Here is a 144,179-nt window from a genome sequence, read left to right as displayed (position 1 = left end):
GCATCCGCATGATAGGACCCCAGCCATCCACCCCTTCCACCCCATAAAAAAAGATGCCCTGGCCCGAAACAATCCTTTCTCTTCTCTTGCAAATAACTTCCTTGTCCCACCATACTTCTGCTTATAAAATACTTCCATTTTGTAATTTTCTAGATGGGATGATGCTTAATTCACAAATCACTCAATAAAGCCAATTAGATCTTCAAATATACTTAATTGAATTTTTTTTAGCATCAAATTTTTGTTTTCGAACATTGCTGAAAAACCAGAAGTTGAAGGAGAGGAGAGCTGGAGGGAGAGAGGCCAGATGAGAAGTAGTTGGAGAGGCACGAGGAGGACAGGATTCACACACCCATGAAATCACCAGAGAGAAAATGTTAACTTTAACATTATGCTCAGAAAATAAACCGACAGTCAGCTAAGCTTTCTGGAAATAATATTTTCTTTTCTCCCCCTGCACTCAAGTTACAGAGAATTCAGAAGGTGTAATGGGTGAGGAAGTGCAGAGAAAAAGAGAAGTGGCTGTTTATCCCCCCTTCTCAAAGGAAGGTACCTGCCTAAATCCGGATCTCGCTGATGGAAAAGAGATTTAACTGCAAGTCATAGTCAAAGTTTTTATTATTGCACTGGACATCTTAATTAATAAACTGAAATAGTTCTTAGTGAAATGAGCCTAAGAATAAGCAGAAAAGTCATAACTGAGGATGTTTAAAGCGAGGCTAGGAAATAAAAATAAAGTTGTGTCATAAAAATATTTCATCATTCATGATTACATTAGATCTTAGACAAACAATGTGAGGCAGACCCTGTCCTCAAGGATTTAAATCTGTAATACTGCATATTTTTTAAAGATTGATATTAAATAGGGTGCCATAGGAATAATTGAAAGGGACATTTAATTAAGATAAAGAGGCATAAGAGAAAATTTTTCAGAAAGATGCAATATAAGTTGAATCTTGTGAGAGGAGCTGGTGTGAGCTGGGAGTAGTGATGGGTGTTCTGAGTGGAAGGAGCAGCACATGCATCATCATGATCTATTTTTCTAGAGAGAGTTTGTGCCTAAATGTATTACTAGCAGTCTAAGGTTGGACAGCAGAGAGAGGGTGCTGGTGCGGCCCTTGAAGTAAGTACCTTTTGTTTTAGCTAGTGAACTGAGTTGGGCCGAAGAATCTGAAAGGAACTGCAAAGGTTGGTTGTGCCTGTGAGTCTCCAAAGGGTCCAGCTCTCTGCTCTTTGCTTCCTTTCCTCTGCACTCTATACTCACCTCTCTAGATTTATGGAATGAACATTTCCTTAAGGCAGAGGACTTCTTAGCCCAAACTAGAGAGTGAAGAGACTCAAAGAATTTGAAATCCAAGAGGATCTTTCAAACCTCTCCAGTTAAAGCCCCATCCCTCTCCCCACGTTAGTTCTAGGTCTTGATTGGGGGTTGGGGGAGTGCAGGAGAGGTTGTTGGCCATTTCTGACACAAAGGAACTATTGTTCTTTCTTTTTTTTTGTATTTTCTTATTTTGATTGGGTGCATTGTTTCCACTAATCTGGAAGACTAGATTGGCTGCCTACTTATTTCTAGGCATTTATTGTATACCTACAAAACTCCTATAAGAGGGAAATAATGTGGGGCAAATGAAAGCAGATGTTAACCAATAATTCTTATATATCTATCTGAGTCTTGAGATTTTGCAAAAGGATATGTTGAACTGAACAAAAACAGCTGGTAGGAGCCATACATGCCACGTGAACTCACAGTGGATAAAGTTGGGATTAGTTTATACAGATAAAAACAAGTGGCCAGTTTATCCCATAGGTCATTGTTCTGGTCCTTAACTCCTATAAGACTCAAACTCTCTGGTTAGCAACAAAAAGACAATAAAGTTCGGATTTTCAATTCTAAATCTTTGAACTTGAGGAGCCACATGGAATAACAGAAGAGGGCCAAAGATCTGCTTCTTTGTCCCTGGTCTACCACTCTCTAGTTGGATGGCTTAAGGAAAACCATTCATCCCCTTTGTGTCTCTATTTTGTTATCTAGAAAAGTCCTTTTCTATTTTAAAATGTTTTAAGAATCGGCAAAGTTAGTGCATTTTACATGGTCAAGTGCCACACAAATGTTAGTTGTTACTATTTTCAGAATAGATCTGGTTTTAGGTCCTGGACCATCATGTGAGCTCTGCAGAGTTGGAATTCTTTTACTTCTTATGAGCTGTACATCCTTGGGCAGGTTATTTAATCTCACTGTGCATCCAATTCCACATGTGTAAATTGAAAACAATGTGTGTTTTGCAAGGTTGTTATACGTTTTAGCAAGATTATACATGTTAAATATCCAGCTGAGTGCCTGATACTTACATATATTCATAACTTAAGGCTAATTATTTATTAATATTAAAGTAATTATAATGGCCCTTATTATTACCTGTCTTCTAGCTTTGCTCCAATTACCTAGGGCTGGAATTGCAAGTTGTGTCCTGAGAGTTGTGTCTAGTTTTCTAGATAGTACCCTTTCTCTGCCCAGCTAAACGGGCAGACAGACACAGCTAGCTGGATAAAGCAGCCAGAGCTTTACCTCATCATTCTATTAGAGAGTGGTTTGTTATTTTTCTACTTTCTGGCCTCTGTGTACATGTGCATTATTGCAGTGATCTCATGCTTGATTCACTCTCTAACTTTTGATGAAGCATCTAAGATCTGTGTTAGGCACAGAGACCTAAGATCACTCAAAAGTCCAATTGATATGAAAGTCTGATTCCTTCACTCCCAGAACATGGTTAGAACTTTTTCTTCTGAGTTTACAGTGGCAGTTGTCACTTCTTTGCAAGCAGAACAAGAGGTCTAAGTTGCTATGTTCCTCTCACTCTGGGCTCTGGCCATCCTATCAGTGGGGACATATGGATTACACGGCTATACTTAAGCTACATTTTCTAGGGGTGTGCTTCTTCCTATTAACAAACCAGAACCAGAACCAAATGAATATTTGGGAAAGGATCAACAATTAAACCTTCTCTTCTCTTCTTACTTGGCTAGTATTTTGTATTTCTTTAATCTACAAACGAACAAACAAAACAGAAATAAATAAACCAACCTTTGGAATTTGTCTAAATCCCATGTTCTATGTTGCAATGAGGGCAGATGACATCTATTTGTTAGGATAGCCTGCTCCCAAATCTATTTCCAAAATCTATCTTAAAAATAGAAACAATTATCTTGTCATTTGCCAATCTACTGACTGGTTGAAAAATATTGAATGATTAAAAAAAAAAGTATATATTGTTAGAGGCCCACATTCCCTTATCTGAAATTCTTGGCCAGATCTTGGCCAGATGTACACCGGGACTGAGAGTTTTTAAGCTATTACAAAGGCAATAAAGTGCATTTATTATATGTTACATAACATTGCCAGCAGGGTCTGGTGCAACACCTTATAATCAAATATGTTTATATTTCTGTGAAACATGAAAATAGCCAAGCTATGTGAGATGAAGTAAAGACTATGAAGCTTCCCATCAGTTTAGGGTGGGTTTCACTACCAAATTTGGTTAGGTTATGCCAACTTTTGCTCATGAGCTATAAAAACACACTTAGATTTTATAATTTTTAGATTTTGGAATTTCACATAAGAGTTTGTGAACCTTAAAGTCATAATCAAGGTGTACTGAAGTGAAACATGCTGATAGAAAGTTTTCACGTGTCCAAATTGTACAAACATATTTGGAGCAATCTAACACAAAAAGGGATATTTAGTGACATCATGCACTATCGAATTATTTCAGAATTTTGACCTCAGTTTCTTCTGCATACCTTTGTACATTAAGGTAACATAAATTTTTAATCTTAGCAATTTGCCAAATTAACTCTTGGTGCCTGACCCTCCTTCAAGTCTGCTGCTATGTGTCTAGCATTTCCATTGCAGTACATAGCAACTCCATCCAGCTATTCATCCATCAGGGAATAAAACATTATTTCTGTTCACATTTTCTTCTCCCTCATTCTGTGTCAATTTTGAATTCACCATCCATTCTCTTCTTTTCTTTTTAAATCACAAGTATATCTCAAATATACTCTACATAGACACTCAAGTGTTTCTTCGTAATTATTGTTCATATCAATCTGCTCAATACACTTTAATGATTTTCCATTACACTTAGAATAAAAACCAAAATTCTTCACAAGAAGTATAATTTCCTGGGAGATCTGGCCCCTGCCCATCTCTCCAACATTATCTTATACCATTTTGTTCTACCTGCTGTTATTCTTGGAAAATCAAAATTATTACCCTGTTAAGGGATTTGTAGACATGTGTCTTATACTTGGAGTGCTCTTTACCTCTAAACTCCTTGTTTGGTTATCTCTTGTTCAACGTTGTTTAAATGCTCTTAACTTAGAGGCTTTCCTGAATTTAGAGTAGGTTTCCACTCTTACTTTTTTTTCACAGTACCCTGGTTTTTCTTCAACTTATCATAATTTGATTATGTACTTATTTCTGTGGGGTTTTTTGGTTAATGTTTGTATCCTTCATTAAACCGTAAGACCACAGGGGCAGGATCCATATCTTTTGGGTCATTACTATGTCTCCACTGCTTTGCAGAGAGAGCCTGACATAGGGCAGGAGCTTTTAAATGTTGGATAAACGAATACATGAATAAATGGATAACTTAATTGATAGTGACTAAGAGCTAACAAAGCAGTCTCACACTTATTATCACATTTAATCTCAAGTAAACCATGCAAGGTAAGTAGGACAGGTAATTTTAGCACTAGGTTATTGAAAACATGCCAAATTTAAAAAGTTTAAATGATTTGATTAGAATCACTAAAGACTAAGAATAAAGTCTTAGAGTTCTGATTCTTAGCCCATCATTAAAAAAAATATATTTTCCTCCAAATACTCTATACTATTTCTCTGTATTTGAAAATAAAAGTAGAATTTGAAATCATGCATATAGATTTAGATAGGAAATAATTATATAACAAAGTTGTATATTAAATTCCTAGAATTCCTAGGTAGTTGAATTAAATTCCTAGCATGAATCTTGTTAATTGCTTCCTTTACCAACTGGACTTTGCAAAATTTCATAGGAGATAACACAAAAGTAATCTACATGGGGACACAGAATCATATTTATAAAATGGTAAGAGAGCACACTAAGATAAAGTGAGCCTTGCATTAAAGGGTGTGCTCGAGGAATGAAAATCACGGAATGGAATGAAAATCTGCCTATTATAAAAAAAAAAAAAAAATCTGATAAAGAGAAATAAATGCATTTAAAAAAAATTTGCATGAGAAATCTTATTGAAGCCTTTTTTAAAGTCTCTTGCATGCTAAACCACTTACATACACATAAAGAATATTTAATTGCTCAAAAATAATTCTGAATGAGGACCTAAAAAAAATGAAGTTGTATTCTGAATGCGAAAGGTTATCCCCGGAGGCCCATCTCTTGATCTTGTTTCTCTTATGTATAAAATGAAAGTCTTGACTAGATGTTTCATAAAGTAATTTTAATTTCTAATATTCTTTGATACAAATTCAAGAATTGGGAGGGAGATGCTCTATGTGAAGGTCTTAATATAAAGTGGACTGACCTAGTTTTCAATCTCTTATCATTCTGTTTTAAAAATAGTCACTAACAGATATGTTAAATGAAGGCAAAATTCTGTTATAGATTTTGACAATTCCACAAACCAGGTCAGGCCACCTTCACACTGCTACATCATCAAACAGCGTCTTTCAAAGTTTTAGGTCAAATCCACCAAGTACCAGAAATGGGCTGACAGTAAGAAATGCAGTATGGGTCAAAGGCTAGACAGCTATTGCCAAGAAAAGATATTATAGTAGACTTCCAAATACATGCTATGCTTTTCAGAAAATATAGAAATTAGTTTTCCAGAAATATGTGAACTAACACAGAGAGACAAACCTGACTGTAGAATGGCCGTAGGCATATATAGCAGATTGTAAGTCCATTTGCTCATGATTCATGCAGGAGGGGACAATAACATGATGCTTTAGTCAGTTAAAAGTTTGGGCCTTGAAATTGATCTGGGTGTGAATCTGGCTCTGGAGTTTTTTTTGTTTGTTTTGGGGTGTTTTATGTGTGTGTGTGTGTGTGTGTGTGTGTGTGTGTGTGGTTTTGGAAAAATACTATGCTGTCTATGCTTTAGTTTATAAAATTATAGAAATCTCTCTTTCTATAAGTGAGACAATGCATATAAATACTTACACACTAAAATGTTACTTTTTGGCTGCCTCCCACATGAGCCCCTACCAGGGCTGGGAACTGAACCTGCAATCAAGGCATGTGCCCTCGGCAGGAATCAAACCTGGGACCCTTCAGTCCGAGGGCTGACACTCCAACTACTGAGCCAAACTGGCTATGGCAAAAAAATATATTTTTTATAACATAATAGATAAAACCTTTATTATTAAAATAGTTTCTAAGCAATGTTTATTTTAAGCTTTAATTGTTTTAATTAAACTAACAATGAATGATAATGCATTTCTTTGAGATAATAATGAGTGGCCTTAATTATTATTATTATTATTTTTTTAAAAAAATATCTTTATTGATTTCAGAGAGAGGAAAGGAGAGGAAGAGATAGAAACCTCAGTGATGAGAGAGTCATTGATCGGCTGCAGCCCACAACCTGGGCATGTGCCCTGACCGGGAATTGAACCCCGATCGCCTGGATCCTAGGTCGACGTTCAACAGCTGAGCCACGCCTGGCTGGGCATGGCCTTAATTAGATAATAATCTCCGCCCTATTTTCTTTTCTGTTTTGCTTTGTTTTGTTTGCCTCAGTCCCATTCCTGTGGCTCCATATGAAATATTCTTCCCACCTGAGCCCAGGCTTTCTGGAGGCTGCTGTTTATTGTAACCTGATTATCTTTGGCTGCAGTGCTCCCAGATGGCAAAGCAACAAATGCAGTGTGGTGATTGTCCATAATTGTAAATCCACCCACTCTCCTTCCATTTTTGTTCGTTGTAAGTAATCACACTTTTGTAGTCAGCTAGAGAGCATCATGTACATTAAATGACACTGAGGTTGCTGCTGGCTACCACTATTATATTGGAAAAGTATTTATGACAAAAACACATAGATTCGAAGCCAAGTGTTTCCGTTATTTGAATTATGTACATGCAGTTGTTGAAGAAAGCATACACAGGCATTGGTTTTGATTATCTAGACATAATTACAAGTTTACTGCAGAAGAAATAATAAGAAAATTAACATTTTACAGCAGGCACAGAGTGAGAATTCTTGTGAAAAGATAAAGACAGGTCCGATCAGGCATGGCTCAGCGGTTGAGCATCAACCTAGGATCCAGGCGATCAGGGTTCGATTCCCGGTCAGGGCACATGCCCGGGTTGTGGGCTTGATCAGTAACTCTCTCATCATTGATGTTTCTGTCTGTCTCTCTCCCTCTCCATTCCTCTCTCTGAAATCAATAAAGATATTAAAAAAAAAAAAAAAAAGATAAAGACAGGAAGAGGTACACTTCCTAAGCAAGTCCTAAACTTCAAGTACTTTGCAGTGAAAAACAAAGAAAGGTGAGATGGTTCAATACTCTTTGGGAAATGCTAGAAATGCTAATTTTATGACCAAGAATTTGACTAGGTAGTTGAGGAAATCTTGATGAGGATATTTGTGGCTTACAGGCTATAAATTGCATAACTAATGTGGGCAGTGACCTAGAAGTGGGAGAGCACATCTATTAGAAGGACTAGCCCCTGCTGTTGGCTGCGTCCTACTCTCTCCGCTATGGCCCCTCTGGGTATCAGGGTTTCCCTAGTATGTACCATGGAACTCAAGCTGCTGCTCAAAATGGCCCAGTTGCTTTCTGAAGATTCTTATTCAATGCTCATGATGTATATAAGCATGTTAAAGAATTAGGTACTATAAGGAATCCTTTTTCAAATTTAACCCAGCATTTCCCAGATTTGGACATGGAAACTTTTTGGAGGTAACAATATCTATTAACATCCAGGATACAAATATAAAGAACAACGGGGTAAGTATTAGCTGCTAAAGGGAGCTCCTCATTTGCAAATATCCACCTGGTAGTTACCACTATAGACTAATCAAGTTTACAGTTTTAACACGTAAGAATATAACATTATTAATTAATTTTCACATTATAGGGTCTCTCATTTTCCAGAGGACAGTATCCTAATGGAATAAGGATAGTAATAATTATACTAATAACTATTATTTTTGGAAAAGTTACTAGGTGTCTGGCATTACGCACGCTATTAAACATGTGCAAATTTATTTAAACTTCCTAACAAGCCAGATATTATCACTAACTTCAAATAAGAAAAGACATTTTAAAGCAACTTAAGAAAATAATACAATTAATTAAGGGATCTCTGAGGTTCAAACCCATGTCTTCTACCTCTTAATTATTAAGGAAAAAGTGTAGAGGGCAGGAGGTGTGAATCTGTAAGAGGAAGACCAGCCCCGCTGAGGTTTCTATGCAGTTAGGGAGTGTGGCCAAAGTGAAAGAACACTGGATTCCTAGTAAGACTGATCAACTGAGGCATGAGTGGGAGAGGAATGCACATATATTTGGCCTGATTCAGTTTGTCCATGCTGATATTGATTAACAGACTATAGAATTATGGGGATCAAAGCTTATCTCATGTATCACTATCTTTTGATGAATTAATCACATGGGTTGATTATCCTGAGGGATCCCTTTCAATTTTGCAATAAGCCTACAGATAATAATACTGTGTGTTAACCTCAGGACTAAATAATGAATTTTGTCTAACTGATGACACATTTATGGTAAAGAAAACACTTTTCCCAGTGGAAAATCTGCAGTTGTTATTCTTAATTAGGTGCATCTAAATCTCATTTTAAAAATTACTGAGCTAATTCTTGTAATAATAATTGCTAATGAGTTAATGAAATCAATAAAGTGAGAGTTGATTTTTTGCCTATTTATGAGCAGGCATAAGATGGTAGAGCTTAATTATATTGGAAGGTTAGTAAGAAAAATACACACCAAGAAACCTCACCTTCAGGATATTGAATGATAGTGGAGAAAACTATGATTTATGGTAAATCTTTGACCACATTTGGTCACTTTTCATGGCTAATTAGTATGACTCCTATGTGGCAGCAAAATCCCTTCAACCCCTTTCTGATCCAAACCTAATATTACTACAGTCTGTGGATCTGCCCTTTTGACTATCATGATGTTAATTTACATTATTTAAGCAAGATAAGTCACTTAGCTTTTTATTTTTTATTGCTAAGCACTGTCTTTACTATAAGGGACATACAGGTTTGAAAGACTGTCTACCTTATGGGGCCATGTGGCCATCAGTATTTACATGTCTTTGTTGATGGTAATGAAAACACTGCAGTGGAGACAAACTTTCCTTATGATTCAGGAAAAACATGTTCCCTTAATAACCTTTTCCATAAATAAAATTATACAAATTATTGGTTGCTTTGTCCAAATTATATAAAAATGCATCTATTGAGTGGTGAAAGGGAATCAGGACGGGCTTAAGTATCAGTCCATTTCTCCAGGGCAGTGTTCTGTGTCTTGTCACATTTTAGTGATTTTTACTCTCTAATTATAATTACTCACATCTATTCTTGGGCTTATAAAATAATTGAATCATTGTGATAGACAAAAAAGACTAGAAATACCACCAGAGTTGAAAAATTAATGATAAGGAAGAAAAAAGAAAAATCAGTGATAGAAAAATAAAAGAATAATGAGAAAATATACACGTAGATAAAATAGCTAAAAAGGTATTCTGTAGGGAATTGGTTAAAGAGCCTTTACCGTCTGACAGTGAGAGCAAATTAAAATAAATCATGAGCTTTTAGCCTCCCCCACTACTGTTTCCACAATACAGTAAAGTACCTCTTTCTTGCATTAGTTCTGGTTTATGTTTTATCTTATTACATGCTATTAAAATCATTAAATGACACATCTGCACAGTGGGTCCACACCAGAAGTAGATAAATCTGCCTTTCCGGCTATCAGAAGGAAGTTCCAAAATAGGGATAATATACTTACAACAATTAAAAAATAGGCATTCTGTAAAGATGGGAATGATTTAATGAGAAAAAATACTTCTAATTTTGAATATCTGTATTTTGTATGCCAAAGAGACTTTCTCAATCTTTGTCACTGTAACTCTTCCGATAATTGGATGGCATATTTCAAGGCATCACTCTTATAGAGAAATGTAACATTTGGTCATTCATTTGTAAAATAAAAATATATCAAGACCCAGTATAGGTCAGTTCCTGGACTGGTTATCTGAGACACCAAGATTCTCACACTTTATTGAAACAGGCCATCAGGGTGCCCACAGAATTATGTAAAAGGTGCCATGCAGCAGAGGTCAGGCAACAGTCTGGGGAATTAGGGCAAGTTTACCAAAGGAAATGCTATCTGAGATAAGCCTTTAATGAGAAAATAGAGAAAGAGAACTTTAGGTAGAAGCACATAAAAAGGCATGAGTTCACAAACTAAAGACATTTCAAAAAGTGCATATGGAGGCGGAGATGTAATAAGCTTAGAACATCCAGAGCTTAAAAAATCTTGTATGACATGTTAAAGTTTTATTTTTTCTGTAAGTTATATGGAAGTAAAATTTAAAAATTCTGCTGTTCATCTAACTTGTCCAAACTATATTTTAAAGAATATAGTTTGGTAAGTAATATGTCAGATCTCCAAAGTAGAACTACTTTGCCTTTCGGTGGTTCGTTTTTTATTTGGTAGATAATTATTATGGTCAACAGAGACCATGTTTTAAGTGATGTATAATCATAAAATCCATTCTTCCCTCTCTATTATGAGGTCAAGATACAAAAAGAATTACTGTTTTATTTCTGAAAAAATAAATAATAATATTAATTTTGTCTCTGCAGGCATTAATCAGATCTTCCCTAAATAATGAAACTTTTAGGTTTAGTCACTCCATGGACCTAGACCTCCCAGCTAGATCCTATATACTCATGTCTTTACTGCTGCCTCTCTAACCCAGGAAAGACTTCATGTCTGGATTTAAATCAATTAACCTAAGTCTCCAAAGAAATACAGAGGTGTTTCTTTCAGACAAATGAAACTAAACAGCTTAAAAATTAAGATAAATATAACCACACAAATAATCTTTGCTTTCCCACTCCATTTCCTGATAAGCCAAGCAGATAATCAAAACAGAGTGTAAGATGTCTTGGATCAATTAACATGGTACAGTTGAATACACTTACATACTGAATACACAGATGTTCTTCTGTGGCTTAACCTTCATTTTTTCTTAACTAATTTTAGATAAAAAGAGTCTCATTTTTAAATGTTAAAAAATAGGCAATATGAAATTTGATTTTTAAAATGAAAACATATTTGAAAATCATTACTTTTAAAACTTTTACAGAGGGATAATTTCTTCAGTTTGATCTTTACATATGCAGTTTAAATTAACTTTCTCAATGTTTTCTCACAGTACTTGATTAGTGAATTTAATAATTTCACTAAAGCTTCTGCATAGCTTTTAATTTGCTCTTCATTTAACGCAAATTAAAATAAATCATTAATGAAAAAATAAATCGTTAATGAGGAAATGTATTTCTTTTTTAAAGTGTGATGTTGGTCAGATTTAGAAAATGTACAATTATGAAATATATGTTTGAACTATAGGTCAGATTGACAAAAATATCTAACTTTAGAATTATAACAAATGAAATTTCATGTGGACTAGATCTACATAAATTATAAAAGTCATGAATTTATAACTTAAAAACATATATATTAGATTTCTTTCGAAAACAATAAAATAAGCACCTTAAAGATAATATATTGGAAAGTTTTATTGGAAAGATCATGGCCTGGCAATGAAAAGTATCAGGGAGCTTTAAATGGTTTCACAGAAGAATGGACAGGCGTTCCATGGACTACTGCTCAATCATGGTTAGGTAACCAATCTCAAATTCCCTGTTTCCCTGAGGGACTGCTGGCTGCTACAAAGTCATGACTTATTTCCATTAATTTACCTCCCTTTGCAAAAACAGTATTTATTAAAAAAGTATTAGGGATTCATGGAGTTGGTTGGAGGCTGAAAATAAGGAGGATCTGTGGAAGCTTGGGAAGGACACAGTGCAGGATCCACAGTCATGGTCACTCGTGGAAACATTTTGATCTAAATGCTGACACTGATGAAAGTGACCTTCAGCCTCACTATATCACTGTGATGACTCAAGGTTTAAAGTCTTGGAAGAGAATATCTTGTGAGCCTATTCTGTGATTGTGCCAGAGCAGGGAGAGTAGAAGAGAAAACTCTTGCTTTGGCTTCCATAGCGAGAGGTGAGTGCCATCTTACAAGATGATACACAAGAATTCCCCAAAGACAGAGAATGGCACTAAAAGTGGGGAGGGACTGAGGCTGGAAAATTAGTAAACAACAAACATTTACTACACAGATCTATCTTCTTGTTTTCTTGTCCTTGGGATACATGCAACTGACATATGTATTAATTTTTTGTGTGTAATGAAGATGAGGACTATGATATCCGTAAATCTCATTATCATGATTACTTGAAGAGTATGATGGCTCTACCCCAAAATATTCAAGAGGAAAAAATATACATCAATTATCAGTCCTCTGAAATATTGGTATTTTTCTCTGACATATATTTTCTTAATTCTTTAAATCTTCCCTTTAGTTAATTTCCATTTATAAATCCATCTTCTGCTTATTTCTCCTCCTGTTCTTCCCTTCTATCACCACCTAAAATTTGTCTCCCTGGGCGCATTTATACTGATATATCTATCTTAGGTTGGGCTGTACAAGAAGCAGAACCTTATACAAGGACTTGCCTCTGAGTACTTTATTTGGGAGCTGATCCCAGTAAACTTCATCAGGGAATATGAATGTGAGACATGGAAGGGAAGTCCTCCACTAAAGAGTCTGTAATCCAGCAAGTCACTAGGGAGCTTGATCCCACCAGGGACTCTGACAATCAGGGTAGAACACACTATCAGCTGACGAGTATGGGAACTGAGGTGTTTTATATTCCAATTTTCATCAGTCATTGGTTTAGATTCCCCCAAGCTTCTCTGGTTTGCATACAGGTGGGCAAAATGAACTCTTGGAAAACAGATGAAGCCATAAGGCAAGGAAATACAGTGCTGGCTGTTGGAATTCAGCCAATGTGAAGTGAAATGATGAGAATGAAGGATTTCAGGTGGGACGTCAATGGCATCTGCTACATGGTGTCCTCTTTCCCCAACTCTAGGTGTGCACCAGTTACCTTATTGGCTATACTCAGCTAGGTTGAATTGAGATTCCCAAGCTAACATTGGAAGAGTTAGTGAGTATTTAGGGACTTGAATAGGCAGTAAGCCATCAGGACCAAGACTTTTAAAAGGGAGAGAAGATTTAGGAGAAAAGTGCAGTTGAATGAGATATGGTAGTGGCATAAGTAAGCACAAAGAGAAATACACAAAAGCTGGGAACAAATGGGAAGCTATGGTAGATGCACAGGTGCTCTGTCCAGTTCCCTCTTCAAGGCTATGACCCTCATCCCCAGCTGCTGGAAGTGTTGCTGGCTGATATCCCACAGATGAGTCCCTCTCTGGTAATTGCCTTTGAAAGGGACCCATCTTTCCTAGTGTTAATCCAAGTACTCACAAGCAGCCCACTGACAATACAGGGTTACAAAGACCCTGACCTCTTACTTCATTTTGGAGCATCTTGGAAGGGCCAGACCTACTACTTCAGGGCTCTCTGTGAAGTTGACTGAGGACCCATTGAGACTGCATCACAGCCCAATGTCTTCCTCTGCCTAATTCTGCTTGCCTCACTTCCTTCAGGCATGTTTTTATTTTTCCTCCAAGAGCATACTGGTAAACCTCCAGCAAGCAATTTTTTTCCCCTAAACATCTGGTTTTTGGGAACCCCAACTAAAAAAGAAATAACTTGGGAGTTAACTAGTATATTCACAAAGGTGGAATAATGACTCTTACCTGATTCTACACAAGTGTAGTAGATGGTAATTGCTGTTACTTGTATTTACTTATTCTGAACATACACAGAAATGAGTCCTGATGTTTAGTCTTAGCGCATGTATAATTGTTAATGTTTACTGGTGCATATCTTACCTGCATTCCATTATTGAACACTTACAGCTTACTTTGAATTTCACTGTATACAAATACCAAATTAATGTTGACCCATGGAGCATATAAAAAAGAAATTGTTCTATGGATTGTTATGAATATAAGAAATTCAGAAAAAACCTGGATAGCAAAAATAAGGCTGTCATCTAGGGAGTTTGGAGTCGTTGAGTGTATCATTCATCAAGCCTTATTTTGTTAGTGCCAATCTACTTTATTTTCCCAACAATATTAGGAGTAAAGTACTAAGCAGGTTATTGCCATTAGTTTTCTGTAAAAATAATGACTCACATTACTGGGAAATTTAATGTCACCTTGTTATTTACCATCCCTAGTTTCTAGTTCATAGGCAATTAAACCCTTCTCTGGTCTTTGCAAACATTCATTTTAGTATAAAGTTCTCCATCCCCTCCTCATCTTGAATAAAAAGAAGAATTTTCTTTCCAGTGATCCTGCCTCAACAAAGCTGTGAAATCACTTTTCTACTGTATGAACTCAAATAACTTGCTGAAAAGACTGTCTTTTTCTCGCAGTTAAAAACTCATTTCTTTCCTATTTATCTTAATATATCTTATAGTTCCTTAGGCTAGGGAATGGGAATGAGTGTGAGGAATAGTATTGCTATTCTCAAGGCCTTCTTTTCTGAGGACTGGAAAATTAGGCTTGACCTTTTTCCAGCAGAGTATCACAGAATAGCCAGAGCATGTTATGGACTTGAGAAATAAAAGATCACATCAGGAAGACTGGGATCAAAGAAAGACCTTTATATATTCCACGAAAAGTAATAAGTTTCCCCCTCCCAGCTGTATTAATGTTAGATAAAAGATTTAATTAGAGGAGAATCTTTAATATGCTGGTCTGGTGTGTAATTTTTACTTTTTGTCAAGAAAGTAAATGAGAGAAGCTTCAGATTTCCACCGATGTGATTTCGTGGACATAATGAGGTTAATAAGCTAAAATTAGGCTCTTGGGCTTTGAAAGAAAATAATTCACTTATGAAAAGAATTTTTAATTAAATGGAAGTGTCTTCATCCGAATGGCACAATTTGCTAGTCAGAGATAAGAGGTAGAGATAGGCCTGAAAAGAGAAGATAATGTTAATGTAAAGTTGTAGGAGATTAAGAATCAAAGTGTTCATTTTAACACTCTCGTATCCCTCAGTAACCTGGCAGTGCTCGGGAAAAAAGAAATACAGCACAAGAATTAGTTCTGAGAAAGATATGAGCATCATTTTCACCCTGCCATATCTGTATGCATTAGTTTCCCAGGGCTTCCATAACAAATACCACAAACTAGGTTGCAGCAAAACAACAGAAATTTGTCCTCTCACAGTTCTGGAGGCTAGAAGTCTGAAATCAAAAAGTGTTGAGGGCCATGCTAATCTCTAAAGTCTCTGGGGGAGGACACTTCCTTCTGCTGGTAACAGCAGCATCATAGTCTCTGCCTCCACTGTCTGTCTGTCTCTCTCATTATCTCTGCATATCTGTAAAAATTCCAGTCATTAGACCAAGGCCCACCTTATTCCAGTATGACCTTAATTTATTCAACAAATTACATTTTCAAAGACTCTATTTCCACATTCTGAGGTACCCAGTAGACATAAATTTTGGGGCAATAATATTTAATCCAGGGCACTATGTAAAAATTACCTCTGAGAGAACTCTTCAAATCAGGACATTTCTTCACAATAAATAAGATTTTGATTTCCTGCCCTTTCTTTTTGGACACGCCTGTTAGAGTAATTGTAAAAAGAATATACAATCTATAACACTGTATGCATAGTTGAGTTTCCTGATTAAAACTATAGAGACTTCTAGGGTAAAAGTGTTTAAATATCTGCTCAAAGTTATTGTTATAATAATTCACTTTGAAATGAGAAAGGGAATAATTGGTTCCTAGAAAATTGAAGATATATTCTGTTGAATTTGAATTTGTGCTTAACTTTTAATAATACAAACAGGGCAATTACTTTTTATAACCTTTTCTATTTTAGAAGATTTTTTAGATTTATTAAAAATTTACAAAGGCAGTTTATATATATCCTCCAGCCTGCTTTCCTTATTGTTAACATCTTACATTAGTATGAAACATCTGTCATATTGGTGAACCAATATTGATTCATTATGGTTAACCTAAGAGCATACTTTTTGAATTTCTCTAGTCTTTTCTTTTATTGTCCCAGGATCTAATCCAGTATATCACATTAACATTCAGTAGTTCTGTTTCCATGGGATACTTTTGGCTGTGACAGTTTCTCAGACTTTCCTTGTTTTCAATGACCTTGATAATTTTGAAGAGTACTGGTCACAGAGATAAAGTGACATTTCATCAAATCATACCAAGGATATAGTCTCAATATTACTTAGCACTGTTAAGGTTAACCTTGATCACCTGGCTGAGGCAGTATTTGTTAGGTTTTTTTCACCATAGTTATCTTTTTTTTTTGCCCCCTTTCCCCACCCTGTATTCTTTGAAAGGAATTCACTATGTGCAATCCACACTTAAAGATTGGGGAGTTATGCTCTACCATCTTGAGGTGCAGTATCTGCCTAAATTATTTGGAATTCTTCTATATTGAATATTTATTCTCACCCATTTATTTACTTATTAAATCACTTATTTAGATCAGCACGAAATCATGGTATTTATTTTATGCTTTGAGGTTTAATCCAATAATATGTTATTTGTTTTGTTGATAGGATTGTTCTAGCTTTAGCTGTTGGGAGCTTTTTTTTAAAAAATATATCTTTACTGATTTCAGAGAGGGGAAGGGAGAAGAAGAGAGAAACATCTATGATGAGAGAGTCATTGATCGGCTGCCTCCTGCACACCCCACACTAGGGATGGAGCCGGCAACCCGGTCATGTGCCCTGACCGGGAATCAAACCTTGATCTCCTCGATCCTGGGTGGAGGCTCAACCACTGAGCCACGCCGTCTGGGCGGCAGCTTATTTTGTTGGCTTCCATTGTCCTCTGACATAACTCCATAATTGTGTGTGTGTGTGTGTGTGTGTTCTAGGCACGATGTTTAGAAAGGGTATTTTGGAGAAGTAATGTTTAATCAAAGACTTGGATAAATAAAGCATTGTAAACCTTGAGAGTTAAAGGGTTCTCAGAAGTGGGGATAGCAAATGAAAAGTCCTAAGAATAAGGATGGAATCTTAGAGGAACTGTTTCAATGAACCTATAGCAGAGTAAGGGAAGCAAAAGTTGGTAGGAGCAATAGTAGAAAAGGTAGGCAGGAAACAGAGCACGTAGTGCCTTCTAGGCCACATGGAATTTGGATGCAATATGGTGGGAGTGTTTTGAACAAGAGAGCAAATGATCCAATTTATGTTTTTTTCTAAATTTTTTTCAATTACAGTTTACATTCAATGTTATTTTATATTAGTTTCAACTGTCATAGTAGTTAGGCAATCATATACTTTACAAAGTGTTCTCTCTAATATTTCCAACTGGCATCATACATAGTTATTACAATATTATTGACTATATTCCTTATGCTGTACTTTATGTCCCTGTGACTGTTTTGTAACTACCAATCTGTACTTCTCATTCCCTTCACTTTTTTCTCCCAATGCCCCAACCCCCGATTTATGTTTTTAAAGCATTACTCTGGCAGCTGTGAAGAAAATCACTATTGACAAGTTTGCTCAGTTTGGGGTAAAACAAGACACTGATATGTAGCATTTACGTGGAGGTCAGAATGACTTGAACAGAGATCGTGTTAAAAATGACAGTGCAGAAGTCCTGAAATTCTTTAGTACGATGTTTTATTTATTTTTTATTTTTATTATTTAAATATGTTTTCATTGATTTTTTTAGAGAGAGGAAGGCAAAGGGAGAAGTGACAGAAACATCTATGTCAACATCGATCAGCCGCCTCCTGCGTGCCTTCTGCTGGGTGGGGATCGAGCCCGCAACCTGGGCATGTGCCTGACTGTGAATGGAACCGGGACCTCCTGGCGCATAAGTCTATATTCAACCACTGAGCCACCCTGGCAGGGCTTTAGTAGGACGTTTTAAACAAATTCTATGGGCTGAACCTCAATGTTCAGTCATTAAAATATTCAAAGAAACGAGAGGATTATTGAAGAAAATGACTAATGATTTTAGTCTTGTCTCAGTTGTTTGAAGCAATACTATAAGAGCTAGCGGACTAGACTGACCTGGAGAGTATTATGCTAAGCAAAATAAACCAGTCAGGGAAAGACAAGTATCACATGATCTTACTTATATGTGGAATCTAATGAACAAAATAAACTGACAAACAAAATAGGTCCAGAGACATGGAAGCATGGGACAGACTGACGACACTAAGAAGGAAGGGGGGGCAGGAAGAGATTAACCAAAGAACTTATATGCATATATGCATAACCCATGGACAGACAATAGAGTGGTGAAGGCCTGGGTAGGGGCCAAGGGCAAGATTGAAGGGGTCAAGGGGGGGAAAGGGGACATCTGTAGTATTTTCAACAATAAAGATAAATTTTAAAAAATTAAAATAAAAACACCAAAAGAAAACAACGAAAAGTAATTGTGCCCTTGTGCTTTGAGAGAGTTAATGTATTTCCAAGAACATTTACTGGCAGGTAGTAACTTGGGAACTAGGAAAATGGAGTCCCCCAAGTCCCAACACAGAGACTGAGCGAGACAAGCTTTAGAGACCTCTACCTTGTCCATCTCCTTTACTGGTAAATCTTTTGGTTATTGCCTCAGAAATATGGAAATATTAATGTCTATTCCTAGAAGGATAAATAATTCCATTGCTAATTAATAGAGTACTATACAGATATTCAAAGCTTTATACCTCTTTTAAAGTAGGGAGACAAAGGTTGTTTCCTGCTAACCTGGATAATGATAGACTGTTATTGGGTTTCTATATTGAAGAACTTGAGGAAAACTATAATGAATCATGCAGCCAGGCAAATCCTTTGTGTCTAAAATATATCAAATTCAGTACTCACTGTCAGGATAACAGAACAGGGTAAACTAAACATGCAATAAGTAGGTTCTAAAAGAATGTAATTTGGTCCTATGTTTTTCCCCATGGCATGCATACTGACTTACTTCTCCCTTAATGTATAACATTACTAGGGTTCAGAGATGTTTTGCTTTGTTCTGTTTATAGAATCTAAATTTTTCTACCATCTTTACCATAGTGTTTCTTTTTCCTTTTTGTTTTGTTTTTTTCACTGTGGATATTTGATAAACTGTGTTTTCTTAAATGTTGCTGTTTTCCAGATTTTTGTTGGTGGTATTGTTTTGTCAGTCTGTTCTCTTCCCCTTGTATAAACTCTCCTTGGTAAATTTTATGCACTTCAATGATTTAAATATTGATTATTATATGCTAATGACTTCAAATCCATGTCCCAAGCTTAAACTTCCCTTCTGAGGTACTGATTGGCATATACAGATACACATTCCACATCTTCACGCTCACCTGTCATACACACTGCTCAATCACAACACGTCCAAAATAAATTATTATGTCTCATTGTCAATCTGTTTATATTCAGAAAACATTATCACCGTCTCCCCAATCACCTAAACCGGAATTGTGAGAGTCATACTACACTCTGCCACAAGTCCACAATCCTGCCCACAAATCCAATTAATCACCAATATCCAAAGATGCAACTGCATAGCATTTCTATTATTGGATTTTCCTGTCAATTCCTTTAGTACTGCTTCAGATCGGCCTTGAACTGTTTCTTAGCTACACTAGCCTTTTAATCAGTGGAAATTGGGTTCATATGACATTCTATGAAGGCTAGTTATTTCCAAATACTTTATAATTTTTAGATAACAGAATATCTCTGTGATTGAAAAATTAAAATTCTATCTAGCTTTTCATATAATGTGGAGTTTCCTATGCAAAATGAATAATCATTACCAAATTGACATATATGTCTTCAGGGTTATTTCAGCTTAAAAATTTCAGACAGCTTAGTGAGATATTTAGTAGCTAAGGATCATTAAAATGGCACAGCTTCCTAGAATGGGACACCTTTTTCTCTTATAATGTGATCTTTGTCTTATAATTTACATGTATGACTCAGATTGAAATTTAAATAAAGCCTTTTTAAGCTCTCACCCTTAAACAAAAGTGCAACACATTTGTTCACCTAACCTACTTGGTGACAAATAGGTTACCAAATTTGCCTGACAAATTTTTAACTTATAGAATTTTCTAACTTTTTTGGTTCATTTCTTTTTCTGTAAGATAGATTCAAATATCCTTTATAGTTCCATTTATTTTCTGCTCTATTTTTGCTTTTCAATGCCATAAATCCAGTGAAAGTTCCAAGCGTCTTGGCCTTCACAATTCATGAGTGGCGGGAGTTCAGATATGTCAGCCTGGGATATAGTGGTGTGTCAACTGAATGTAAAAAGAAAACACTTTTGAACTAGAAGCCAAATGTACCCAAAATACAAGCTCTCTTATTTCTCCTATGGTTTCATCTCTTACTAAGGAGTTTTTCTTACATAATTTTCATGGATTTTGTTGTGCTTCAACAACATACTGTGAAATATTCTGTTGGAAAAACATGAAAAGCAAGCTACTGAGAAAAGCAAATATCAGTAAGTATTATTTTTTATTAATGATTTTTATTCATAGCTCACTTTTAATTTCTATCACTTTTCCCATTGGAAATGTATGCTTCTTTGTTGTTGTTTTTATAGATGGGGAAAAATCAATGAATTAATTATTTGGGCAAATCAATACGATAGTATAGATTCTGCTTGTCTCTGACAGAAAAGCTACATGATTCTGAAAACATAGCATTTCTGTTACCTATAAAGAAGGATTCCTGGTATACAGATGACAAAGAACCTAATTAGAATTGTTTGCCTCATGCTTTATGTTTCAGTGAACACTGGCAAAAAGGGGAGTGGGTATTTTCCCCCTGCTACATTACCTTTTCTCAACTTAAGATAATTTAGAACTCAAGAAGAGTTTTAAAGTCATGAGCTGTTCATTCTCATCAGTCTTGACATAATGAAACTGAACAGCCCTTGCTCTCCCACTGTGGCTTAGCCAGATGAGGAGAACACAAAAATAAAAACAAGTGACTCCTCAGATTTGATGTTTGCTCTCAGAGCTGTCATAGCTTTAGGCTATCACAAGGTGCCAGTGCGTTAGAACAGTTACTTATGAATACATGGTGAGCTAGCACTGTCCAGTTACTGAAAGATAATACAACTGTGCTGGCAAACAAATACTGTTCTTATATTTTCTCTCTTAATATGTGTATTCCATATAACATTGTTTTAACACATCATGGATTATTGATAGTAAAAACTTTGGAGAAAAAAAGGTAGAAGTGCTATCCTTTAAGCAAGTAAGATCTGAAGTTGTCCTCACTGAGTTATTTTCTGTTCTCCCAAGATATGTAATATGTCACAGACTAAAGTATATTATATAATTAAGATTTTTGGTGTTTGGATTGAGAAGTCCTTGGTTTTTAATCTTTATTCCCTTCCTTTATAGCTGTGTTCCTAAGCAAATTAGCTAACTTCTCTAAGAGTCAAGTTTTTCCTATGTAAAATAAATAAAAATACCTGCTTTATGAGCTTTTTGTAAGGATTGAGGACAATAATAATGCATGCTAGAGGTTACCAGGCATGCAGCAGAGGGCAATAATGAAGAAAAAAGAGATGATCAACAACATGATGTTTTTCTTTATTAGTTCTTCTCATAAAATAGAACAAAGGAGTCCTGATAAGGTTCATCCCCCCTAAGATCAGATAGCCCTTAACTGGATCTTAAAGTCTCACTCTTCTGATTTGCAATTTTAGTGGTATTGCAGGTATATCTGAAACAGAGGTGTCTAAAATAGATCTATTAAAATTGTATTGTAAGAGCTACCATTTATTGGTTATTATGCCCCATATTTTGGTATGCTCTTTAGGGGCAAGTTAAAAAAATAATTGAAGTAATTTAGAAACTACAAAGTTAGTGTTCAAGTCCATATTTTACTTCCAAACTTATGCTCTTAACTACTTTTGAAGAATTCCCTTGTAAGTTTCAGCTTTCCCTCTAAGCTCGAGTTGCTAGTTTTAGAATACAGATGTATATGGTATCTGAGGTGATATTTGGTACATGAAATTGATGGATAAAATTGGAAAAACTTCACTGGAACCATAAACAACTTTGTATTTCCATGCTATTTTATTTTCAAAATCAAGCCAAACGATCTCAATTATTGTAAATGTTGTCAGTGAATTCTAATTAGTCTGCAGTAGTGGGTTGAGGGCACCCCATGGAAGCCAACTTCTGACTCAATGTAATTTATCCAGAAGGGACCCTCACAACTTTAGTTTGCCTTGAACCACCCATTGCCTAAAGCCCATTCAAATAAAAGATGAATTTCTGGAATGCTGAATATAAATGATGGACCAACTTACTGCCAACTTGCGCTTTTTGGCCGTATCTGGCATATATACTGACTGAAGTATATACTGGACTATCTATAGCCTGTCATGCCTGCTTTCTTTTCCATAAATAATGCTACAAAGAAACTATCATCGTTTGTGAGTGGTGAAGTGCCCTTCTGTGAAAGCAAAGTCTTTTTGACTCTTCATATGCAAGCCATTTTCATGACTGGTAATAGAACCTGCAATGTTAGTTGTTAATATCGTACATTTTGTTCTGAAAAAAGCAGAAACTGTTATTAAGCCCTGGACATTTACAAAAACTTAAAATTCCTTTGTATTGAAAAAGTGGCAATCTCATACATACCCTTTCTCAGTCAATATTGTTGATTTGGTGGGCCGTGGGCCTCTAAAAGACTGCAGTCTCTCTCGAGCAGAAAAAATGCTGAGAAGAAATGGGAACTTGACAAAGCAGAAGAAAAATAGTATCCCAGGAATAGACATGAAGAAATAAAACAGATCAAGCATGCCTTTCGGTTATGTATAATTAACATGGCAGCCGAAGATAAGATAACGAAGTGAACCTTTCTTTTAATGCAAAGATTGAGAAAGTGAAGCATGGTGTAGAATGGTGAAATGTTAGAATTAGTGTTGCTTGCTCTCCTTGTGAAGAAAAGGAAATATGGTTATGGGAAAGAATATATAAATATGCACACACACAATGTACATCTAATGTGTACGTGCATATTACACATAATATATACGTATATATGTGCATGTGTATGGCTCTGCACATATATAAATACATATAGACACAACACATACACATATAAAATTAGATGACTGGTTATATATCTACTTTCTTAGTTTGATTTTTTTTTTGATGTAGCTTTGTTCCACTTGGTACATTAAATAATAATTTGGCATAGACATAATAAAAAAAGATACCCAATTCTAAGGAGGTTGGTTCTAAAATTTTAAAGTCTATCATCGAAGTTGGTTAGAGCTAGGCTAGGGAAATCACGGAAGTTGGAAAGTTTGGTACGAGAAGAGTTTTACTGATTTGATTAAAAAACCATCTGAGTGCTTACTATATTCAACATTTATGTTGGATTCTGTCAGGTATGCCACTAAAAGACATCAGTTTTTTCACAATCTTCCCTGAAATATCTGACAGAAAATGAAAAACCATTATGGCTACCAGGTAGCAAGTCCAATTACGAATGACTCCAGAGCCTTCTGCAATGTGACCTGACTCTAAATGGCCCTTTAGGATTGCCATCCAGTCTGCTGGCCCTCTGCTTTCTGCCTGCTCACCTGTAATTGGGAAATGGAAGGTACTTATCTGTCTTGTTGATGGCGCTGTGCTCATTTGATAACAGTTGCTCCAGAAAAGCACAAGAAGGGAAGTGCATTTGCTGTAACTATAAATTCACTCACTGGAGTGAGTAAATCATGGATACTGCAAATGGGCAAACAGACATTGGGGAGAGGAGGTAGGGGCTACAGGACTCCCCTTCCCTCTCCTCCTCCTTCCTTCTCTTCTCCTTCCCCTCCCCCCCCTTCTTCTGCAATAAAATAAACCTCTTACCTGACTTCTAGTATTCTATTCATGGAGATTACAAATAAAAAAGGAAATAGGAGCATGGCATTGGAGGAATAGGAGAGACACAAACATTTGTATTATTGACAAAGGGAGAATCTACAATAAGCTTCAGGAGTTGGTTTCACTCTCTTGATCCAGTCATCTTTCAAGAATTATTCTACCACCTGTGGTTCTCTTTTCTTGCTGTCCTGTTACTGTCCCTGATGGTGCTCACTGGTTTTTTTTGTGCGGCTCTAGTAGTCAGGTTATTAGGGAGTCAAGGCTTACTTTGCAGTAGAATCCTGCACAGGGCCCATTTCGCATTGATCTGGAGGACTGCAGCTTTGCGAATATTCACTGCAGGTGCCCGGCCAACGGAGCAGGTTTTCACAGGCTGAGCCGGCAGTAAAGGAGTCCATTTAGATGTAAGAATTGAATGTAGGGGGTTTACGTTTTTATACATTTTTTATGAATTATAAAAAATAAATGAATACAAAACTACATCTGCAAATAATCAGAGAGATCTAAAACCATGTTTAGAGACTTAAAGGGAAGGATTTTCACCTCAGCAAGCACCAAGGAGTGTTTTGTGAAAGTGCTGTCGCAGCCATAAAAGCAGGGATTTTACATCTTTCATTAGCACTTCTGATCTAGAGAGCGGAAAAGCACTTTGACTCATATGTGAAAATGAAAATGCCTAAACCAAACTTCTTTTGCGGGGTAATACATTTTGTCTACTACTGAGGGTTGTCTTATATTCTTTTTTTGGCATATAAGTAGCAAAATTCTTTCTTATAAACTGAAGCAAATATTTGTATTTGGGGCTTTACAAGAGTATCCTATTTCTTAAGAAAAAAAAAGCGGGGGATGATTAGCTGACTGCATAGGCAGTTAATTCAATAACTTGAGATTCTTTAAAGAACTCAAACCATTGTTGTCTAGTCAATATAGTATTAAAAGATCAGAATGCTAATAACAACGTTGATTATTAGAAATCATATAACCTTGATAAATCCTTTCCAATTTAATATTACAAAACACCCGGGTTTCTTTCAAAAACTACCTAAACGTGCATTCTGAGTTTCCTTTTACATCTGAAGTTTGGTGAGATGAAGGTCCTTGCCCAAAGCCACGGACAGACCAGGGATTAAAATGATTGAGTCCTTACTCCTGGTCTTGCCTTTCTCTTCACTTGACAACACATCATCCAGCAAAGGAGAAAATCAATAATAATGAAAACCTCCTCTTTCTCCCTGGAGTGTTCAAGAGATAAGGTTCACATAGCCATATCTATAGCAGCACCGGCTGCTTGTTGATCACGACCTTACCATTCTGGTGTGGAACAGTAAGGCTATTTAGGACGGCGAGCCGGGGGAAGAAAACTGCAGTAAGTAATGAGAACAGCAGAGAGTACAGCCCTATGGGCTAAACATAGGCCATCTCAGCCCCAACACCAATTGGCTGTGTGGCTTTGGGCTAATCACATAATTCCTCTGTGCCTTATCTTGCCCACAAGCAAAATGGGACATGGAGGCAGAACAATCTTGCTTTCCACAATGTGGTATTAAATCAATCTCTGCAAACTGCTTTCAAAACGCAGTTGGTATTCTCTATTGATTTTCACTTTAAATCAAGTTGGCATTTAACAAATCTTTATTAGAGGATTTATTAATATCCAACTTGTTTGGAATAAAGTATGATGAGTTTGAAATTAATAGTGAGCATAATTGAGACCAATATGTAGAGTGCAAAAATGAATTAAAAGATTTTTAAATGCCAAAACGAACTTAATTTTTTCCCCCCAGAATAGTAGCAGTTTAGGTGAAGTTTCAGTCCCTGAATCAGGTCCCTACATACCCTTTCAGGAACCAGAGCCCCCTGCAATATGCCCCATCCCAATATTTCTATTAGTCACCACGGAATCTGTTGCTTATGTCAAATTAGTCCCCAACTCTGGTGTTCTGCCTGAAAGCAGGACCACTGAAACATCTGCTTGGCAGCTGTCATGCCCATCTTCTGGTGGTGTCCTGCTCAGGATGCTCTCCCAGTGTTTCTTGAGGTTAAAATGATCCCAAAGGTAAAATTCTTTTTAAAATGTAACTATTTTCCTTTCAGCCTTCACAGAATTCCTTGGGAAGCAGATCCCTTAATCTCTACCTCAAATTTTTCACTTTATTAAGACAGAAAATATTTCCTATGTCGGGACAAAGGCAGAGTCTGGAATCTTCTTCTCTCTTCTTCCCATGATTTTTCACTAAATTTCTTTCTTTTTTGTCATTTAAAATGAAAACTCTTATGCTTTTCTCCTTAAATAGAAGTCTCTAAAGGAGGGTATAGGACTCTGTCCCAGAAGTTCTACAAATAGCTAGATTTTGAGTCTGAATTTGGGTTTAGAGGGGATTTGCCTCAGATACCACCATTTTCCTTTTTCTCACACCTAGGAAAAAGGGGATAGTTGTGAACAAGAAAAAAAACTCCATAATTTTAAATCAGTTTTTAAGAAAATTGTTGTTTTATATTTATTTTATAAACCTCACCTAAGGGTATGTTTCCACTCATGGTAGGTGGGATGGGGGGGTGGGGGGAGAGAGAGAGAGAGATCAATTGGGTGTTTCCATGCCCCGACCTGGGATTGAACCTACAACCTAGAAATATGCCCTGTCCAGGAATTGAACCCACAACCCTTTGGCGTATGGGACGATGCTCCAACAAAATGAGCCACCAGGCTAGGGTTATTGTTGTCTTTTTTAATTGTACCTTGTAGTTCTCACTTCATTCTGTCTTGGATTTACTCATTTTGATCCCTAAGAGTTATATATTCTTAAAATATTTGTTTAGAAAACCAAGCAATATAGAGTTTGTTAGGTTAATCTATATAAACTTCATAAATGCAAATGTTTTTTAATATACAAAAATAATTTTGTGTGCTGCAGCTTAAATACTCTCATTATTCCTGAAAAAAATGATTCATTTTTAAGGTCTTCAATTAAAAAAAATAATTTATTTATGGTTAAAAGAAAATTACTTTATCTGGGTTACAGAGACTAACCCAATCATCCAGCTGTAATCCTGTTACTTAGAATATTTAATTAAGGTTTTTGGCCAAGAAGTACAAATTAGGCTCTGTCAGGTCTTATCTGTGCATAAAAATCTTGAAATATTACATTGACATAAAGAAAGAATGCATTTTGTGAATTCCTGTTTTATAAATAGAATCTCTGGTATATATAAGACATACCAGAGCATTTATCTCAAATATCTCATTTTTTAAAAGAGAAAAGTTCAGTGCAAAGAAGATAACTGCCTAGTTCAAAGTAACTCAGCTATTATAGTTGGTGAGATGAGGCAAGGGGTGGGGGAAGAATAACACTGAAGGATTATGGGACTCAATAGTTATTGGCAAAGAAGGGAGCCCTATACATGTTGTCTTAAAATGCCTGAAGTTGAAATACATAAAATACTTCACAAAAATTCCTACCATTACTGAGCTACAGCAGAGGTTGGTGGGGTCACTTCTCTGCTTTGAAAATAGGTGCGCGCTCACCTCAGATTTCACAGTATCCTTTTACGATTTCTTATGTCCTTCAAGATCCCCTTGAATATTCATTTTGGTATGAGTTAGACTATATAAAAATGTCACTGCTGTCAAATGAGCAGCAAAGACAAGAGTCCTGCAAGATTGAGTAGTGAAAACCTGCAGCATCTGCAGTCAGAACTGGCAAAGTCATGTCTCAGGGCACAGATAATTTGACATCTGACCTTTTATACTCTTGCTATTGAATGTTGATGGCAAGATTTCACAGCTGTGCACACATAAGTAAATTTTAGTTAGGTGGAGAGTGGGAACAGAATGATTGTAGGTCTACTTCATTCAGGAGCAAGCCAGGTAGGAGAGAGAAAAATGTGGCAGTGAGTATACTTTGAGTGCTATCCATGGTCAATTTATGGTGGTTTTCAGGAATAACACACTCAGAGGGATGCTGAGGCTCTGCCATTTGACCAAGGTATCACCATTTTCCTAAAACACTGTCTCCTTTCTTCTTTTGACAGAAACCTTAAAATATAATTTTCTGAATTGCTTTCTTCAAGGAAATTATTATCTTTCTTATCTATCTTCCTTTTTTGTAACACTTAGACCTGTCACTCATATAAGGTTTTCCTCTCTGCCTATTTTCTTTTCAATCTAATATTATATCAAAATGCAGGACTTTTAATATGTAGGATTTTTCTTATTTTTGTGAAGTCCTTTTCTTACAGCCTTCCATTCTCATCTCCACTATTTCTGCAATTGTTTGTTACTTGCCGAAGACGTGCATAAAGTTAAACCTGCTAGATTATGGGCACTGTGAACCTTAACAAGCTGGAGCTGTCAGTTGGTGCGGGTTTGGGGAAGATTCCAGCAGCCTGTCCGCTCATTTTCAAAAAAACACACACTCTTAGCAAAGTTGAAGCTGGTCTCTTTAGAAAAATAAACAAATCTCTGTCTGCTCTTATAAAAGTCACAGATCTTGCCAGAGTAAGTTCGATGTTGCTGACAGATCATCAATTAGAGGGTGCATGTGTGAAAACAAATGTGGGAAGTGATTGGTGTGTGGTTTTTCATGGGATGACAATGGCTTTCACCAGATTGGGGGACAAATTAGAATCCATTTCAAACTCAACTTTGGCTGACATGCAGCAGTAGCATTAGATTTCAAAGAAGAGGGATTAATTTACTAAGATACTTCCTATCAACCCATATTTATAGAATCTAGAGAAGTTCCATTTCTAAAGTCAATTAATACTGTATCTTATATATTATTATTTATCCCCATGATTTATGCTAGTTCTTCTAGAGCAACAGAGCATGATTTAGATGCTACCTGACATTAAATGGATTCATGCCTACTAGAGAATAGATGCCCTTGATTCACCAAGGAATGGCTTTAAGGGCTTAATGGTGATTTTTTTTCAAATATTTCTTTTTAAAAATATTTAATCAGAATGACAAAACAAATAGCTTTTTGTTCCATCTACAATGGAGCTTACTAATGTGGAAATCATGTCAACTCAACATGATGCATTGGAAAGAACACACTATGGAATCATGCTTCCTAGAGCCTGTGTGACTTGAGTATTTTATTTCAGCATCAGCAAACTGAGGATAATAATACTCATTTTGCAATGTAGTATTAGGGTTGGAGAGGTCCTGGGTTAAAATAAAACAAACAAAAACTTTTTTAGTGCTTGTAACATAATAGGTTCTTAATGATGGTGACTATATACAAGAACAGCAAGAACAACAATTTATTGAGAACCTAGGCACTAGAATCCAATGATGAAAGAGGAAAGACACTGCTGCACTCAAGCGTTTAGGAATTTATAGCTTTGCAGCCAGATATATCTTGAATCATTTCCACATGTTAAGTAACTGGAACTACCACAAGAATTCCTTGTAATCCTTATGTAACATAATCCAGAGGCACAGACCTTGCAATTTAATCATAAGGCCATATAGAGAGGCATCAATGGAAATAATCTGCCAATGGTTTTTGGCTCTAGTAAATAAAAGTAACTTTAGAAAGAATCACTTTATAGATGTCTTGCCTGGATTTTCACAGACTATTAGTTTCAGAATGATTATATTCCTACTTCCAAAAAAAAGTAATTGAGGGAGAGTTTCAAAATTGTGCTGGCAAGACAGATTTCAGGCTTTGCAATCTCCAAATCTTCCACAATTCATTATCACTCACTACTTATCTTTTCTTTGTTTCTTTTCATTGGGAAGATGAATGCTTCATACAATACACAAGATGATGTATAGTTACTCATCAGATTTAGAATACAAAAGCTGCTTTAAGATATTCATTAGCAGTTTATGGTTTCAACAGGCTTATACATTTAGAGATTTAAAAAATATATGATAGAGTTGAATATTGGATGGCATACTTTTCCTGTTATAGTGATAATTTCTATTAGAATAAAATACACCCAATGCATGAGTTAAAAATTGAGATGTGTAATTAAATTATATTCTTGCTTTGCTCATTTTTCATAAATAAATTTAATTTAGAAAAACATTTTTCTTTGAGACAAGGCAGAATTAAATTTACCCAGGACAGAAAGGTATTTAAAAGGCCTATCTAAATGCTTAACTTTAATATCCGTGGTTTTGAAAGCAGTTGTAGAACATGTATACATAAAGTCAATAAATTACATTATTGGGATCATTTTTAACTTGAATATGTGTAAAGTCTTTATGAAATACTTCTAGGCTATGATATATTTTAATAACTTCCATCAATATTACTAAAAAGGTAAAAAATAAGATACTCTAGTTGTTATGTAAGCTTTAATTAAACCCATCACACAAATGATTGAGTATGTAAATATTTCATTGAGTGATAAGCTTCACACAAAGAACTATTCTAACTCTTGGTAATATTGAATTTGGTGACACAGCAGGTTATCAGAGAGCTAATCTATGTAAATGATGATCTCTAACAAGGAAAAATGAGTTTAACATAGAAATAAAAGTGACCTGAAAGACTGTATAGAGCTTAAACTAGATTTTTTTTCTCCTTCCTTCCTTCCTTCCTTCCTTCCTTCCTTCCTTCCTTCCTTCCTTCCTTCCTTCCTTCCTTCCTTCCTTCCTTCCTTCCTTCCTTCCTTCCTCCCTCCCTCCCTCCCTCCCTCCCTCCCTCCCTCCCTCCCTTTCCTTCCCTTTCCTGTATTTTTACTGTAGACACTACTACAGATGTGCCCATTCCCGCCCACTTCCCTGTGGCCTTCACCACGCTGTTCTCTGTGTCCATGGGCTCGCCATGTATGTTCTTTGGCTGATCCCTTCACTTCTTTCATCTAGTGCCCCTCCCCCTCCCCTCTGACAGCTGTCAGTCTGTTCCATGTACCCATGCCTCTGGTTCTGTTTTGTTCATTAGATTCCAAATATAAGTGAGATTATATGGTATTTGTCTTTCTCTGACTGGCTTATTTCACTTAAGATAATAATCTCCAGGTCCATCCATGCTGGGACTCTTCTCTTGAACTGCTGCTAATTTATACCCATTTCTTTTCTGAAGTGTTATATAATTTTTAGCATCTCTGCATTTAAAAGTGCCAAATAAAAAATCCCAGGATGCTACTGAAGATACAAATATCTTTACAATGAAAATACCTTGGCATCATTGAATTGCAGTCTAGTTTACAAGATTTTTACCTCTATATCTGAATATGTGGTATTTATTTTCCCGATAGTTAACTGATAAATACGAAGATATCTTTATTTTTTATCAAGCTAGATCTGTATCCTACAACTATCATTCACATGCATAATTGAGCTTAATAAAAAATCTTCTTTGGATCACAGAAAAAACCACCATTAGACTTACCTTACTGTAATAATTCCTTTCTACATCTCAATACCCAAATCTTAGGTAGCGAGTTGTGTTCATAATCCAGAAGCTTATTATATGGTATAATCTTCAGGAACTAGTTTAGTTTTTTCTTGTGCTGCAACTCATGTATCTGCCAAATGTGCTACGTAGGGGAAACAGAGCTGAAGAAAGTGAGTGTTGAAAAGAAGAGATGCCAGTTTCCGACTGCAGAATATATTGGAAGTTTCAGACTCTCAGTTCCTTTCAGGCTGCTCTGGTTGCATTACAAGTTGATGGGGCCTCTTTTTGTCTGCCATTCATCTTCTTACTGCACCTACTGCTTCTATTTTAGTATAATATATAGTTTTACATTAAAGTTTTCATGTGTAATTCAACAAATGGTATGGAAACACTAAGCTTATTTCCAAACTGATAACATTAGGAATTCCTTCCCATTATAGCTAAAGCTATAGTTTGCAACAGTCATTGTTTTGGTAGCTTTGCCTTGTAGGCTCCATTATGTCTGTTGAAAAATCATCTCCTTTGTAACAATGTATTTTGTAGCCCTTTGCAGCTTGGTTCAAAGTTAAGAACAGAAAGGCAAAAGATATAAGAAGCAGATATCATGTGAATTCTAACCTGGTTTTCACAAGTTCTTGGGAGCCTCAACTCTAACCATCGATAGGGAGTTATAAGTATGGGGCATAATCATTCTTGGGAAAAATCACTCTGCAATCACTAAGCCTTGGTTGCTAGTCTATAAAATAGTAGCCACATCATAGAATTAATGAGTGTTAAACAGACAATCACTTTAAAGAACTTAACCAGTTTCAGGCATATAAAAATTAATAAATTTTGCCCTAGCCGGTTTGGCTCAGTGGTTAGGCTGTTGGCCCTTGGACTGAAGGGTCTGGGGTTTGACTCTGACCTCAGTTGCAGGCTAGATCTTCGGCTCTGGTCGGGGTGTGTGCAGGAGGCAACCAATTGATATGCCTCTCTCACAATGATGTTTCTCTTTCTCGCTCTCTCTCGCTCTCTCTGAAAAGCAATGGAAAAAGTACCCTTAGTGAGGATTAAAAAAATTAATAAATGTTAGTAACTGTTATTAATATATTTTGAGCTTTCTGGAAATATAAGTTCCAACCTTCTTGGATCTAGCAGAATGTAAGTTTAAAAAGCTCCTTCCCCAGACCCCCTTTCCAGCAGTTAGTCTGTCCTGTATTCTTAGATTTGAAGCTGGGATTCATTTTGCACTTAGAGAGCTTGATGAACTAGGAAATATTAATAAAGCTGCTTCTTATTCACCGACTCAACGTCAAATGTAACAGACTGATTAAAGAGAAAGAAGACATGAATAAAATGACAGAATACACATTAAATTTTAATCACTACAAGTTCATCTAAGGCATGGAGCTGGCATGTTGAAAAGAAATTATATATAGGTCAGGGAGATGGCATTGTTGTTTATAAGGCTGGTTGAATTCATCCAGTTAGTAGAAAGATAGTGGCATGATTAGGGCATGAAGAATAAAAATATCTTTCTGTTTTTAACACAATCATTTAGACTCTGAAGTCCCAAACAAGGCTGGATGGTGTTTTTGATATTAATGTACTTGGAATAAAAATGCGCATGAAATTTAAAGAAATCTCACTGGGGTAGAATCCTCTGACACCCATATAATTTAAATGAAGACGAGTCCCTGTAAAGTCTGTAGGGGAAGAGATACTTGAAATAGCCCCTATCTGTCAGAGAAAAGCAGTAAGATGAATTTCAAGTGACAAAATGTTTATTATAGAATGCTAGCCTATCGATTAGTGTGAAATTGTACATTTTTTTTACCATGTCATTTAATTTATTCTTCCAAAGAAATTGATGTGTTTGTCAGAATGAGGCATAAAGCTTTTTTAACTGTCTACCTAAAAATGTTCAAATTCCTTAGCATAACATTTAATGGAATCCACAATCTAAACACAAACTGCTTTACTTTCTACTTCTCTTGTTTATAAATTCAATAATTAATTTACCCATCAGAGTACCCACTGTTCTCATACCCACTCTTTCTGTTAGGAAAGGGTGAGAAAGAACAGGGGCATACTGAAAAAACGCATCCTTATATATTTTTAAAAACATTTTTATATTGATTTCAGAGAGAGGAAGGAAGAGGGAGAGAGAGAGACAGAAACATCAATGATGAGAGAGTCATTGACCGGCTGCCTCCTGCACGCCCCCTACTGGGGATTGAGCCCGAAACCCAGGCATGTGCCCTGATGGGGAATCAAACCTCAATCTCCTGGATCATAGGTCGATGCTCAACCCCTGAGCTACGCTGGCTGTTTTGTTTTTAATCAAAGTGCATGTAGCATTCAAGGCTCAACTCAAACATTATATCTTCACTTTTTTTTTTTTTCTGCTGATATCTTTTTATCTTCTAAGAAAAGAGAGTAAGCAGTCTCTCTTTTCCATCCAAGCAGATGACAATTTATCTTTACCTATCATTTGGAACTTATTACTTTCATCCTTTAAAATAATTGTAAATATATATTCCTTACTAATCCTTAAATTAATATGCTCCTAAAGAACAGGGGACCTAGTACTTTTATTCTTATATATACCATAGTACTCTGATCATTACCTTATTGACAGTCATCCATTCATGTATTCATTTAATAATTTATTTATTCTACAACCCCCTTTTAAGGTAGTTTCTTTTTATCAAATTTTTATTGAATTTATTGGGGTGACATTCATTAAAATTATATAGGATTCAGGTGTACAATTCTAAAATACATCATCTGTATATTGTATTGTGTGTTCACCACCACAAATCAAGTCTCCCTCCATCACCATTTGTCTCGCCTTTACTTCCTTCTACCTCCCCCACCCCTCTCCCTCCGGTAATCATCACACTGTTGTCTATGACTATTGGGTATTTTTCTTTGCCTAATCCCTTCACCTTTTCACCCAGCTCCCCAAACCCCCTCCGCTCTGACAGTATTCTACAAATCTTTATGCTACATGAATGTTTCAAGGTGCTGTGAATATCAGTGGAGAGGGAAAGAGAGAGGAACAGAGACAGAGAGAGCTCTGGGTCTAAAGAGCTAATACTATTGGGAGAGAGAACATGTTGACAGGTAACACTTTAAGTACAATGATATTAGATATATGCAAATGGCTGGGTATGATAAGAACAAAGTATTCATGAGAGATGGTAAGAGAGAAAGCTGGAGGCTTAGAGATGTGGCATGAAGCATCTGTATACTGTGTAATATAGTCAATATTTGGATTTTATCTCAAAGGCTATGGGCATTTGCTGAAGAACTTTAAATTCCAAAGTTATACTCTCTAGTTATGTGAAGGATGGCTCTTAGGAGTCTGATAATTAACATGGTGAGTCCAGTTGAATGCTGTTGGGTTAAAAACAAACACAAAATGAGTAATAAATAATAAAGCTGAATCTGAAACAGTGACAAAGGAGGTCTAAAGGAGGGAATGGACTTGCGAGCTAATTTTTAGAAATGCTTGATGAAGATCAGTTATTAATTTGATATGGGAAGGATAGTGATGAAGAAATTAAAGATGACTCCAAGGTTCCTGGCTTAAGCCATTAGGTAGCAACATTAGAGAAGGGAAATATAGCAGAAGGAATAGGTTTGAGAAGAAAATAATGAGTTAGCCTTCGACCAAATGAGTTCTGTGCATGTATATGCGTAATGGAGATTGAAGGTACTGGAATGAAACAGGTCAGGCAACAGTAAGGTTAGGATCCTAAGTGGCTTATTCACATAAATGTTTAAGTTAACTAGGAAAGTAGAAGAGGTTGAGTAAGAGGAGAAGATTATACATCAATGGCAAAAATTTGGGGGGGGGGAAGTGTGTAAATTACTGGGAGGTAAATCCACGAAAGCAACATGGAGGAATTCCTGAAAGGAATGACCTCCCCAGATATATCTGTTACAAAATTTGCCAGTTTCTAGCATTACCATTGCTTGATTAAGAATTGGGTCCCAAGATTTATATTGTGAAAATGCAAATGCATTCTCTAGGAGGAAAAATGAATCACCAACTACCACTTTAGTACCAGTGATGGACCCGAATCAAAGAAGAAATGAAGAGAAAAATAAAGAAACTAACATTCATTGAGCATCTGTTACATTATATCACTTAAATTGCACAGACAACTTTCAGGTTTTATTATTTTCTTAGAGACAAAAAGATATATTCTGCCCTAGCCAGGTGGCTTAGTTGGTTGGAGCGTCATCCTATACACCAAAAGGTTGAGGGTTTGATCCCCGGTCAGGGCACATACAGGAAGCAACTGATGGATGTTTCTCTCTCACATCAATGCTTCTCTCTCTCCCTTCCTCTCTCTCTCTCCCTCCCTTTCCCCCTCTCTAAGATCAATAAAAACATATCCTTGGGAGAGGATTAAAAAGAAAAAGGTATTGCAAGTGGCTAAATGACTTGCCCCATGTCATACTAGAGGTGATTCAGCTCCTAAGGCAATTCTCTTTCTATCACAACAGCATGATAACAGTAAGAATGATGATGGTGTTGACAAATACTATTTCTTAGGCACTATGTACCAAGTACCATGGTATGTATATTATATACCACATCTTACTTAGTCCTCTGATCATTTTTTAAAAATATATGTCTTTATTGATTTCAGAGAGAGGAAGGAAGAGGGAGAGAGAGAGATAGAAACATCAATGATGAAACAGTCATTGATTGGTTACCTCCTGCATGTGCCCCGCTGGGGATTGAACCCACAATATGGGTATGTGCCTTGACCAGGAATCGAACCTTGATCTCCTGGATCATAGATCTATGCTCAACTGCTGAGCCATGCCGGCCAGGCTCCTCTGAACATTTTAAAGCAGTGTTACTTTCACTTAGACACAAGAAAACTGAGGCTCAGAGGAATTCAGTAATGTGAGGATTGTCACAGAGCTAATAAGAGTGGTAAAACACAGATTCAAACCCAGATGCATTCAAGTTCCCAGTCCAATTCTTATCCATTATCCACACTACTTCAGTGCCTTATAATTTCTAGAAAAAGACCAAGAATGGACAAGCTGACTATTAAAAAACTTTATAATTCAATGTATTGGCACAATCCCATTATTTAATATACAGTTAAGAAATCAGGTATTTCAACAACTGAATTCTTGCCAATGTCAGCTCTCATTATGTCCTTATTGTCCTTCCCTCAAGAAAATTCACATCATATCCAAATAAGATATAATATTTTATAATAGGATCCTGTGCTTCAACTGGCAGCTCATCTGAAGCTCATTAGGAATGTCTATTTTAATCAGGTGTCTATCTTCTTACACCAAATGAAAGAACCATGTTATATATTTTTGTAACAACTCAAAGAAGATACAGTTGACTTGCAGTTGCGTTAAGTGTTGTTATTATGGAGTGACTAACAGCAAAGCCAAAGAGTTAGGTATGCTGGAAAAATAACACCAGGACATGGCTTTTCTGTCAGTAAGAAGATGTAGCTGAGGCAAGTTATTAGACTGGAAAAAAATATAAGAAAATGAGAAAATGTGGGATGACATTTATAGACTATATCAGGATAATTATTTGCCAATCAACCCAAAGTGAACTATATTTAAAGATGGAATAGCTGAGTAGACAGTTAATTAATTCTAAGTAGATGATGTCTGACATAGTTTGTTCTTTTCTTTGAAGATGGCTGATAAATAACACAAGCATTTCCCTCCTCTAGTGGTCATAAGGACATTAATGAAATATGTTTAAGAGATTATCATTCTTAGTAGTGTCCTGGATTTAGAATCAGAAATCAGAAAATTAACAAAAACTAAAGGTAGATAAGAAATCCAGGAATGTATCACACAGATCATTGCCAACCTCCTGTTCCAGAGTGTTCATGAAAAATGGTTTCGTCTTTGTCGTCAATGGGTGAAAAGAATACTTAGTGTTTTTAAGTGTTTAAAACCTCAAAACAATTTTAAGTGATACCAGTTGTACTTGATAAAATTACTCAGGTTATTTGGGGTGCAAGTGGTATTTATAATTTACCACTTGATAATATTTTCAAGTCATAGATCATTGTCTTTTCAACAGCATCAGTGATAGTAACATTACTTTGCATAGCAAAGACAGTGCTTTTTTATGTTATGAAGGGAGGGACAATACTTGTCATTTTAAATACATTATAAAATTGATGCAGCTGCTATGAGAAACAGTAGGGAGGTTCCTCAAAAAACTAAAAAGAGTCCTACCATATGACCCAGCAATCCCACTTCTGAATATTTATCTGAAGAAATCCAAAACACTGATTCAGAAAGATATATGCATCTCCATGTTCACTGCAACATTATTTACAATAGCCAAGATATGGAAGCAACCTAAGTGTCCATCAATAGATTAGATAAAGAAGATGTGGTACATACATACAATGGAATATTACTCGGCCATAAAAAAGAATGAAATCTTACAATTTGAGACAACATGGATGAACCTAGAAGGTATTGTGCTAAGTGAAACAAGTAACACAGAGAAAGATAAATACCATATGATTTCACTTATACATAGGATATAAAACTGAAAGCAACAAATGAACAAACAAGACACACAAACTAAAACTCCTAGACACAGAAAACCATACGGTGGTTACCAGAGGAAAGGCGGTGGGGAGGTAATAAAAGGTAAAGGGGGTCAAATATATGGTGATGGAAGGAGATTTGAAATTGGTTGATAAACAGATGATGTATTATAGACTTGTACACTTGAAACTCGTATGGTTTTATTAACCAATGCCACTCTAATAAATTTAATAAACATTTTTAAAAATAAAGCAGATAAACCTGGAGAAAAATAAAAATAAGCGAACAAACGAAACAGAAACAAACTCATAGATACAGAGAACAAACTGATGGCTGCAAGATGGAAGGGGAGTTGGGGAGCTGAGTGAAAAAGGTGAGGGGATTAAGGAGTATAGGTTGGCAGTCACAAAATAGTCATGGGGATGTAAACTACAGTATAAAGAATATAGTCAATAATATAATTATGTATGGTATCGGGTGGGTACTAGACTTATGAAGGGATCACTCTGTAAGTTATATAAATGTCTAGCCATACATCCAAACAAATACAATATTGAATGTTACCAGTAATTAATTTTTAAAATTTTAAATTTAAATGCATTATATATGGTACATAATAAATTTTAGACAAATTGAATTAAAATCCAGAATTATAGAATTGAAATTCTACCTACACTGGGCAGGAAAGAGTTATTTTGGAGTAAATACTGCAAGGTTATTTAATTGATCATTAGCTGTTTTAGGTTTCTATTGCTGCTATAACAAATTACCAAAAATTTAGCAGCTTAAAAGAACACCCATTTATTATCTCAAAGTTACCATAGGTAAGAAATCTGGCACAGTGTGGCTTAGCTGGTTCCCAGTTTGCTCTCACAAGGCCAAAATCAAGGTTTCAGCCAAGCAGCATTCTTTTCTGGAGGGTATAGGGAAGAGTTGTCTCCCAAGTTCATTTCAGTTCATTGCAGTTAGAGCACTGAGTTCCCTGGTCCCTTGTTTTTGGTGGGGTTAGTTCTCAGTTTGTAGAGATTTCCTGCATTTCTTCGCTCATGCTCCCTTTCATCTTCAAAGCTAGTGATGATGAATCAAGTTCTTCTCACACCTCAAATTTCTCTGACTCCCCTCAACCTTCTGTTGCCTTCTTCTACAACATTTGTCTGGTTCTTCTACCTTCCTTTTATGTTCCTAAAGGTTCAGATAATCTGGACTTATTTCTCTATATTTATACTTAAATGATTAGTAACTTCAAGTTGCATCTGAAAACTTCCACCACAGCAGTTACATAAATTATTTTTGATTGAATAACCAGGGGATTGGAATCTTGGGGGGACATCTTTGGAATTTTACCTAAAATGTTACTATTTCAGTTGTATTAAGGCAACAAAGTACAAAGAAATCTTTGAAAAGAATCCAATTTTGAGAGAAAAACATAGTTTTGTCTTCTTCTATAACCATGGGGACTGAAAAACACACACATAAAATCAGCTCAAAAATTTAAACTATGTCCTTCCCCTTCTTTTTAGCATTTTATAATAAAATACAGACATGTTTGGTGGCATATAAAATTTTACTTAATTTGGCCCACATTTCCATATGTAGTTAAAAAAAAAACACTAGTCATTTTGAAACATCTTATATTTAATCATGTGCTTTGATCTGACTAAAATGGTAGGTTAAAATGGTCCCCAAAACTTTAAGCTGTGCATTCCTCCATGTCTAGTAAACTAAATAAAAATAAAACCAATTCTATAGGCAGAAAATAAAAAGTATAAAAAGAAAAAAAATTAAGGAGCAGATGCTTATTCTGTCATTGTCAGGGAATGCCCAGATGCCTCTTTGAGTGTGCTTTGAGCTCTCCATTAAATATCACCTTTCTGGGCTACCTGTTCGGGACCCTTCTCACTGCGGCCGGAGCTTTTGTCTCTTCTTCAATTAACTTTTGCTTTTGTTTAAAAATATATATATCACCTCTTTGTTAGACTTAGTGTCTGCATAGTAGGGCAGAAGCCTGATAAGGTTTTCATGACTTGATGATACCCTGTTTGAATAGCTCCTTGGTGGTTGTTTTTTTTCCATTTGGGTAAAAAAGTCTTTCCTATGTATGTTTCGCAGGAGGAAACAGCGCATATTTCTCAGGTTGTAAGTGATTGTATCTGTATCGCTCTGCAGAAGTGCCTTTCCTCTCCCCTTCTACATTCTTGTGATTGGTATTCTGGTCTTCTCTTACATATCACTGTTGTCAGTGCCTGTCACTTGCTTCCCTGTTGCTGTTTTTAATCTCTACTGATATCTCTGCTTCCTGACATGTCTGGTCTTGCTGTTATTTTTCTTCTCTTCTCTACATCGGTTTTGTTACCTATTTCTTCCCATGTTAGCAACCATCTCTTCTTTCCTCCATAGTTCCTGAGTGTAAACACCATCCTTAACTGCCTCTATTACTTGTTCACTCAATTCACAATGCAGTAATTGAAATCTATACCCCACCCTCCCAAAACCCCAACAGGTATCTTCCTCAAAGATTTTAGTGCCATTTAAGTTGCAAATATGGTGGGTAATTTTCCATCCTATTTTCCTGGATCACTGCTACATTGCGGATTCTCCCTCCATCAGATTCTCTTTTGTTATTTCTAAACTTCTTTTCTCACTTCGCACAGTTCTTTTCCTCCTAGAGGATACCATGGATTCTTAGGGTTTCACTGTCCATATCTGTAGAACCCTCCGGAGCTGGTGCTGCCTCACCAATATGTCCCTCTTCAAGTTCCACATTTATACGACTATCTCTCTGCAGCACAACCCTTCTCTCACAGGTTGCATTTTCCAGAAGCAGATGAAGAGAACAGAATTAGGTATGTATAATCAAGCATCAACACTTAAAAAAGGAAGGGAGAGAACGAAGATTTGTGCAGAGAGAAATGTTGGACCATAGTACAGACCTGACAAAGCCTTTGCTGACCCTTTGGGATGCTCGAGAGCAGGAGTGACCATCAGAGGAGTCCTGTACTGGCTCAGAATGGCCAGGTTCTTAAGAGTCCTACTTTGCTCAGACATTGAACGTAAACTCACTGGGAAGAGTGTGATCTTGGACGTCTCTGCAGCTGAGACAGACCCTGACGGAATCAATGGCTTGAGGCTGTCTGTTAACAATATGCCCTGAGCAGGGCAGCAAGTCTTTCCTTGAAGGAGGATCTCGATCACACATAACCATGTTGACTGTCCTTCATGTATGTTTTCTAATTAACTTGAATTCACACTTTCTTGATGTCATCTGAAGTCATCCCTGGCCCTTGGTTGAAATTAATTTGAATCTCCCCAGTTAACTTATCAATTTAACAAAAATTTGTTGAACACCTAACAAATGCTAGACCCTGTTGTAGACACTGGGGATTCATTAGTTCACAAAATGTGTGAAGTGTCTGCCCTAATGGAACTTACGTTTTAAACAAAAATCAAATATACAATGTTTTAGGAGGTGGTAACCTACTTTTCCCTGTTCCCATATTATGAATGAACTCAGGCTAATGTGATTCTCCTGGCCTCTCTCTCCACACTGGAGATTGCCCTTTTCCCTCCTGTGTAGCCAGGAGCACTGTGAAGCACCCATAGGTATATCTATCTGCACAACAGACCCAAAACAAACTGCCCCATGAGGCGGGGGAGGAGGGGACAGAGGACCTCAATATTGGCTTTATCAGCAATGAAGTTGACGTTTTGAAATTCATTCTCTCTTTCCTGAGTTTTAGTTCTCAATTTGATCTAAACATGGGAGGATAAGAAATGAGGACTACATTTAAACTCCCTAAAATTCCATCACATAATGTGTCAGGTGCAGAAAAGTGCTATGAAGAATAATAAAAGCCAGCACAAAGGGCAGAAGTTGATAGGAATAGGCAGTGGCTATTTTGTATAAGATTGCTAGGAAACACCTCTTTGAAAAGGTGACATTTTGAGTTGAAATCTTCTTGAAGGGACCCAAATTCACCCATGGACATTCGCTTTGCACTCTACTCCCTAGGCATTAGTTTATCTTCCCCAGGCTTTCTCTGCCTTTTGGATCTTGTTTTCAACAGTGCTGGCTCATTTTTCACACTCAGGCTCTTCTTTAGTTTTATAAAGGCAAACATTGCACCAAGCATTGATAAATTCTGTTGACTTTGCTGAAGATAGATGGGGTCCACATGTGGAGGTTACATCATATAGCTTTATAATCTTTAGCTGGCTGTCCATTCCCCTCATCACTTCCACTCAACTCCAAATTCTCCTCCCTTTATAAAGTGCAGGAGCTTTCCCTCACCTAAAGCTAGTAGCCAAATGACTGATAGCCCCTAAAATCGGGGTAGAGCATGGGGCAAGGCTTACCTTCTATCATTACCACATGTAAAATTACTACACTTTTTCTCATAATAAAACAGTTCTTTCCCTCTGAATAATTTTAGTAACACGTAGTTATTTAGGCAATGCTACTTTATCCACATCAACTCACAACAACAACAAAATGTGCATACTTACTCAAAGTTGTTTCACAGATACACTTCTTATGTCAAGGCACAAAATTGAATTCTGTAACTTACACACCTATACCCAGCCATCCCAGTTTGCCAGGACTAAAGAATTTCCTGGGACACATGAATTTCAGGACTAAAACTGGGAGTCTCAGGAAAACCAGGATGTTGCAGGTCTCCTTTGACTTAGTTCCCAAATCTCCTGCTTTGAAGACTGTGGACAGGCCCCTTGAGACCCCATTTACAGTGTGATTTCTTAACTCAGTTCTAAGGCTCAGTGGTTTGCCCACTCTCTCCAGGGGTAAATTCATCCCATCAGGCCACTTTTACTTTAAGCACATCAGATAGAGCTCTTGCTGTGTCTGCAGAAGTCTCTCCTGTGCCTTGGTTGGGAAATGCAACTCTCTTTGAGAGGATTTAAAGAAGACCCAAAAAAGTAAGCAGAAACCACAATCTACATCTTCTGCCATGTATTCTCTTCTCTCAGAAGCAGTACTTACTACCATGCTGATAATCTTCCAACACTAGGATAATATAACTGAGACATGCCTGGCCTATTCATCTCCTCCATCCACCTGGCCTTATTTCTTTTTAAGAAGAGAGGTCCCCACTGACTTCTTTCCTCCAATCTCACTTTCTGTATAATTAGGGTAGGAATTTACTACAACTGAATTTCACAAACTAAAACAGAAAGATTATTACTTCACAGAAGCCTCTGCATTTTGCTCTCCAAAACAGAATAGGGTATCTTTGCTAACAGGGTTTAATTTCTATGTGGTCACAGGCATTCTGGCTATAACTATCACATAATATGGAAAAAAAAGTGTTGTATGCAGTAAATAACCTGAGCCAAGTTTAGTGGGGGGTAAGAATTCTTAGAGGATGTGGGTACCTACCCATTTACCTTACTCCCTTAGGTCTTGGTTACAGTAATATAACCTAAAAAATTCACAAGTCTTCAAATTTGAACTTCAAGACTTCTAGCCCCAACTGTGTTCTGGTTTCCTTCTATCACATATTATTTTCCTAACTTCACCTTCCTTCCAGAACAACTGTATTTAACATAGACAAATAGAAAATCATTCTGTGGTTATTGGGAATGGTTTTATTTTAAGTTTCTAGGAAAGTTTTGGGATATTTTGTTCCCAGATCATTGCTTCTAATGGAGCTGGGTTGTCTACATTCTGTAGCTCCTTGTTATAGTGATCCTCTCAAACTACCCATGTGCTTAAAATTTGTGCAAAAGTCTTTCATTCTTCTCCTCGGAAGAGAACAACAATTTATTGTAGGAGTTCCAGCAACTCTCATTAGCCAAGCATACTTTTGCCATCTTTGCTTTTCCTATGACTTATTTCAATGTTTGTTTAAACTACTTTTTGTTTAAAATTTCTGCATTAAAACTTATAAAAAAATTAAATTCTAAAACCACATACTATCAAAAGGGAATTAAATAAGTGTTAAATCGTTTTTGTTTCCAGACGCTCAGATCTGGAGATATAAGAAATAATAGCAGTAAGATGTGAACCCACCAGACGCTGTCTTAAACAAACATCTTATGCTGCTGCATAATACAGAATCCAGGAAATGACAGGATTATAGGGAATTCTGTTGCTCTGGGAATTATTTGTCTAATGTTTTAATTGTTATTCTTCTCACACTTGCTTAATTCTGATTTGTGTAATTTACAATTTAGCATTTAACCTGTTTTTTTTAAATTTATCTTTATTGTTTAAAGTATTACAGGCATCCCATTTGTCCTTCCCCATTTACCCCTTCTACCCCCCTCCTGCCCCCTCTCCAGGCCTTCATCCCATTATTGTCTGTGTCTTAACCAAGGAGAAGATGAAAATTAACTTGTTTTTTAATTTTAATCTTCTCCTTAGTTAGGTTATAAGCTTCCTGAGGGCAGGGACTATATCTAAAACTTTTTTTCTCCCTCTGCCTTACACAGAGATAAGCACTTAAAAGATGCTTACAATTCTTGCTTAATTGACCTTCCTTTTAAAAAATACTGATAGTATATTTCCCCTCTCAGTGGATGAATTCATTTGGCAGCATATGACTCTGATCCAAGAAGGAGAGCTTGGGGTGAGTCATTCATCATGATAGAGTGTAGAACTGGTTTCTTGTAGTGGGTGAAGAATGTCTAAAATCACATACTTAGTGTTTCACAAGCAGACCAAATGACAAATGGGGTCATTTTACTATTACATGGGAAATTTTGACTAGAAACATATCACCCAGAGTCTTTTATTGCCCTATTCACCCTAAGAAATTGTTCAAAACCCTATCAGGCCAGGGCCTCTATTGAGGAATTGATAGTTACATATTTGGTGCAACAATGATCCCCTTATGATTTGTTCCTTTCTGAGTAGTCTTACTAAGCTTTGACTTTCTATTCAGGGTTTCTGAGTGTCTGCCAACGCAGGCTGACATTCCAAAACAGAGTTTAAACCAATTAAATGCTCAGAAACATTGCTATCAATAGATGTAACTAGGGGCTGAATACTATGACCTATTATTTGTATAGGATTTTTATAGTGTTGGCTACCTGTCGATTTTATTTTATGGTTAACTACCATGAAATGCTATAGGAAGAAAGTTCCATTTTCTCCTCCATGGTAAGGTCAAGCATGTAATACCGGCTTTCAAATCCTATAAGCCCTCTCTTTCTCTTACTGTTTAAATATTTATACATAAGTTTCTAAGGTAAATTAAACATCAATATACTCAAAGGTTGAACATATAGTTTATAGAAACATTAATAAATGTGAAGGTGGGTGAAGAATTTAAACATTTTTTTTTTTGGTAGGGGAACTATTTCATTTTGCTTTGTTTAGACAGACTCAATTTCAGTTTGCTATAGTTTTAATCCTTGGAATGTAAGAATGAAATTCATTTTAGAAATCGGAAGCCACTATGTAACACATATTGCCTTGCTTTTCTTAGAGAATCTCAATTCTATTCACTCTTAAAAATACAGTGGCCATAATCTTTCATTTCTTTTTCTGTTTTTTTTTTTTTTTAAAGGAAAACATACCAAAACATCTCTTATATTTATTTATTTTTATTGGGAACACTTTTCAGATATAGTTTAATCTAATTCTGGTATCTGTATATATATTTTAGAATTAAGGTATAATTTTTGTATTCCGTCTCCAGAGGTATGACCAAGTTGCAAAATGCCAGAGGAGAGTACATGAATTTTATTTTAACAAAAATAATTTAACTTTTAAGATAAGGGAGAAATAGCTCGAGTCAAGAACGTAGAACTCTTTGAATATCTTCAATATGTTAATTCTCTATTTATTTATTCACAAACTTTTTTGGCCTAGCTTTTGGAAATACAAAGTAAATAAAGTAATATCTCTGCCATCAGGTAGCCCATAGCATGAAGTATAAGTGCTGGTATATATAAATTGAAGGTAGACAAGATTAGCAGTGCCAGAAGGGACATGCAAAGTTTACAGAAAAACATGACTGAGAAAGAGGAAAACTGAACAAATTAAGACAGGTATTGTTAAGTTACAAAAGAAAATTTTGATGATTTTGAATTAAGTAAGAAGCAAAGAAAACAACTTGGAATTAGGAGCAAAGGTATATAATCCCCTGATGGGACCACCCAAGTAAGCCATCTCTATTTGCCCAGAGTAGTTGGCTAATTCTAGAAAGTAAAGTTATATGTTAAAGAAAAGTAATATAAAACGTTAAGTAAATTATCAAAACAACCCTTCTCTCCCTTTATTTCCTTCTTGAATCAATTTTATGTTGTTGGCAAATGTCTAAACTGACATCATGCAATATATACTGGACATAATATACAATGTGTGTGTATAGTCTAGACAACTATCTATCATCTATCTATTTATCTATCATCATCTATCAATCATCTATCTATCTAATCTATCATCTATCTTTATCTAATATATTTATCTATCTATTCAACAACTAAACAGTAGATCTATTTCATTACTTTATAGGCATACTATCATAATGATTCACGATCCTTTCCTAGAGACAGTTTCATATTCAGATGGCTATTCTCTTTAAAGTTGTTGTAAACATAGCAAAAATGAGGAAATATGCAATTATTTGTAAAGTTAAAGATGTAAATCAGGTTTTTCTAAATATTCACAAAGAAGTAGGGAAGAATAGCATTTCTGGGCCTTCCAGACTCCAGTAGACAAGTGACCCGGGTCCTTGCAACCCCTTGCACCAAGATGAGTGGAGAACAGATAATGCTCTTTGGTTTGGGGTCTGAGGCCATCACCACTGGGACCCTTGCCCAAGTCTGACTATGGATGGGTCCCTTTGGGCCCTATGAGTCTCCACTGTAATACTCCCCACTACTGAATATATTATCAGTACTGATATATCATCTATGTACACTCCTATTAGCCTTCATCACCAAGCCTTGACAGGAATTGCTTCAGTTAGGGCCATTTTGGTGGGCATATGGAAGACTGTGAACCTACTAGACTCTTGGACTGTATTTAAGGACCCGGCCATTTGACCGAGCCATTGGAAAGCCTCAGACTGACATTTAAAAGAAATCCCCTGTAGAGATAAAACATTTGAATAAAAATCAATTCTGTTTCTAAAGTTTTTGTTCCTCATGTGGATGCTCACCAGAGAGGCCCCTACGCTAACCAAGAGAACATACCATTTTCTTAATTATATGATTCAACATATAACTCACTTTCTAATGGAATATAGTTATCACCTTTCCCTTTCTTATCTTCTTCCTATGGCCGTGAACCTTAGGCTCACCAGATCATTTTTTTAGTGTCATTGTACAAGATTTTCCTTCTCTCTTTAGTGCTTTTGTTGGGGGCAGAGATGTTGATCATATTCTGTTAACCATGATTGTGAAAGGGGGGAGGGCACCTAATAGGAACAGGATCATAGTTATTTAATGACTATTCACCTTACTAACTATAGATAAGAAGTTTTCCTACAGATCCTGGGAAACTGGGGGATGTGCTGCAAGAAGAAAAACAGAGTTGTAAAAAGATGAGACACCTTGGGGCATGGATGAGTCCATTGCTCATAAAGAAAATGCATTTCAAGAACAAAGGACCAGATGCGCTTTGATTTGGTTGCTGTGCTCTGGGAGTTTGCCTCAGGAATTCTGACCATTCTCAGTCCTAGGAACTAGCAGAACTGGGTTTTAACACCATTGAAAATTAACTACCTTGTTATCGGACTTCAAGATCCTGGAAGGAGACACAGGGACCACAGACCCTTCAGCCAACCTCTCCCCATACCCCTCTTCTCCTTTGCACACAGCCCTGTATAACCAACCAGGTAGTAAGAGAAGAGTGGATCTTATGTGCATAAACCCCACTGCTCTCCCATTTTGCCAGCAATAATGGAATAAACGCTCAAATATGGTTCAACCTTGTCTCTGCTTAATTGGCTGAAGTAGCAACAGGCAGCCCGGACCCACTGTGTCTGGTTTCACTTTTTCTCTCTTAATAAATTCCTGTTTAGCTTATAAAACCTAGTTCAAATACTGTCTCCATTGTTAAGGCTTGCTTGTTTTCCTCACTTAGGACTTCAACTTTGATGGATCTGTTGTTTCTACAGCAAGAAGACGATAGTAGCATTTAGATGGAGAAATAGGGATTTAAAAACATAATATGTTGCCTCCAGGTAAGGCTGTTTCTTTAGGAGAGGCATATACGTCTTACTCAACATTGTGTTCCAGCCCTCTGAACAGAGCAAGGTAAATAGTAGGTTTACAAAAATATTTATTGACTAAATAAATAAATACCAGTGTCCTGAGGAGCCTAAGACTATTTATCTATGTAATTCATAAAATAGGCCATAACATAAATAATATAGTCCAAATAGTTTGGAGCCTCTTAATGTTCATTACTAAGTGGTATTTCTGCAGCTATATCAATCAGTTTTCTGTAGAAAGACTATTAGAACTAGAAAGAATCTGAGATATCATTTTATAAAACTCTTTAATCTGAATGATAAAGAAACAGAGGCCCCAAATTAAGTAACTTGACCTGTATCTCATAGCTGACTGTTGGCAGTATTTATAATGTTTTTGGAGCGTTATACTCATTTTAATTATGCTACAATTGATACTCTGCTGTAAACAAGGAAGAGCCAACTTCTATATATTTATCTTACCCCTCATCTGAGCCCCGTCAGAGAAACTAGATTTATGTTTCTTAATAAACCTTGCATAATATACAACATACTAATAGTTTATTTTCTTTCCTTTTTCTTTTATCTAATAAAATTTTGTGATAACACTGCTTATCAATTTTGAATCTATGAAGCAGAATTTAATTAACCAATAATGATCTGTAGTTCACATTATTTTACCAGTTTGTTCTGTACCTAATATATGCTTTAAAATATTCCTTTATTTCATAGTGCATTATTATTATTTTTTAAATACTCACCCAAGGATATTTTTTCTATTGCTTTTAAGAAAGAGTAGAAGGGAGAGAGATAGAAATAGAGATAAACAGAAACATCGACGTGAGAGAGATACATCGATTGGTTGCCTCCTGCACATGCCCCGACCAGGGCTGGGATTGAGCCTGCAGCCCAGGTACTTGCCCTTGGCTGAAACTGAACCCGGAACCCTTCAGTCTGCCGGCCGACACTCTAACCACTGAGCCAAACTGGCTAGGGCTCATAGTGTATTTTAAAGTTATAATAGCTGCATTTCTGTAAGACTAGAGCAAATTAGATAACTGTTTTTCTCCCTTGGTGAATTGCCCTAATAAATAGTTATTTCAATATGTATATTCATGACTGATTTTTATCTCAATATTCTCTATCCAAATTCAATAGATTGGTTTAAATATTACTTAAGCAATCATAATTATGTTAAAGGCGGTACCTTTTGTCGGGATTTTAATGCTAGCATTTCAAAATTTTATTTATTTATAGAAATAAACAAATCTCTCTTCATTTCAGGTAAAATGTAGTTACTCAAGCAGTTTGCAGACTCATTACCATTCCATCTTGTGACTACTAGGCTCTGAGACAGAAGAACAAAAGAGTATTTGAAGAAAGAAAACCTGGATTGTCATCCAACCTTCATCTCTAAAGAGCTCTGAGAACTTGGATAGTTCATTCATTTAATTTATCTGTTTTCAATTATCTGGTCCATTAAATGGATTTACTATTTAAGGTGAAATTGTAGAAATCAATGTTATACTAAATTAGTTGTCATCTTTATCTTTCTCACTGAGACAGTGTAGTGTTCTGTTTGAGTGCCTTGGGGCCATGCTGCCAGAGTTTGTCATGAGCCATTACCTCCAGCGAGTTACTTAAATTCCCTGTGCCTGTGTTCCCTTCTCTATAAAATAGGGGTAACAATAGTATCTATCTCATAGGGTTGTCATGAGGATTATGTGAGTCATTACATGAAAAGCACTTAGAGCCCTACTAGCAGGTGGTAATTCCTCTTCCTCTCTTGTAACTACCTGCCTATTACCTATTGCTATAATGACATAGATTTACTAAGAAGTAGCCAATTCACAAGTTATGTATTATAGCTGGAAATAATTTTAAGAGAGAGAGAGAAAAAAAAGAGAATTTTACAGGAGAGGACTCAAATCCATGCATGCTATTTCCCACTGTCGGAAATGGAGTTTCTGCTGAGGATTAAGTACACAATGTGGCTTCTTCAGGAGGCAGCTTTAGCACTGTAATGAACCACTGCAGACATCAATACACCTGGAGAAACTAATCCCAACCTCTGCTTTACCCACTACTGAAGCTAAGCTTTTATCCCAGACCTCAAATATTGCCTCTCTTTTCCCCCTTTAAATCAATAAAAATTTCAAAGGTCTTTTAGAGCTATAGATTTAGGCTGTGAGACTATTCATTTAAAAAAAAAATATTTCAAAATTCAAAAGACAATCATAGCATCAGGTTTACAGCATTATGCTTTCAGGTTTTAACACTATCTTTGAGGATTTTTTAATATAAATGTACAGGTTCTTTCTCTAAATGAAGTGGATTAATACAACAATAGCAACAAAAAAGAATTTACTGTTCTTGAGGACAGCCATGTATTGGGCCCTATACTAAAGGTTTCATAAGCATTATCTAAATAAATAAACAGAAACTTTTTTTTTTTGGTATTATTATCTACATTTTTGAAATGGTGAAATCGAAATTCAGAGATTTAAGTAACATATCCAAGAACACAAAGATACAAAGTAGGTGGTGGAATCAGGATTCAAAACCCCAGTAGTCTGGCTTAGAAGACCATGTTTTCAAACAATATCCTATAATGACTCATCTCCTCAAAAAAAAAAAAATGTGCCTCACTTCATTTATTGATTCAGACCTAACAGACAAATCTAGATGGGATAGGTCACAGCAACTGCTGTTCTTTGTATCAGACAAATTTAATGATTCTTACTCATGAAATAGGTACAACTAAGAAATATTTCCTAGTAGTTGTGATGTTTAAGTTTTCTTATATACTATAATGTGTGTGATTGGTAACCAGAGTAATGAACAAGCTCAAGTGTAATTGGCCTGATTTTATAAATAAACTGTCTTGGGAGAGCAGGTTACTAGAAGCTAGGCAACCTGTTAAGAAGAAAGTGGCATTGTTCTTGTCAAAGTGATCATTGATTTTCTCTCAGGTCTCTTTAGGGAGTTGCAGGATAAATTTCTATTTGCTACAAAATGAAAAAAAAAAGTATTCTTAGATGGACTTCTGTGTTTTAGAAATACAATCTTGGAAGGTGGAAAAAAGTCTTACAGGGAATAATCAGAGTTTTCTTAAAATTCTTTTTGTGGTTTTTCAAGACAAAATGGCTTTGAAGAAAGGAACTAACCAAGTTTTTTTCTGGTATTCTGAGAAAAAAGGATTTGTAAAAGCAACTGAATTAGAAGAAAATCATCCTTTTAGTTACACACATTACCATATCACAATATAATTTGTTATATATGTGCATTTATTCATGTATTAATAGGAAGCTTTCCAAATTTGACAAGCCAAACTAATCACTAAATCTTTAAAATCACAGAGGAATAAAATTTATTTTATTCAATAAGAATGTGTTTCCCATAGCCAAAGGAGCATAATAACATGATGTGAAGCATTAAGCAGAAAAGTAGTTTATGATTAAATTTCTTTTTTTTCTTGTCCCTTTTAGTGACCTGAAAGATGAGTTAAGTCATAAGAAATTGTCTATCTAGATTCAAAGTGTGTGTCCAGAGGAATTCTCATTAAGCCTATATGGGTTTTTATTTCAAATACTTTGAGTATAATTCATAAAAATATTAAGCACAATGTGTGTTCATGTGTGGAAGTCATAGACCAGGGTAATTTCTAGGAAATCTGCCTATTTCATTCCAACCGAGGAGAAATGATACTGCCTATTGTCACAACTGCTTGAGCACCCTCATCATCTTTAGGTCAAAGATGCATTTTTAAAAAGAGCGAAAGGCTCATTTACAGGACATAATAGAAAGCAACAGCTGGGAAGACACTGTTAATGTCTACTGGGTAATTAAAATGTGTTCTCAAGATAAGCACGCAAACTGAAATACATATTTATTTGAGAGATCACAGTGGTTTCCAAAGAGCTCTTAGGGGCTGTCAGGTAAATAGCAGCATAAGTAGAAATGAGGATATAGATCTCTATGTGACAGGCACTGAAAATGTTGGCTTCTTCTCCCATCTGATATGTTCCCTTGTGGCGCTCACGGTGTTAGCTACACTTTGATTCCCCTGCCTGGGCATCTAGCAAGTTCTCCCATCTTTTCACATTATTGCGAGATTGGGCACTTTGTGTATGTTACATTTTAACCCATTGAGGAGAAGAACAGAGCCAGTTAGGTGGGCACAGGATCATTAAGTCAATAAACAGGACAGAGCACCTGTAAGGCCATAAAGGGACAATGGCAGAAACAAAAACTACTATTGCAAGGAAAAAAAAATATTTTGACTTCGAACCATTGAATATTGCTATGAATACAAAAGGCATTCACTGAACTCCTATCAGAAAGGGTCTTTAAACAAGTATTCATTTATGTTTTTAGTAACTTTATTGAAGAATTGGGGCTCTCCTTGTTATTTATACTGACCATAAAGCCCTATGCTCCACGCCACTCAGAGTGATATTGTCCTAAATACAAACATGATGATATCTTTCTACAATGATGTATTCATGTTTCCCTTCTCTACTCACTTTTTCTGATCCATAATTGTAATTTTTGCCTTTATGATGAAGATACTCATTTAATACTTTTGCCAAGAAAGCTTTGTTCCCATTTTTGTATATCCTCATAGATCTCCAGTAAAATGTTGACAAAGGTTGGCCTAAGTGGAAAAAGTGAGGTCACAATGAATTTGTAGATTAGGAGAAAATGTCTTGTTCTTCAAGATAGGGACTAATAAAAGTGGAATAATAGGGGTTACAATACTGGGGAATGATATCAATAAGATTTCAGAGGTGGGGTGATCCTGGGTGATGGCCAACTTGGCATGACAGGTACGGGTGTGAAGAGAAGTGAAGTGAGTGCCGAGCTGAAGGCATTCAAGAACTGTGAGAAATAGGCATTATGCGTGTTACTGACATGGGCATATGAACCATGTGCCAACATTCTAAATGAATTTTAGAAGACAACCAAATTGAAAGAGACAATGAGTGGTAGAAGATGAGGGAGGATTTTTAAATAAAAGGGGCATATGGCAGTGATCTGGAGGAAGCTGCTGAGAGCAGAATATAGACAAGTGTAGCCTACAGTAGCTTGTCGCTGGGGGGTGGGGTGAGGCAGATTTCAGCTATGGCAAAGAAGTTGAAGGAGAACTGTGAAGAAAAGATTGATGACATGAATAGGAGAATGTGTAAAACAGGGCAACTTGTCTCCAGAGATTGCATTAGAGCAGAATTTGAGACAAGGAATGGAAGAGATTTTCATTGTGGTTTTTTTGGCCTCAAGATACCCAGTGGGACCCTGATATTTCATTTATAAAGATCATCTTGGTCAGAAGCCTATAAGGATTTCAGATCAGAAACTGTGCTCAGTTTCAAAGAGAATGTTTGTGTTACTAATCATTGTTCACAGGTCTCAGACACCACTTCCATCACGAAGGGAACAAAATGGAGTCAGTCCTCGTTAAAGAACCTGATTTTTATTTTAGTATTATAATTTGTCAGTTTAATTGTATATTAAAAATAAGACATTCTATCTTAGATCACTAGGCCCTGTAGCAGCCTCTCTTCAGTCCATATGTACTCAGCCCTTACTATTTCAGGGCCACCAGTCCCAATTCCAAATGACAGCACTTGTATCTCTTTGAGCATTTTCTTTGTGTTCAGAACATGCTCTTCCTTCACATATGATATTTTACACCAAAATAGCTGGAAATCAACCCTGACTCCCACTCCTCTGAGAACAGACTTTCAACGAGTGATTGATGAACATGGTTGTATGAATACTCTGGTTTCCTTGATACTTGCTGGGGATAAACCTGAGACACATTTCTATGCAGACTCCCAGAGCTCCTGTGCAGGGTTAGACTCCAGGTGTCTCCAGCAAAACTTGTTTTATTGTCCTCCTTTACTTCTCAGTTTCACTTCTCTGCTCCCCATTGGTATGTCTATCACCTTCCAACTCAAACATGCTCTGTGTGACCTCAGATTTCTGTCACAGGTAAAGCAAACTAAGAGAAGCCTCAAGATAAGAGTTGCCATCCACACATTCCTCATGGAAGTTTACTAGATCAGTTAAAAAGGGCTTGCAAAAGAAACGGCTAAGAATAATTTGTGATCCTTAGTTATCAGACGATAAAAAGGACTGAGGGGATCAGAAGTGAATTTGTGAAAAAAGAGAATTTCTTTGGAGAGAGTTGGGAGTGGCTGAGTTGAAACCCATCATGGTGGAGGGATGGGTTGTGCTTCCTCTGGCTCAAGTCTGTAGATTCGGGTTTCAAAGAGACATCTAAGGAGCTTCATGTTTCCAAAGGAGTCTGTGGGGGCACAGAAGCTAAATTGTGGCTTGTTAGCTGTTCTGATGAATGAATGAGATGTGTCTGCCTTGAGAATGGGCTGTACTCACTCCCAGAAATTTCAGGGTACAAAAGAGATGTTGATTTTCCATGGCTCTGAGGGTGACTTCAAAGAGTAAGCTGGCCTGGAACTATGGTAAGAGACCTTGACTGTTAAGAGAATGATGAATACAGCAAATTTAAGGAGGCTTCAGGCCACATGACAGAAGAAGGGAGCAAAGGAGAAGTCCTAAATTGATGGTGAGAGGAAAGATTTCCTTGTTTTAAGAGAATGGAGGTGACAGATGCCCAGAGATGCAGAGGGGTTGGGGAGAGAGGAAGAGAGAAGGGGAGGTAGATGAATTGGTTTCAAAGTTCCCAAGTAAACTGGAGAGAAAAGAGTCAGATTTAAATATGGCAGGGACAGTAGAAAGGACTGTGAGATTAGATCAATATCATTGAGAGGACTTTTCTGAATTTGATTCCCCACTTAATTCTCACTTAACACCTGGAGAGGCCCCAAAGAGAGTCAAGCCAGTTTCTGTTCTCCTATTACTCCAACCCTTCACCTCCCCCAATAGATCCACAGGTCTAAACTAAGGGAAGAGAAGTGTTCCAATTACAATTATAATTTACAGGTTGACAAATACTGGAAATTTCTATTACAAAATGATGACTCTCTTGTGACTAAAGTAATAAAAGAAATTTTCATGGACAAAGAGAAACGAGAAATCATGGGATGAGCCCCAGTTTTTCCCAGGGGTGGAGAATACTATCTCCACCAGGACAGTGTGCATTAAGAATCCGGGATTTTTTCTGCTTTTGACCTTTGGAATTCCACTTTTCAGCATAATTGGTACAGTCTTTTTGGATATTCATAAATTCACATTTGCTCCTTGGTAACAAGAGCCAAGAGTCTTAATTTATGGTTGATTAAAACTCATGAAATATTCTGGTAAAGTGCATATAGTCAAAATTAATAATAATTATCAATATTGAAAACTTAGGGAATGTTTTGTTTCCTTCAATCCTAAAGAGACAAATGAATATTTTAACTGTCATTTTTAGTTGTATACTTAAATTTGGTAAATGATTATTGATAATTGATGTGTGAATTGTAAGACTTAATTTTTTTTTTTTTTTTTTTTTAATGTATGTGTTTATTGATTTCAGAGAGAGGAAGGGAGAGGGAAAGAGAGAGAGAGAGAAATATCAATGATGAGAGAGTGGTCATTGATTGGCTGCCTCCTGTATGACCCTGACTGAGGATTAAGCCTGCAACCCCGGGTATGTGCCCTGACCAGGAATCCAACTGTGATCTCCTGGATCCTAGGTCAGTGCTCAACCGCTGAGTCACACCCGCCGGGCATCACAAGATTTTTCACATATTGGTATGTATCCACATGGACTGGAAACAACTACTTACTGAATTGCCTAAACCTACAGTCTGGCTGGCTGCTCCAGCCTTGCTTAAGGGGTTCGGTTCACCATTAGGGCATCTCCTTCATTGCTTGCTAGTCTCTCTTTACTTTCGCCTGCTCAGTAGTTGCTCTTTGCGCCCCTTGTTTGCATCCATTTCTAGACATGTCCAGCTCAGGAAGACTAAACGCAGTGAACTGTCAGTGCTGATGGGCTGGGGGGCTTCCAGGCTCTTCTCGTTGGCGATCTTGCTGGACCACTGCATGCTGATTATGGTTTATTGATGATGTCTGTGAAACTGCGTAAGAGGCCAGATGCGAGATCTCTAAGCAGTAAAAGCCTCACAGCTGGTTAGCACGTTATGCACCGCTTCTGCTTGCTGCGCGGCATGATGCTGTATGCGTGACGCAGCATCTGATAACCTCCTGAAGGACACGTGGTTCTCGACAGATTCCCCTTTCAGTCTCTAGATGCTTCAGCTCACACTGCTGCCTAAGTAGAGATTCACAGTAACTTTATGTACTCACTGATAGTTTTTTTCCTTTCGTAATAAAATATTTTATTATTTAAAAAATATTTTCTGATTGAAAACAAGTTTTTGAAGAGTGGAAGGTTGGTATACGAGTAACTTAAAATTTTGAATCCTTGAATATGTGGGCTGTAGTGAGGAGGGACATGCATGGATTAAGCTGAGAGATGTGTTCAGTCTATTTTATTTGTATCTCAAAATTCTACAAGGATTGTAACCATAAATATTCCAATTTGACCAAGACACAGAATTAGTTATAAAGGTTCTTTGAAATTTTATTTCACTTTTAAGACTGAGGTCATGCTAATGTCATCTCAAACATCAGCTTTTTACATGATTTTATTATTAAACTTTTTGCTAAGTGCCACTTAAAGTTTATGTAAATACTAGAAATAATTGTTAAACAAGAAGTGAGCTCTAAAACAAAGTAACTTCTAAATGAGTTTAGTTCTGGAGATTAATATTTCTGTTATTTTAAGAATTACTAAGTGGACAGGTACTTGCTTAATATTCTTCTGTAACATGGCATGATTACCTTGTTTCCTACTAGCTAGGAACACAATGATACTCCATGACTGCTAAAATGCATATCAAAACTACAGCCGCTGATGTAGGTGATTCGTGCAGTAAATTACTTCCTGACCACTAGGTGAGGCTATGAAACCTTTTGGATTATTAACAGAGCTCTTGTAAACATTTATATTCCTTGAAAATTTCTGAGAGTCATTTTAACCCCATCTTTTAGTGATGACTGAAAAACGATCCAGATTTTGTGTAATAATGTTAAAGCCACATTACAATAATGATATGGAAGTATAATCACTATATTATGTTCCAGTAAGAAACGGATATATTGCTAAGGTCACCTTACAGTTAATTCAGGCTTTCCACTAATAGTAATCAGTTTATCATGGTGACATACTACAATTATTCCTTTCTTTCTCTTTCTATTTATTGGTCCAAGACACAACTCATTAACTTCATCTGTTTGGATTGTAGATCACAGATCGCTTCTAGGACTTAGGAGGCTATGAAAATGTGATTACATTAGGGGTGAGTACATAAATATCACACAAAATAATTTTTCTTTTCATTTTATCAGTTCCCCATCAAGATTAACTTTGTGATAACCTGCAGGTCCTTGTGACTCTGGAGGAATGAGGATCAGCTCTGAACAAGGATTAGCACTGGATATGAAAAACTGAGCATTAACGCACTATTGCACTATTTAATGTTTATCTTTACTTTTGAAGAAACAGTTATTGCACTGTAATTTAGAAGCAATCATTTCACTATTTTGGCTTTCACACAAAAATTTAACCAGAAAAAAAGAAAATTCAATTTTCCCACATATCTCATGGTACTTCTTGCAGGAAATATAATAATATGCACAGAGTAGCCATTCAATAATAACTTACTAGATAAATAAAAGATTCAAGATAACATGATTATATTTTATATTGTAAAAGCTTGCAGTTTCATTTGCATCTCTTACTATTGTCTAGGTTTTAATTTATTGAATTATGTAAAGTCAAGTAACAATTACCTTTTAAATATTTAGGTGTGGTATTTCATATTTAAGACAAATTTGGAGATGCTGAAATAATTATTTATTTAATTTTAAAATATGTTTTTATTGATTTGCTTTTTTTTTTAAAGAGAGAGAGAGAAGAAGGGAGAGGGAGGGAGAGAGAGAAACATTGATCAGCTGCCTCCCAAACCCGCAGGCTGGGTATGTGCCCTGACTGGGAATCGAACTGGCAACCCTTTGGTGCACAGGATGACACTCAACCAACTGAGCCACACCAGCGAGGGCTGAAATAATAATTTAAAATCTTTAGAGATTATTGTGTTCTCTATCAACTTTGGTATTTACATAAGAGATTCACAGACAAGTCATTTTAATCAAAGGTCTTTCTTTTGAATCTAAGGTCAGATAGAAGTTGATAAATGGGCAGAAGCTAATTTCAATCAGATATTTTTGATGGAGAATAGTTGTGGAGAAAGATAAAGTAAATAGGGTTTGCTTGTTTTTTAAAGTTAGATGTTTTTGGTGGAAATGGGGCCTAAAATGAAAGGATCCTTTATACAGCTCTCCTTCTAAAATGAGGCAGATATAGAATCGCCCATTAATCTCTGCTGCATTCAAGTAAACATGATACAAATTTAGGAACTAAAATGAGTGGATTTACTTCTGAGAGTAAATAAAACCTCAATTTCCTTATTTTCTGTCAGCCTATAAAAGGTTTCTAAGAAATGCAATGATACCAGGCTAACAGAAAGAAAAATTAAAATATATATGTTTCATTTACAAAAGGAAATTAGCATACTCCCGATTTTGACAGCAAGAAAAACTTATAACAAAAAATTCAGAAAATACAGAAATTTACAATGAGAAAATAAGAATTATTCAATTTCATCACTCAAAGAAAACAACATTCAGAGTTTTACATATAGGTTTGTGTATCTATGGGACCATATACTATATTTATCTAATTTGCTTTTGTTTTTCCCCTGTAATATATAGAGAGGGTTTTAAAAAACTCATTATTTTTTTAAAATTTGATTTAAAAAACTGCCTTTATTAGTCTCTGACAATATTTTTCACTAAGATGTAACTTCCTTGTTTCTATAATTGCAACGGGCTTCCTTTTGCTTAACATTTTCCTAGTATATCCTTTCATTCCTTTATTTTCAGCCCTTTCCCTCGATTTCTTTCAAGTATATCTATTACACACAATGTATCCCTGGCTTTATTTTAATAATTCAACTTGAGAACCTTTGTCCTTTGAAGTGGAGCATTCAATTCATTTCTATTTTATATAATTTCAACTGTGAGGGCTATTTTTGACATTTCATTTCATATCTTATATTCAGTACAATTGCTTTATTTATTTTTCTGTTTTTTTCTTTCCCGGGTTCCTCTCACTTCAAGTTTTACATTGATTTTTTTCCTTAGAATTACCTGTAAGTTTATAAATACACATATTTTTAGTTTTGATTCAGTCAGAGAAACAATAGACACTCTGCGTATTTAAATATGAAGCGTCTTAATACAGAAATTACAAGCTCCTATCAGCACTGTAAGAACTGGGGCTACGAAGGTCTGGGAAGGCTATCTCAGCCTGGCACACTGATGTGCATGATTCTCAAGAAGCTCAGCTGAGAGTTGCTTCATAGATCATGTCTGTCCACCTATCTGCCAGGAACTTGTCCTGGAGAACAACTGCTTCTCCTACTCTTACTTTTTCCAAATTTCTTATTTCTTCTCCATAGGCTCCAATCGGGAAACATATGGAGAACAGAATTCTGGGAAATGTAGTTCCTGGCTTCCCTTGCAGGCCGTGCAGAGAAAACCATACGAAAAGGTAGTTGTGCTGCTGGCTTGATAACAAAAATAATGAAGCACAGCGTAGTTTGCCTCAACATCTTAAATGTGTATTTTTCTAAAAAGGAAAAAATTTGAAAATTATTTTTGTTCTAGAGAATTCTGAACGTATTTTGGTTCGTTAAACATTTTAAATGCTTAATAAATCTTTCCGGAGTGAAAACTACTGCGTAAGTATTATTTAAATATGTTTGAAAATATCTAAATTATTTTGCACATAGAAAAGTAATATTCTCCATAAATTATTACAATAACTATAACAGTACTTAGAGAATATATATAAAATTTTAAATTAAACTCTGTATATGTCTATGACTTTAAATTAATCTAAAATGTTTTGAGACCACTTACATGTGTGAAAATACTCAGGTTGTATAGCACTCTGAATTAATTTTAAGGAAACAATGGAATAAATAGTGTGTACTTTAAAAGGTAGAGAGCCCGGCTGGGCGTGGTTCAGTGGCTGAGCATCAACCTAGGATCTAGGAGACTGTGGTTCGATTTCCGGTCAGGGCACATGCCCGGGCTGCAGGCTCGATTGCCAATTGGGGGTGTGCTGGAGGCAGCCAATCAATGACGACTCTCTCATCATTGATGTTTCTATGTCTCCCTCCCTCTCCATTCTTCTCTCTGAAATCAATAAAAATATAAATAAATAAATAAATAAATAAATAAATAAATAAATAAATGGTGGAAAAATCTAAATTTTGATGCCTGATTTGACATATGTCTTTCTTTGAAGACACATGAAAATTCAATCTCCATTAAAAACAAAGAGGATACCTGTCACCTGGCCAAAAACACTACCTTTGTAATCTGAACCAGGAGGACTTTGGGAAAGACCATATTGTCTTTTCAGGCATCTTACTTGTCATGAGTTTATGTCAATTATGCCTATTCTAGTGGCTCTAAGGTAATTTCAGGTACAAATAAATGGCTCTTTGATATTTTAAGTCACTGTAGTGTTTGTTCATTATGGGTATTCCTGAAATACCACGGGGGGAGGGGGGAGGAAGAAACAAACAAGCTTTAAAGCATGGCATGAAAAAGGAGATGGTAGTTCAAGCACGAAGAGTCACAGATCTACCTACAATAGTCCGGGTTTGGTTCTCTATCGCGGCACTGTCCAATGTGTCAACTTTCCCTATTAATTGTTTTTCACTTATTACCCTCAACCCTGTTCGCCTAGGTGGTCTGATGTGGTCATTCTGCTCCTCAATCATTAGCATAGTATTTTCTTACTTTGGTCATCTAGCAGTAAATATTTATTGAGTGACTACTACGTTCTGGTCATTGTCCTAGATTATAGGTAAACAATAGTAAACAAAATAGTCAAAAGTCCCCCCATACAGAGGTTATATTTTAGTAAATAGAGTAAAAAAAATAAACAGAATAACTAAGATATAAAATAGGTTAGATAGTAATAGTTGATAGAGAGAAAAAGAATTCAGGGAAGAGGTATTCATCTGGCGGCAGGAAGCAGAAGTGTTGCAATATTAAATAATGTAGTTAGAGAATGTTCCATTGAAATTGTAACATTACTTGTAGAAGTGAATCATTCTAACATTTCTCTTTGTTCTTCTCATCTATATTTTCTGTTCTCCATCCCTCCTTTACTTTCTCTCCTTAGTACTTATAATTTTCTAGATATAAATATATATATATATATATATATATATCTGGTTTAGTGACCTGATTAGAATATGAGTTCCATGAGGACATTGACTTTTGTTTGTTTTTTTTTGTTAATCCACATTTGAGGATATTTTTTCCATTGATTTTTAGAGAGTTTTGCAGGGAGGGAGGGAGGTAGAGAGAAAGAGAAACATCGATGTGAGAGAGACACATAGAGTGGCTGCCTCCTGTGTGTATGTGCCCGATCTGGCTGGGGATGGCCCTTGATGGGGAATCCAATCCTCCACCCTGCCGTGCGAGGGCTGACGCTCCAACTACTGAGTCACACCGTACGGGCAAGACAGTGACTTTTGACTGTTTTGCTCACTGCTATATTCCCAACTCCTAGAAAGTGCTTATCGCATAATAAAGTGACAAATAAACATAATAAATAAGAAATTGAGTAAGTGAAGTAAAACATTTCTGGCAGAGGTAACAGCAATTTCAAAGGCAGTGAAGTAAGAGTGCGTCTGGTGAGTTAAATGAAAAACTAAAAGGCAAGTGTAGTTGAGTGGAGTGAGTCTGGAAAACAATAGTAAGAGATAAAAATAGAAAAGTAATGAAGTAGGAAGTGGGTAGCAGCTAAGGTAGGGCTTTAGGCCATTGTGATAACTTTGGCTTCTACTTTGAGTGAGATGGAAAGCTATTTGGATGGGTCATATTAGTGGCAAGACCTCACTTTAATTTTTACAAGATCACTCTGACTGTTGGGTTGAGGATTATTTGAAGAGCCAAGAATGGCAGCAGAGAGAAAAGTTAGGAGTTTATTGCAATAGCAGCCTTTTCAATATTTGCTATGGACCAATCTCTGTAAGTATAACTTCCTTATTGTCCAGAGTACTGTTTCTTCTGCTCAATTCAGAGCAAGGAAAAATAAAAGCAAATATAAAGTGCCTTTATAAATAAAGTGGCAAGAGAAAAATACTGAAAAATTTATGACTTGCCCTAAATCATGTATATGGAAGTAAACAGTTTATATCTAGTATTAATTATTCTTAATTCAAATTTTTAAAATTTCAGTGATTGTAAATGTGAATGGAAGACACAACTTAATACAAAATCTTCTAGCATAAGAATTTAAAAAAATCTTTTTTGTTAAAAGTATTACAGATACCCCCTCTTTTTCCCCCACTGATCCCCTCGATCCCCTCCACCCCACATCCACCCACCCAGGCCTTCACCACACTACTGTGTGTGCCCGTGGGTTATGCATTTAGAGCATAAGATTTTTTTAAACAAATATTTTTGTACTTAGGAAAAAGTCATTTTAATTATGTCTGAATGACAGTATGATATTTTCTAATACTGATACAAAATAAATGTTTTCTGGACAGTGAAATTTAAAAATGGGGTTGTTAAATTTAGTCAACACATATTTTTACTCTAAATAACTTAGTCATAGAACAACTCTGGAAAATTTGTTTACCCCTAATTCTGGCAAATAATTGGATTTCAATCCCCATTTCAATGAAATAAAGTGCAAGTAGTCATACACTTAACTGTGACTGGAATGTGAATGCCAACAATCAGTTCTATTCTGTGTCATTAGGGTTGAAGAGCCTGAACACTCTATGGTAATAGGTTTGATAAAAAGGGCTTTGGTAAAACTCTGTGTGTCAGAGAAGCAATCTTCCTTTCCCTGACAACTCACCACACACATACATTCAGTAACTAACAATAATTTATCCACTCTCAGAGATCACTGACAAATGTTCTAACAGATAGATAATAGTGAACCCTGTTCTTACATCCTGTAATTTCCTTAGAGACTAACAATAACTAACAATTAATTATGCTTATTTGCTAAGCAACATGCTACATGCTTTACATACATACTCTCACTTCAGATTCACTAACACTCTGTGAGTAATGTGCCATCACTATACTCATTTTAGAAATGAGAAAACAAGGCTAAAGGTTAATCCCCAAGTTCATGCAGACTCTAAGTGGTCTGGCAGAGATTCAGATTCTGATTCCATAAAGCGGCTGATAACCCACTGTGCAGACTATAATTTGAAACTACACAGGGTGTAATTAGCTATAGATGTTAAAAATAAAGCATTTGTTAAACAGAATAACACTTAATTTCTTATTTTAAAAACATGATTTCTTTAAAAATTAACTGTTTCTAAAGTTCTACTCCTTGGGCCAGTTAATCAGACAAATTCTTTTTCCCATCAGAAGGGGTCAGGGTTCTACTAAGAGTACACTGATGAAAAAGCTTTGCTTTTAGATACCAGAAAATAATCTCTGGAATTCTTGTTTTTCAGAAATAGTACACAGGCATAGGGCCAATCGCAAGCCAGTTTTATTGTTTCATTATCCACTGCTGTACAATAAACAATTCCAAAACATAGGAGTCTCAAACAATACTATCGTGTCTCATAGAACTATGAGCTGTCTGGCACCAGCTGGATGTTCTCACTTGGTGTCTCATGTGGCTACAGTCAGGGCTGGGCTGGTTATTCAAGATAACTCACTCACGTGGCAGACAATTGATGATGGTTGTTGGCTACAAGCTTAGCTGGAGCTGTTGATTAGAATTCCTGTGTTGGTATGTGGCCTTTTGATGTTACTAGGCTTTTCAGAACAGGGAACCAGGGTTCCCAGAGGTAGTGTTCCCAAGCTGAGTGTTCTAAGAAATCCAGTCAGAAGCTGCAAAGGATTCCCAGAATATCACTTCCTGGGATTCCCAGAATATCACTTCCTGGGATTCCCAGAATATCACTTCTGCTTTGTTATACAGGTCAAGCAAAAGAGTAAGGCCAGTTAAGAATTGAGGGGAGGGAAACTAGGTTCCTCCGCTTGTCGGAGCACTGTGATGTGGGTACAGAGTGAAGAAAGTGATGGTGGCCATATTTGGAGATTGAATGCTATACTTACAAATCAAATCTTTGTCAGAATCCAGTCAATAGTTTGATTTATACTTGAAAGCCAATTGATAGATTATGCAATGAAGCACTGACATGGAAAGTTTGATTGAAAAGATATCATATGGCTTCCAAGATTTCTCCTTTTAAAAATCTGTAGTTCAAGTTTAGGGAAGAAAATGAAAACAAAAAACTTGGGGATGTACCATACGTAATGCTTCTATCTGTTGGCTTGAACATGAGACTTTATTAAGCAAGCCCTGTGGAATTAGTCTGAATTTGTTTTTGCAATGGACCGCTATTCACATGAAAGAAGATGAAATTCACTTGGTTTATGGTATAAATGAATTATCACCATTTGGATTGCTTCCAGTCCTAGGCAGTGGTTTATGGAGAGCAATCACATTATTAATTTAAATGAAACTCTTAGAATGGTACTGAATTATCGTTAAATAGTTAAAGGAAGATTTTTAGTTGCTGGTTTCCTTAATTTGTACAACCTCATCAGTCATTTACTCCTTCTCATAGGACCTGGACTACTGTATACATTCGTGATGCTAGAAACCTGAACCTCTGAAAGAAAGATGGGGGAACGCTGGAAAGAATAAGAATGTCTGCAGTTCATTTTTGCCTGATGGACAGAAATAAGGAGGGAGGATGACGAGAATATCTTAATTTCTAGGAAGATAAGAACCTGGAATTTCCAGGACTTAGGTAAGAAGGTAGTGATTGAAGAGATGAAGAACACTTTAATAATGAACATGTAATACTAAAACAACTCAAAATCAATGACCCAAAATGTGGAGTTAAGAAGCTTGAATAACCAAGAGCATCAGTTTTATAGGAAGATTCAGCTCATCAAGGCTCATTTACAGCTAAGGTGCAGGGCAGCAGAGTTCTACTAGAGAAGCACTGACCCAAGGTGGGGCCTGCCGACTACAGCAAGGGACGCCGCAGACCTGAGATGGAATGAGTCCGAGTTAGCGACACGAGGAAGGGAGAATGCTTATTTATAGAGTCTCAAGTAGACTACGCTTTACTTACAGGTTTGAATAAGTGAATGAGCATATAAGCCAGCTGGTCTAAACAGGTTGAATCTTAGGAATAGTAAATGAAGTTTAAAAAGAATAAATAGAGAAACCAGGATGAAATTCTATTTAAATTAAATTGGAATTTAAACCAGCACAACCAGCTTATTGATATTGATATGAAGATGTTCTTGATAAAATTAATGCATCATTAGGAACGGTTAATTATTACTTCTGAACAGTGAAAACTCATAAACCTAGCAAGCATATGATTAAAATAGGAGTCAGATGACCTAGATTTGAGTAACTTAATAGTAAAATGTTGTTTAAAATAGTGACCAAAATTTTATGAGCCTTCATTTCCCTAATTATACAATGAAAATAATAATTCCTCTACTATCTCATAAAGTTGTCATAAAAGTCAAGTGGTGATTACCAGAGGGAAACAGTGGTGGGGTGAGGGGAGGTAGAAGAGCATAAGGGGGGGTAAATGGTCATGGAAGGAGACTTGTCTTTGGGTGGTGAACACAGTACAATATGGAGCTGATGTCTTATCGAATTGTACACCTGAAACCTATATAATTTTATTAACCAATGTCACTCCAACCAATTCAATATAAATTTTAAAAAGAGAGTGAAAAGATAGTATTAGTAGAAGTACGCTGAAAGTTACAGTATGTGACTCTACTATGTTTGCAGACGCAGCATGGTTTCCAGGCGCCTTCTTCTTTTAGTCACTTAGCCTCTACAGTCACCTCCACCATTGCAATCACTATGCTATTACTACTACTAACTGTAAAACTTAAGACAAAAAGGACAAAGACATGTTTGTGGTTGCTTTAGCAAAAAACACATTGAAAAAATAATCTGCAGTTTTTTTGCCTCAAAAAATGAAATTAGGAAAATGCTATAAATTGGAGAAGTTAATAGTGTTAGCCATATTTCTTGAACAGAATGTATAGCCAACATTTTTTTAAGAATGACAAATATTTTCTACTAGGTGGTATTAACTATATATATACATACACACACACACACACATATACATATATATATATATTTTTATATTAGACACAATCAATACTACAAATACCATGAATGAAATTCTTTGTTTTTGTTCAAATCAGTTTTTCTTCAGCAAGACAGAAAGTGTAAAGACAAGCTAATCAAGTGCATTATTGTTTACTTGTCTTAGTTGTAGAAAAATAAAAACAGATGCACTGCAAAGAATAAATATTATTCAAAGAATCATGAGAAACAGGGTCTGCCTAAAAGGGAAAAAAAACTCACCTCATTGCTCCTATACTTTACTTGAGGATTTTATACACTGTTAATTTATTCATTGAATTCCAGTTCTAAATGCTCTAGTGGAATCAAGAATGCTTTTCTCAAGGGACAGGAAAAATGCCATAGGGTTTTCAAATCAGAATTCATGTTAATAAGTCTAAGAGCAAAGGCTTGTCTGCTGAAACAGAATGATTAACTCTGCATGCATTTCTGTCCCTCACCTTTTTTTTTCCTTTTTTGGCATCAACACAAAATGTGTTTTGTTGACTCATGGTGTGCCATATTAGTTAAATTAAACATCAAACATCTGTCTAACTTTAAGATTCCAACATGAGTACGTTGGCAGTCTCAGTAAAACTTGAGCTGTTAAAGGCCCTCAATCAGTCAAAAGGACAGAGCTGCTGTAATGGCAAACTCAGCAAGCAATTACATCAAAGGATTTAAAATCTATTTCGGTAATGCCTTCTGGATAATGACATTGATCTCTGCACTCCCCTTGCAGATTTCCTAGTATTGCAAAGCAGGTTCCGCATGGCTTCACATTTAGAAAAACACCATTCATCCTCTCTTTTTAGGTAAACAGAGTTCAGTTTTCTTCAATAGAGCCACACAGCTATTTCTGACATAGCATAATAGACTTTTATTCATAAAGCCAAAATTCACGCTATGTACACAATTCTTTCTTTGTTCTCTTCTGTCACACTAATTTTGTCACAGTGTATTTTGCCCTTTCGCTTTGTATTTCAGTCTTCAGTTTGCTTACCTTTAGGAGTTGTTATGCATAAATGAAATTATTATAGATGAGAGTACTAAGTTAAAAAATTTTTCATAATCCATTTTCTTTCTTTTCCTTCCTTCCTTCCTTCCTTCCTTCCTTCCTTCCTTCCTTCCTTCCTTCCTTCCTTCCTTCCTTCCTTCCTTCCTTCCTTCCTTCCTTCCCTCCCTCCCTCCCCCCTCCCTCCCCCCTCCCTCCCTCCCCTCCCCTCCCCTCCCCTTCCCTTCCCTTCCCTTTCCTTTCCTCCCTCCCTCCCTCCCTTCCCTCCCTCCCTCTCCCCCTCCCCCCTCCCTCTCCCCTCCCTCCCTTTCATTGTCCTCCATGTCTCCCCACTTTTTTTTTGTAGGAGGGGTGTCCAGGGGAGACATTTATTTAGTGACTGATATGAACTATCCCTACATCATTTAAGGGGGCTTTAATGCTGGTCAGGTCTTCTTTTCTTTTAAGTAGTTGCAACAGTTGTATAGATGTAAATTCATGCTTAAATTCAGGTGTTTTACAGCAATTTTCAGTTTTAAAACAAGTAAAAACACAAATTGAATTCTACTAGAGACAACATATTTTGATGTCATGTAAATAGAAAAATACATGTGTGCTAACTTATTATTTGTTATTTATTTGTTCTTTGAATCTAGAACCTACTCTATGCCAGAATCCCCAGTGTACCATTACACAATAGTGAAGTAAACCTTGTATTGTTAAATTTCTTTGTATCATCTTCTAAACATGCTAATACTTTCCTTCTTAAACAGCTTGGCACCATATCCCATCAGTTGCCTACCCTATCTCTCTTGCTTTTATAGTCAGACAGTATGAAAGGGTTCTCAAAAATACTGTTTCCATTTCCCACCTCCAATTCATTCATTTACCTTGAGCTCAGTTGCTAAGAGAAAGATGATGAAGGTAGTTAATCACCCTTAATTAATCATCCTTAATCACCTGATGTCTTTCTATCACTAAGGGGGGAATGAAATCCATATGTACTTATTTGAGTATACTGGGGCATTTCAGGGATATGTGGGTATTCCAACTTTTATTACTCTGTTACCCAGCACATTAATAACCAAGTCACCATCCTATCCAGTTCAGTGAAAGGAAGGAGTGCTTAGATTCAACTGATGGGATTTGGGAAGGAAGGAAGGGGTGAGAAACTGGGGAGGGAAGGTAATGTGACCTTGTGTGTATAGCTCTTTGGACTGACTGAGTATACTGTCCTTTCTGTATCTGAATATTTAGCAGGAAATGAAGTGTTATATGCTTGTACTTCCCTGTCCCATAAGTGCCAAAATGAATTCTCCCAATTGGGAAGAATTGGACATAGAACAGCACTAGTACCCTTGAGGTTCTGCAATTCTAATGACCCCTTTGAACGTCAAGTCTTTGAGAATGATGATTTTTCTAGTTGGAGCTTCTAGCAAAGGAAACCAACCTTCACCTGGAGATGCTCTTTGGAGTTTTGAACTTGTTGCTTCCCTGACAATAGCTTAGTTATTACCTTGTTTCTAGGCTTTGTTAAAACTTAGTGTCTGTCCCCTGAAGACCTTACTACTGTCTGGTATGATGACACATTTTGGATGATCAGCTCAGTGACTTACAGTGTAGGAAGATTCTAAAGGCTTTGCTTACCAACTGGCAATGACATATTCCAGAATGAAGCTGGCCTAGCTGCAACCATCTCAGCTTTACATGAAAAAGTGGCAGCTAGCCCTTCAGGGGAAACTATCCCCCACTTTGCTGTCTGAAGCAAAGCTGCTTTCTCAGATTCACAGAGGTTCTCCTAAATGTCTAAGCCTGATTCACTCAGTTTAGCCAGTCTGGAAGCTGATGGTGTCTTCTGGCTTGGGTAGCTATTCAACAACAGCACCAATTATACAGAACTACAAATAATCATGACCACTCCACTTAGTGGGCAGTACTGAAAGTCATTCTCACAGTCCTGGCTAACACTCCCCTTAAACCTTGTTACAGTTTTACTGACCCTAGTTGTTTGGTCTGATGCTTGGAAGCCATAGACAAGTGGATAAAAACCACCCATTTTGGGCCCATGAACTGTGGAAACAAGTAATAATTATTGATTAACGGGATTACTTGTATTGTCCATGGAAGGGCCTTTTTTTTTTTTTTTTAAGGAGACTGGAATCAATTTTCCAATTGAGTGTGCACCACCTGTTACTACACGATCCATCATCATACTGGACATGCGAATACATCTGCAATTATAATAGAATGGGCACATAAAAGACTCCATGATTCTGATTCAGAGGCTACCTCTAAATGCGTACTTCTGACTCCTGCAAAAATTTGACCTATTTGTCTCTCACTAAGGGAGGCCATATAGCACAGGGCACTCACTGTCCCCATTCACTCTTGACAGTTTGACTACATGAACCTTGACACCACTCCCCCTCTCTTGGTTATCGGTGGTTCATCACCAGTGTTCAGGCTTCTTTTAGCTTACAGTGTTGCCCTTCTGGTCTGATCCAGCTGACTCTGGATATACCACTGTGGCCCTTGAAACTGTGTGTCATGTTTTCAGGTTTATGGACTATTTGCAATCTGGCAATGGATAACCAAAGTATTCAATGGACTTTCCATACTTCCTATCATGAGAGACTGTTAATTGTTGGGATAGCATCCTTGAAAATTGACTCACAAAAGATTTATAACTCTACTTTTTTCTTAATAAGGCAATTTGGTAACTCAGTATGACATGTTCTCAAAATGGAATGATCTCTTCTCAGCCACTGCCTGGGCAATAATTAGAATAAAGGGAATCAGGTTAACCTGCCTTCCTTCCCCCAAATATAGTAAGTTGCATCTTAGAATTGATCATAAGAGATATTCAAATGACTAAGGATATGCCTCCAGTAGATGATTTAGCTTTCAGAAGACCATAGAGATGTCTTCCAAATGAAGCTATCTTTGGTTACTCAGAAGATCTTCCTGTAGGGGTAACTAACTTGTTCTTTATGTGTACTCTGTGCGCCATTTTCCCTAAAATGGGAGTTATCCAATTAGAAAAGTGGTATACACATGTAAAGTAAAAGGAATAAAAAGTGCATAATTTGGGAAACAGAAGAAAATTGGATTAATAAATAAATAATCAAAGATAAAACCGAAGATCTGGCTGCAAAAAAAGCAACAATCTAAATTATATCTGCAAAGCTAGTGTCTGTGAGGCCGGGGGTAAGAAAATAATATTTCAAGAATAAGGGAACATAACTAGAAATGGGGTGTTGGTATAATCACAGGCAACACTGATTAAACATGGAATCATGAAATTAGTTATACTAAAATATGTCCTGACCAGAGGTAGGCTTTGTTGATCATTTGAGAAAGGGCTGACATTTTGATTATGAAATAGGTTGCAATCTTTCATACATTGTGAAAACTGGAAGATACCGTGTGCTATTATTTTGGATAGGGTATTGGCTCTTTTACTTTGTGGTGTGACACAAAAGGGTTCTACATGTTTTTGCAATATTATGATTTACATTTTATACATAAACTATTTCTAGGTACAAATAAAAAAACCCTGGGAAAAGATGTTTACCTAAGGAAACAATCTGTTTTGAGTGACCTTAGAAGTACTTCTGTCTTTGATTTGTGTAATTCATTAGGTAGGTGACTAGCATTTGAGTAGCATTTGGTTAATTTGTATTTAATTTTCATTCTTGAAGCAATAACAGAAAAGAAAGCAAGAAAAACAGAGATTTATGGAAGGCAATTTCACCCTAAACTTATGCTGATATTTCTAGTAAATTCAGGGCCACAGAGAATGAAATAGTATGTTATCGAGAAAGCAAGAGGAATTAATTTTAAAATTGTATTAAAATAACTTCTTATCCTTAGTTTCAGCTCACTGCATACTAGTGTAATGATGTCAAATATTGGTAACAGGAAACAAATATCAAACAAGCACAATCTTCTTCCTTCGTCTGCCCTCTGACCTCTCAAGATAAGAATAACAGAACTCATCATTCACACTGCTTACACGACTAAGAAATCATAGGAAAAGTATTTATACGAAAGTATTGTGGTAACTAAAATTAAACTCCCTAAAAGTCAGACTAGTTAATAGAATGCTAATGCTGACACAGTTTCAATTAGTGTATATTGTAGATTGCATAATGCTATTTCAAGCATGAACTATAAAAAATTAGTGAGCTGAAAATAATGAAAGATCATTTGAATTACGGTAACATCACTATTTCCCATCTAATATTTATACCACATTTGCAATTTTATATTCATCCTCATTACTGTCAAATGGCAGTAGCAAGGACAGAAACTAGCTTTGTTGTTTTCCTATAATATGTCTTCTCTACCAGTTGGAAAAAGAAAGTTCAATTTCAGAATGAAATTAGAACTCCAATCTTTTATTAAAGATATAAATGCTCATACTATAATTTCGTGACTCTCAAAAGAATAGCAACTGAGTTTATTTCTATTATTTGTCTTAATTTTTCTTATAAGCACAAAGGAGTTAGGGATGATATTCGTAAATATAGTCATGCAAAGCATAATGACATTTTGGTCAATGACAGACCACATATATGATGGTGTTCCCATAAGACGATAATGGATTTTAAAAATTCTTATCTCCTAGTGATGTCATACCCATTATAACATCATAGCACAGTGCCTTACTCACGTTTTTGTGGTGATGCTTGTGTACAGTGTTTTTTTAAAGTCTATAGTAGTAGACAGTAATATCCTAGGGCTTCACATTCACTTACTATTCACTCACTGACTCACCCAGAGCAACTTCCAGTCCTGTCAACTCTATACATGGTAAGAGCTCTATTAAGGTGTACCATTTTTTATTTTTCATATCATATTTTATTGTACCTTTTATATGTGTTTAATTTTTTAAATCCTCACCTGAGGATATGATTTTATTGATTTTTTTGTATGTTTGTTTGTTTTGTGTGTTTTTTTAGAGAGAGAGAAATACTGATGTGGGACAGAGACATCAATTAGTTGCTTCCCATATGTGCCCCTACTGGGGACCAAATCTCCGACCTAAGTATGTGCTCCGACTGGGAATCAAACCTGCAACCTTTTGGTGTAAAGGACAATGCTCCAACAACTGTGCCACCTGGCCAGGGCTGTTTAGACATGTTTAGATACACAACTGCTTAAGGTTTTCAGTAGAATAACATGCTGTGCAGGTCTGTAGCGTATGTGTGTAGTAGGCTATTCCAGCTAGGTCAGTGTAAGTGTACTCTACGATGTTTGCACAGTGACAAAACTGCATAATAACTCGTTTCTCAGAATGCATCCTTGTTGTTAAGCAATACACTATTATACAGATAAGAGAAATCATGCCACAAAGAGTCTATCAAGATTGCATTTCCTTTTGTTAATGGATATGGCCAAAACATAATATTCATATATGCATTATTGACTAAAATGATATGCCAAAAAATTTTTGCTCTTGAATGTGTATTTTATGCTATTACTTTAAATAATAGCCATAAAAGATAATATATCTTTGAAACTGTACATGTATAAAGTCAGAGAACATGCATTGAATATATATATGCTCTTATCAACAATTCTATTTATTCTTCTCTTGTTTTTGCAAATAATTTGCCCTGAAAGATTTTTTTTATTTTTCATTATTCTATGTGTGCCTTATTATTTTCAGTCAAAGGAGTTTTTTCAATATTATAACCAACAGAGTCTAGATGGTTATATTACAATATATTATATATGGCTAGTGCTCAAAAGTATAGAAATTTAAAAAGATAAAGTTATTTCAGGACACCAATAAAGGCACCTAGATATACCTATTAAATCACAGCACAGAATAATGTCCTCAAAGTCCATCCACATTGTCACAAATGGCAAGATTTCTTCTTTGCTCACGTCTTCTTTATCCATATACATATCTATATCATCTATATCTATAATCTATATATCTATATAATCATCTATATCTAACTATATTTATATCATCTATCTCTATCATCTAGAGATGCTGGCAGGTCTGATACCTTTAGGGCAGGCTGGCAAGCTAGAGACACAGGGAAGAGTTGATATTTCAGTTTTGAGTCCAAAGCAGTCTGGAGGCAGAATTCCTTCTTCAAGGACTTCAGACCTTTCTCTTAAGGCCTTCAACTGGTGGATGAGGCCCCCTACATTATGGAGAATAATCCACTTTACTCAGAGACCACCAATTTAAGTGTTAATTTTATCTGAAAATACCTTCACAACAATATTTAGACTGGTGTTTGACCGAAAACTGGGTACCATGACCTGGCTAAGTTGATGCATAAAATCAACCATTATGCTAGGGACTGGGCCTAGAGTTTTCTTACCTGGTTTGTCTCTGTGTTCCTAAGCATTGGTAAGACTTTATTCCTCTTTAGGTAGTAGAGTAATGGAAAGAAGATACCCACTCCACATAGGAAGCTGAAGTTGGGATCAGTATCCAGTGAAATGAAGATAATCAACCTTTGACCTTGATATTAGTTGGTTTTCTTTACCCAATGGAAACCTCAGCTTCAAAGTCTGCCAATTCCATAGTTTTTGAATATCTTATGTTCTCCCAGATAATTCTGCTAATTTCTCGGGATTTACACTCTAGAAAACTTCTCTGTCCTTAGCTCCAGTTTCCCTATACAATCTGTTTTTGCCTTGTATCAACTTTGACAGAATTCAGTCTCTCTCCTTAGTTTTCCTCAAAATTTTAGAAAATTGAATAAATAATATAGTCTTTACTAAATATACTGTAAAGATGACAAAGGGGAGAGGTGCATAGCACACTCCATAGCAAACAATTTTAAATTTCCTGCTTAATAAATCTTTACCTCCTGAAGTCCCTTGAGCTTTTTGCCCATGAGGGACCTCAACTCTATCCCACCCAACTTATCACTCTCTTCTCTCTCCTATATTACTACCCTCCTGACATCATGTTAAAATGTGTTCTTTTTATTTTATAGAGCAATGCAGCTTTTTCAAATTCCTACCCAAACATGCATAACCACCCTAATTTGGAGTGGGAGAAAGCTTCTCTTTAACATAACCCTACATCTTAGGAGTACAATGTGAAGGAAAGCAGTTTCAGTTCTATAAAACAATGTTTGCTTGTTTTGAATCATGCCTATGAATTCTTCCTTTGTGAAAGGTTACTTGATTTTTTCCATCTACTTTCTAACTTTTTACCAAAATCCCTACTGGCCCTCTAAATACAGGGTGGGGCAAAAGTTGGTTTACACTTGTGAGTACATAAAACACAGAGTTTATTCTTGTATGATTATTTATTAATTATTGTATTATTTCCACATGAACAACTGTAAACTTTCTTTTGCCCCACCCTGTAGTTTTCTTTTATGATCATATATTTTATGGAACAACTATTTTTCCCCTAATAAAACAGTAAGTTCCAGTTAAAAAGTTCAACTGATATATTACAAAATATATTTCCATGCAAGTAGATTCATATGTGATAGATTAATGTGCTTTGTAGCTGGGTTGGCATTTAAAAATACTTCAAGTCTGCTTTATTGAGATACAATTTATACACAACAAAATTCACTCTCTTTAGCTGCATGATTGTATGAATTTTGACAAATGAATACAATCATGTAACTAACAAAACTGTCAAGACATAGGATATTTTTATCACTTCAAAACATTTCCTTCTCTTTTAATTTCTGGAAGAATTTTCTGAAACTGATACTTATTTGTTCTTTGATGTTCAATAGAATTCATTGGTGAAGCCATCTGGGCCTGGATGTTTTGCTTGTTTGAATGAAGTCTTTTAAGTATGAATTAAATTTTCTAAATGGAAATGACTGTTTACTTATCTATTTCCTCTTTAGTTACCTTTGATAGTTTGTGTTTTTTAAGATTTGGGAATATTTGAAGTTAAAATAAATTTTGGTGACTAGTTTTATGAAGGATGAAGAGAAAGAAAAAAAAGAATGGCTTTTATGTTTCTCACTTAACTGAGTGCTACTAATTGATACTGAAAATATAAGAGCAAAATCAAGTTGGTGGCAGAGGGTTATATTTTGAAGCTGTTAGGTTTGCAGTCACTGTGAGAAATCAAGGTTGGGGCTGTTCAGAAAGCACTTGGATTGAGTTTGAAACTTAAAGGAAAACAGCATTGAAATAACTAAGCACATTAAGTGGCTAAGTCACCTAAGAAGACTGTAGAAGAGAAGAGCAACGGCTGAAGGGCTTACTCCTGGGTAAGGGGGTTCCTATCTGGCACAGTAGCTGGCTCATAGTAGGTTCTCAATAAATCATTAATATATCATAGTACGTTCTCAATAAGTCATCAATCTACCAGTACCTGAGTTCGTGAAGACAGTTGCCTCAGATTTTCTGCCCTCCTATCAAGGTCTGAAGCCTAATCCCTAGGACACTGGGCCTCTCACAGGCACTCACAAGACCCACCACTCACTGATTTCCTGTGGTGAGCGCAGCAGTTTTCTTGTTCAAGCCATTCCTCAGAGCCACCCTATCAGGTCGGTCTTACTATATCCCATCAGAGCTGAGATGTTTGACTCAGGTTCACTGACTTACCCCAGGCCCAGTGGCCAGTGTCCCTGTCCCATGTTGCCCCAAATAGGAGTTATGAAGGTGGTGACCTGTGTCCACTGACGATGGAGAAGATGACTCCCATGTCCACCAGGCCCAGCTTTGAGGCTGCCCTCTGAGGGCCTTCTGCATCCACAGCCAGACAGGAGGGCCTGGAGAGGCAAGGCCTCTTGCTGGGGAATGGCCCTCTGACACTTTGTCACTGGAGCCCAGCTCCAGCCCCGCAAACCTGACGGAAAAGGTTGGAACCTTGCAAGAGCACTTAAGCAGAGGAGGGCGTCTAAAAAGTCCCTCAAGGCATCCACAGATTTCTGCAGGAACCTCTTTTGTGAGGATAAATTAAAAACTTTTGTTTCACAGAAGCAGTGGAGATTAAATTCACTGTCCCAGGCGAAACCTCATGACTTCCTCAGGAAGCAGGTGAAGGAGCTTCTTCAGTCTGGCCCCTGGTGTGGCACAGCCCCCAAGGAGCGCTGGGTGGGGCCTCCAGCCCAGGTGGCCCTCCTTTAGCTCAATAGTGCCCCCAAAAGGCTGTGGAAGCCATGTGAATGCTAAGCCACAGATGCTGGAAATAGAGGAGTAAAAGGATAGACATGGACCATGTTGTAGGGGAAGAGAGAAGAGGCAAAAGTGTGAAAACTGTGATGGGAGGTGAAAGGACACGTATCCCAGTTTGGAAGGGAGGAGGGGAAGAAAGAGAGAGAGGTGAGAGAGAGAGGCTTTAGTTATAAAAGTTCATTTCCCTAATTAGTGCGATATACACTGTTTAAAAAAACACACAAAAACTTGGAAAGAGCCATTGGTGTTCATTCCCTTAATGGTTGCCTTTAGGGCATCTAGCACATCTGCTGAGTTGGTGCAGGGACAGATGTCTAAGGCAAGTAGAGAAAATCTGAAACAGTTTTGAGGAGACTGAGACTGCTAGTATTGACTAAGGAAACAATGATGTAAGTTCCACAGTTACTAGCACTTCATAGGCATTCAATAAATATACATGTAAATAAATATACCTAGAAATAATAAAGTAATGAATACCTTTCAAGCCATATTGTAGCTGATGAGTAGTTATAGACTCATTTGCATGATTTTATCCAATGGAGCTGAGCCACTTCTGTAGACGGCAGGTATGGAAAAGGCAGAGAGTTGGGGTTTTGCTAGGCAGAAATGATGAAAGGAAAATGGGTGGGGGTATTTAGGGTGTTACTTAAGCAATGGATTATGATGTCTATTGTGGAGAAGGAGGAAATGATAGCAAAAAGTGGCTGATAAAAAAATAAAGGGATTGGAGGTCCTAGTGAGGATGAAGAATTGTACATGGAGGAGCTAGAAGCGCTAGAGGGAGAAGTCAGGGGGTGGGATGTGACACTGTTATTCAGAAGGCATGGTCTAGGTTTTCTCCATTGACATATTGGAATAAAGGTAAAGGAATCTGACATGAGAAGACCTAGGAATTGAGAAGTCAGCTTACTGGATGGGCCATCAATAGGAAGGCATAAGTCTTCCAAATATTTTTCTTCTTCAATATTCTTGCCTTGGTCTCTAGCCCACCACTCTACCTACCTGCCCTGGTCTCTACAAATATTCACTTTCAGACTTGACAGAAAACTTCAGTGCCTAAAGGCGAAGTAGTATGGCTTTGAGCCCAAAGTGAAAAGCTGGGCTATTAGAAAGGGCTGTAGGGACATCTGCTTTCTTTTTGCTTTATTTTGTCACTTCTCATTCATTCACTTGTTATTAATTGTGCTTCTACTGACCTCTGAGGAAACGAACCCCATTTTTCAATCTCCATCTATGTGCTTATGGAGTCGTCTATGCACACACCTCTATTCAGTCCTGGCCAAAATAAGGATTCCACTCAACTGGCCACAATGACTATTTTAGGACCAGGCACATGATCCAATTGGTGCCACCTGCAGGGACTGTTGTGAGAAAGCACCACATTTTTCAGTGTACTTGAACCTGGCAGGATATATCTTTCAATTTGCTACCAGTCATCCAGGCACCACCTGAAACCTGAGAATGAAGTCAGCACAAAAGAGAAAGAGCCAAAATATAGAAACAAAACAAAATCCTGATGCTATCCACTGAAGCCCTGCATCAACATTGCTGCCTGAAACTAACCTTTCTCCCTGACATTGCAGTTATGAGTCACCATTTTCCTTTATGATTCCTCACATATAAGAATGTTCTCACTAGTTCCATTGTCTCTGTGAACCCACTAAGCTTACATTAACTTTTCTGTACCTCAGTAGGTATAAACAATGCCTTACTTAAAGAGTGGAGAAGATGAAATGGGATAATTAATATAAAATCATAAATGTGTTCCATAGCACTATGTAGCAGAAAAAGCATATTAAATTTTTCATTTAAAGCAAATCTGGCTCTCAGCCACCATTTTTAAAAATATTTAATTTTTAAAAATATTTATTTATTTATTATTTATTTAATATATCTTTATTGATTTCAGAGAGAGGAAGGGAGAGGGAGAGATAAAAACATCAATGAAGAGTCATTGATTGCCTGCCTCCTGCACGCCCCCTGCTGGGGAACCCCGGGCATGTGCCCTGACTGGGAATCGAACTGAGATCTCCTGGATCATAGGTCGATGCTCAACTGCTGAGCCATGCACAGCTGGGCTCAGCCACCATTTAATAGGGTAAGAAAAATTTAGTTAAGGGAACTCATTTTCTTATTTGGCAGGATGTACAATGTTAACAAATACTTAGGAAAGAACCTTTATGTTCAGTCCCTTATGGTTACCTTTAGGATGCTCATTGTCCAAGCCTACATGGTCCATTCAAAGGCAGATAACTCCACTAGGGACACTCTGTGGGTGAGACTGTAAGAATTTTAGCACAAGCCGTTTGAGGTAAAGGAAACAGTGGTATAGCCCTAAAGAGGCCCTGTAGCTCTCCCTTAGATTTGAGCGATAGCTCACCAGATAGCTCTTTAAAGCCTGGTTGTTCAAATCTTGGGCAACCAACGTTCTTGTTGTTGAAGAGCATTTCTTGTTTATCGGAGGCCCTAGACTGTTTAGATCCCCATTTAACTTTTGGGAGTTCCCCAATGCACATGTTCCTCAGGATGTCTCCAGATTGTGGTTTAGGACACAGGGACTCTTCAGCCTGAACTATCTACCAAGACTTTAGTCCTTGAAGGAATTCCTAATATCATCACCAAAATTCTTTCCCCAAAGTGAAAACAGCATACATAATATGTTCTCTCAGGACTCTCTAGCTAGTCTTTTCTCTGCCTCTGGAGCATTGCTAATCGCTCTTGGTTCACAAATCTCACTCTTATCCGTTGGCTCATTTTCTACCATTACTTGCTCATAGTCAGGTCTGGGCTGCCACCATTGGCCACTGATAGAAGCTCACTCTGCCAAGTTTTGTCCATGATGCTGAGTGTGAATGAATAAAGTTTCAGGCTGCTCCCTTTCCTGGTGTGGGGAATTTGGAAGCTGTCTGGTTTGTTCTGAGTGCTGCAGAAAGACTGGCAGGATTGCTTTACAGGAAGTGACATTAAGGTTCTCCTACTTCTAACGTTTTACCAAAACCCCCATTGGCCAATCATGTGATTTTTCCCCTTTTCTTTTTAGGAAAAACATTTTTTTTTAGAATAGAAGAAAATAGAATAAGAATAACTGGCTTTATTATATTGTGGTCAGAGAATGGTTTGTAGTTCTTATTTACATAGTTTAGAACTTGTTTAATTTTCTGGCCTACAATATATGGTCAATTTTTTAAATATATGTTCTATAAAAACTTGAATAACAGGTTATATCACTTTTTAGATTGTATTCTTGTATATACTTAAAAACAGCAGGCTTACATACTGTTCTTATTCAGATCCTGTGATTTGTAATTCTTTTCCCCAATGTGGTTTGTCTCAAATTGAGACTAAGTCTCTTGTTATTACTTTTTCTATCGATTTTTTCTTTATGTCCTATAGTTTCTTTTAAATATTTGTTATTATATTACTTGGTGCATAAATGCGCATTGATTTGTCTTCATTTTTAATGGTATCTGTGTTTATTTAGAAGCTATTTACCTCTGTCCCTTTACCTTTATGCGTTGATATCTTATACTAACATGTGACATCTTTTTAAATGGTATGTAGGTTTTTTATAAGATTTTTAGACATTTTATTCTATTGTATAGAATATTAAAGGTAAATATTTAGGAATGTATATTTATATTTAACTCTATGTTTAATTGGATTCAATGTCAATATCAGTATTTTTGTATGATAAATTTTTAATTATGAGTTTGTTCATTTTGATACACATTTTATTTTTTTATGTTTTATCTTTCAGAAGATTTTTTATGAAGATCTTACTAACACCATACTTTCTGAGTTGAGTTTGGAATACTGGAGAATATTTTTGTCTTTTTACTTGAATATTAACCTTACTGGGTAAAGAACATTTAAGTCATATCCTTTTTTCTTCACAACTTTATCTTTTATTACTCTATTGCAGGGTTTCGTAACCTTAGAACTATTGACATTTTGGTCTGGATAATACTATGTAATACTATGCGGGGGGTGGGGGTATTATTCTGGGCATTATAAGGTGTTTAGTAGCATGTCTGATCTCTACTCACTACACTAGCTGCCAGTATCACGGCCAGTTGTGACAATCAAAAATATCTTCAGATGTTGCCAGCTGTGCCCAGAGAGGGGAACTGTTCCTGGTTAAAACCATTGCTCTGTTTTTTAAAACATGAAATCTGGTATTGCTTAGGAGAGACCTGAGACCAAGCTGCTTTCTTATTTTTACCTATTGACTGAGATGTACATCCCTTTAATCTGTCCAGTGAAATCTTTCTTTATTCTTAAATTTCATTGAAGTTTGATATTTTATGTCTCAAATTTGGTGAAGTCTTCCTAATTTTTATTCATAGCAATGTACCTTTTTAACAGATTTACATCTCTCTTTATTTTTCTTCTGTTAAATCTTCAAATGATTATTTTTGTTCTTTTACACTTTCCTTTTCCTTTCCTCATTACAGCAGTCGTGTTTATATTGGACTTCCGTTGTGTAAATCCCATGTCTATAATCTCATGTGTATCCAAATTCAGCTCTTTGTCTTCTTTCTTCTGATTTGTATTTCTGTGACATTCAAAGATGTCTCTTACTGAAATCTGAAGTCATTATAAACTTTTGGCTTACAGTTAGCTATCTTAAATATCTAACTCAATAGGTACTGGTTAAATTTAGTATTTCAGTGTTTCATATATACAAGGTGTGGCAAAAGTAGGCTTGCAGTTGTGAGTATGTGAAACAGAGTTTATTCTTGTATTATTATTTATTAATTATTGTATTATTTTTCATATGAACTGTAAACCTACTTTTGCATCACCCTGTATTTTTGATAACTTTTTAACAACCTAAAGTTGGTTCTGAGTTATTTTATATCTTTTTTTTTGCCATGTTTCCTCTATTTTTGAAAGTTAAGATAGTGGGTTATAGAAAATAATGCATATTCGCCTCAATTTTCTTTCATCCTACCTACCTTTCTTTTGTGGCATACAGCAATTTCCCTAGGTTTTAAAAAATATATTAAAAACTGGTGAGTTGATGTTAGAGAAATATTGAAAAATTTTTTAGTAGCAGTGTGATACTGAAAGTGTCAATTTTTCAAATCATAAAAATATTTGTGAATATAACCATGTGCATAGAACTCCCTCTCTATTTTCCTACAACTTAGCATGCTACTAAATTTTTCCTTGTTATTTATATAATAAAATGAGGGCGCGGCGAGCATGGCTCAGTGGTTGAGCGTCGACCCATGAACCAGGAGATTAGAGTTTAATTCCTGGGTTGCCGGCTGGATCCCCAGTGGGGGGTGTGCAGGAGGCAGCTGATCACTGACCCTCTCTCATCACTGATGTTTCTATCTCTTTCTCCCTTCCTCTCTGAAATCAATAAAAATATATTTTTTAAAAAAATTAAAAAAAGAGAGAGTTTGCAAAACTAGTGGACAGGGAGCTTCATCTTAATGACCTTAATGATCATGTTGTTTGACATTTTATTATTTATGTTTTTAATTCATGAAGTTAACAGTGTCTATTAGTAATCACAAACTGGAAATCAAGAATACTTTGATCTGTACATACATGTGAATTTCCATGGATTCAGAAAAATAGAGAGAATGTATACTTTGGAAAAAAAGAAAGTCCCCGTGTGCTTTAATTAATGAATTAATTCAATAAATAATTATTAAGATGTTATATAACATGGAACGAGTGTTAGTAAAGTACCTATGTATTATATCTTTTTATTTATTTATATCTATCTCTGTCTCTAGCTCAATCTCAGTTCTCTAACCAAATACCTGTTAAAATTTACATTTTTTTTGTTATTTGTGCATGTATGTTTTCTTTGGTAATTCTACTGGTTGTCCCACCCCTCTCCCCCACCTAATCATGATTCTCTGGAAAACGAAATTGCAGTGTCTTCCATTCTTCTATAGCTTATCTCTAAAGGCAGCCCTAATAGGGTTCAAGGAAAAAACCTTGGGAAGCATTCTTCTTACTTTTCTTCTAAGACACTGAAAAGTATTTAATAGAGTAACACTTATTATTTTCATATGAATCATTTCACTTTTTAGTTTATTCATTTTTCAGGCATTATGACTTGTAAATGAAATGCTGACAAGTTATTGAAAGAGATAGTGAGGTAGGAAATAAAAGTCCCGATTTAGCACTGGATGTGCTTGAATATGTTTAGAGGTTGCAGAAGTATTCAGTTGTTATAGCATAATCTTATATATTTCAAAGTTTATGTTTATTTTGGAAATTTGTTATTTATATTTTAGTGTAGGAGCTAACTGTAAGTCTACCGTGAACAGTAACAATCTCCTTAACTCTTGTTTTTTTTCTTTTGTTTCTTTTACTTTATTCATCTAAATGACTTTGTCATTGCTCTAAAATGAATACAATAAATAACAAATATTTATCATGGATATATATATAAATATAATATCAAAATTTTAAATGTGTAGTAGATATGTAAATCTAGACAATTAAATTCATAAAAAGTCTTTAGTCAGTTCCCTTCCAATTTAGACAGGGAGCAACCAAGAGAACAAAGAATAATTTTACATAAAAATTAATGAGACAAATAATCCATCTTTCTTTTTGCAGCCAGGACAGAATTTGCCATGGGATATTGAACAGAGCAGTTTGTAGGGAGATGTGAAGCCAAAATTTTCCTTTTAGTGTGGAATCTTTTTAAATTTAAAACTAGATTTGTATCCATAGTTCTCATTATACAGAACTTAAGGCTGACATCAAACAGGACAATTTGTGTTAATTTAGCCACTTTTAATGGCTACATTTTGCATGTTTGTAAGTAATTAAATGACAATTACTCAGAAATATTTGAATTAGCTTAGGTTTTAAATTACTTAGAAAATAAAAGATAATCATTTGACACAAGTCAGTCTTATTATTTTTATTTGCAGATTATAAATGGAAAAAGAGAAAGGTTAAAAAAAAAGTCATAGTAGGGATTCAACTGCAAAATCATTAATAGTTGTTTTATATATTTAAATAAAGATGAATACACTATTAAAAACACATATGTACACATATATATTTAGTAACTATTCTTTGTTATTTACTGTATTCATTTTAGAGCAATAACAATGTTATTAAGATGAATAAAGAAAAAGAAAGCAAGAAAAAGACAAGAGTCTGGAGAGATCATTACTATTCACCATGGACTCAAAATTAACTTCTACACTAAAATATAAATAACACATTTTCAAAATAAACATATGTTTTTGAATATACAGAATTATCTATAATAAGTCAATACTTCTGAAACCTCTAAACATATTCAAGGACAGCCAGTGCCAAAATCAAAACTTTTCACTTCTTTAATATGTTTCATATCGATCTCTTTCAAAAAGAGGTTAGAATTTCATTTAAAAATTGTAAAGTTCTCTAATGCCTAAAAAATGAATATATATACTGTTAAATTGTTTTACCAAATTTCAAATTAAATTTAAATAATTATTGACTTTAATGCGTCATAATCCATAGATCCACTGCTTCCAAACAATTTGAATGATAAAATTAATATTGAGCAGCATAACTAATGGAACATTACAATGTTTGACTTTTTTTTTTCTAGAACTGTTTTTGGTTTGAGTTTCATAATAAACAGATTTCTTTGCAGGCAAACTCTTAAATGATATGTATATTTTTTGTGTGCAAAATGTTGTCTGATTAGTCTGAGAAATATGACAGAAATGGAGCTATGCTTTCGACTAACTGGGATCTTTACCTAATAAGCCATCAGAGATACCTAGACTTGTTTTGATGACAGTTCCTCTCTTATGAGATTATGAACACTTCAAGGATACAGTTTGAATAATATATCTATATTTTTAAAAATGTGTGCTAGAGAGGTGTTAAAAAGGTTATAATAGCCTATTAACATATAAAGAAACAAAATCCAAAAGGGGTCAAGAGGTTCAAAAGATCTTTTTAAACATTGGGGCAGGGCTCCAGCCATCTGCTTCAGTGTATTTCAGCTGAGTACCTGCTGTGTCCAGGCACTGTCCTAGGCACTCGACACCATTTCACCGTGTGAGCTATTTGACAAAGGATTGGGGGCTCTGACTCTACAGGACATGGAGGCATCTTGCTTTTGCTTTACACACAAAATAAAGATACCAATGTGATGCAGCACCTAAACAAGGGTTAGGAGAGTCTACTAAGTGTGAGGCACAGGGACCAAACACTTGATCTGCAATGTTTCTCCTTGTCTTGGGCTCCAGTCCACTGTGACTTGGTGTCACCTACATTCTGCTTTACCAAGGACTACAGCAACCAAAAGAAAGAGAGGAAGGAAGAAGAGAATGGTGCCACAGCCAGGAACTCGGAAGGACAGAGGGAAAATAAAATTTTCCCTCCCCTACAACCTCATCTTAATTAATTAAATGTGCAAAGACCCTATTTCCAACTAAAGTCACATTCATAGCTTCCAAGTGTACATGAATTTTGGAGGACGCTTTTCCACCTAGTACAGTGGCTCACTACAGTCACCTCAGCCTCACATTCGTCATGGGGCCCTCAAAGGCTTCCTGTGAGGATGAAGTGAGAAGACCCATGAAAAGAGCTCATCCCTGACTTTGGCAGTCAGCGATACCAGTTACTACTGTTGTTAATATGTCATCATTATTACCAACATCACCACCATCTCCATCATCCGCTGGAGTTATAGGAGCTGTGAGAGACACAAAGAAGGACAGCACACAGTCTCCACTGTCAAAGGGTCTAGAGTTTAGCTATGGCCACTGCACTAACACGCTTTAAATGCTGAAGTGTTAAGCTCTATGGCACCAGTTAGAGCTGCGGGGGAAGAGGGGGCCAGGTTGGAAGTAGTCTGAGTAGTCAGCACAGAGGATGCCCCATGTGAATGAGCTTTTGAAAGATTTTTAGGAGCAAAATGGGCCCCTAGAGAGCTGTTCACTACTGGCTTAAAAAGAGTGGCCTCTTCATTGCCACACCATGAAACCTAGTCAAGAAGTCATTGATAGTGACACCCACTCGAGCTATTATGATGGAGTCTGAACTCTGGATTCTGAAAGGGTTTCCTTTTCCTTTGGAAAAGCACATCTCTGACCAAAATAACACTGCCTGTCACCGTGGTAAAAAGTCATTGAGATTTGGAGTTCATGGGAGCTCCCAGGGGAGGCAGAATCATCTGACCTCCTTTACTTACCTTAAAAGGTTCAAACAAACAGCATCAATCCCTTCTAAATTTGCAACACCTGCTACTAGCTGTGATGTGAAAGCTGTAAAGCATGTTATTAGAATGCTTCTACTACTACTGGAAAACCTGAAATGTTGATGAGGATCTTAGTACTGCAAAAGACCAAGAGTCAACAATGTGTATTGCTAAAACCACACTTTGGAGTGTTCAGTGGTTCCTGAATTGATAGTACAATTGGTACTTGCCCCAATTTAGCCCTAACATTTGGTGAGATCTTCCAAAACCAGCCACACTGTCAGTGCACCCATGTCTGTACACTTGTGAGGTGTTCTGCTGAGGTGATTGGCTTTCTTTTATTTGTAGAGTGTCTTTCCTTTTATGTTAGTGTTATAAATAAAACAAATGCTATTCATCAATGACTAGAGGCTAAAAGGCAGAGTTGTTCCTCTAATAATAGATCCCCTGGGTAAAATAATGTGAATGACTTTCTTTGATATAACACGAAGATAAATTTATTTATGTAAATACGTTTTCCTTTGTAAAGTACTCCAATGCACTGAGTTGGGGCAAAACTTGATGTGGTCAGTGGGTATATAGCAGCGGGTTATATTCTCAAATTTCAGATGTGAATTGGTGACTGGGACTTCACAACACAAAAAGGGGCTGGGTTCACAGATCAGCCCATCAAAACAAAAAAAAAAAAAAAAAAAAAAAGGAAGAAAAAATGCAGATAATTTTCTTAATAAGTAATATTTATGAGCACAACTATATTCCACTGTTTTGCATATTTTATCCTGTTTAGAAAACCTAAGGAAAACAATTTCAAGGTGTTTGTCCCTAGATACTGACAGGTATGTCCTGCTCCTGCTATCTTTTACTTGCAAGATTATCAAACAACCACACTGTATTTTATACTAGTTTGGCTTTTCAGATACATAATGCATTCTGGCTGTTTGGAGCAGACATTCGCTATCTAGTTTGGGTTTAGTGTTTTGGAGATAGGCATATAGCTCTTCAATTTGATTAAATTGAATACAATAGCAAATGACTGACTGTTAAATATGCTTCTAGCCCTGCATTAAACACTGAAATATGCAAAGATAAATGAGACCTAACAGTACCTCTCACCTCATAGTCCTACATCACATTTGCCCTCAAGACCTTCACTCTCCTCTGCTAGTCTAAACACACAGATAAAATTATAGTACAATTATAGTTGGAACTTAACAAAATTACAGGGATAGATTAAGTTTGGATATTTTTCCAATGCCCATTAACTTTGTTCTTGACTTGATTAGGCCATTTACAGCTCACCAATAGGGTGAATCAAAGGAAGGCTATAAATCCAGCTTTCCCTAGACCGAGGTTGACAAATGTTTTCTTTAAAGAGCCAAATAGTACATATTTTAGAATCTCTGAGTCCTGTGGCCTCAGTCACAGCTACTCATCCTGACAAAGTGCAAAAGGAGCAAGGCCAGGCAATATGTAAACAAATAAGTATGTCTGTAAACAAAAAAATAAATTCTATTAAAAATTGGTGGTAGGCCACATGTGATCCACGTTGGTAGTTTTGCTAAGTCCTTGCTATAGACCTATGCTGTTCAGAATGTAGCCTTTAGACACATGACTATTTATATTTACGTTAAATATAATTCAATAGCATGAAGCATTCAGTTCTCAGTCATACTAGCCATGTTTCAAGTGCTCAATAGTCACGTGTGGCTAGTGAGTCCCATACTGGGCAGTGCAATCTCACACAGAGATTTCTATTGACAGGATTGTGGTCTAGACCAACCTAGTTGGGATCACTGGGCAGGCTCTATGCTGTGCACAGAATGCCTAAACTAATTCTGACCTCAGCAGAAAATATTATTCACAGCCTTGGTTGACCATAGTGTGGGGCCTTGAATTAAAGTTGGTGCCATGAACTCAATATTTAGGGAATGAATTCTAAATAAATCAATTGCCTTAGAATAATAACCTTTTTACACCTCACGCTATGTGCCTGGATATTTACCTTAGTCCTTAAGCCAGTATGAAGGTCTTAATGGCAATGAAATCTTCCCAGTGTGTTTACTAGCTCTTCTAAGTCTTTTTTTTAAAGAGACTATATACTATGCCATACCCCTGACTACTGTTAAAGACCCTGATTCAAAATGATATTTACTTGAATTGGAATATTATTGCACTCCTGCTTTGATTGTCATACTCATCCTCTGGATTGGACTCCCTGTGCACTGATTTTTGCCAAAACCATGTCAGAGTAATGAAACTTCTTTCTGGTTCCAAAAATACATGCCAGAATTTAGACATCCAAATGAAAGCTGCCCATGCCAAAACAGTCAGCTTGGAAGCTTTGCATTTATTCCAATGATGCTGCCATTATTTTAAACATTTTGGAATTAGTCTGAGAGAATTGTCTTCACAGCTTGCACAACTTAGAATTTAGAAAGCATTTATTCAGCATTTGCCATGCGCATTATGCTAAGATGTTGCAGAGAACGTTCAGTTGTGAGAGAGAAACAGTTTCTATTGTTAATGAGCTTGTAAAATAGGGCTAATGCACACATACTCCCAAAACTGTCTGCAATGGAAGCAATAAAAAAGTAACTCAAAGTTATCTGTTGAAAAGAAAGAAGATAAGTTGTAACATATACTTTAGTGTTAAAATATGAAGTCTGACTACAATATTGGTACATTTTTTGTCTCTGAAAATAATTCCAAAAATATTCAATGGTGTGATAGATGCACTGCAGACATACAGATGTAGGTGTTCCAAGTAACTACCTTGAAAGATGTGCCTAATTTACATTTATAACTTTCACATATTTGTATTAAGATGCTTGTGTTATAATTTTGAATATATGAATACTGGCTCTAATATATAAAAGAGAAAATTATTGCCTTGTTACTTTCTAAACATTTATGTATCAGTCAACTGGAAGTATTGCTTTTAAAATTATCTTCAGTAAGTCACAAGCTAAATAATTTTTTAAAAGATATATTATTACTGATATGATTGATGGAACACTGTAAGGAACGGCAGTATTCACGCACGCATGCACTGACAAAGGGAGTGAGACGGACAGACAAACAGACACCAAGGGAATAAATAGCTTCAAGGGCTTTCTCAAGTACTCATTCATTTGCTGTGTTCCAGATACATTAAAATTAACCATTTTAAAAATACCTATTTCTGGCCTCCACACATGGTGTTAAGTAGAATTTTTTTTTATGTTGTGCAAAAGAACCTTTTTGATGCAACATTATTTCTAAAAAATAATTGAACGTTTACTCCAAAATAAAGACATAGGGAATAAGAAAGGCAAATGCTGAGATATGAAGAACAATGTCATGGCTTAGAAATAAAAAAGTCAGTTATGATGAGATACAATGTCCCACTTTGCCACCCTATTTCATATGTTTAAGGTTTTTTCTTTTACTACATAACAACATTATGTAGTAATTCTTTTGTGAAAGAATACATTTGAGGCATAATTGGCTACTAAAGATCTAATGTTTCTACCTATTTTTCTACATGTACAAGAAAAAAATAGCAACCATTGGAATAAAAAAAAATGGCAAAGGCTATAAATATGTCAGAAAGAGAAACTTGAGCCCGGCTAGCGTGGCTCAGTGGTTGAGCATCGACCTGTGGTCCAGGAGATCGCAGTTTGATTCCCGGTCAGGGCACACGCCCGGGTTGCAGGCTCGGTCCCCAGTCAGGGGCGTGCAGGAGGCAGCCGGTCAAGGACTCTCTCATCATTGATGTTTCTATCTCTCTCTCCCTCTCTCTCTGAAATCAATAAAATATTAAAAAAAAATAGAAAGAGAAACTTGAAATGCTTAATAAAAAAATTAAATACAGAGGCTTAAACTACAAATCATCAAGAAAGTAAAGATAATACGAGATGAGACAGCCAAAGTTGTTCATCAGATATCTGATAACATCCAATGTCGGCAAGCCTGTGGTGAGATTAGCACAGGTATTGCCTAACTAACCTTGCACATGCTTCAAACTGGGAAAGGGATACATGAGTTATCCCGTTTATCTTTAGAATTCTCATTCTATATTCTTTTCTTCCATGCATCCACTCTGGTAATAGCACCTATAGAGTGACAGAGCATCCCCAATCAATGTTTTGTTTACATGACACATTTCAGAAAACCTACTGCTTGTCTTTTAGAGTCTACACAAGTTCCGTTTACTTTCTTACTTAAATTCCAATAATTTTAGTATTTCCATTTGCTTGTGCAGAATCTTAGGTCCCTAAGTAATCCCCCCTACTTTTAAAAGAAAGCACGCTGGTAATATTGATTGAAATTTTTAAAATGTATATGTTTGGACCCACCTAAATATTAAATGGCTGTAAGTGGAAAGCTATGGGATAATTGCTTTCTCTTATACTTATTTACTTATTTGAATTATTATAATGTTCACAAATAAGTTATTACAATAAAACTGACCAAACAATGACTCATGAAAAGTGATTAATTTAAATCCTATTAATCATAATTTATGTTAGACATCTTCCTTAATTAAGATTGGCCATGATGCTGGCTAGGAAATGTTTCATTTTCTGTTATTACTACAACCATATAAAGGCAACAACAAGCATTTGTAATTTTTGGCTTCGAGCTTTAAAGTCATGATAAGCATAGGATGTGGGTAATATTTTAGTATTAATGCATGACAATGATCCAATTACGGGGATTTATTAACAGGACTTGTACCACACTTTCTTTCACCTTCCCTTTGTGTGTGTGTGTGTGTGTGTGTGTGTGTGTGTGTGTGTGTGTGCAGAAAATAGCTTTGGAGATTATAGAAAACCAACCAATTAATAGAGCTTTGGTTGTTGATATACAATGCTTCAGATAATTGCCCACTGGCTCTCCAAAAATCTCCCCTTTTCAATATTCTTTAAATTGTTTTGATTAAATCGAGACGAAAACCTCAGTGGATATATTCATGCCTCATAGCCCTGATTACTAATAGCAGTTTATTAAATCTGCTCAATAACTGTTTGCAGCTAAAACCCAAAGTCATGAATCCAAGTTCCTGAGTCAAAATTCCTATAAAGAGTCATGTTAAATTCAGATCAAATACAGAAAGTGTGCAAACTCAATAAGCTCTCCTTAAGTTATATTATTTGATTGAAAGTAGTTGCTGTTAAGAAAGAAAGGAAAAGAGAAAACTTATGTGTTGCAGGCACTTAAATATTTGTTGATTGGAATTATAAGTTGACTCCTACTTAATTTTGCTTGGGGTATTGCTAATTTTAAGTACAAATATATATATATTTAAAAAATTTTTTTCTATATATCTTTATTGATTTCAGAGTGAGGAAAGGAGAGGGAGAGAGAGAGATAGAAACATCAATGATGAGAGAGTCATTGATCAGCTGCAGCCCACAACCCGGGCATGTGCCCTGACTGGGAATCGAACCCTGATCACCTGGATCCTAAGCCGATGCTCAACCGCTGAGCCACGCCCGGCCGGGCCACAAATATTTTTAAGGAAGTTTTTTATAACTGACTAAATCTTATTAAATAGGTTTAACTTAGAGTGATCCAGTTGGCATACAATATTTAATTAATTAAAATATGTATTTCAATTCTCACAATATTGAGTTTCATCTCTGTCAAACAGATAAGGGCGTAAGATAATTCAAGGCACACACAAAGCCTGCAACAGTATTTACAGTGTTTCCTGGAGAAACGTATGCAGAAAGTAGCAGTAACTGCTGCATGGTTACCCCATTATCTATCATATCTTCAGGCACTGCACAGGGATCTAAAAGGTCCATTCATAAGATTTCAGGAGAGAAACTCAAGTCTTTCTGCTAAGAATTTACAAGCTATATCGAAGTCCAAGCTTTGTGGTTGCAAGATGGACCAGGACTGATTCTCCACTTCAACATGCGAGCAACATTGATTGTCCAACACTTAATTGTAGCTGGTCTCCATGATCTTCTTGGATCATTCTTGGAAAAATGAATACTTCTGTCATATGCTCATAAGAGCTTATTAGCTGTTAGCACCCCTCAGAAATAGTAAAAAAACTGATTTCAACAGATAGAAGGTTTGTGACCATCAGAGCTTTCAGAAAAATTGCCACAAGTAAAACATATCCTCGATTCTTTGCTCTCTTCTTCAGCATGTCCCATTCCCAGCCCTGATAGGCACTTCATGCCTCACATAGATAATACTGTCCTTAACATGTCCTGCAGGACAGATGGTATCCACTCAAAACCCATTTCCATCCCTAAATACGATTTATATATTTTTTGAACAATTCTTGAAGAAATAAGTATGTGCCAGGAACTCTGCTGGACACCAGGGAGACAAAGACAAATAAGACATGAACTCTTTATTCAAAAAACTTAAGTTTCTTTGAAGAATCATATATGGTTACAGAACACCAGTTTTAGGCAATTTGATGAGGAGATTGGAGTAATTCACATTAAGGTATAAATCAGTCTAGTATATTAAGCTTAAATTATCTAGGGCATTATAAATACAGATTGAGAAAGTCTGTTAATTCAAATTAGTTTTTGTTGGATAAAAAAATAGATGTTAAAACTCGAGCGGAGTGGATTTTTAAATAGTGTAATGTAATTCAGTCACTTTTTCAAAAAGCCATTTCCTAATCATACCAATTGTAAGTCTTAAAGACCAATTTAACATGTACCCAAAAAGCTAATGGTAAGAAGCAAAGTGTCTTGATTTAAAGGCTAGGGATTCTAACACATTAAAATATCTAGGCCCCGGGCAGCCTTTTTGCTCTGATTACTGCTGATATATAATTCACAGTGTAAAGTAATGTCCTCTTCAATAGAGATTCTTAAGTAAATTTTCATACAGATGTTGCCTACATGAACCTGTTCTTGATTCAAACCAGGAAAGGGTTATGTAAATAATCATATTTATCTTTAGGATTCTCATTCAATAGTTTTCTCTTCATCCAAGTGTCCAATCTGGTAACATGAGTTACATGGGTAGAAAAGGGTCCTCACTCAACTTTCCGGTTACATGGTTCTCTTAAGGAAATTGTTGCTTATTGTGGGCGATTCTGAGCAGACCCATTTACTTAAATTCCAGTGGCTTTAGTGCTTCTACCAGCTCCTGCAGGATTAGACCCCATTTACCCCTTTTCGATGTTTATGAGAATCTCTGGGGGTCTCTAAAAGGGGTTGGCCAGGTCCCTACAGAACATTGCTTGTTTGCTGGGCTTCCCATTTCTTCCAAATGGCTTATTACCTAGAGAACAAAGATGGCATTTTTCGACAGGGGAATGGACTATTTGTCACAGGGACCAATAAAGCAAGACTATGATTATGAAGTTAATTTAAAATAGAGATCATAATGCTGCTAGAGTTATGGCCTCTCTACCCACCCTGAGTGTAGCAGACAGGCTGGAACTATAACCAGAATGCACCACCAACAAGGCAAGTTTTAGCCCTTCTCATTCAAAAAGGTTTCTTTGACTTTCATGTTGCATTTTCAAGGTGTAAATTTTTTAAAGAAATAATGAAAACTTTATTGAATCTCACAAGGTTAAATGATTTGCCCAAGGATACAGAGCCAGTGTGTGTAAAAACTGGCTTCTATTCAATTCCTTCATTTGGAGTTCTGTGCTCATTCCACGTAGCAGTGTTGAAACATTTATTAGTTCTTGTGAACTGACAGTTCATTATGATAATCACAGTTATTATTAAATTCTAATAGGTACAATTTATCTCTGGTTTAAAAATTTAAGATTCAAGAGTCATTAATCTTAGATTGCTCTTATTTTTATCCAAAATTATTAGGAAAAAATATTTATTTTTATACTTTTTAATAGTTAACTTGATAAAAAGCCTGTTTTACAACTACTATCTATATGTAAAATAAACACCTTGAAATAGTGTTTATTTTAGAAAATCTAACACAACATTACCTCTGCCAATGTACACAGTTTAATAAATGAGTAGTTTAATATGGTTAAGAATGACTTAGAAAGTTTCTTTTTGGTAGAATAGAAGCAGTGACTATTTAGTTTCTGTTATAAATTAGCCCTTCATTTATCAGTTGTTAGAATTCACTTTTAATTGTTTTAGTTTCCTTAAAAAAAATCCAACATGCTCTATATGGAGGTTTAATGGACTTACTAATGAGATATTGACTAGTATTTCTTTAATCCCTCTTCTGATGGTATGGTATTGATTCCTGTTCATTCAATAATTCTTAGATTGCTCCACATCTACCTAAAATTACATCTATGAGGGTCTCATAAAACTTTTGTTTTCAATTATCTATAATAGAATTCAAGAAAATAAAGAATGATTCGATTGAAAATAAATAGAAAATGGCAACATGCAAAGACATATTTAATATTTGTAAGGGGTGATACTTCAGGGTTGTTCAGTAATTTCCACTGTTAGAATATGTACCCTGGGAATCTCAGAATGAAGATTCTGTGGATAGGAAATGTTAATAACATCAAATGAAATACATTATTTCCTATGTTATAATCATCTGATCTAAATAACTATAGTTTTTTTCTAAAATTGGGACCACTTGACTTTAACAAGCTACATTCTCCCTACATAATCAGTGATGCATTGATTCTCAAGGCAATGATGCCTTTAAATGTATTCTTATACAACAGGATGCTTTGCTGCAAACGCATCCATCTTGTCTACCTAGGTGGAACTGCTGAAAACACACAGCTTGTAGTTTTCAGCTTCATTTAATTACATTGTTATGCATTTTCAGAAAAGAAACAAAGCTAAACCTCATTGATTTTCCCCCCTTATTGGCCTTTGATACAAGTGTGAGTATAATAACTGCAATCAAAGTGATTGCTAAAATTATAGTGTAAATTTTTGTTTAACTTTCAGAGGAAGGTTTTTAAAAAAGCATCATATCATAACATTTTTGACCCCAATGAAACCATAATTTTAAAGAATTTGAGATTAAGCCAAGAGGTCAAACTCTTCTTCCCAAATTTCACTATTCACTGAAGGAGATTATTTTATGACGATTTTCCTTTGCAGAAGTTACCTTCTCCAAAATTAATCATAGCGTATAAAAAGGGGAATGAGGGGCTCTACTACTGATGTAGTTAATATTCAAAAATTAAACGATTTATTTCCTCTTGATTTTTTTTCTTAGAGTTCATCTCTTTACATTACCTATCTGTTCTTGCATGGTGCCTACTTTTCCCATTAGAACCATCAATATATTAATCATAGTTAAATTCAATTCTCTGATAATTTCAACATTTGTCTTATACCTGAGTCTAGTTCTGGCACTTGCTTCTTTCTCCAAACTGTGTTTTTTCTTGTATTTTGGCACATCCTGTAATATTTTGTTGAAAGCTAGCCATGAACCAGATAATAGGAACTGAGGTAAATAGGTCTTTAGCGTGAGGATGTATGTTAATCTGGCTAGGTTTGAGCTCTATTTAATGTTTGCCAAAGACATAAGAGACTTCATATTCCTCTAGTGTCTTTATTTATGTCTCCTCTCTTAACTCAGTGCTCCTAAGTTCTGGAGCCCGGTTGATGTGGTAGTAAGGTATGTAGGACAGAAAATGTTCTATAATTTCCCAATTAATTCTTAGTGCTTTAGTGCACCTGTGTCTTGGGGCTCCTCATGATCTTTATTATTTCTTTAATAGTATAGGTTCCCCCTACAACACACCACTGCTTTCTACTCTTTTCCCTGACTACATTGTTCCCAATGTGTTTCCCAATGTATTTCCTTGAAGTCTTGACCTTTTCTTGACCAAGTTCCCGTTCCACTTATCTGACAGTAAGTGTAGAGGAGAGTTTTCACAGGGAGAAATACCCTACTCTCAACTGGGATAAAGTTATAACAAAGTCTTTTCCCTTGGAATGTAGGTCTTTGTTACATAGGTAGGTCTCTGAGCATATTTTATAATGATTACTCTTCTCCTCCCTTTTTGAGAGCCATAAGATCTTTCTTGGGTCTTCATTGTGAGAATCTGATGGAGTTCTGATGTAAAATCCACAAAAGTGTGGAGCTCCCAGGAATTTCTTACCCTCATGCTTCCAGCAATACTTCAAAATGATCATTTATGAGTTCCCATCAATTGATGGCTTCAGTGACTTCTATCCCAGGTAAGTAGATTTGGGCTGTGTCTGCATGAGTCTGTCTTCCCAGACTTAGAGTTACTAGTTTTCTTTGTGACTTCAGTTCTCTACTGGGTCTAATAAAATAATTTATTTCCAGTTTGTTCAGCCTTTCTTTGTTGTAAGTATAAAGACTTCCAACATCTTTATATGCCAGAGCTGAAGCGGGAAGTCCCCTTTTCCAGTGTACTTTTAATTTGCATTTTCCTTAGTGTACATGGAGTTAAGCAACTTGATCTCCATGTTTAAGAGCATTTCATGTTTCTTTTTCTGTCAGTTCTTTGTTCATATATTATTTCTCTTTCAGTTTTCTATCGCTCCATAAAAATAATTTTCTAAATTAGTGCCTTAAAATGAAAATGTGTAGTTTATCTTATGCTTTTGTGGTTGACTCAGCTCAGCATTTCTCATTGGATATTTTATGCAGTTGCAGAAAGATGGCAGCTAGGAAGCTAGAGCTAGAGTCCTCTGAAGACTTGATTGGGTTGGATGGCCAAGATGGTTCATTCACATACCTGGTAGCTTGATACTTATATTAGTTTTCTGTTGCGTCCATAGCAAATTACCAAAAACTTAGTGGCTTAAACAAAAACAGCTCTGCTAATTTATAATTCTGTAGGTCAGAAGTTTGATATGGATCTCACTAGGCTAAAACCAAGTTGTTGGCAGAATTCAGCCACTAAAAATACAGAATTTTACCTCGGCTATAGGATTAAGGTTCCTGCTTCCTTGCTGACTTCAAGTAAGGGCCATTTTCAGATCTGTTGGCTGCCCACATTCCTAGCTTATGGTCCCTTTCTTCCACCCAGCAATAATAAATTGGGTCTCTCTCTTGCTTTAACTATCTGCTTTCTTTTTTCTTACTGCATTTCTCTGACTCACTTTTTGGCCTTACTCTTCCACTTCTAAGGGCCTATTGATTACATGAGACCAACATACATAATCTAGAATAATTTTCCCATTCAGTCAAATCTGCAAAGTCCTTTCCTCATGTAAAATAAAATATTCATAGGTTCTAGGGATTAGAGAATAACATTTGAGGGGGGCATTATTCTGCCCACCATAATATTCCTTGTCCTGTCTTTCTCCACATTGCCTTTCATTTTCCTGGGCCACTCTACTTGGTTTATTCTTCTCAAAGCATGGTAGTCTCAAGGTTGTCACACTTTGTATATGGTAAGTTCCTTCCTAAAGGGAATTCCCCAAGAATCAGTATTCTAAAGAGGCAGGAAGTAGAAGTAGAAGCTGCCATGACATTTAAAAATATACCAATAAAGAGTTCAGCATAAACTATCTTCTATCATACTATACAGGAGTGGGGAAAAGTAGGTTTACAGTTGTGAGTACACAAAACACAATTTATTCTTGTATTATTATTTATTATTGTATTATTTATTTGTATTACAACTGTAAACCTATTTTCTCCCACTCTTGCATTGCTGAAGGTAGCAATAGGACCTATTCATATTTAAGAAAATAAATATGAAAAATTAGCAACAACTCCTATTGGGGGAGTCAATTTGCAGACAGGCCTGTGGGGTGGAAACATATCATAAGCCACAGTTCTCATTTTCCATTGCTGTATAAAACTTTAACCCCAAACTTAGAAGCTCCACAACCTCTTTCATGATTTTAGGGGTGCAGTTTTTTTCTTAGGTTCTTTCATGCAGTCATATTTAGATGGTATGTGAGACTTCAGAAATCTGAATTCTCAACTAATTTAGACACCAGAAACAGTACATTCATATGGCCGAGAGTTGATGCAGGTTGTTTGATGGGAGGTCAGCTTGGTCTGCTCACTGGTGCATCTATATTTGGCTCAGCCATGTGGTTTGGATTTCTTATGATGTCCTGGGAGTGAGTGATCTAAGAGATCCAAGTGAAAGCTGTAGGACTTTTTATGACTTAGTCATAGATGTCTCTGAATGTCATTTCATTTATACTCTATTTGTTAAGTCATTAGGTCAGCCTAGATTCAGGGGGAGGAGAATTCAGACTCTTGATGGGGGAATGGAAGAACATATGGAATGGGATTTTTTATTATAGCCATCTTTGGAAATATAATCTACCATATATATTTTGCACATTTTTCTATTTTGTTATTGGATTTTTCTATTTGCTTTACAGGAGCTCTTGTTATATTGTTCCGGTCATCTATTGCTTCATAAACAATCCCCCAAACCCAATGATAGAACAGTAATTTATTAGTATCTCTTACAGCTCAGAAGCCATGAAATGATGGGTTCAGCTGGGTGGTTTTGCTTGGTGTCTCTCATGTGATCATAGTCAGATAATAACTGGGACTAGAGAAGCAGGTGGATGCTTCTTTATTCTCGTAAGCAGCTGTGAGCTAGCCAAGCACCTCTGTATGCAGTACCTCAATGTGGCCAGCCTGGACTTCCTCATAGCTTTGATGGCATCAGGGTACAAAATTATCAAGGCAGAAACTGTGGAGCCTTTTAAAGGAAGGCCTGGGACAGACATAGCATCACGTTTGCTTAACTTTAGGGTAAAAGCAGTCACTGGAAAGTCCAGAATCAAAGGGAAGGGAAATAGACTGAAAAGGAGTGTTAACACATTTACACCCATGCTTAATATGCCATTTACATAAAGAAAATTAGTCCTTTCCCTGTTACATGAGTAGCAAGTGATTTTTCCAACTTGCTTTTGTCATGATGTTTTCTATTCAACAAATTTTAAAATTTGGTTTTCAAGTCTAAGTTATATCTTCATAGTTTTTTGTTTTGTATTAAAAAATGCTTTCCTCATTCTAAAGTTACTTTTAAAATTCTCTCTATTTGTTGTTTTTGTGTTAACATTTTTGAACTACATGAAATTTACTTTTACTTAAAGTTTATCTTATGAACCTATTTTTTTTTTTTCTTGCTGGCTACTCTGTGTTAACAATACCAATATTGAAGAGTTTATCTTCATGCCACTAATTTTGTACCTTCATCATATATATTCTAAGTCACCTTAAATCTATTCCATCTTGAATATTTTCATCTGTTCTTTAAATCTTTTTATTCATATTCAAGTAAAAATGGTTCTAATAATTGTGGTTTTTACATCATCTAGAAGGAATATACCACCTCAATCCAGTTCTTCATCAGAATGCTCTCAGAAATTCTTAATTTTTTTCCATTAGAATATCAGAATTAGCTTGTCTGGTTAAAAAATAATTCTGTGTGTGTTTTTTTCCCCAGAGAAAATATTTACATTGTTATGATGTTGAGTGTACCTAGCCAAGAAGTATGACCTTCAGTATTTTCCTGGTCTGTGGTTGTTTTGACCAAAAGAAAGACATAGCAGTGATGCTACTTTATTCTTTATTAGTCTTTTAAATTTTGTTTCACATAGATACTTTACATGCTTTGTTTAAGGTATGTGTAGGGATCCTTTAAGCCTAGTTATTAAAATAATACCTTTCTAATCATATCATCTAATTTGTTGTCATATGTATACATTTTCCCAGCCATGTTTCTGATGTCTCTTTTCATTTACTGAATTGTTTCTTTGATTTTTCTGAGTAAAAAATTGTTATCCAAAATGATAATAATTTTATCTCTAAAAGTACACATTTTAAAAGACAATTTTATGACACTATTTTCTCAAGTATATTTGACTACTGGAGTAGGAGACCAGATCATTTTAAGTGGAAAGATTTTATATGTGCATATAATTAAATAAACATTACATACTATCCATAACATTTTGTAACTTATGTTCACTTATGTGCATATATTATGTCCTTTTCTAGGCCATATGTTATTTGTTGTGTTCAGCCTTGTCATCCTTCAGGTGCTTAGCACAGAGCATTGAACATAATAGAAAACTGAAAATATTTCTTGAGCTAATGACTAATAACATTCATAGTTATTGAGCCATTATGTGCACAGGTATAATCTATCTCCACTAAATTTTCTGTGTAAGAACACAGCTTTATACACACACCTAAGTACACACACACATACAGATCCAAATTCTAATGTTGGTAACTTTCCATATATTTAAATCATCAATGGATATGTTCCTATATAATGTCTGTAGGTAGAAAGATATATTCAGTGTTTTGAAGGTCCATAAAATATTGACTGTAGCTTGTAAAATGCTTGTTTACATGGTGTAGATAAATGTTGCTTTTTGTAGGTCTATCACGTACAGAGAAGTGTTGCATGTTTCAATATTTGTCATTGATAATGTAAAATTTTATAAAACAAAATGTTAAGAAAATAACACATTCTCTATGAAACTATAGTTGGTACAGAGATGCACCCCACATATGTAACATATCACTTATTAAAAATCATAAAAATAATATTCCCATATTTTTCAAGGCTTCTATCATTGCTTAAAATGAAAAGTTTACCAGGGATGATATAGTAAAGAAAAAGAAAGCCAATTTTGTTAATTAGAAACACAGAATTCTGTAATTAAGTGGTAAATATAAAAAGAACACATTAGGTGCAGAAGAGTTTGAGAAGGGGTAGCTCCATGATAAGTGTCTGAAGTCTGTTTTATCACAGAGGAATCGGTTGGAAAAACCTGAATACATTACCTGTCCAGGTAGGCAATAAATAAGATGAACTTCTTATACAAAATATCTTTTCTTTCAAGAAAGGTGGGTTTTTACCTGACTTATTTAAAATAATTTTCTTCACAGAGTGTGCCATCTGTTATTCTGACATGGTATATGGTGACAGGGCATTCTGAAAGCTGCTGCATGCCCCAATAAGCACTCTTTCCATTAGTCACAAAGTCAAAATTTAAAATACATTACTTGCATTATTAAAAATGCCTTCCTTGAAAGTCAATCATTTGCAGAGTCGTCTCACTGCAACTTTTTTTGATATAAAAATAACAAAAATATTTTATTCAGGTGCTTTTTTTTTTTTTATAGATATATTTCACACTTGATACCCTAAGTTCAGAGTACAGGGGCTACCCAGGCTTGCTGGCTTGCTTTTGGTATAGGGTTTATTATTTCTGTTTTATTTTTAAATATAAGTATTTGGTGACTTTTAAGTGAATTTTTATTTGTCGAAAGCGGGCAGTAATATCTGTTAAAGTAGGCCATGTGTATAATCAACAGAAACATGTACATATATATTCACCCAAAATCATGTAGTACCATGTCCAGCAGAGCAATATTTGTATTAGTTCTGAACTGGAAACTACCCACATACCTATGAAGGCAAGGATGGGTGAGTATGCTGTAGTGTCCTCACACAGTGGGAGACTACACTGCGGTGAGAATGAACAGACTTTACTGTACTTAACATATGGATGAGTCACACAAACATAAATGCTGAGTGAGAGTAGCCAGAAACAAAGACTGCACAGGGAAAAGTCCAATCAAATAAAGCACAAAATAGAAAAAAACTATCTTATGCTGTTAAAAGTAAATATAATGGTTACTTTTGGTGGACAGTGACTGCAGGAAGCATTAAAGGAAGTTCTGACTGCTGGTAATATAGTCATGCTTGGTGTGGGCTCATTGCATAGGTGTATTCAATTCCATGAAATCATTAAACATATGGAGTTATAACATATGTACTGTCCTGTACACATATTTTAATTCAAGAAAAAAATTTAACATGCAAATCAGCTGGAAAATCAGATTTGTCGCAAATGGCAAAATTCACTTATCACAACACTTATAGAGTGAATGTGCCATTGACAATGATGGAAATAGAAAGGGTTCTCATTTTCTTGTATAAATCTAGAACAAAAAAGTACAATACCAACCAATATACATTTATGATATTTTCCAATTTACAGAGTGGTTTCAGATATATCCTTTGGTTTCTTCTCATTCCTATGCTCTGTTCAGCTACACAGATACTTTTCCTCTCTTGGGAAACAAAATAAATTTTATTCTAGGAAGTCTATGGTGGCTGCCTAAAATAATGTTTGTTTATAAAGCTGCTATCATCACTGTATAACTTAAAATTATTTAAAAAATCTTTAACAGAAACAACCTGATAACATTTATATACAATGGGCACAGTTATTGGTGCTTAAATTTGTATGAGCTCTCCAAAGTCTTCTCTGATAATTATGGCAATATTTTAAGGTCCCCTGGGTTAAGGCTAGAGTTGTTTTCCATTATTTGTATTTTTGAATTAAAATAGTTTTCTAGGCCTTACAAATGAATAGAACACTTTCAGAGAAATTGTCTTTACATGCACTGATAATCGTTAACTGTAATTAGGTATTTTATAAGCATCCTGGACAGACTACTAGCTAATTAAACTTTAAAAAGCAACCCATCCTGCTGATATAAAGAAAAATCATGTATTTTCACCAGGAAATATAAGCTTGAATTTATGTGACTTAAGCCTTGGTTCTGTAACAGCTCTTTGTCTTACCCTGCAGTTAAAATAAAAGCATCTGCAGCAATAATCACTGAGGCAAAAAGACCTGGACTTAAACCACATGCTTGGAATTACAGTTCCAGGTTTATTTCACCTCAGTTGCTGATTTCATTGGACCTATCATCCCTCTCAAAAAACTGAGAATCAAAAACACTTCTTATAGTTTTCTTGTGCTTTCCATATACGAAAACCTTATTGTGTTGTCATGATTAAGACAATACATGAAAATAAGCACTTACTTCATTTTTACTACTTACTAAATATTAGATATTCTTTCTCTTCTTGTTATGCCCAGCAGTGGAAATAGTTAAGATAGATATTAGATGCTTAAATGCTTGGTGAATGAAAGAGTCAATATAAATTGTTCAAAAATATTCTCTAGCTTCACCAGTAAGGAAAAGAAGATATGGAAGGTTGAGGAAATGTCTTCTATACAATTTTATATGCTTCCACATAAGAATTTATCCAATGTACAATTTTAAGAATATTTTGTATGACTCTTTAAAAAACCAAACTTTTATTTGTTAGTTGTTTTAGATTTACAAAAGAGTTGCCAAGATACTACATGTACCCAACCAGTTCCCCTACTGGTAACATCTTACATTACTCAGGTGCTTTTGTCACAACTAATGAACTAATACTGATAAATTATTATAGGCTAAAACTCACACTTCATCCAGATTTCATTAGCATTTTCTCAATGGAATTTTTTTTTCCTGTTCCAGGATTCCATCCAAGATAGCACACTACATTTACTCATCAATATCTTTTTAAGACTTTTCTTGGCTAATACAATTCCTCAGACTTGACTTTCTTTTGATAATTTTGAGGAATGCTGATCAGATAATTTGTAGGACAGCCTTCAAATAGAGTTTCTCTAATTTTTTTTCTTGATTAGACTAAGGATATGGGTTTTTAGGGAGATCACAGAGATGAATGCCAGTTTCATCATATGCTCTCAAGGGTACACATTATTAATATGAATTACCACTGTTGCTGTTAACCATGATTACTTGGGTAGTATTTAGGACAAGAAACCACTCAGGCAAAGTGGAGAAGTATACAGAACTTTTTTCTGATTTTATTTATGAAAAAATTAAAAGGTAGAAAGTTTATTCACTACAGATTTACAGAATCTATTTGCAAAAATGCCATTTTTATAACTTGATTCTGTTTTCTATCATAAGAAAAGAGAGATAAGCAACACTTACTTGCTTATTTATTTTAGAGTCTGTCTTATTCAAAGTGGTCTTTAATGCTCAATAGTTACCACTTTTTAAAAATGAATAAGTGGGATAGAATGGGTCATTGGGGAGAAAAAGGGACATCTGTAATATTTTAAACAAAAAAACAAAAAATAAAAAAATAAAAATGAATAAGTGTATATCTAGCACTGCTTTTGAAACTAAAAAAGTGTCACTTAAATTAAGATTTCATTCAGTAAGAATGTCCACTTTCTTTAACTTCATACTCAGAAAAAATGGAAATAGAAATTCAAATGTGTAACCCTATCTTCTGTAAAATGAAGATGAATTAGTCACAAGATTATTTTCAAGTCCCATTCAGTTTTGAAATTTAGTAAGTCTGCAGAGAAACTTAAATTTAATGTTCATATACTCTGTTAAGGTTTCTACAGCCGTCATACAGGTGGAAATTCTCGGAACAAATAAAGAAAAAGCCAATTTTTTAACTTTATGCTAGCCATAGGGACATGGGCTATGACTTTCCCTCTTTTGCAAAGTTGAAACGTGTTTTAGGAGTGTGATCTTACTGATTGATTGCCGAGTTTGAATGCACTGATTGATTTGTTGACTCCCCTTGCTCTCCAATGGCTGAAAATATGAGAATCAGCAAAATCTCAAGAAGGTAGAACAAACTACAAACTATTATAATAAAATAGCGATATAGTTGGCACAGGAGTAATTTCTCTTGTGACTTTTATTACCATTTTCCCAATGCTCCTTAGTTCTATTCTGAACTGTTATAGAGTCTAGGCACTGTAACCCAGCACTTATTTATGATGGCCCCTTTTGATTTCTTTGTTGGTTTCCTGGTAGATATTTCTAACATAAATTTAGAACTCTGTACCAAAAATAAAATTTGGCTGAAAGTGTCAACATTGGACACTGACTTTATCTTAACAGAAACGTGAATATAATTCTAATAATCAGTTATTATTTGACAGGAGAGAAATATATTCATTTGTTCATTTTGATCACATATTCATTTATTTATTTAGAAGGCATTAGAAGAATTCAAGAGATGCATATTTTTAAAAGAACAAAGCCTGAACTAAGTAAGGGGTGAAAGAAAAGCAATAATCATTATATCCTTAACATTTCATCCAAAAATGGCAGATCAGTTTTGAGTTCATTCACATTGTTCACTGTGCAGGATAAGAGTCAATCTTGATGTTCAATTTTACCATGGGTGGACAGGTATAGTGGGGTGGGAAAAAGGGAAAGCACAAGTTTCTAGAGCACTCATAAAATCCTAAAAACAAATTTTTTGCTTTCACAAAAAACAAAACAACAAACACAGCCTATAAAGTATAGCAATTATATTTTTGTACCTTATAATAATATCAAAAAATATTGTACATAGAAAACCCTAAAGACTCCATCAAAATACTACTAGATTTAAAAAATGAATTTGGCAAGGTAGCTGGATACAAAATTAACATCTGGAAATTGGTGGCATTCTTATACACCAACAATGAACTCTCAGAAACAAGAACTAAAAAACAATACCATTTACCATTGCAACTAAAAAAATAAGATACCTAGAAATAAACTTAACCAAGAATGTAAAAGACCTATACTCAGAAAACTACAGGACACTGAAAAAAGAAATAGAGGAATATATAAACAAATGGAAAAATATACCATGTTCATGGATTGGAAGAATTAATACTATTAAAATGTCCATATTACCCAAAGCAACCTATAGATTCAATGCAATTCCTATTAAAATACCAACAGCATATTTCACAAATCTAGAAAAAACATTTTGAAAATTGATATGGAACCAAAAAAGAACCCAAATAGCTGTAGCCATCTTGAGGAGTAAGAACAGAGCGGGAGGGATCACTTTACCGGATAGCAAACTATACTACAAAGCCATTGTAATCAAAACAGCCTGGTATTGGTACACACCAGACAAATAGATCAATGGAACAGAACAGAGATCCTAGAAACAGACCCAAGCCATTATGGTCAGTTAATATTTGACAAAGGAGGCAAGAGCATACAATAGTGTAAAGATAGCCTCTTCAACAAATGGTGCTGGGAAAATTGGACAGTTCCATGCAAAAAAATGAAACTAAACCACCAACTTTCACCATATACAAAAATAAACTCAAAATGGATAAAATCTTAAATGTAAGTCACGAAACTATAAAAATCCTGGAAGAAAACATAAGCAGTAAAATCACAGACATCCCATGTAGTGCAATTTTCACTGATACATCTCCTAGGGCAAGAGAAACAAAAGAAAAAACAAACATATGGGACTATATCAAACTAAAAAGCTTCTGCACAGCAAAAGAAAACAGCCTCAAAATACAAAGGAACCCCACGGTCTGGGAAAACATATTTGGCAAGTATGTATCTGATAAGGGGATAATTTCCAGTGTATAAAGAACTCATATTACTCAGCAAGAGGAAGACAAATAATCCAATTAAAAAGTGGGCAAAGGATCTGAATAGACACTTCTCCAAAGAGGACATACAGATGGCCAAGAGACATATGAGAAAATGCTCAATGTCACTAATTACCAGAGAGATGCAAATTAAAACCACAATGAGGTATCACTTCACACCTGTAAGAATGGCTACCAGCAACGAATCAACAAACAACATGTGCTGGCGAGGGTGTGGAGAAAGGGGAACCCTAGTACACTGCTGGTGGGAATGCAGACTGGTGCAGCCACTATGGAAAACAGTATGGAGTTTCCTCAAAAAATTAAAAATGGAGCTGCCTTTTGACTCAGTGATCCCACTTCTAGGAATATATCCTAAGGATCCTGGAACACTAATCAGAAAGAATATACACACCCCTATGTTCATAGCAGCACAATTTACAATAGCTAAGATCTGGAAACAACCCAAATGCCCATCAGTAGATGAGTGGATAAAAAAGCTGTGGGACATTTACACCATGGAATACTACACAGCTGTAAAGAAGAAGGGTCTTGTACTGTTTGGGACAGTATGGAAGGACCTGGAAAATATTACGCTAAGCAAAATAAGCCAGGCAGAGAAAGGCAAACATCACATGATCTCACTTATATGTGGAATCTAAAGAACTTAATAAGCTGAATAGAAATGATTCAATGACATGGAAGCATGGATCAGACTGATGAATCTCCAAGGGATGGAGAGGGGTGGGTGAGTGGGGGGGAGAGATTACCAAAGAATTTATATGTATATATACACAACCACAGCCCAAGGATACAGACAATGGAGTGGAGAAGGATTGAGGAGGGGAGTGGGGTGGAATGGGTCATTGGGGGAAAAAAGGGACATCTGTAATATTTTGAACAACAACAAAAAAGCTATTGTATAGTTTATCATCATTCTTTCCTTGATAGAATTTTTACAAGACCTATATTACAGTTTTAATAAGTGTTTTACTTTGTTGCAGAATACCTTAAATGCTTTGTAAGAGGATTTTTGGGTATGGTGACTGTTTCTATATTCCAGTATCCAATGCCTTCCTGATGCTTGACCCTTGCTGACTAGTCTCACAGTAATATGGGATTTTTAGTTACAAAATGATGAATAAACTCCCTCTAATCTACTGTTCGTAGCTACACTGGCATTTCTCCTTGATCTTCAATGACAGCCTTCATCTTGCTCATGGTAAGTCATGTCAAAGCACTTTTCACGAACTGACTGGCATGCATTCCAGTGATCTCTTTCTTAAAACGGGAAGGGAGGCCTAAGGGTACTAGTATATGTTTCTTTAGTTTCCCTTATCACTCCATTTTATTCAAAGCTCTTTTATTCTTGTCTTTTTCTATTTTATTCTACCTTTATGTTCCTAAACTACGGTTTCTGCTTTTTCAAATTATGCTCAACATGAATATTTTCAAACTTTATATTAATGAAGTAGTACATAATCATCCATTTACATATGTTTGAATTCCAAGTAAAAAACCATGGTAAGCAAAAAGTACTATATAAACTCCTTGGACTAAAACCAGAAGAATTCAGATATAACCAGTTTATACTTAGCTTAGTGCTTAGGCTGTAATTCAGGTTTTGTAAGCTTGGCACTAACAGTGAGGTTTTGCACACATCATGTTTCATCATTGGGATTCTGATTTCTCAGATATAAAAGGAGTATATGGGACTACAATTATAATTTGTCAAGTTTAGCATTTCATGATTTAGTATTTCATTAAGAATGAACAATAATTAATATGAATGTTAGTACTCCTTTGTGAATTTACTCCTTAGTAAATTTAATATAAACATACTACAGACAATATATAAGAAAAAACTATCCACACTTAACACCACTGTAATGTAGTCATGGACAGAAATGTAGAAGATGAATCAAAGGTGTATAAGGATGGTAACAATCACCCACATGTTCTTATAATAGTGCTTGCATCAAATTAGTGCTGAATAAATGCTTTACTTTTTTCTTTCCACTTTATTATTATCTATCCTGAATTTCTCTGTATTTATTTCAATGCCCAGATCTTCATATGTTTGTTTTTCAATCTACTGGGTTTAACAAATTTCTTTCAATAGTTTTTTTCCTTGAAAAATTGGGCAATAGAATTTGAGTCAAGGTGTTTAAATTAAATGTACTGAAAAAATATGCCTAGTTTTATTGCCTGGATATACCTGACTTATTTCCTCCTATTTCACCCTACATTTTGACCTTCCTTTATGCGTTACTTTGATTTATCTTTTACAAACTTATTGACATGTATATATTTCTCTAAGCCATTAAAAACACTTTTTGGAATATAAGGCAGAGTGAAAATAAGTAACTGACATATTCCCCCTCAACTCTAATACTCTATGGATTTTGCAATTTAATTCACATGTTTAGGTGACCATGAATATCTCTTTCTAAAATAACTCCACCTGAGGCCATCATTTGACTCATTCCATCGGGTTGAGCATGAGCCTCATCCTGAAAAGACAGTGTCTGGAGGGCCTCTTCACAGGTTCACCTGGTAAAATGTCACAAGGGTACTCTTTTAACAATTCCAATTTAATCAGGCCACTTTTATTCATAGCTTCCTCATTACTAGCACAGTCAAGTCCAAAAGATTTCCTATGACATAAAAATTCCTTAATAGTAATTGGTGTCCTTAGTTCTTGGTGAGTTTATTTCCTGCCATCTCTTCTATCTACCTTGTAGTCCACTTACATGGATCAATCTGCAGTTCTCTTAGAAGTTATGTGCTTGAACGCCTCCAGGTAATCTTGAAGAACAAAGGTATATTAGCACCACATTCGACACAGGAAAAGCGGCCTATGAAATCTCTCTCCAAAATTCAACTTACATGACCACACATATAATTGTCCTTAATTTCTCCAGGCAGAATTTTTTCATTCTTTTGTTTTCACATGGCACCAATTCACATCTTTCTTATAGCATTTATCACAATGCATTGTATTTATGTTACTCTTTCTCATGAAACTGTATGTAAGCTTGACTCTGATGCCTTAAGTAGGCACTCAATAAATGTTCATTGAAAAAAAATGAACCCATGAAACGAATCAATTAATGAGGAGGAAATAGCTCCTTCTAGGTCTCAAGGTAAATAAGAGCTTTTAATAGATGGGAAAGACAAGATAACATTTTTGTTTTTTTGTTCTCATCGTGGAGAGTGAAGGAAACCTCAAACAGAAACTACCACACTATAGAAATACAAAGCTTTGTCCAGAACACGGGAAGGAAAATGCTTTTACTAGTTGCAGTGAGTGTAAGCTAAAAGATTTTATTTAATTTCAGTTGTCTTTTAATCAAAGAGAATGGGAAAAGATAAAAAACTATATACTGTTCCTAGATCATCACTCAGTTTGGCAAAGTTACATCAGAATACAGGCTGAAAAATAAAGATGACAACTGGGACTTATACATCTTAGTTGAAATAATTAATGTTTATAAAGCCTAAAACATTTAAAATTGGCAGTCCATTGGCTACACACACACACACACACACACACACCACACTATACACACACAGACATATATATGTACATAGTGGAATAGGTGTATACATGTACATACATACATGAGGCTTTCAAGTTTCTTTGAAGGATAAACGAGTCTGTTAGTAACTCACTTTGTTCTGTTACAGACAATATAACATTTTTAACATTCAGCTGATATGCTGTGTTGGAATAAGGCTAGTCCAATAAATAGTGCAGTGTGCTTCTTTATGGTTTATTTGTTGCAGGTTTTATTGATTCTTCCTTTTTGACCTCAATGAAAATAAAAAAAAATATTAAGAAACAAGTCAAAAACAAGATATAAAAGTCAAAAAGTAACATACTTACTAGCCTGGTGAATTATGATTCCAAAAGAAAGTCGAGAGTATGAGTCAGAATAAAAATAATTAGAAAGTGAAGGTTATGTTCCCTTACTTTTGACACTAGAGAAGGCAGAATGGATAGAAAATAATGTGAACTTTCCAGGAAATAAGAGGAAATTACTTTCACAACCTACGTGTACCTGAGAGCCCCACTTTTTACGCTCTGCAGGAAGGAAAATCAGACAAAGAAGCAACTGATTAGGTTTCCTCTAGCTTTGTCATTTTATATTTGCAGTGCTTCCTTAACCACTGTGACGGTGGGACTGCAGCATTTATACAATATGTACATAGAAGTGCAAAGAGAACCTCTGCTACCAGGAGCCTAATTTTAAGACTACAGAGATGACTTTTGTAAAAACCTCAACAATGGACTGGTAAGCATAGGCTCAATTATGATCTCCAGGTTATTTGACAGCCTCTTGGGTGTACATTTTAAAGATGGTGAGCCATGAAAGGAGAGGGTATTTACATCTTACTGTGCTGCTCCTTAGCCTTCACTTAGGTGATATATAGTAATGATATCCTAGTCTAAATGCAAAAGAAATGACTGATGGTGCTTTTAACCCTCGAGAATAAAAAGTTAATCATGTCACAATAGTAATTCTATTTAAAATATGCCACAGCCCTTTGGTGATCACTTGAAATTTTTCTTAAGGAAAATATGCTCGTGTAACATCTTAGTAAATATGACTAGAAATATCATAAGTGGCCATAACATAATTGGTAATAAAATTCTATGAAATATTACATATTCTCTGAATGCATTCTGGGATTCCTATTCATGTTCATGGGAACAGCTAAGCTAGCAAAACGGGAACAAGATGTTTTAACATCTAATGCTTTAGAAACTTAATAGTCATAAGCAAAATCAATAGGACTTGGGCCATATGTTGTACGTAAATCCATCCTTGTAAATGGCTATCATTTGGCATGAAAACAGATTCTTCTCTTGGCCTACCTATCAGGTTTTCTTTTTCCTGGCTGTGAGTTACGGTACAGAAGTAATAACCTTATGTAAATATTCTTTAAGGAACATTCCATATGACTAAAAAATGCTAAATATATACTTTTATCTATTTGTCTGATAAAGGAGAGTGTAGTGATTTAATAGTGTCTAGAAATGTAGAAGTCGTAATTCATTTTCTGGCTCAATCACTGACTTGTTTTGGGGTTCTGGGTAAGATATTCAGCTTTTCTGTGATTCAGCTTATATAACTATAAAATTTCTAAGAATTAAAAATGGATCTTTGTCCTATAGATACAATAATGAACAACTTTAACAATCCTTGTCCTCAGTAAGGTGGCACTCTGGTGAGTAGTCACAGAAAAGTTGTATAGTATATTAGAAGAAAAACATTGCTGAAAAAATAAAGCAGTCGGGGAGGGAATAGGAGATGCTGATGGGATCTGCTGCAATTTTAAGCAGCGTTGTCAAGGAAGGTTTCCTGGGACAGTGATATTTGAGTAAAGACTCTAAGAAGGAAGTAGGAAGATATCTGAGGGAAGAGACTTCTAGGCAGAGGTTGGAACAAGGGTAATTCTTTGAGAGATATCTGGTATGTTTTGCAGAAGAGTGAGGAGACTACTGAGCAGCTTTTGCAGAATGAGGGAGCGGTGGTGGTAGGTGATGTGGTCGCATAAACGGCTGGTGAGAGGGGCTTCGGCATTTTCTCTGACTTAGGTGGGGAGCCATGGGGGGAGAATATGGTCTGGATTCCAAAAAATGGGGGAGAAGCTATGAGGAGATGTGGGGTCAAGAGAAAGCTCTTTCAATGAGAGGTAACAGAATATTTCCAGGTGCTTGAGTAACTGCAATTGTTTCGTTATGTTTTGTTTTTTCAGTGAAATAGGAAGCAAATTTATCATTGTAAAGTAAATACAGGGAAGAAATGTTGGAGGTTTGAGGAGTAGAGAGTAAGAAAGTTAACTAGACCAGGAAAATAAATGGATTGTTTAGAACAATGTTTTGGGCTTTTTTTAAATCTTCACATGGGGATATTTTTTCCATTGCTTTTCAGAGAGAGTGGAAGGGAGACAGAGAGAGAAACATCGACGCGAGAGACACAGATGGATTGGCTGCCTCCCCACATGGGCATCGACAGGGGCCAGGGATCAAGCCTGCAACCGAGGTATATGCCCTTGGCTGGAATTGAACCCAGGACCCATCAGTCCACTGGCCGATGCTCTAGCCACTGAACAAAACTGGCCAGGGCAAGAACTTATGTTTTAGAGAAGTTTCAGATTGAGTGGAAAGTAGAATTTCCTTATATTCCCTCCCATTTTTCAAAGTTTTTATTGCCAATATCTTGCATTAGTGTGGCACGTTTATTACAGTGCTGAGCCAATATTGATACATTATTATTAATGTAGTCCATAGTTTACATTAGGGTTCACTTTTTATGTTGCATATTCTATTTGTTTTCACAAATGTGTGATGATTATAATATTATACAGAATATTTTCACTCCCCTAAAAATCCCCGGTTCTCCATCTGTTCATCTCTCTTTCCCCCCCAAACCTCTTGCAATTACTAATCTTTATACTGTTTCCACAGTTTTGCCTTTCCCGGAGTGACACTGACTTTTACCAAAGTATGGGGGAGTTGCCTGAAAATGGACAAAGTTCATTCTTGCTTGATTGCAAGTTTAATTTTTATGACAATTAAAATCTGCTTATTCAAAATTAATTGTTTAAATGATCCATTTCTGATTGGAACAGTCAAAAGTAATCTGTTTATTACTGCTGCTCACCAGAAATAACCCAGTAGCTACTTGGTACCGTATTTTCCATTATGGTTTATACAATGCTCTTCAGCAAAATGGTTTAGTCTATCAATGTTGATAGAATACTACATGCATGCCAATCTTATGAATTTAATTGTTATTGCTGAAACTAAGAGACAGCTTGAAGAAACTGAACGTAATGTCTCTACGTGTACATTTCGACTATTTAAGAGATCTTGGTCTTGTTCATTTGATCTAAAATTGAATTCTTCTGATTTTATCAATTTTCTGCCAAATTGCCAAGGTGCTTCTTTTCTTCTCCTTTCTCCCTTCCTCCCCCTTTCCCTCCTTCTTTCCTTCCTTCCTCTTCTTTCTGTCCAAATATTTATTTAGAATTTCTATGTTCTAATTTCTATCCCTAACTCTTTTCTTTTCTACCTTCTATTGTTTTAACAAATATTTATTTAGTACCCACTACTACCAAATAAGTTTTACGAGTATGGTGATTACTATGGACTGAATGTGCCCCCGCCCCCCAAATTAATACACTGCAATCTTACCTCCCCCATGTGATGGCATTAGAAGGTGTGACCTTTGGGACATGCTTAGGTTATAGGAGTGGAACCTTCATGAATGTTATCAGTGCCCTTATAAGACAGACTCCAGAGAGCTCTATCACCTCTCTCCATCAAGTAAGAATATTAGAGAACAGCTATTTATTAATAAAAAATAAAATTTAACTGACTAAATTGGAAGAGCTCAAAGGCTTTATTAAGCAATTCATGAATCAGGCTGCATCCCATCCAACAATAGGAAGGGTGTTCCAAGGGGTTGTGAGAAATGGAAAGTTTTTATAGAAAGAAGGGTGGGGCAAGGGACCTATTAACAAAAGGAAGAATTATTCTTGGGCTTGGGCTTCTTTCCTTTGGGGGGGAAACGGGAAGGGTTTTTATCATGAAAATTGCCTCTTCTTTTTATGGGGGACAGAGAGGGTCCATGTGAGGATTTCCTTACTGGTGCTTGGCTGAAAAATTCCATACTGGTTGATTAAAATTACATTTCTGGGAAAGGTTAAAACTGTAATTAGATCAGGTATTAAATCCAGGTTTGGTATTATGGGCTTTTAGTATGAGTGATGTAATTTTGTACCTGTGGTTGTTTTTTCTTTTACACTGTGAACCAGGAAGAGAGCCTTTATTAGATCTGCCAAATTTGGTCAGATCTTGATCTTGGATTTTCTAACCTCCAAAACTATGAGAAATAAATGCCTATTTTTAAAGCCACCCAATGTGTAATAGTTTTCTTATATTAGCCTGAATGGATTAATAGAAAAATCAGCAGCAAAAAGTGGAGTGCTGCTACAATAAATACTTGAAAAGGTGAAAGCAGCTTTGGAACTGGGTAACGGGTAGAAGCTGGGAGAGTTTTGAGAAGAATGGGAGAAAAAGCTTACATTGCTATGGATGGTCATTAATGAGGCTTTAAGGAGATCGCAAAAAGAAAAGAGGGATGGAAGTGGGTGGGAAGAGATTAACTAATGAATTTATGTGCATATATGCATAGCCCATGGACAGACAATAGTGCAGCGAAGGCCAGGGGAGAGCGTGGGAGCCATCGGGAGGCAGTCAATAGGGAGAAAAAGGGCACATCCATAATATAATTGTATCTTATTTTTATTTTATATGCATATTTTTGCAATTATATATTTATTGCAGTGATTACTTGATTACTGTTTCTATACTTAAGCACAAATTCCATACAGAATGGATCTACGTTTGTTTGTAAGGCTAGAATCTGAGCTCAAACACAAACTTAGCAGGGTGCTTAAAATAAGGTAGACAACATGTATTTATTGAGTAAATGAATGAATGACAATTTCTCCAAGGTACTAGGTTGGACATTTTATCTTTTCTTTATCAATTAACCCATTATTTCAGTTTTCTGCTTGGTAGTAGAATTTAGTACTGCTTATAATTAGTATTACTAAAGGGTAGGGAATGGATGGTGAGTAAAAATTCAAATATTTTTTGCTAGTAGGTGAATACTAATGAAGATTAGTAAGAGTGAGTTCCTAGTCCATGGACTATTCTCAGTACAAAATGCAGTTGTCTTTTACTAATTATGCTGATTTTCCCCCCAGTGCCAAAGATTCATAAATAATGTTGGTTCAGTTTTTAAATGTCTTGACTATGCAATTAAGAATATACTTTAAGTATTAACACTATCTAAATGACATTTTCCAAAACACTGGTGGAAATATGCTCACATTTTATTTATTTATTATTTTTTAAAATTTATGTTATTGTTGAGCATATTACAGATGTCCCCCTCCGCCCCACCCTTGCCCACCTCCACCCATCTCCCACCCCACCCCAGGTCTTCACCTGTCTATTGTCCGTGTCCATGGGCTGTTCATATATGCTTATAAGTTCTTTGGTTCACATTTTAGATGAAACCCTTAAAAACACATCTTCAGCTGCCTAGAGGTTTTAGTGTGCATTTCTTCCATCACTCCCTACTTTATGGACGACTTGAGTCCTGCAGTTTTTCTGGTATTCCATGTCTTTTCTTCTTCCTTTTTTTAAATGTATTCTATTGGTTGCACTGCAACCTCTACTTTGGATAAAGGAAGTAGAATAAAAACACAGTTTAGTTCGCTCATCTCTGTTTCTCTCTCCAGCCTCCACACCACTGAAAAGTCCCCTGCGGCTCTTCTCCCTCCTGCAGATCAATACTTCTTGTCTTAGTTTAATGAACACTCCTACATTGATCTCTCTCAGGTGTTGTGTTACTTTATGACAAGTTTCTGCGTTACAACGGGCTCGTGGCTAAGTCAGTGGAGCACCCTGCCATTCGCTACACAAAGCAGCCTGCAACAATTGGAACTTTATCACAGGTTAACGTGTAATATTTTCCTCCCGTAGGAAACGAACAAATGTATTTTCCCCCCCATTTAATTCTTTAACTTCATCTTTTGGTTACATTCCTGGAGAACTGTAAAAACAATTTAAGAATTGTATGAGAAAACAGCAAACAGAAGCCATGAATCTTTAAAGGCTTCTGAAACACTTCTCTAAAAACTGAAAGTTACAATGGTTTTCTTGGTTATATTTATTTGCTTTATATCTTGTTACTATAGCAGCAAGTCACTGAATAATTCCTGTTTCCAGAAAGATCTGTACCTGACAAGAAACTCCTATTTCCAAAGACAGTGCTCCCATCTGAGTTGTCCTGTGCTGGTGGCAAGAGAGAAAATAAGAGCCCGAGGGGAGATACAATAAGCCCATGAAAGGCAGCCTGGCTCTTGGTCTCCATGCTGAAAAAGTTTTAATGAGTTCTCATGCTCTTGTGGCTTTTTCCCCCTGCTGTCACATTGTGTGTGACTGATTAACAAAGCAACTGACTACTCCTAAGAAATACCAGATCAATTTTATTTTCTCCCTCATTTTCCATGTTCACCTCTCCTTGCCTTGTGTACCTACCTCCAAATTATGGTTGGGATCTCAAGCAAACTCTTTCCCCTTACTGCTTGCTTAAAGTAACTGCTAACCCAGTTGTCTTTAAAAAAACCAAAACAAAACCAAACCCATTTTTTTAATAGATGACATTTTTGTTATTAATTTTTTTCAAAACATGAACACCAGGTTACCTCAGTCTGGCATATCACCAAAGTATGACACACTCCAGAATAGGGAGAAGGTTCACCTTTTTGGATTTGCGGCAAAAATAAGGATGGACTCCAGGGTTCCAGTTGAATACTGGTCAGTACCACTAAGACATAAAACCCAACATCAACATTGACTCCTCAGTCCCCCCCCCAATCAAATCCTTTGTATCTACTTTCAAAAAATATTCAGCATCCTACCATTTCTCACAGCTCTTACTACTATCACCATTCATCTCTTCTGTAGAATTATACACAAGATTCTCAATCTGATTCCACTCTTGCCCTTGAAAAGACTGATTTATGCAAAGCAGTCAGATGATCTTTTAAAACTGAAGTTGGATGTTATCACTCCTTTCCTCAGAACAGTCTGTTGACTCCCCATGTCACTCACAGTAGAAGTCAGCATCTGTATATAGGCCGGTGAACTCATACCTGGTCTAGACTGTTTCACAGACCGTTTGGGCTGCTGTAACAAAATGCCAAATTTCAGTAGCTTATAAACAACAGAGATTTACCTCTCACAGTTCTGGAGGCTGGAAATCCAAGATTAGGTTGCCAACATGGTCTGGTGAGGGACCGCTTCTGGGTTGTAGACTGCTGACTTCTCACTGTGTCCTCACATGGTGGAGGGGGAGAGGGAGCTCTGTGGGTTTCTTTTATAAGAACATTAATTCCATTCACAAGGGCTGAACTTTCATGACCCAATCACCTCCTACGGGCTCCACCTCCTGATATCATAATCTTGGTCATTAAGTTTTCAACATGTGAATTTTTGGGGGGACACAAACTTTCAGACCACAGCACTGTTCTTACCTTTCTGAACTAAATCTTACCACATCCTGAATAAATTCTATCCAGGTACACTTTCCTCCTTGCTTTTTCTCAAATACAGGCAACATAATTTCACCTCAAGATATGCATTTCCTGTTTCTTCCGGCTGAGATGCTTTTCTATGAGTTCTCCTCAGGGCTTAATTCCACCCTGCTTATAAGTCTTTATTCAAAGGTCATTTGATCACTGAGCCCTGCCCCGATGGACCTATTCTAAATTGTACCCATTTATAGTCCCATTTTCTTCCTTTGCTATCCTATTTATTAGCTTTATTTTCTGTCTCCTCCAGTTAAAATGTAAGCTTCTGGGAGTCAGAGATTTTGTCTATGATGTTTACTCTTTATATCCCAAACCCAGAATAGTGCCGGGCACAAGGCATTTAATAAATTCTATCAAATGAATTAAATGCAATGATTAACAACTTTCTATGATGGGGAAGTTTACTTTGTACATCATACAGATAAATCTCAATTCTACCATTTGCTAGGGGGTGGTGGGGGGAACACAGTTAAGACTCTCAGGACTTCTCCTGAGAGGGTAGTATCTATGTTTTAGAGGTTGTGAGTTTAAGGTCACAAACTCTATGACATTTGGGAGAAAGTAAGAGTAAGGAGCTAAGAGTACTGAATTCCACTGCTGGTATCAACTCTTGGAAAATATATGATTTAGATAAATTCTCTAGTTACATTTTTTGTCAGTCTAGTAATTTTCCTTTGTTACTTCATATTTTTTTCTGCAATAAATATCTTTTTTATTAGCCTACTGTGAAATAGAATGTAATTTCAAAGCTATTTTAGTCAATGTTTAAATCGAGTCGAATAGAGGTGGATAGAGGAGGTGGAAATAAATATTTTGCCAAATAATCCCTTTTTTAATTTTATACTGACCTCTAATTAAAGAAAAGCTTAAGCATTCTGATTATATATTTAGAAGTTATTTGTCCATTTTATTTGATCTATGATGTCACCAAGGAAACTGACCTACTTGGAGATCAGGGAATGCCTGCTCTGTAGTTTTTCTGACATTTTTTGTCAATTTGCAATGAGCTTTATAGTAATGTAATGAGGGAGAGAGAGAGAGAGAGAGAGAGAGAGAACATTTTGAAGTCATTTAGATAATAGAATATATGCTTGCCCAGCAGGGCGTGGCTCAGTGGTTGAGCTTGGACCTGGGATCCAGGAGATCCGGGTTCGATTCCCGGTCAGGGCACATGCCTGGGTTGTGGGCTCGATCAATGACTCTCTCATCATTGATGTTTCTATCTGTCTCTCCCTCTCCTTTCCTCTCTCTGAAATCAATAAAGATGTATTTAAAAAAAAAAAAAAAGAATATATGCTTCTACTCAGTTCTGCCAATTATAAGCTATGTTGACATTGGAAAGCTACTATATAATCTTCCTGAGCCTCACTTTTCTGTTCTGAAGATGGGCATAATTACACCTATGTTTGCCATGAAGATTAATGTAAATGAAAAATATAAATGAACTAAAAATATGAAATCCTTGGCACACAGGCTTGCTTAAAAAGCCTTATTATTTTTTTTTTTTAGAATTCTGACTAGTCCACCTTCATTTATTCAAGTATATATTATTTACTATGTTCTGTTAGGCCTTCAAGATGCAGAGGTGACAGAGTAACTTTGGAAAATAATTTCTATAAATAACTGATTATTATTATTTTTTTAATTGTACACTCAAAAATGTCTTAGCTCTTTTCCTTAGCTGAACAAAAACACATCTTTTTATAATTTAGTTTCCTCCTCCACTGCTCATAAATGATTATACACATACCGGAGATTTTTTCTCCCTGACAATTCATTATGTTGAATGGCACATGCAATATCCCATCTGTCTTTCTAAAGGCACATCAATATTGGGCCACTTTGATTGAACTATCTAGACCAACAATTCATTAATGTGTGACACACTAGGTCTGTTGTTTCATTATTGCCCCCTTTACGCTTCTCTGTTTTGCAGAGATAACATGAAGTTTCTAGCTTTCTACTTGAATATTTAGCTTTATAAAATACAATTATTCTCTCTCTTATTCAAGTGCTAGACCATAGCCTCTAGATATAAGGCTATAGGTAAGAAAATCTGTCAGTCATTATGTGATGCTGAATAAACATGAACCGTTTCACAGGCTTTTCCTTTGTCTTTATTGCCTTTTGCCCTGTCTTCCTCTACATTTTAAATTATATTCTTTTTTTTCTATCTCTCATAGTTAATTAGGTGGTGTTAAAATGGAAACCAAGGGATTATTTTCTTACTTCATCTTCTCGGTAATAATAAATTGTCTTTTTATTTTTGGTGGTTGAAAGTGACAGTGGAATAAATCATCAGCTGTTACTTGGTATTAGAGACAGATATGTAAGCAGAAACATTAGCTGACATTCCAAAATGCTTTTGGGTGTCCTCTACCACTTTATTCTTATTGTACATCACTCCTCTCTTTCTTTCTTCTATATCAAAATTATTTTTGGTAATTCTAAGGGGCTGGAGGTAAAAAATAAGCTGTCTAGCTATTATGTCAAGTGATGAATCTGATGTCTTCATACAAGCCATGGAGACATCCCCACCTGAGTGTCACATGTGGAGTTTGAACTACCTATGAGATATGCAAGACAAGAAGGAACTATATGGGGGAAGTTGAGAGATTTTGAATAGAGGTGTAGATTTGAATTCAGTAGCAAGTTGGTTGTAGTTGAAACTATGAGGCTGATTTGTCATTCAGGGAATATATGTCTAGAAAGAAGAGATAAAGATCTAAGCCAGATCATGGAAACAAAAGCATTTAAGGGAATGTGTATAATGAAAATCTAAAAAGTCCCCTGAGAAAGAGTAATCAGGAAGAGAGACAAGTAATGTCTTATAAGTCAAAACAATAGTTTCATAAAGCCATTGCTCAACGATGTTAGATATTTTCTAAAGGTCAAGTTACAAATCAAAGGAGTTCTGCTTGATTGACTCAGATGATTATTTGCTTTTAAAAAGGGAGATATGACATTTAAAAAGCAAAATAATATTAGCTTCATAAAATTTGTTTTTACCCCCTATATTCAGAAGGAAAATAAAAGTCTTCTGCAACTTAATCATGATTATCTGTGGAGTACTCAGTTATATTCAAATGTACTAACCCGTATCAACCTTAGTGTGAAGTAAAGATACTTATAGAGGGGGAAAAAAAGGTAATTCATTGCAAATAGAAATGACATAGAATTGAATCTTAATTGGTAACTCCTTTGAAAATAAGAAGGTGAAGGGGTTAGCCAAAGAACATATATGTATAACCCATAGACACAAACAACAGCATGGTGATGAACAGAGGGAGGGGGGTGGGAACTGGGTGGAAGCCGGCAAAGAGGGGAAAATGGGGACATCTGTAATAATATCAACAATAAAAATAAAGAAAAAAGAGAGAGAGAGTAATTCTTTTATCCAAATTTATTTGCACAGGAAGGGAGTAAAGATAAATTCCAGTCATCCTGGGGATGAATTGTTGGTAATAGAAAATGGGGAAGAGGTTTTGGCAACAAGACTTTGTAGAACAGGATTTTGTCTCACCTGAGAAGTGGAAGACCCTACTGAGCTTTGGCTGTGTGTGACTCCAAACTCTCAGGTGAAAGGTTGTCCCCAAAGCGTAATAATCTCTACCGGCCTGGTGAGAGTTATAGAAGAACTTTGCCTCCTATCTTGTTATAAATGGGAAAAATATTCACATTTCAGAACATATCTCTTTATCTTCTACATTATATTTCTTGCTTCTGGTCTCCATCTCTAAATACAATTTTTAAGCAAGCTGTGACAGGGAGATAATAAAATAAAAGGAGAATTGTCTAGACTTTTAATTTAGGAGAAACCCTTGAGAAAATCCCAAAGGTCTTGAAGAGATAAAATGGATATAAAAACATGGCCTCTGAGTACAGTTCAGGACTTTATTTTTTCCATTTTTCTAAGCAGGTGGTTAAGGTAAAACAAAAATTGTCATTATTAATCCTGTGAAATCTCTGTGGATTCTGGCACTATGCTAAATACCTTTTTGAGAAAGATTTTCTTTTTCTTTTCTTGTTTTTTAAAAAATATGTTTTTGTTGATTCTAGAGAGAGAGAGAGGAAGGGAGAGGGAGAGAGAGAAAGAGAAACATCGATGTGAGAGAGAAACACTGGCTGGTTGCCTCCCATGCCTACTCCGACCAGGAATCGAACCTGCAACCTTTTGGTACACAGGATGATGCTCAACCAACTGAGCCACACCGGGCAAGGTGAGAAAGATTCTTTAAAGTTACATCAGACATGCTGAGTTGCAACAGATTTTGTTTTCTGATTTAATGTATTTTTTCTAATATCTGTTAGTAGTTTAGAAAAAGGAAACATGTTACTTGTTGATATAACAGTAAAGTTAAATAAGTTGTCATTAATATCATTATATGATATTTCTACCATCTCACACTCACAAAAATATTTTCTTACCTGCACATTATAGCGAGAGGTAACATACCATAGCAAAATGGATGTAGGATATATAGTTAGAACTGAATTCAAACCTGATTGTTTCATTCACACTGTTGCTTAGGAATGCTCGGTGATTTCTCTTCATTTAAAAAATTTTGTGGTGTTGATGAAAGTATCTACAATGCTCATGTGCATTATATGAAAATACTTATTACAGCGCTTGACGTATAACAGGACCTTAATGAATGCTTATACTTTCTCTTGTCTCTTTTCTTCATTATTTCTTTTGATGTTTCCCTCCCTCCCTCCCTCCCTCCCTCCCTCCCTCCCTCCCTCCCTCCCTCCCTCCCTTCCCCTTCCCCTTCCCCTTCCTCTTCCCTTTCCCCTTCCCCTATCTTATTTTTCTGAATAATCATGAGTTCTTACTTTATAATGAAAGTCCTACTAAGTCCAATCTGTCTTATTTCTAGTCTTTACAACCATGTCACTCTCTGTTAATCAACATGAACATTTCATTTCAAGAAGAATAATTTACCCACTGCTCCCAAGCATGGTTTTCATTTTCTTATCCTATATTTTGCTCATGTAATTCCCCCAAATAAAAATATCCTCTCCATTCAAATCTTTTAGAATAAGCTAGGATCCCTTTTTTTCAGTAATCCTTCTAACACAACTAACCAAATAAAAGGCCCCTCTGCTCTTTTTGAGCTTCTATGATTATGTAAGTTAATATTCTATCTTAATCTGACTTGCATCAGTATTTGATTGATCAATGCAATTTATACATAAAGTAATTTCACATCACTTCATCTTTTTCAAACTAATCACTGTAGAAATCAAAGATGATAGATATTAATGTGCTCACTCTATAGAAGATGATCAAACAAGCTTGAAGAGTAGAAATATTTTGCCCAAGATCACACAGCCTATAGCGACAGAGCCGAAATACAAATCAGTCCTCCTGACTTCAAGCCCAGTGCTTTAAACTATGCAACTGCATTTTGTATGTGTTATAAATGTAATATAAGATCACAACCAATAAATTATATGAGCCTTGAGGGGAAAATATCTATAATGTAATATTTGTATATATTTTTGTATATTTTATATAGTCAAACACTGCACCCATCCACTCACTCATGCACATACAACATACAAGGACAATGGAAAAAATAGGACCATTCTTATATATTTCAAAAATATATGGATTTTTTAGAAGACATAAAATCATATACATTATATGATTTACCCGTTTTTCCCCCTCAGAAATAAAAATCACTGTGGTTTAGGAGAGAACTTCACTGCAATCATTTCTAGGTTACAGTCATGCTGACACAATAGTTAAGTGTGAAACTGATCACAATGGTTGTGGAGGCACGTCTAGAACATGCCTTCAGATGACAGTAATAGGGCGTCTGATTTCAGAGAAGAAGCTGAAATATCTTATGGATATCCTCCTACGAAAATCAGTACCTCATTTTTTACCAAATCCTGACCCTCCAGTGGATTTGCTCATATTCCTCTGAAGTAACTTATTTCATATCCTTTTGAACTAACTTTTTGCTTATTTGAACATTAACTATATGCTTCCACCTCATTAATTAGCAAATTGTTATTTTGAGTCGGTGATAATATTTACCAGTTTATTTGGCTTGTCTTTTGCTACAATAAAGATGTTTTGTTTTATTTTATTTTATTTTATTTTATTTTATTTTATTTTATTTTATTTTATTTATTATTTATTTATTTATTTATTTATTTATTTATTTAAATATATCTTTATTGATTTCAGAGAGAGGAAAGGAGAGGGGGAGAGAGAGAGAGATAGAAACATCAATGATGTGAGAGTCATTGATCGAGCCCGCAACCCGGGCATGTGCCCTGACCAGGAATCGAACCCCGATCGCCTGGATCCCAGGTTGACACTCAACAGCTGAGCGACGCCCGGCCTGGCAAGATGTTTTATTTTGTAGAAAAGATAATTTTATAGTGCATTGAATTTCACAGGGGTGGGCGATAAACAAATACCAAATGCCACTATTCCTGTAGACAAACACATACTTAAAGCTTATAATGGTATATGGTTTATAGTCAAACACCGCACTCTTCCTCAAGTGACCAAGGTATTATTAAAGGTATACACAAATAAGATCAGAATTTGAAGGAGACAGAATACTTATACACACATATCTTGAGTTCAATTAGAATGTAAAATAACAGTTTTATAAAAAATCAATTTCATGTCTGTTTGAAGGGTTGTTGCTTAGTAACTAATTGTTCATGGAGCACTACCTAATGATACCTGACCCATGTAACATTACATTTTTTTAAATTTAAATTCTATCTCCCAAAAAATCAAGGTAGATAATTACAATGACTTGAACATTTTAAAGATAAAGGTTCATCCTCTTAAATTGGTATCGATGAACGTTCTTAGATATGCCTGTCAGTTTAAAAGGGTTTTAATTAAGATAAATGAAACTAAAACAAATATGTCTTTCAGTTGAGATATTTAGGTCAACCTCAGGAATAAAGACGTGACTGATAGCTCACCGATCACCAATAATTTGTTAATGAAATCACCCTTATAAAACTTACCCAGTGGTTGATTTTTCTATTTTACTCTGCAGGTGTTTGGTGTTTTGAAAAGCATTTTCTGTTCTTTTGCATATTTCAAATTAAAAATCCAGGAGTTTGCTTGGAATTAAATATGTCAATTTTCTTGCTGGAAAAATCTGGATAGTATTATGTTTCAAGTACTTTTATGCACAGGATTATGATAATATTAATAAATAAAACATCCGGAGGGTTTGATTCCCACCTCTAATATTTATAGCTAGCTATGTGATTGTTAGGCAAATTGCTGTCTCACTATAATCTCATATATGAAGATAATGCCTACCAAATAGAGTGGATTTCATGGGGATTAAACATGGTAACGCATGGAAAAATTCCTCTTACAGTACCTGACATATGGTATGTGATTAATTCATACTGTACCTTAATCCTTATATTTCATTTCACATATATTAAGTTATTTTATTTACAGAATATTTCCTGCTTATCATCATATTTTACAGCTGGTAAACTTGGAGGTGACCTTGTACTTTTGAGTTGGTTCTGGAGTCATAGATTCCTAACGGAAAACAGCCAACACTCCTTTATTCTTATTTTTCCCAGTATTGTTAGAATGGGAGGAGTCAGAAGTCAACTCCTCTGTGCCATAGAGAGAAGCAAGAGGGTATAGCAGTAGCTCATTGCTATTTCCTTTGTCAAAGGCAAAAACCAACTAATGCAGCTGGTAGATCACGAGAAATACACATAGGCTTCAGTATCATAGTAACATAACATAGGGCATGCTTACCAGTTTATAGGAGAAACAAAAGTGATAAAGCTAGTAAGTAAAGTCAAAATCAGCACTTAAAATTTGTTAAAATAATGGAGAAATTAGATGAATCCAACAATCTAAAATTTTAGAAGAATGAATATGATTTGTTTGATGGGGTTCTTAAGAGTAAATTGCATAAGTACCACATGAAATAGAAGCGATATGGATGAAGATGATTTAAGAATTATATTTAATTCCTATCAGTATTATAACAAATTACCATCAATATAGTGGCTTAAAAGAACACATATTTATTAGTTTATAGTTCTAGGGGTCAGGAGTCTAAATATTTGTCTTACCTGGGATACAATTAGGTATTAACAAGACTGTGTTCCTTCTGGAGATGAGGGGGGAGAATCCCTTCTTTTTTCCAGCTTTGAGAGGCTGCCTACATTCCTTTGCTATTGGTTCCCTTCTAGCAATAGCTTGAGTACACTGAAAAAGAAATAAAGAGTTAAGACATGATGAAACAAATTTCAGAATGAGATAAAAAATGTTTTCTATAAAATATATTTTGTTTTTAATGAAAAACTGCCTTATGATGTTTTAAACTATGTAGACTTTGAAAGAATTGGGTATCCATACAATGAAGGAGGAAATTAACTGAAAGATACAATTAACCAAAGAGGGGAAAACAGAAGTCAAATGGGTAAAATAGTCAAATAGGTAAAGAACAAATAGAGCATAATTTAAATATTGTATATTACTCACAGCTAAAAGTTATATTTACCTAATAGCAAATTAAGATTTAACTTTAAAACTTGCTTAGAAATAAGTAAAATTCACAATGCTTCATAGAAAACAAGAAATGCCTGGATGACAGAGAGAGAGTCTAGCCAGGTTAGAAATGTAAAAATACCTATTTTTCAAGAACTTACATAGAAGTTCAAGCATTGACATGATAAAGGGATGCATTCTTACAGAGGAAAAGGCTCCACGAGGTATTTCTAATGGAGAATGATTAAACTAGCTTCAAAATTATAAGCCAACCATCCTTCTCTTTAAAATATACAAAATTATACTAATATTATACTCTGTTTTATCAAGGAAAACTCTAAACTACACAAATCAAGAGAGAAACCAGATTCCCCCCAAGTCACATATTTATCAATCACATTCATTCTATCTATTAACTAAAAGAAAAAAAGTCAAACACTATCCAGTGTTAATCTGATTTACATTTGTTGGAAGTTTAGAAATAATTTACTACTGAATATAGCAATGTTTTAACATGCTCCTCTATGAAGTCCAAAATCTGATAAGTAAACAACAACATGGTTTGACGGCATGCTGTATAGTTGCGTGTACCACAGTATCTTAGGAATGATTCCTTTAGTTTGAAAAGAGATGTCATAAATTTTCTTCAAAATAATTTATTCAAATTATGTTTAAACTATGAAAAACATCTTGAAAATTTTTCAGAGACAAGAATTTAAACCAGCCCTTTGGAAAAATAGTACTTTACACCACTTAAAAAATAAAACATATGGTTGATTGTAAACTTCCTTTGAAGGCATAAACAGCATTTTTCTATTTGATTCCCTTCGTTATCAGTGATTCGGAAATCAACTGTGCAAGTATAACCTGTTCAGTATGAGGCTATGTTTAAACAAAGAGGCTCAAATTATTCCTGGAGTGGGAAGCAAGGGTTTGAGCACTTAATATCACACAAGAAGTAACATTAGAATTGTGCAATGTACAATTTATTTACCTTTCAAGTCAATCAAGGAGTAATTCTTTTTGCCAAGATCAGTTTAACACAACCAATAACTACAACCTCCCAATACACACTCACAAAGATGAGGTCCATAGCAAACAGAAATGAAACAAAGAACTTTCTCTTAACCACATGGTTAAAGAGTTATCATTCATTCCTTAGTAAGAAGAATTTGTATTAGACGTTGTATAACCTTGAGCTGTAACCCATAAAAAGTTCTATTAATAGGGTGAGTCCAGTCATTTTAAGCAGACTATTTCCATGAAGTGTGAGTTTGGAACTCTTCCATTACATATAGACCTTTGTATGGAAAGCAAGTAAATCCTGCTTGGAACTTACCTAGGTAATTACAATCATGCCATTGGGTAAATATGAAGAAAATTGGATAAATATGTCCCAGAGTGGGTAACCCAGGAAATAAACCAGTTCAGAGTTTATATTTCAGTGTAAGGGTGAATAACAAAATAGAGCACTGTTTAACCTACATATTCTAAGCCTAGTCTCAGAAATTATTACTCTACATTGTGAAAAATATGTTAAAAGAATGAAATCTTGTGTCTTATTTCTACCTGGATATTGATATATATCACCTAAACTTTAGAAGTGAAGTTATTTCTCCACAAGCAAAGGACAGACATGGGTGCAAATGTGTTATGAAGATATTTTACAGGAAACAATTTGGAAACATATGTGTGTTTAACGTGTGGTGCTAGCAGTTATATATCTCCTCCAGATAGACTGTGGGCATGTTAGGACAACAGATGGTCTTTGCACCTAAGGACATTAATCTTAAGGAAAAGAAATCATCCATCAGTTAGAATGAACAGGTGGTACTTTCCTGATTTCTCTGCCCCCTAGACTTCCCCTGCAAAGCAAAGGCTAATTGAATTTTCCTTAAAATGCTTTTATAAAGGCAAAATGAAAACTGGTCAACCAAAACCAAATAGTTAAAAAAAATAAGTAAATAAATTCAGCACATTGCCAATTTAGCAAATTAGGTTTGGGTAAACCATCTTGTTTCCTAGCCCTCAATTAGGATAACCCAATTGGTTACCTCAATTAAAGTAACCCATTGGTTACTTCGGGTCTTAATTTGAAACTGAACTTACAGTTTTTATCACTTGTTTCACAGATAAGGATACTGAAAGCAGAGCTAATTATGGGTTAACTAAGGTCATAGAGAAAGTTGGTAAAAGTCCAAGATTTCTAGTATTTTATCTCAATTTTTAACTTTATAAGGGAATCTAATTTTAAAGGGCATTTCCTATAAAAACTGAAGGTTATAATCCTTTGGTGGTCCAAATCACACTGTCTGCTTAATCTCTTTTTCCATCATATTTGTTTGTCAAGATATGATGGAAAGAGCATTGGTCTAGGAGTAAAAAAAAAAAAAAAAAAAAAAAAAAAAAAAAATTATTTTGGTTCTGCTGTTAACTCATAATTTTCTATAGGTGAGTATGGTTGTTATTTGCTGGAGTATTAGTCTTCCATATAAATGTCACAAACTCTTTTGGCCAGGAAGTCATTAGAGAGAAAAACCTAAGTGAGGCCTTAGAGGAAATGAGCAAGTGCAAGGAAGAAAGAAAAAACATTTATTTTCAGTTTTTAATAGTATTCTTCCAGTAAGAGAAAACAATTGCAGCTCCATGCTCCACCTGCTTTGGATACTTCCAAACCCAGCTATGCCGCAGCCCCTCAGAGACATGACCAGGCAGTTAAGTCTCCTTCAGTGGCTCCAAGCTCCAGCTTCACATTCCCACCCCCTACCCTCTACCACCACCTAGTGGTCTAAGCATAAGCTATGTAAAGGAGGAGTCTCCAAGCTCTTCCTCTTTGTTCTACCTGTGCTAGAGGCAGGAAATGCTACCTCCTGTAATTAATATATCTTGGTTACCTTACATGTAGAAAAGAATTAACTCAGCAGGTCCTGTTGCTCAAACCCTGCACATTTACAAAAAAGGCCTGTTTTAGGACTGGCCCTTGACTACTTTCTGGAACATAAATTCCAAGCCCTTGGAATATTCTGCCTGATAAATGTATTTTCGAATGTCTGAGGGCTTGGGGCATGAGGTACCTGTTTGATCAGATAGTTTATGCTGACAATGTGACTTAGGGTAAACACCTGTTTTTATATGTCTGTGGCTATGGGGCTTGAGATGCCAGTTTGATTAAATGGCCTATGCTAACACTGTAACTTATAAGGAATGCATGCCTACAAGATTGACTCCCTAAACAACCTTGTACAGCAAGGCTTGGGCGAGCTTCCTTGGTTAATAACCCTTTGCATATGATGTCACACTTCATCACTGGCAGGTTGAAGTTTGTTCCTGTGATTTCACTGGGAGAGGACACATAGAATCTTGTGCCTGGTTTCTGCTGGACTTCACCCAATGTATCTTTTCCCTTTGTTGATTTTAATTTATATTCTTTTACTGTAATAAACTGTAGCCATGAGAATAATAGCTTTTCGGAGTCCTCTGAATTGTTCTAGCAAATCATCAAGCCTTAGCATGACCTGGGGGATACATGAGACAGCTCAGCTTCCTCTCGTTTACTGTTTCAGCCTTGACCATATCTATGTAACAAAATCTTGAATTTAATATCCACTCTGTTTGAAATACTTTGAGTATTTTATATTTTCATATTTGGACACTGACTGATATACTGTGTTAATTACCACCTTCAGGGCATAGTTACTCATAGGTGTAATGAATGATTTGTAAGAGATAATTTTTATGATTCTGTGGTTCCTTCCCCAGAAATACTGTTGTCTTTCTCTCTCACTGTGTGGGGCATGGGCCAGTTAGTTCTCAAAGAAAGCTCACTATTAATATTTTCTTATTTTATCTTTTAAGAGACAAGGATACATTTTATGCTAGACTGATATAACAGACCCCAGCTCTTCAATCCAGAATTTCAGAATTACTATTTCAGATACTTTCTGTTTTTATTTTCTCCAGCTTTATTGAAGTGCAATTGACAAATAAAGTTGTATATTTTTAAATTATACCACATGATGATTTGATATAAGTATACTTTGTGAAATGATTACCATAATCAGGTTAATTAATACATCTATCACCTCATATAATTACCTCTCTTTTATTCTCATGGTAAGGACATTTATGAAATACCCTCTTCACAAATTTTGAGTGTACAATACAGTATTACTAATTATAGCCATCGTGCTGTATGTTAGATCCCTAGCACTTATTCATCTTATAACTGAAAGCTTATACTTTTTGACAAGCTTCTTCTCATTTTTCCCACCTCCCAGCCCTGATATTCACAACTCTTCTCTTTGTTTCTATGAGTTTGATTTTGTTTTTAGATTCTACTTAAACAATGAGATCATACAGTATTCATACAATATTTGTTTTTGTCTAGCCTATTTTTACTTAATATAATCCCCTCTAAATTCATTCATGCTGTTAAATGGCAGGAGTTACTTCTTTCTTGTGGCTGAATAATATTCCACTGTATATATGCACCTTACCTTCTTCATCTATTTACACATTGATGGACAGGTTGTTTCCATCTCTTCACTATCGTGAATAATGCAGCAATGAACCTGGGGTACAGATGTCTCTTCAAGATACTTATTTTCTTTCCTTTGAATATAAATCCAGAAGTGGAATTACTAGATCATATAGTAGCTCCATTTTTAATTTTTTGAGAAACTTCCATACTGTTTTCCATAATAGCTATGCCAGTTTACATTCCCACCAATGGTCACAAGGGTTCCCTTTTCTAAATATTCTTCCTAGCATTTGTTACCTCTTGTCTTTTTGATGATAACCATTCTAACTAGATTGAGGTAATATTTCATTGTGGCTTTTATTTTAATTTTCCTAATTATTAGCGAAGATGAGAACCCCTTTATATACCTGTTGGCCATTTGTATGTCTTTGGGAAAATGTCTTTCCGGTCTTTGCCTACATTCAATCAGGTTTTTTTTTCTTTTTTGCTATTGTGTTGTATACATTTCTCATATATTTTGTATATTAATTCTTTACTACACATATGGCTTGCAAATATTTTCCCCTATTCCATAGTTTGCTTTTCATTTTGTTGAGTGTTTCTTGTGCTGTGCAGAAGCCTGCTATTTTAATGCAATCCCACTTGTTTATTTTTGCCTTTGTTAACCTTGCTTGGTGTCATATCCAAAAAATCATTGCTGCAAACAATGTCAAGGAGCTATTTTTTGTATGTTTTCTGTAAGAAGTTTTATAGTTTCAGGTCTCACATTTAAGTCTTTATTCCATTTCAAGTTAATTTTTGTGAGTGGCATAAAATAGGTGTCCAATTTCAGTCTTTCACAGGTAGATATCTAGTTTTTCCAACATTATTTATTGAAGAAAATATTCTTACCCCATTGTGTATTTTTTGGTATTCTTGCCAAAAATTAGTTGACTTTATAGACATGTGTTCATTTCTGGGGTCTTTATTCTGCTCTATTGATTTACGTGCCTGTTTTTATTCCAATACCATGCTGGTTTGTAATATATTTTTAAATCAGGAAGTGCAGTGTCTCCAGCGTTTTTTCTTTCTCAAGATTGCTTTGGCTATTCAGGGTCTTTTGTGTTCCATACAAATTTTAGAATTGTTTTTTTCTATTTCTGTAAAAAATGTCATCTGAATTTTTATAGGGATTACACTGAATCTATAGATGGCTTTGGGTAGTACAGACATTTTAACAATATTTATTGTTCTGATCCATGAATGTGAGATATCTTTCCCTTTATTTGTGTTTCCTCCATTTTTTTAAAATTTATTTTTTTATCAAAGTCTATAGTTTTCAGTGTACAAATCTTTCACTTTCTTGGTTAAATTTATTGCTAAGTATTTACTTTATTTCTCTTTCTGATATTGCATTGTTAGTGTTTAAAAACATAACTGATTTTTGTATATTGATTTTATGTGCTGCAGTTTTACTGACTTTATTTATTAGTTTTAACAGTTTTTGGTCAAATCTTAAGGGTTTTCTATATTCAAGATGTTATCTGAAAACAGACAATTTCATTTCTTTCTGATTTGCATAGATTTTTCTTCTTTTTTTTTTTCCTAATTACTCTGGCTACAACTTCCAGTACTATGAGGAATACAAGTGGCGAGAATGGTTAGCCTCGCCTTCTTTCTGTTCTTAGAGACAAAGCTCCTAGCTTTTTACTGTTCAATATAATGTTAGTTGTGGGCTTGTCATAGATGGTCTTTATTATGTTGAGGTTCATTTCATGTATACTGAAGTTAGAGGTTTTTTTAATCATAAAAGGATGTTGAATTTTGTCAGACGCTTTTTCTGCATCTCTTGAGATGATTATATGATTTTTCTCTTTCATTCTTTTACTTTGGTGTATTACCTTTTTACCAGGTTTATGGAGACATAATTGAAATAAAACACTGTGTAAATCTAAGGTATTCAATGTGTCGATTACTAAACATACTTTGTGAAATGATTACCATGACATTAGCTACTATCTCCACCTATCACTTAATTACCATTTCTTCTTTGTGGTGAGAAGATTTAAGATTTACTCTTTTAGCAACTTTCACATATATAATACAGTATTATTAGCTATAATCACCATGCTGTACATTAGATTCCTCAGAATGTGTTAATCTTATATTCAAAGTTGTACCCTATGACCAATATCTCCCCATTTCCCCCACCCCCAACACCTGGTAACCACCACCCTTTGTTTCTCTTGAGTTTTGCTTTTTTAGATCCCACATATATAAGTGATATCATATAGTATTTTTTCACTCTGTCTGGCTTATTTCACTTAGCATAATGCCTTCAAGATTCATTCAAGTTGTTACAAATGGCCAGATTTCCTTCTCTTTCAGGGCTGAATAATATTCCATCAAGTTAGCCCTCAGCATTTATAAATTCCCAACCACAGATGGCAAGCAATATAGGTATTTGTTGAAAAAAATATGCTTATAAGTGGACCTGCATAGATAGATAGATGGTAGATAGGTAGGTAGATAGATCTTACATATTCTTTATCCACTCATCCATGATGAACACTTGGATTGTTTCCATATTTTGGTTATTGTTAATAATTCCACAGTGCACATGGGGATGCAGATAGCTCTTTGAGATTCTGTTTTTAGGATTCTCTTCTCTCCACATCTTTGTCAACATCTTTCATCTCTTATCTTTTTCATGATAACCATTCTAATAGGTCTGATGTGTTAAGAATACTTTTGTTAAGAATACTGGCTATGGAGTTAGATAGATGTATGTTCAAATTCTGTTGTAAGAATTGAATGACATCATCATAATAACTAGTTGGGCATTAAGGCTACCTATAGAGTTGCTGTTCAATAAATGTTGAATTAGCTCTGGTCGGGTGGCTAGGTTGGTTGGAGCATCGTCCCATACACCAAAAGATTGAAGGTTTGATTCCCAGTCAGGGCAAATACCTAGGTCGTAGTTTCAATGCCCGGTCAGGGTGCGTACGGGAGGCAACCAATGTATATTTCTCTCTCACATCGATGTTTCTCTCTCTCATTCTCCCTTCCTCTTTCTATATATCCTTGGGTGGGGATTTAAAAAACACAAATGTTGAATTATTACTAATATTTTTTGTCAGTTGCTCTAGGTTCTGTATCTTCATGTGTAGAATTGTTGTTTCCTATGCTCCCTTTACAAATAAAAATTCAGCTGCTTCATCTCTGCTACTAGAACATCATCTACTCACTTAAAATAATTGAGGATTCCCTTCTTAACTCCAATATTAACACTGTTAGTTATACAAGGCTCACATTAAGATACTAAGTGTTTTCATATTAAAGATAAAACATATTGACTTAAAATAATTTCCCTTAGGTAAACCTTAAAATTCTTGATAATTTTGGATAGAGAAAAAAAATTTCCTGACAGTGAAAGATTTACAATTTATTTGGACACATCAGAAATGTCATTTTGCCAATTTTTTCAAGTAGTTAAAGTGACAAGTAACAATTTTTACTGTTAGTTTCATTGATTTTTCAGGTAAATTTAAAAATAATTTTCATTTTACAGATGGTACATGAAGAGCATAATTTGTCTGTCAATGATTTAGCAGCAGGTTTGTTCATAATCTATGAAAAACACAGTTGGATGTTTTCTAACATTACCTTTTGTCAGGAAGCAAATATGGTATAATCTACAGTGAGGCAGGAGCCCAAGACATCATTTTAGAATTGTCAATACACTTCTTTCAGCATGGGTGTGTTGCTATGAAATCAGGGATGTATAAAACTATCATACTGCCTTGGTTGTCATTAAAAGGGCAGTGGTCTATCAATATTAATGTGAAGATTTCCAAAGAAGGAAGTGCTCAAAGAGGAAATCAATGGAGAAATAAAAATAACAAAAAAGAGCGATGGATAATGGGTAGGAAAAGTGTACTGACCATGTACCAGGCATGGTTGGGTGTGCATGTGGGGGGTTGATTACAATAATGTAGAACAGGATAAGAATATGGCTGATTTAGACTAGCATAATAGCTGAATCTATTTTGAAAGTTCAAATTGGGTTGGATGTAGATTGTCAGAAAAACAGAAGAATCTAGTATGACTCCAAGTTTTGATTTGCACTTTAAACTGGGAGGACTGAGTTGCCATTTGCTGACGAACAGAAGCCAGGAGGGAGAAGAATTTGGGAGCTAAAATGGTATTCTGTAAAGACTGCTAGGTCTCATTTTCCTAGCCTTATTGCCGAAGGTTATTTATTCAAGCTTAAGATTAGGCATCTGTTCATAACAATACCTGACTGAGTTCTTCAAATATGGAACTGATAAATATGAATAAGAACAGACAGTCATTTGTTGAGAAAAACTGGATCCATGCTATATGTTATGTATTATATTTAGTTCACCTCAGTAACTGTCACTCTGGGAAACTATACAATGGGATTCTGTATCAATATTCAGTTCCTTTTTATTAGTAACTAGTGAAATGTAGAAAATTTTCTACATTTTCATGATGAGGTTAATTTTTTCCCTTTTAGGGGCCTCTTCCTCTTCCTTAACAAATGCTTTAATCTGCAATTTCTTGAAATTGTCTTTTTAAATTGATTATAGATACTTTTCTACCTTCAATGTGCTCTACTAGATACTGCTTGATTTGTACTTAAACTGGTAGTATCTTGCTTTCCTGCTATTGTAGCAAAACTATATAACCTTGTTTTTTTTGTATCTGTCTCTACATTCTGCTGGCCAGTGCCAAAGGGAAGAATTTTAGCCTTCTTTGAGCTAAAAAGTGAGCTAATTACAACTTCCTCCAATAGGCAGAAATTTGCTAATATATTTCTTATGTTGCAATGTTAAATTTACTATCTGTTTATAAATTCAGTGAGTTTATAGTTTCTGAACACATCAATCTCAGTATCGTGTAGGAAACACCAGATTATCAAACTGGTAAATAAAATGCTATAATTTGAGCAAAAGCTTGCCTTATATCAAACTCCATGCTCATTCTACTGCTTCTGGATGTCTCTAGCATGCATCTACCAGGCCTTCAATATACACCATAAGGAAGAAAAAGACAAGAAGATGCCTGAAACATGTTCAAGTGGTAATGGTTTCAGTAAAAAATAAATCAGTTTAAACTCTTGAAAAAGAATGTGTGAAAAGATGATTTCCTCTAATCCTATGATCATGAGTCTATGTTCCATTTCTTATGCAATCTACATAAGATACTTAATTGAATAACCTTATCATCATTGCCATTTTATTACTAACCTGAGGCAATGTAATCCTTCCTCAAATATTGCTGATACTGCTCATATATGGCAATAGTCAATCTTTCTAAAGACTAACAATTATGGTACAAAACAAAATAAGAGAGCTTCTTTTTTAGGAGTAGGGCATTGTGAAAATTTAATTGTGGAACAGCCAAAGATCATTTAGTCTAATATCTTAATTTGAGGGATTGAAATAGAGTTAAACTACTCACTAAACTCAGGCACTCTGGCTCTTGTTTTTACTACATTACACTGAGTTTATGTCGAGAGAAGTGCTTTGAGTAGCATGACAGAGAAATGCTATATGTTCATCTGATCCTGTTCTGAATTGGTTCTGTCTGGTCCATGGAAAACCTCATTTCCTAGCTCGTTCAGGAGATCATGTGACTATTGTTCATAAATCAGCTGTGAGCATAAAGGCCATCTGACACTTCAAGACTGAAATAATGGAAACTCCTGTGGAATTATTCAAACTTTCTCTTCCTTTGCAGCAGGTCTCTTGGATGAGTCTTCTTGTTGAGCTGGCAGGGCCACAACATTGAAGCAGTCTGCATTTCTGCTGCTCCAGGGCAGTTCTTTTTTGGGGCTTTGGTGAGTGAGAAATAAACTTGGTTGTATTATGCCACTGAGATTTGGGGTTGTTTGCTATCCAAGCAAAAGCCTATTCTATCCTGACTAATTGAAGCACTTAAATATGCTAAGGGAGTACTTCGAGATGCTAAATTGAAGCACTTAAAGATGCCATATCTTTGTGAACACTAGAGTCAAAAACAAACAGGGATTTATAAACTATCAAAGCACTGACTTAAGGCCAGATGCAAACAGACAACCTTGCAAACTGGGGAACAGTTATTGTAAACTGAAGGCATGCTACGTGGGGCCTGAAACCTCTGATTTGACATGTAATACGTTTTATTCCCTTTTAGGAATTACTTCATTTTCTACTGCAACTCCGATGTCACATTTAGGAAAGGAGAAATGCATATTAGAGTCAAAATAATAGAATTCTCTCCATGAGCAGACACCACCTGGCCTGTGCACAGTCTCTCACTTGCCTTTTAATTTTGGCAAAGTACATTTGACAACATTATTCTGTCTGTGGAATGCTGTCAACGAGAGAAGTAGATCTGCTTTATTCTGGGGAAATGCTATCAGTAATGATAGTCACAGATCAGCAACACTGTAACAACATACTGAAGGAGGGTCAAATGAGACGGTGGACTATCAGTGAGATTAAAGAATCAATCATTGCTCTGGGGGCATTACATTGGTCTGTTTAAAATAATTTAAACTTACTGAGATATAGCCTTTTATTTTGAAAACTCTTACATGTAAATACACTGACCATCTTAAAAATGGATTAATAATTAGGCAGTAGTTTGATAACACAAAAACAATTGGCATATTGCGTTCTTGGTCAAAAAAAATACTGGTTTTAATTTGCTTTGGCGGTGGGAAAAGATTATTAAAGAGCTGCTTTCCTTGGTGTGGTAACTCAGGCACAAGATGAGCATTTACAACAAATTTAGAAGAGTTAATAACAGATTTGCTTTTAAAAATACTTAATAATTTTATAAAACTCCTAGCTCCATAAAGCTGGAAAATATTTGTGGTATATTTACAAGGCATATATGCCTCTAGAATGGTTTTGGAGTCCTTTGCATGCCAGGCATCTCAAAGAGCTGTACTTTTAACTGATTGTTTTTCAACACAGTTGAAAAGATAGAGAAGGTCACTTGGGAATATTTAATTAGTGAATATATTTTTGTATATTTCTGCAGGATTATTATACATATATGTTGTGGATAGATAAATGAGTGAATGGACACCTGGAAGACTTTGAATGTATATATAACATTGACAGATATTTTCTAAATTGTGACATAATTGTGAAGGTAATTGCTGTGGTTTGAATGTTTGTGTTTCCCCCTAGTTTCATATGTGGAAATCCTAAATCCCATAGATGATGGTATTATGATGTGGGGCCTTCTGGAGAAGTTTTGTTTTGGAGGGTAGTTTAGTGTTCTTATAAAAGATGCCCTACAGAGATCCCTAGTCCCTTCCACTATGTAAAAACACAGCACAAAGTGTCCAGTTTATGAACCCAGAACAGGATTTTCACCAGAATGTGACCATGTTGGCACCTTAATCTTGTACTTCCAGCTACCAGTGCTGTAAGAAATAAATTTCTGTTGTATAAACTACTTAGTCCATGGTATTTTGTTATAGAAGTCTAAGTGGACTAAGAAAATAGTATTTTACAAAGTTTCATGAACAACTTTCTTCACAAAACAGGATCTGGACACAGGCTTTATGTGAAGTTAATCTGCCTTTTAAAGACTAGAGATTATATTTTAATCTTGGAACAATCTTGGGCTGATAAAATCCCCAAAGGATTTAAAACTAGCTTTACACTACTCTCTCCTCAAAAAAGTGCTCACTTCTAAGATGGAACTGCTCTTTTAGATTGAATTTTAATTCTTCTCTGCAAATCTGCCATTCATCCTACAAAAAGTGGATTATATTTCTTTATAACTTTGAATTAGGATTCTGCCATATAACTCGCTTTGGTCAATGGCAAGCTAGTGGATGGGACACAAGTAGGGACTTTGAATGTGTCATCATGATTGGGTACTTCCTTTTGTGTCTCTGCAATCTCTTGGAGAAGATGCCTTTCTTAGGCCACTGGCGAAAGGAGGAGAGGGAATGTAGAATAGATGGACTCTCTCAGATCTGTAATGTTCAGTGTGCGGCCATGACAAATTGGCACAGAGCCACCGCAGGATACCAATGAAAATAAGTGTTGTGTTGTTTTTGTTTTTGTTGCATTGATTTCAGAGAGAGGAAGGGAGAGGGAGAGAGGGAGAGAAACATCAATAATGAGAGAGTCATTGATTGTCTGCCTCCTGCACGCACCCCACAGGGGATCGAGCCGTGACCTGGGCATGTACCCTGGCTGGTTCATGGGTCAACACTCAACCACTGAACCACACTGGCTGGGCAGTGTTGCATTGTTTTAAACCACTGTGGTATGTGCCCTCGGCTGAAATCAAACCCGGGATCCTTCAGTCTGCAGGCTGATGCTCTAACCACTGAGCAAAACCAGCCAGTGCTACTTTCTTTTTATTTATTTTATTGTGTACCAGGTGAATTGTATGTTTCTTCTTCTTACTTTTAATTTTTATTAAATTTATTGGGGTGACATTGGTTACTAGAATTATATAGGTTTGAAGTGTACAAATTCTATGGTACATCGTTTGTATTGTGTGCCCACCACCTAAAGTCAAATTTCCTTCCATCACCATACACTTGAGCCCCTCTCCCCTTCACTATGCCCCCATTCCCTGTTTTATTAGACATGCACTCTCTTCTACCTTGATATTTGAGACCTGCAAATTCTCCCAAACTTTTTGGAGTGTCTGACAGAACTTTTAAAAACTCCCAGATACTTCCTCAACATCTGTCTTTTGACTTTGATTCCTTTAGTTGTATATACTATATCCTAGCTACACTCGAAGCTACCCATTGCCCTGCTAGGACATAAGGTCACCAGATAGATCTCGGTCCTAGAACGGGCTACAGTTGAGTATTTCCCTTCCCCCAGGTCCATTATGCTCCTATAGTATCCCAGCAGGTAAGGGTCTGGATGGCTAGTATCTCCTAAAAAAAGAGTTATCATCAAGGACAGAGTGCTCTGGTATATTTCAAGAGTTCTTTTTCCCCTCCCCATGCTAGAAACATGAGGGAACTTTTCCTCTATATTTACTGTGGGAAACTGGTCGAGATCCTTGAGGTAAGTCTCACAATATAAAGGGAGGTCCCACTATGAGAGGGTTTCCCTGGAGTTTTCAGCTCTTAGATTTGTCCTCATTGTGCTTCCAGCAATTGGTTAATTATGCCAGGTTTTCCTACCCTGGCACCGGTTCCCACGGCAGTTTCTGCTGTGGCTCTCTGCTCTGGTAAACTGAGATTCCCCGTTTGGCCTGTCTGTCCAATCTTACAGGCGTGGTTTGCCCTGAGTCCTCCCCTCTCTAATAGATCCACGAAGAGTTGTCAATTTTTTGGTCTATTTAGCTTTTTACTTGTGATTAGGACTGAGTGGTAACTTCAAGATGTTTTACATGAATGACCCTGTTTACATATTCTTTGAATGCACTACTTTATTGAAATATTATATCTACACACATATAGGCACAAGTCCTAAAGGCAAACTTTATTTTCATAAAGCGAATACATCAGTTTAACCAGCATCCAGATCAAGAAACAAAACATTACTAGCATCCCAGAAACTCCTCTCATTTATCTTTTTAATAACTCAGTAACTACACCTTCACCAAGAGTTACCACTATTAATGAAAGTATATTTAAAAAATCATTTCAAAATAAATTTTTTTGGATTTTACTTTTCCAATAAACAAGAACGCTCTCTTATGGGAATGGATCAATATTTTAGAGCTTGCTAGTAAATTTTACTTCACCATGTTAATTTTAAAACATCACAAAATTCTTTGACACTCCTATCATCAAAATGTGGAATCTATGTTTCCTCCCCTTGACTCTGAATTAATTCTGACTCTGGAGGAAGAGATGTTAAAAAGCTTCTGAGGCTAGATACAATAGAGTGCCTAATTAACTGTTTTGAGAGGTTTATCCTAAAACACAGTCACCAACCTCTGAGAAAGCCAAACAGTCATATGAAGAAGCTACACGGGGATGTTCCAGCCAACAGCACCAGGTGGGTTCCAGATGACATATAGCATCAACTGCAAGCTAAGAGAAGAAAGAAGCCTTTGTGGAGATGCCAACCTCAACCTCCATCTCATTATAAAAGCATGTGAGACCCTGGGTGAAAATCACCTAGCTGAGCCCAGTCAATCCTTAGAAACATAAAATATTATAATAAAATGATTACTGTCTTTATGTGATTACTTTTGGGAGAGGAATTCTTACATAGTAATAGTAACTGAACTAATTTTTGTATTTGAAAGTGTTATAACAAAAAATTACAACATGTGTCATTGGCTTTGAGACAAGATAACAGCTGGAAAAATGTTTAAGGAATGTTTTAGCAGAAGCTTAAAGGGTCATAGGAGAGGCTAGACAGAATTTTAAAGCACATCAGGAGGGCATGAGGTTTAAAGGAAAGTGATGAAATATTTTGTGAAGCTAGAAGGGGGCCTCGTTTGGCAGAAAGTGTGATGACATGGAAATAGGAAATGTACCCAAGAAACTTGAAAGCTTAACTAAATTGATTTTCAGGCAAAGAACTGACTATGCCATGTGTTTTTTTTCTAGTTGACTATATACTAAAATGTGAGGGGGCGGGGGGAGAACTAGATAGTAAAATTGAAAAAAATCTATAAGTAGATAGGACTCTTTAAATTAAAAATAAAACTGTTTCTCATTTATTTTCAGATGGCAAAAATTCTCTAAACAATATTAAAAGGCTTCTATACCAAGATTACTTCCAGGGTAAGAGTATAAAGCCCTTTGTTAAGACCTTAAAGAAATATAAAGTGGTACCTCATTGAAGCTTTTGGAAAGATAAAAGACCCTCTCAGAATCTTAATGAAATGTCATGGACACCCTCTTTATTATTCACAGTGCTTTTAAGAATCTCAAGGTGTTGTCCTAAAGCAGTTTCACTGGGATCTATAAGTAAAGAAGGGCCTATGTGGCAATTAACTATGTGTGCATTTTATGTAAAGGAGTGAGCTCCAGTAAGATTTATAGAAAGTCCACCGAGGTGTTAGAATGATGTTTCTCTTGAAAACACTGTCAACTTGGACAAAAAGGGAGAGAGAGAATACAAATGTAAAATAACTCCTTGGATCTTTAGCCTTTTTGGACAGATGAGATTACTCAGTTACAGTTTTTGTGTTCCTAGAGAAAGCATGGATGACTCAAAAGATTAAATCAAGAGCTCAGAAAATGGAGACAAGACACCTGCAGAATTATTTCCAGGGAGTAGTACTAAACCCTAAAGAAACACCTGGTCACAAGTGCCCAGCTAGGTTCAGAATCTCTGCACACCAGTTCCTGTTCCACATACTCTGGCTCCCCCTTTCTGAACAGGAGTGTTTGTTATAACATCTTAACACTGGTGCATTGGGTTTCGGTTGGGCAGATAACTTGTCTCTTTTAGTTCACAGACCTTCAAATTGAGAGGAATCTTATCAGAGAAGCTGTTTCCAGCAAACCCAAACCAAATCATAATCTCAACTTGGATTTGATTTAGATGGCAAGATTTTGGACCTGGAGTTCTGTCTCAAAAGAGTCAAAGAGGTATTAGAAAGGGATTCAAAACTGAAATTTGCTTTGAGTTTTATGGGATAGTTTAGTCATATGGGATAGTTTAGTCATAGTTTGGGCAATAGTAGAGAAATTTAGTTGACTAAATGCCTCCTCTTTCTCAGAAGGTCAAAATGCTTTCTTTGAAAGGAAGGATCATCAAATATATGAAGTGATTTTGAATAACATGACTTTACCTGTATTCCAAAGTTTTTTAATATGAGAGGAATGCAAATAATTTGTTGCAAGTGTGTAAACAATCACTGATTTATAACATAGCCCTTGAGCTCTTTGACACTCCTCCCAGCAAGGAGAAGGGATTCTTGTTCTTTTCTCTTGAATCTGGGTACATCTGTGACTATGGCAAGGAAGGACATAATACAGTTTCTCCCTGGTTACCTTGGCACACACACATAGACCATGCTGTAAGGAAACCAAGCAACCTGCATGAAGTGGATGCAAGCAGGTATTCTAGCTGATGACTACAGACAACGTCGCAGCTGACAGTATCAATCACCAGAGCTGAGGGAGGAAGCCAGAGCCACTAGCTATTACTCTTGCAGGAAGCTCTAAGTCAAGAACTACCTGGCCGAGCCCATTCAACCATCACAACCATGAGAAGTAATAATGAAATAACTATTGTTGTTTTAAGCTACTAAGTTTTTGAGTTGCTGTGCAGCAATATAACTAGAATACTGGGTGATATATAACTCTTGAGGTCAATTTAAAAGTTGTAATAACAAAACATGCTAACTGTTCACTGCCAACACTTCAGTTCTACTGGCAATTTCTTATATTTCTAATAAAGTGTTATTCTGGTTTGTATTAGGGAGCCTTTGATGATAGAGTATCAGGTAATTACAGAAGTTAATAAAAATGGGCTTGGCACAGTTATTCATGTTTGGGAACTCAGGTCAGGAGCTTACGTGTCATGTTGCATGTTGAAAAATCAGTTTATATATTGAATGCGTCTTCCTTCCTAAGCAAGTACTTTGAAGGACAAAATTTTACAAGGGGAAGGTGGTTATTCAGGGTGCTATTAAATGCCAGGCCAAATTACTCCAAAATCTTTGAATCTCTTTATATACTTTGAATCTCATTATATGCTTTGAATCTCTTTATATACAGAAACATACTGAGTTTAAACATGTTACCTATTATCATTATATTAACCCTTAGGTTCACTGAGAAATTATTTTCAGAAGTTGTTTGACTTGTTTCATGTTTCTGATATATCAATTCTTTGGTTTTTCAGTACTATTTGATCTCTGTCAATTAGGATACCTAATTCCAATTTGCTTGTGTGTTAAAAGGTCACCACTACTTTGTGTTCAGATAACTTATTCTGTATTTTCAGAAAATGCTTCCTTTTCTTCTGTAAATTGACTGATAACATGGAGTTTAAAACCATTTTAATTAATAAATCCACTGTTTTCCTTTGTGAATTAAATACACTTTCATGTGAGTAGAGAGGATAGTTCAAAGAGGCTCAGAATTTCACCCACAAAAAGTAATCTGGTTTTAAAACCTCATTTAAGCTTTATCTGCCATAACAAAAGCTCAAAATCCTATACACTGCTTTCAAGTAGAAATAATGGAATTTCCATTTTGCTACATAGATTTCTTAGTGATGCTTGAAGAGTTTGATTTAACTAGATAAATGAATTAAGGGGTTGAAAAAGTAAGTGTAAGGAATAAATTTTGTGTATGTTAGGTTACTTAATAGAAAAAATTTGATAGTAGTTACATATCTTTATTAGAGTGGAAGAATAAATTTTATTTAAATTCTTACATGAGTCATTAGATACAAAATATAATTTGCTGACAAGTGTTCAGTATATTGGGAATCATTTCCTCAAAGGTTGTTAAACAGCTTTCCATGGAAGTCAGCATTTTCTATGGAATTACACAGATGAAATCCTGAATGGAAAGAAATGCATAGGGCCGGAGATCATTTAAGGGTTGCAATCATTTTTCCTCATATTCCATTTGGAATGATTTTGAAACCTCATGCTCCCTCTTATATATCTGTAAGTTTTCATCTAAAATTTTTCATTATAAGTTTAAATAGTTCCCAGGGATGTAATTTTTGGCATACTGTAAATGTTGACATTTAAAAATAAAACTGTTCCATCACTTTTTAAAATATAACCAATGGAATCCAAATACCAGACTGACTTGATATCTACCACCATTCAGATTTAAAAGAAAAATATGACAGCTTATTATTAACATTCAGGAGTGTACATTTTCTTCTCACCTTTAACTTTATTTCCATTCCTCTTCCTCTACAGGTTTATATTCTAATAATTTAAATAATTTTAAATAAATTAATCTGCATGGAATCTCTTCATATAATTAAAAAAATTAGTTTATCATGTTATAATTATTTTAACCCTACATATCTAACTATATTTTAGTTTGTAATTTAATTTTTCATAAAATTTATAATTTAAAATTTTGTACAACTGAAAGTCTTTAATTGTTCATTTTATAATTTTTATATAAAAC

This window comes from Miniopterus natalensis, chromosome 4, assembly GCF_054644295.1.
Source record: "Miniopterus natalensis isolate mMinNat1 chromosome 4, mMinNat1.hap1, whole genome shotgun sequence".
Taxonomy (NCBI): domain Eukaryota; kingdom Metazoa; phylum Chordata; class Mammalia; order Chiroptera; family Miniopteridae; genus Miniopterus; species Miniopterus natalensis.
The sequence above is the reverse complement of the archived record's forward strand: the minus strand, read 5'-3'. Positions refer to the sequence as shown.